The sequence below is a fragment of the Sciurus carolinensis genome, chromosome 17 (genome assembly GCF_902686445.1).
Source record: "Sciurus carolinensis chromosome 17, mSciCar1.2, whole genome shotgun sequence".
Lineage (NCBI taxonomy): Eukaryota > Metazoa > Chordata > Mammalia > Rodentia > Sciuridae > Sciurus > Sciurus carolinensis.
In genome coordinates this window covers 10,242,591-10,386,769 of record NC_062229.1, presented here as the reverse complement: position 1 = coordinate 10,386,769, position 144,179 = coordinate 10,242,591, and the positions used below count along the sequence as shown (strand labels likewise).

The window sequence follows — 144,179 nt, the reverse complement described above, 5'->3', positions numbered from 1 at the left end:
CACCTTAAACATCATCACAGATTCTCAGTATGCAGCCAAACTGATGGCTCATGATTCCTCTGCAATCCTGTCCCCTCATTTGGACTCTAATCTGCTATCCCTTTTTATGGCTCTTCAATCTCTTTTACAGGTTCGTATGGCTCCAGTATTTCTTGCTCACATACACAGCCACACTAAGATTCCTGGACCGCTCACTGAAGGAAATGCTCACGCTGATGCTCCTATGAAATCACTTCATCCTCTTTTCAGATGCCATGGAATCACACAGTGTTTTTACCAAAATGCTCATTCCTTAATGGAAAACTTTTCTATTTCCTCTCAACAGGCCCATTTCCTCATTAATAACTGCTCTCATTGCACACCCTCACCTCCCCTATTTGGGAAACTGTAAACCCTCGAGGTTTACACTCTAATGCCCTTTGGCAGATGGATGTGGCTCACTTTCCTCCCTTCCACCCCATTCCTTCTTACATGTTACCATAGATATGTCCTCAGGCACTATATGGGCCAGTGCACATGGTACAGAGAAGGTCTCTCTCTCTCTCTCTGTATCTCTCATGTGCTCCTTTGCACTGCCACCATGGGTAAATCTCAACGTTGAAAAACTGACAATGCCCCTCTTTATACTTCTAGTGCCTTTGCTCTGTTTTTTAATCAATGGAATATAATTCTAACCCATGGAATTTCTCACAATCCTACTGGACAGGCCTTAGTTGAACATGCACGTCACACACTTGGCATACGCCTTTAAAAACAACAACACAAAAGGCGACCTAGCCTTACTCATGTTAATAATGCTTGCAATATTGCTTTTTTCACAATAAATGCTCTTAATATACGGTATGAAGATAATACACATAGCTGGCTCTCTGCCTTGAACAGGCACTGTACCCCTAAGGAACCACTACCAAAGATCTATGTAAAATACCAAGTTCCACCAAATCCTGCTTGGCAGGACCCTACACCTTTAATTACATGGGGGAAGGGTTATACTGCTGTTATTACTCCTACAGGTCCTGTCTGGATTCCTGCCAGGTGTGTTGAGACCTGTCAATCATCATAAGCTGGCCTTGAGGACTTCACACAATCTTATTCCTAAATTCCATTTGACCCTGGATAAAGCGGACCCTGATTCAAAGAAGGAACCTCCAGCAAGAACAAGAGGCCTAAAAGATCCTCAGTCTTCTAATCATCTAGTGACTTGGGAAGACATAAAGAGTTTAATAACATTTGCTCAACAACTGCTAGCCCAGATAGGTTTTGAATGTACCTCAGAAAATTTTATTACAGCTCTGTTTTCCAAACTTACCCAAACTTTCACAACTATGCTGACTATTATTGTGATATTCCTATGTTATTGTAATCATGTTGGTGGTGCCCCTGTACCTAACAGAAATTCTTGATAATAGGGCTTCTATTGATTATTTGTTGTTGCTACATTATAAGGGATGTCAAGAATTTAATAATATGTGTTTTTTCCAATTTAACTGATAATAGTAACCCCATTCAAAGAGAATTGGATAATCCTAAAGACATTGTAAAAAAGAACAAGATGATGGAGGTTGAGATTTATTAGATTAGTTAACCTCAGGGTTACCAAATTATACATGGGTCAAACAGCTTTTCATTGGAGGATGTTTATTGATACTTGCTTTATTATGATGTGCTTGTTTCTGCCAGTGTTTGCCTTGCTTTCTCCTTCCACCTTCCTTAAACAGAAGACAAGTCATGCCTATTCAAAAGGCCATACAAAACAAAAAGGGGGAGTGTAGGGATATCAGGTCAGTCAATGTACAGAAGAGCAAAAGTCCTGCCAGTTGAGCAAGCTCCTCAGGACAAAAAGTGCTATGTTAGAATGGTTTGGAAATACTCTGCAACTCCTCTGTCTTTGAGACCTGGATATATCATCTTATTATAATAACCTTTGGCAGTAGTGGATTCCGAGAAGCAAGCAAGTTATGTGACCTGCACGTGCACAAAGCCAACTGTTCTATGTAACCTAGGTAACTTGATGCAACCCTGGAATAGATAATAAAACTGGACTGGCTTTCCCATGGAAGTCACTTCTTGCTCTTTACCATCCTGTGTGCTTGCCTCTCTACTAGCTTTCCCCTTAACCCTTGTAGATGGACCCCAATTAACCTTTTTAAGTTAATATGTTCACAATCATCTTTGGGTCTGAGGTGGAGATGAGTGGGTGAAAGAGAGAAGTCTGTACTGTGTGCTGGTATACTTTCTCTTCATCTGAAATTGTCCCTGATCTCAGTTGTTCTTCCTGAATTGAGAAAGTGTATATGGTCCACTGTTCCACCTTGCAATCTGCCAGAAACCCCCAAGGGAAGTGCACAGTGACTAACAGGTCCCATCCTGGAGTGACAGGAAAGTGAAATGGATGGATGGGTGATGAAGGAGACAACCTGCCAGGACTGTCCCTTCAGATGTCTACTTTCTCTACTCAAACAGTTCAGTTCGAACATGGGTTAAGCCTATTCAACCTACATACCGAACACAAGTTACCTAAAAATGCTGGGCTCCATGTGTTCCTTAAAATAAATTACTGTGGCACTTACATCATGTGGAAGACTTTGCAGATGAATTCAAACAATCTAAAGAGAATGCATAGCTCAGAGCCTGGCACTCAAGTTTCTCTCAATAAGGACTTGAGATATGATGGATACCACCCTTGTCTTCATCACCATCAATACTTTCATGAACCTTTTGGAGTACTTAGAAAACAGTCTAAAGGGACATATTTTCTGCTATTCTGGGTGATAGTGTATGGGAAGTAGACCCAGTTGGTGAGGACATCAAACATTAGCAGAGATGTCTACCACCACATACATGTATTTACCCACATATATAAACCCACAATCCTCATAAGTGAAATTTGGCATATTATTCTCCCATCTGGCTACCCAAAATGCATGTTTGTCCTATTGGATTCTACTGGACCTGAGACCTTCATTTGAAGCACTGGAGAAACAGCTTTATTGACAATGATGACCTGGGAGGTTCAATACACAGAGCTCATAAGGAGCCAATTTGATCTATAAAATTCCAATATATAGGGACTTAGCAAGAGTAGGAGCAAGAGGAGGAAATGTATGTGCACAAATGTTTCTCAGCTTTACCTCTATGGAAGAGGAAACTCATTTGTGTTATTCACTCTGTTCGTTTCTTAGAAGAATCATTTATTTTATATTTCCATTGTTATTATTGTACAATTTAAATTTAAATAACTTACATTTTCACTGTTCTCAAGTTCACAGTGCGTTGACATTAATTACTTTCACATTGTTCTGCAATTATCATCAACATCTTTCTCCAGAAATTTTTTTATGTTCCCAAGCTGAGTTATTTTTATTCTTTTTAACAGCTCCCCATTTCTCCCTCCCCAATGCTCAGATACCACCACCATTTCACCATGAAACAAGATGAGAGATTAAAGGCATTAAACTACACAAACTATGTTACTAAGGAAGCAGGTTTGAACAGACTCCATGTTTAATTTTGCCGCATTTTTTCAAGATACCCTATAAGCTGGATGCCACAGATTCTGCGATCAGAACAATCAGCTGCACAGACTCCTCAGGGAGTTTTTTAAGTCCTTATTCCATAAGCTGTAGATGAAGGGGTTCAGCATGGGTGTGACTACTGTGTATATCACTAAGGCCACTGCACCTCTTCTGGGAGAATGTGACACAGCTGAGCCCAGGTACACTCCAAGGCCAGTTCCATAAAATACACAGACAACTGCCAGGTGAGACCCACAGTTGGAGAAGGCTTTGTACTTCCCACTTGAGGATGGGATTCTCAGAATAGAGGAAATAATTTTGTAATAAGAGAAAAAGATCCCTTAAATGGGAATAAAACCAAATATGGCAAAAACAAAGCACTTAACAATGGTACTGGAGAAAGTTTCAGGACACATAAGATTAAGGAGTTGAGAAGGGTCACAGAAGAAATTGGAAATTTCTATATCCTTGAAGGAGGAAAATTTAAGACATTCAAATTTTGCAGTTGGGAGTCAAAAAGGCTAATTAAAAGAGACAGCAAAAGTAGGAAGCCACATAGGCGAGGGTTCATGAAGACTGAGTAGTGCAAGGGTGACAGCCACAAAGTGGTCATAGGCCATCATGGTCAGCAGCAGATCATCCATGCATCCAAAAATGATGAAAACAGATATCTGTGTAAGGCAACCCACATAGGAGATGACTCTGCTGTGATTTAGGAGGTTCACAATCATCTTTGGGACTGTGGTGGAGATGAAACCAATGTTAGCCAGGGACAGGTTCGAGAGGAAGAAGTACATGGGGGTGTGGAGGTGGGAGTCAGAGCTGACAGCCAGGATGATGAGCAGGTTCCCAAGCTCTGTGACCAGGTACATGGTCAGGAATAGTCCAAAGAGAATGGGTGTCAGGTCAGGGTCCTCTGAGAGTCCTAGGAGATGGAATTCTGAGACACATGTTATGTTTTGTAGTTCAATATTTCCAGGACAACTTTTGAAAAACAAGAGAGAATGGGAAAAAATGAAATACATAAAAGGGCATCTACATTCTAAAGACTTCCAATTCAAGTATTCATTTATCAAATGACACTTGAGGTCCACAGACCATCAACAATATTTCTCAGTTGTGAAAAACCCAATCTTTCTCGACTTTCCATTATTGCTTTCTGTTATTCGCCTATTTCTCTCCATACCAACTTTCAAGATATTCTACTGACCTTGTTGTAAAATAAGAATAATTAAAGAGAACATTGTATGATCACAATAAAATATAGCCAACTCCTTTAGGAAAAGCAATAGAATAAGTAATAATTTTCTTCATTGTAAAAAATTTATTGTCATAAAAGGACATTATGAAGCAGTGCAGAGTGCCTTATTTTGTACTAAGGCCTCGATACAAAATCCTTTGACTTAACAAGATTTAAAACACTGTGCAAGAATTGTATTATCTGATAAGTACACAAAAGTTAATGGTTTATACTCAGAAAACATTGTTGTGGGTTCATTATCTTCTATGAGTTTCATCATTCTTTGATCATCTCTCTTCTTTCCTTTGTGGATTTAACTTTGTCCTTTAAAAATCATGTAATATAAAACAATTATCCTTATATTTGCCGGGTTTCAAATTTTGATAAATCAAATTTGGTTGAATGCATATCATCAATGGTGTCAGTGACAACAAATGTGACATTAGAACACAAGTTACCTTTCAATTATTAAAAAATATATTGATAAGAAATGTCTTCAAAAAGTTTAACTTCAGGGCTGGGGCTGAAGCTCAGTGGTAGAGCTCTTGCCTCACACATGTGAGGCACTGGGTTCCATCCTCAGCACCACATAAAAATAAATAAATAAATAATAAATAATCATATTGTGTCCACCTACAACTAAAATTTTTTTGAAAGTTTAACTTCACACAATATCAGTTTTAAAAAATGGTATATAAGGCAGCCCTCTGCCTTTTTCTTTTTCTTGACTCTTTACTCCACCTAGCCTGCTCATACTGCTTCATTGTTTTTCTGATCATTTTCTATCACATTCATAGTTTAGGAATTCATCACCAAGGAAAGGCCCAAGGCTCACATTTGAGTCCTGACCTTCTTAATTGATTTTCACATCAATCTCTCCTAAAGCATGTATTGCAATTTCCCTTCCTTCCGCTATGTGAAGAAACTTGGGTTCATTACATTGTCACATCTCACTAAGATTTAACTGGGAAAATGCAAAAGATTAAGGAATAAGAAGGAAAGTAAACACAACAGGCTGTTTCATCATCTATAAAATGGGAATAACAATTGCCCACCTTCTACGGTTGTTGTAAGAAAGTTTTTAAAAATAATTTTCTAAACAAAATAACTAGTGATTCTCAGTATCAGTAATTAATATATATATTTCATAAATATATAATATGTATATTCCAATTATCTGAATCAAGCCAAAATCAAGTTAAGCAGCATCAGAGCTTAAAGATATTGCTGGCATTTTTTTATATCAGAATACTTAGAATACTTCTTGGCACTTAGAGTATGATCCATGAATATTAACTATTACTACTGTCAATAATATTTACCACCTATATTAAAATCTGATGATCTTTGTATCAGAACTAATATTTGATAGAAATCTTAACTCCTGCCTATGATATTTGAATTCTTGGTATCTCTGCATGATTCCATTCCCCTGCACACCTGTTCCCCAGACACAGCTGCTCTTGTGAATTTGGTGGGTATAATTTCCCTTCAGTGTTCCATGCCATTGTTGATTTATGTATCCTTTACCAGTTTTCTGAAGAATCAGAACATACCTAAAGGTCATCTATTTAGTTTGGGACAAAATGCCTATTGCCCCACGATGTACTAGTTTACATTAACATGTGACTTTAAGATTCTGTGAAGTACACACATCTACTTGAATGTTTTTATCTGATGTATTGAAGGATAAACTGCATTTAATTTGTACATCTATTAATATGAGAATTCTTTCAAAATTCTTTTACCTCTCTCCATTTCACACAAGTGAAAGTTTCTAAGTAGTATGTTGACAGGATTATTGTTTGAATTCCACAATAATGCATGCACAATATTACTCTGCATCACCTATATTTGTGTTCCAATAAAAATCAGTTATTAAACTTACATCTTCTTAATCTTAAGATATACCATCAAATTGACCCTGCAGTCTGTTTAGTAATGTTCTCTCTTTGATGTTCCCTAAAGAAATTTTATTTTTTATAGGAAAAAAATTTCCATTTTTCTCCAGTAGAAGAAGATAGTGCCCTGGGATGGAAGTCAGGAAATCAACACTTAAGTCTTTACATTGTCCTGCTGCTATATGCAGAAGGTGTGTGGGTCTCTGCACCTCTCAGTTTTCATGCTGGTTAAATGGAAGTATCGAGAATAACACCTATCTCTACCAAATGGATGCCTAGAATTTAATAAACACTTAGTCCTTGGGTTTCTGTTAATAAATGAAGAATTCACCATTTTAGAAGTGTTGACTTCATTGTTGAATGTATTTGTGAAATGCCACTGGAAACTTGGAATACTGGAAACTGAAATGTGTCTCATCCCAAACAGCAAAACAATCCTGCCCCTTCTGTTTCACTCTCTTTCCCCAGTTTCCTAACCATGAAAATATCTGCCATCATCTTTTAACATTTGAATGAGGTCAATGATATTCCATGAAAACAAAGCATCTGCCTGTCCATGATATAGACACAAGCAAGATGCTACGTAAACTAGTCTCTGATTTCACAAGATCTTCCTGAAAAGTATAAAAGTGCAGAGAGGAGAGCACTATATGGTTAAAACAATCTAACTATGGACATTTTGTGAATGAAGGATTGGGCAATTCAATAGTAAACAGTGTTTTTGAAGCCTCCTCTGTGCCAGGCGAAGTATAAGCCCTGGGTAATCAGAATTGAGGCTTTTATTTCTCCAAATACACAACATATACATGTACAGAGACAAAAATACAATTGCCCCATCATGAAACAGGAAAATGGTAACTTCAGGAGACAGGATATTTTAATTGAATGGTATGAAATTGTCATTATATGTAAGAATATCTACAGCTTTTCATTATAAATAATAACATCAAAATTTCATGTTTCCCTTTTTTATACATACCTCACAAATTAATTCCATAAAGAACACCTATTTTCTGTTCAATAAATACTCAACACAGTTGAATCAACTAGACATTCTATCAGATGGTGATGCTGAGTCTCAGGACACTAACGACCTTCCTTTCACAGGAACAATGAGGGATGATTAAAAAAAAAATCAAACAAGCGTGAAAGAGAATGTGGCCAGCTGCTTGGAAAATGTGCAAGGAGGGCAAGAGAGCAATCTGTGCTGAATTACTGTGTTCCTGCACCTTCTGTAATCATTTCTTGTGATCCCTAGCTATCCTTCCTATAATGGATGCTGCCTATTGCTGTTCTCTGTGAAGGAAGACAACAGTGAGCAAGAGGTCTCCCTTTGGAGTGACAGAGAGTAAAATGAGTGACAGGTGAGGTTGCTGAGTAGACACCCTGTCAGGATTCTCCTGGTATGAAGCACTGTGTCTTCGATCATGCAGCTCAATCCAAACACAGATGCATTCCTTCTTACCCAGCAAACTAATACATGTTACATAAATTTAATTTAATCTTTTATTTTCTGTAAACATAACTGTGAAGTGGACACGTATAGCTAAGGTAAGATGACACATGGTAATGAAACCTGCCACAGGAGCACCATCTCAGTGCCCACCTTGGTTAGGGCAATCCTCTTTCATTTGTCACCTTCAGAGTCATTTTGGAGTGTTTTTTAAAATTATAGAAGGGCTGATTTTTTAGAATAGTGGGTGAGATTTCTAGGGGACGTGAAACCAGTGTAGGTGGAAAGCAAATTTTGAATAAGATTTCTGATCCCAGCACCAGAAACATGAACACAGACCCAAAGCTGAAACTTTGCATATTATCATCCTCCCCATCTGGCTACCAAGCTGTCATCTTTGTTATCATGATGAGGAATTAATCCTTCCAAGGGGTGTCCCATCTACAGGCTCTCTCTCCACTTACTGGGTCAGGCTGCTTCTCTGCTGGGTTGTGACCACAGAGTGCTGATCTGAAAAGCCTCCCATGCCAACTACCCAGTGACAGCCAGGGCTCTGTTCTTGGGAGTCATATGAGTACAGTGTTGTGCAGGAGCTTCCTGATACAGACAGGGGAGAAGCAACCACAGAGCTCACTGGACCAGAGCTATCAAGCCCAAGGGCTGCAGCACAGGCTATTTATTGACTACTATTTGACTGTGGGAGCTAAATGTACAGAGCTAATAATTAGCCAAATTGGTCCATGTCATCCCATTCTCTGAGGACTTCCTAGTAATTACAGAGAAAGAAGACATGAAAATGAATGTCCACCGAAGTTTTGGGCCCTCCCTCTACTTAGGAGAAGGCTTGTATGTATTACACAATTTCACACATCTATATATATGATTTATCTTCTTTTTATGTCCATTTTTATTTTGGTAAAAGATACAGAAAAAGACCAACTTAATCATATTTAGTTCATGTTTTGATGACATTAATCACCTTCACATCACTGTGTACAGAGCTCATAATTAGCCAAATTGGTCCATGTTATAACAAACTCTAAGAACTTCACAATATAAATGAAGGGAGGGAAGGAGAAAATGAATATACAAAGATGTCTTTCACTTGTCCTCTACTAAAGAGGAAACGTGCATAATTCCTGAATTTCATTTCTTTTAATATTAATTTTAATTTATTTCTATTATTTCTTACAAAATTGAAAATTGAATAAAATTTCATTTTTGACTTGTCAAGTGCTCAGCTCAGAGGCATGAATTACATTCACATGGTTCTGCAACTATCACCACCACCATCCTTCTCCAGAATATTTTCCCAAACTGAAACTTAAAGTCCATTAAAAGTCCATCATTCCTCTAATCCCACAACAAACAACTCTTACTCTGAGATGTACTGGTTTACATCAACATGCAGAATTAACTGTGTCTTTAAAGTACATATCTCTACACTAAATGCTTGAACTGAGGTACAGCATCTAATTCAATGGAGGGAGATCATTTAAAATTTCAGTTTATTATTACAACAGTCCTTTAGAACTTCCGGCGTCTCTTTCCACATCACACAAGTGAAATTTGCATTTCTATGTATGTGGAGGATATTTATTTGACTTCCAACAATTGATGCATATTTAATTTTACTACTAAAATTGTATATTGTTGTTCAAATTAAAGAGAACAGCTTTATCAACTATACCCTCTAATTATGAGGTTGTACAATTCACATATTCCTGCAGTCTGTTTAGTAATAATCCTTCCACAATAAATCACCAAGAAATTTCATCTTTAAAATATTTCTATTTGACTCCTAAAGACAGCCCTTTGGGATGTGAACATTTTACTCTCATATCATTGACCTACTGGAAGTGTTAAATCTCCCAACCCCTCTGTGCTCATATGTTTAATGGAAACATGGAGAACAATATCTTCTTCATTCCAGGAGTGGAACCCAATGTAAATTTGGAAATTAATAAATATTGGACTCTTTTGGTAATTTTCAAATAAAGAATCCCCAAAAGCACTGGAGTCTGGAGTTATGTGAGTTCTACAATATGTCTTAGTCCCATTCATAATGTGTGGCCGCACCTTTATCTTTGTTCCACTTTTTTATATATCCATGGACATCTCTTCCATGATTTTTGAATAAATTTGTTGGGGTTGTAAAGTGGAATTATAGCCCCAGGTATCCATGACATAGATAAAAAATGTGCCAGTTCAACCTGCTTTAGTTCTATGGAAAAGGGATAGAAGTACAAATTCAAGTCACCAAGTGTTTTGAGGACACAGTGATTGTGGGCAATGCCATAGTGAAGAAGTGGTGCTTCTGACATCTCCATCATATCCTGGAAGCACTGACTCAGTTCCATTGCATTTCTCCTGGGTCATGACAAAGGAGTGAAGGTCTGATGTCCCTTCCCTGCCAGGTTCCAATGTCAGCTTAGACAATGTCCACAGAATTGAGATGAGTACAAATTGAGACAGGAGTTTCCTCATGGGAGAAGGAGAAACAGGTATGAAGTCCACTGTATTAGAACCATCAGACAAATTTGGAGGCACAAGTAAATCATTTACTAATACATAACATTGCATGCTTAATGAACAGAGCTTAAATCTATGCAAATTGAAACAAGCTACTCTAATTTTTCAGGACTTCCTAACATTAATGGAGAAAGAAAAATAAAAATGAATATTGACAAAATGTTTTGGAGTCTTTCTGTACTTGGGAGGACATTGGTACTTAATAGCCACTGTTTTTCTTTCTTTCTTTCTTTCTTTCTTTCTTTCTTTCTTTCTTTCTTTCTTTCTTTCTTTCTTTCTTTCTTTCCTTCCTTCTCTCTCTCTCTCTCTCTCTCTCTCTCTCTCTCTCTCTCTCTCTCTTTCTTTCTTTCTTTTTCTTCAAGACCCATCTGATTTTTTTTTTGCATTGGCAATTGTGGCAAAATATACACAAAGAAAATTATAATTTGTACCATTCACAGTTCAGTGACATCGATTAAACTCATATTGTTGTAAAAACATCACTATGATCCATCACCAGAACTTTTCATATTTCCAAACTGACACTTCATATGCATTTTCAAAATGCCCCATTAATCTATACCCCCAATCCTGATGACCACCATTCCATATGAAACAAGAAATGAAATATGTTACAAAACATAATGTGACCAAAAAATCAGGATTTATAGGTATAGATGTTGTATATTTGCTTTTCCAAACTACATATCAAATGGATGTCACTGAGCATGAGGTTAGAATATTCTACTACAAAGCCTTTTCAGGGTGCTATTAATATCTCTGTTCTTCAGGTTGTAAAGTATTTGAGCTATAGGGGTGAAGGCTGTGTATATCACAGAAGCCAATGCACTCTTCCTGAAGAATGAGACACATTTGTGCCCAGGTACACTCCAAAGCCTGTGCCATAAAATAAGGAAACAACTGATAGGTAAGACCCGCAGGTGCAGAAGGCTTTATATTTCCCACTGGGGAAGGGATTTTCAAAATAGAGGATACAATTTTATAGTATGAGAAAAAGATCTCTGAGATGGAAACAAAGCCAAATATGGCACCAATAAAATACAAAACTATGTTATTAGTGGAGGTACCAGAACAGGAAAGACTGAGGACCTGAGAGGGATCACAATAAAATTTGCAATTTGCATATCTTTGAAGCAGGTAATCTGTAATGCAAATTGTGCAGTTGGGATTCAAAGAGACTAACCAGAAAAGACACCAAAACTAGAAAGTCACAAAGGAGAGGATTCATGATGACTGAGTAATGCAGGGGGTGACAGATGGTCAAAAAATGGTCATAAGACATCGCAGTCAGAAGCAGATCATCCATGCATACAAAAGTAATAAAAACAGACATCTGTGTCAGGCAGCCCACGAAGGATGTGGTTCTGCTGTGATTTTGAATGTTCCCTATCATTTTGGGGACTTCTGTAGAGATCACACAGATACCAGCTAAGGACAGGTTGAAGAGGAAGAAGTACACGGAGGTTTGCAGTTGGGAATCAAAATTGAAGGCCAAGATGATAAGCAGGTTTCTGAGCCCTGCTACTAGGTACATAGACAGGAATAGTCCAAACAGGACAGCTGCAGCTCTAGATCATTTGAGTGTCCCATAAGCTGGAATTCTGAGACACATGTTAGAATGTGTTGTTCTGTTTTGCTCAGACACCTTAGAAATAGAAAGAAAGCAAGGGGAAAGGACATAAGCATCAGACTCCAACACTGTGCATATTTTCAATTCAGATATTTATGATTAATTTTTTCAGGTTTGAGGTCTCTGTTTTCATTAATATCTGACATTTGTGAGAAGCCCAATCTTCTTGCCACCTTCATTATTGTTTTTTGTATCATTCAATTTTTTCTCTATACAATATTTATTTTTTAAGTACCAAGAATTAGCCAGGACCTCTTAAATGCTCGGAAATTGCTCTAGCCTGAAGTATACACCCAGCACTTTTTATTTTATTGTAAAAGAGGTTATTACTAAATTTCATAGGCTGACCTCCAAGTTTCTATCCTACTGCCCCAGAGGAGATGGGAATCACACCTTGCCAACCCATGTACTTTAGAGACACTCAACTGAACAATGTTAGAAGACCAAAGACACAAGACATAACAAGACTACAAACACAGTTACATGCAGTTTACTCTCTAAGAAAAAAAGTGTAGGAAGTATCTTTCCCACTTTCAAGAAGAAAAAAAATTAAATTAATTAAAAAACAGTCTAGTATACCTTATTATATTCTAAGAGAGTGGTAAAATTTCTTGGTGGCAGACTATAGTAAGCGATGTATACATTACAAAAAAAGTGAGAACTGCATAATCTGAAGACTGAATTAAGTAGCTAGTTCACAACCAGGACAGATTTTTATGGGCCAGTTTTCTCTAAGGGTTCCATCCTTCATGACTTCCCATCTTCATGGATGGAAGTACTCAGCCATGCATCGTTTACCTTTTAGGTGTCATCCAATGTATTACTCCTATTCTTGGCTTAGGAGGAGTCAAATTTAAAGAAATATGGTTTATTTAAATGTACTTTGTGACTTACATCATACACTAGATACCCGGTAGAAGTATATACCACACCTGTGAATGATTATAGAGAAATGTTAAAAGTACTTTGAAAAAGCAACACTAAACAAAAGAGTGATGTTGGAGGCATCACAAAATCAGATCTCAAATTAAACTACAGAGCTGTAGTAACAAAAACAACCTGGTAATAGCATCAAAACAGACAAGAAGACCATTGGAATAGAATAGAAGACTCAGACAAACTGAGAAAGGTACAGTAATCTGATGCTAAAAAAAGTTGTCAAAAAACATACATTGGAGAAAAGGTAACCTTTTAACTCATGGTGCTGGCAAAACTGGATATCCATATATAGGAGAGTGAATCTAGACCCCTATCTCTCATGCATCAAAATCAACTTGAAGAGGAGCAAAGACCTAGGAATTAGATCAGAAACACAAATGCTAGAGGAAAACCTGGGGCCAACACTGTAACATGTTGATGAGGTACCAGTTTCCTTAAGAAAACTCCTATAGCTCAAGAAACAAGTCCAAGAAGTAATAAGTGGGATGACTACAAATTTAAAAAAATAAATAAATAAAAAACCTTCCACCTAACAAAGTAAATAATTAAAAGAGTAAAGAGAGAGCGTGCACCATGGGAGAAAATCTTTGTCATCCTGATCTCTGACAGGCTGATTTTAATGTCCTGTCAGAGATTAAAATATATAAAGAACTCAAAATCTCAATACCAAGAAACAAATAATTCAATTAATAAATGGGTCAATGAACTAAAAAGACATTACTCAAAAGAAGAAATACAAATTGCCAACCAATATATGAAAAAATATTCAACATCTCTAGCAATAATAGAAATGTAAATCAAAACTACTTTGAGATTTCATCTCACTCAAGTTAGAACAGCTATCACCAAGTTTCCAAATAACATAGAAAAAAGAATACAAATAACAATTCTGGTGAGGATATGGAGAAAATGGTTCACTCATACATTGCTGGGGGGACTGTAAATTAGTACAGCCATTCTGGAAAGGAGTGTGGAGGTTCCTCAAAAACTAGGAGTGAAACAACCATATGACCCAGGTAACCTACTCCTATTTATGTAAAAGAAAAAAACCCAGCACACTATAGTGATACAGGCACACTAATGTTTATAGCAGGGCAATTCACAATAGTCAAGTTATGGAACCAGCCCAGGTTCCATAGATGAATGGATAAAGAAAATGTGGTGTATGTACATGGTGGAGTTTTACTCAGTCATGAAGAAGGATGAAATTATGGCATTTGCTGGGAAGGGAAGGGAACTGGGGTACATTATGCTAAACAAAATAAACCAGATTCAAAAAGTCAAGGGCTGAATGTGTTCTCTCCTATGCAGAAGCTAGTCCAAAATAGGGGCAAAAAATGAGGCACCCCAGGAAAATGAAAACAAGATCAGTGGAGTAAAGGTGGAGTATTGAGGGAAGGGAAGATGGTTGTGAAAGGGGAGGTACTGCACAATGAAACTGACGAAATTATACCAGGTACATATATATGAATGTACCACAGTGAATTTCACCTCTATGTGTATCTATAAAGGATAATTTTAAAAACAAGAAATAAGTAGAAGGAAGACCAGTATAGAAGGGGTTCCAGGGAGAGAGGCAATAATGGAAGGGGGTAGTTCTTGAGATTGAAATGAAGAAATTTATGTTATATGCATTCATGAATATGTCAAAAGAACCCCACAATTATGAAAAACTATAATGCACTAATAAAAATATAAATTAGAAATGTAGCTTGAATTTTTTTTAAAAATGTAGATAGCTTCATTGCTATCAACCCAATAATATCTGATTAAAAAAATAACTCTGCAGTGTTGGTTGATAAGATGATGCATAGTGACCTCCACTGTGTTTCACCATTTCTCTGATCATAAACTCTCTCACTTACAGTTGAAAATGTTATAACCATGGTTGGCCCCACAGCCCAGGTTTCAGTCTCAACCATTTTATGGCAACATAGATTTTCACATCTGTCTTCTTGATACATGGATCACAATCCACCTACATGAAACCCAGGTTCATTATATTGTCAGGTTTCATGATGTTTTAGTTGGGATAAAAGGAAAAAGTACAGAAACTATTGTAAACACACATTAGCAAATAGGTGATATGAAAAACAGGAATAGCAATCATCTAACTCATAGGGTTGGTATAAGAATTTTTTTAATTATTAAATTGCATAGTTCATGATCCTCTGTCTCAAGTATTCAATATATTCACCTATGGATATTTTAAAATATTTAAAAACACTGGCATCAGACCAAGACCTATTTCATCAGAATATTGCCTGTGAAGCTCTTGGTGGTCATATCTTAAATCAGGATATAGAACTCCTGCCTTAGAATATATCCTGTAATGTAGAAATGGTGCAATAACATCACCTATTGTTTCTATGAATAAAACTACCAATTTGAAAATATAAACAATTGGTAATATTCATTTTATTATTGAAATTGCATCAAGATTTGAGCTCTCACCTACAAAATTTGCATTTTTGCTCTGCATGATTCCACTCTCCTGCACAGCTCTCAACCAAAGGCAACTATTGTCGTGAAATTAGTGAACGGTTTTGCTCTGCATGTTTCCATGTCAGTACAGATTTTTTTAAAAATCTATAAACAGTTTTGTTAACATACCTCAAATGTACCTAAAGTTCATGTACCTAGTGCACAACACAATACCTCTTGCCCTTCAGGAGTACTACTTGACATCAGGGTGTGTCTGTCTCTCTGTGAAGTACATACACCTATTTCTTATGCTGTACCTGATGCACAGCATGACCCGAAGGAGGGACATCATTTAACTCGTAGGCTTATTACTACGAAAATCCTTTCAAAAATTATTTTACCTGTCTCTATTTTACACAAGTGAGGATTACTATAGAATATATGGGTGCGGAATAATTCTTTTACTTTCACAATTGAGGCCTGTTATATGTTACTATAACTCATACACATGTGTTGTCCCAATGAAGAAAATCAGTCCATGTCATATACATCCACTCTTTCTTAGTGTATAATGTCAAATATATCCCTGAGGCTCATCTAGTAATAATCCTTCTAAGATAACTAATCAAGAAATTTGATATTGAATTGGGAATTTTATTTCCATTTGATTCCAATAAAGCAATGTGGCACTGACACCTTTACAAAAATTCTGCAGATGAAATCAATCTACATGGAACACAAAGTTGGGTAGTCAGCATCAGGAAGATCTGAATAATGGTTCATAGTGTTATGGCTACCTGCTTGCTCATCCCCACCTTCTGCATCACTTCCACAAATCTTTTGAGGTACTTGGTATTGGCATCAGATCTGCTATTTTGCTGCTGGCATTATTCTCCCTCCTCCACACCAGTTTACAACCCAGACCCTTAGCCCGCAAACTTCCTAGCCAGTAATTGGTCCAAATTTTTAGCCCACGAACCTCCTTACCAGTCATTGGTCCATGTTATTAGCCTGCAGAATTCCACTGCTTAAGAATAGATCCCCCGCCATTTTCTCTCTCTCTCCTCCTGGATTTAACTCTCTTGTGCACTCTCTCTCTCTCTCTCTCTTACCCTGCAGACAGACACTGTGCCTGTCCACTTAATAAAATCTCTTGTGTGAGTTCCCCTGCCCGGAGTGGTTTCTGGATGCTTTCACTTAGGAAATTGTTTTAAGGGACACATTTCCTGCTATGGTGGATGAGAGTTCATGGGAAGTAGAATAAGAGAGAGTGGACATCAAAACATTGAGTGAGGTTTCCAGGACCGCACCACAACTAGGTGTGAGAATGCACAGTCCTCACAGCTGATATTACACACTGCTGTCCTCCCATCTGGCCACTCAAACTCATGTTCATCCAGATGAGGGGAAGACGAGGTTCTTTCTCCATCCAAGGTCTTTCTCCATCCAGTGACCATCCCAGCACTTACTGGGTCATGCCACCTCTCTGCTGGGTGATGGCCAAGGGGTGCACATCTGATGCCTCTCCCCTGCCTGGTGCTCAGTGAGCACCATCTCCATCCCCAGGGTTGCTGTCCATGCAGTCTCAGATGGAAGCTTCTTGATGCAGACAACCATGGGAGGAGGAGACACAAGTGTGGAGACCATCACTGAGGGGCTGAAGGCACTGGCTGATTATTAAGGATATATGACTGGGAGGCTCAATGCACAGGGTTCATAATTAGTCAAATTTCTAAGTTATTTCAATCTCTGAGGATTTCATAATATTAATGGAGAAATCAGGCAAGGACAAAATAAATGTCCACAATTTTATTTTACCACTTCCTCTATTGAAGAGGAAGCTCATGTATATAATTAATCTCTTCCATTTATTTTTTCTAAAGATTCATTAGCTTTTTATTTCCATTTGATTATCATGAATTTTAAATTTAAAACAGTTTGCATTTCACACCCTTGTCAATTGCAGAGTTCAGTGGCATTAATCACATTCACTCCATCCTACAACTTTCTCCATTGTCCAACTCCAGAAGTTTATCATCCTCCGAACTGAAATATTTTACACTTTTTTAGACACTCCCATCCTTCTTTCCAATACTAGTTTTAACACCATCCTACCTTGAACCTGATGAGAAATTAAAGGCATTAAACTGCAAAAATAACATTACTGAGCAGGCAGGATGGACAGGACTGAGGTTTACTTTGTCATGTTTTCAAACACACCTCAGAGCTTGATGCCACAGACACAGTGACTTGACTGAACCTGCCTGGGGAGCATTTCTGCTTTCTTCCTCAGGCTGTGGATGAAGGGATTCAGCATTGGGGTGGCCACAATACCCATGACTTAGGCCACCAAACACTATCTGGGGAAGTGTGATGGACTCAAACCAAAGGACACCCCAGTGCTAGTTCCACAAACTCAACCAACAGCTAGAGGAGTCTTCTTGCTTCCTACCTGAGGGCAGGGCTCTCTCATAGGGTAACAAATCTACAGTAAGGAAAAGGATCTGCAATGGAAATGCAACCAAATACTCCTGCAACAAATAACACTTGACCATGTTATCAGAGACGTTTTCAGGACACACAAGTTTGGGTGTTGAGAAGGGTCAGAGAAGAAATTGGTAATTTCCACATCTTTGCAGGAGGTAACATGTAAAAAACTCAAATTGTGAAACTGGGATTCCAAAAGGATAAACAGAAGAGACAGAAAATCTAACAAACACTAGGACATGAGTTCATAATGACCTGGTACTGCAGGAAGTAAAAGATGGGCACACTTGGGTCATTGACCTCACAGTCAGAAGCAGAGCATCCACACATCCCCAAATGATATGATTCATAATCAGAAAACCTTATTGTATGTATACAAATTACTCAATCTTGTTAATATAGGCACCTGTGTGTGTTTTAAAATATCCAGATTCTCTGACCGGAGATAAAGGCATATTTAATCAGAATCTGTATGTGAAAGTCTCAGTGGTCCTTTCTTACACTAGTATTGAGAATCAATGCCCTTGAATATTTCCTTGCACATACCAGGTGCTCCACAAATAGTAACAGTTGCTACTGTCAATAATACCTGCCATGTATATTAAAATATAACATTTATCTTATTGCATCTAAAACAATATCCCTATACTTAGAATATTCATAAAAACATCTATAAGAACTAATAGTGAAGCTGGGTGTAGTGGTACATGCCTGTAATCCCAATCTCTTGGAAGGTTGAGGCAGAACGATTGTGAGGTGGACACCAGCCTCAGCCAATTAGCAAGACCCTGTCTCAAAATAAAAAATAAAAGTGGGGAGGTGCTGGGGATGTGCCTTAGTGATTAAACGCCCCTGAGTTCAATACTTAGTGCCAAAAAAAAAGAACTAATACTGCATATTGAAATACATGAAATTAAAGCTGAAATTTTATAATCAGAATACATTGCTATATGCCAATTTCCTCCCAACAGTTTTTCATTGTTCTCCAATTTATCATATTCCTTCTTTTTTTTATTGCTAACAAATGGGATACATGTTGTTTCTCTGTACATGGAGTCAAGGCATACCATTTATGTTATCATAAATTTACATAGGGTAATGTTGTTTGATTCATTCTATTACTTTTTTCCTTCCCCCCCACCCTTCCTACCCCTCTTTTCCCTCTATACAGTCCTTCCTTCCTCCATTCTTGCCCCCCTCCTTAACCCTAACCTTAAACTTAACCCTAACCCTAACGCTAACCCCTCCCACCCCCCCCCGTTATATGTCATCATCCGCTTATCAGTGAGATCATTCTTTTTTTAGTTTTTTGAGATTGGCTTATCACATTTAGGATGATATTCCCCAATTTCATCCATTTGCCTGCAAATGCCATAATTTTATCATTCTTTATGGCGGAGTAACATTCCATTGTATATATATATACATACATATGCCTCAGTTTCTTTATCCATTCCTTCTTTATGCAAGTAAGTGCTCACTGAAATTTTGTTCATCTTTTAAGAAGAGATTTTATTCTATTCTAGTATCAGTTTTAGCAAATTCCTAGTTCTGATACTTTTTAGCCAAAAGCAAGCAGCCTCACTGACCCCTACTTGACCCAGGCATGGCCTTAGTGTTCACAGCACCATTCATTCATCTCATTCATTAACGCATGAGGAAATGTGATGAAAAGAAGGACAGATGTAATTAAATAGAAATAAATGTATCCTGCCAACTGTTAAATAAGTCACGAGTTGATTTCCTGAAAGGGATGATGAAACCTATATACCTCCTGTGACTGATAAGAACAGATCCAGAGGGCATTAGTCAAGAAAGCTGGGAAACAGCTTAGAACAGATATGAGACAGCAAGGGAAGGCCACAGACAGATCAGCAGGCTAGCAGAGATGAATGGGATAGTCTACAGAAAGTTATTGTCCCAGTGCCTGGAGCAGCAAGAATCTTGATTAGCTCTTCAGCAGCCCAGCATGTCAGCTCCTCATACCTAAAGACTTTCACTCTTAACTTCCCCACACTAGAGGAAAATGCTCCCATATACAGTTCCTGTAATTCAGAATCCTGTCAATCCAATGTTGTATGAGTACCTGATGAGAGCAGAGAAAGGAGCAAACGTTAAGGCTAAGTGGAACTCGATATTAAAAACAAAGATAAGGCGACCTCATGGCTGAAATTCAGCCATGGATAGTTTTAAAATATTAGGAGAACCATAAATAAATAAGCAAATGGAAACCCAGCTGAGTAGAGGAAGAGAGAGGCACCAGAGAGGAGGAGGGGAGGAAGGGGAAGTGTGACAGTGTCCTCCCAGCTTTGAATAGGGCCCCCAATGCTCTACCACTAAGGTTTATTTTAAAATGGACTTTTCTTTCCTCTTCTCCTTTTCACCCTCCCTAACCTCAGGTAAAGGAGTCACCCTTCCTCCCCTTCCTAGACTGAGTTCTGGTCCTTGAGCAACACCCACCCCCCTCCTGCAAGGAAGCCTTTGAATTACCTCTTTAAAAACCCTGTGTTCCCCTGAGAAGACAGGAGTTCCTGTGTTTCTCCTTTGCTAACAAAGCAATCAAATGTTTTTTCTTTCTCAAAACCTTGTCTTTATTATTAAATTAGTATTGGGACAAGGACTAAGTTTTCAGTAACAAAAGTACTGGGGACTAAAGTGGAAGAAATCGTATTTCATACCTATGTGATTATGTCAAAATGAACCCCAACATTATGTACAACTATAAGGTACTAATAAAAACAAAATTTAAATAGATTTTTTTAAATATTGAGAGACCTATGCCTTGATGCATTAAACAAGAGAGATAATATTTGTTAGGGCAGCTGGCACAAATATCCACCAGAGACAAAGCTCTGAGTTCAAGCAAAGGTTTAGTGACAGAGAGAGTCTCCCAGGCTGCCCCTCTGTAAGTCCCAGCAGCCTGCAGGAAAAACTTCTAAACTATATAGTCATGTACAATGGAATAGTTAGAAAATAACCGCTCTGGCCCTGTGACTGTCATTAGATGTTATGCCTGGGTGGGCAGGCACTGATTTTCAAAATGGAGTTACTTTGGCCTAAAGACCTAACAATATTATTTCATTACACTGAGGTGGTAAATTTTACAGTTAAAAAGTACAATCCCGAATGTCTTAAGGTTAGGAGAGTGATGTTCCCGAGAAAGGCGAATGCAAAGCCTCCCGCTTCACTACCCCCAACTAGCAGCCATGCATGTTTAAGAACTTTAGAAATGTTCCCAGTCTTGGAAGAAGACTGAAACAGCTGTGTGGTCCACAGAACAGAATGAAACCTGTGTTAGCCAGGTAAGAGGAATGATCTTGTGGTAAAAGCTAGTTCCTGTCTGTAATGTATAAAGCTGCTCCCTCGCCCATCAGGTGCAGCTATTTTCCCCGCCTCCCAAACACTTGTCAATCTGTGAACATCCTAGCTAACTGTCGGTTCATCAGTCAGCTTGCAAGTATCCTTCTCAGATATTGGTCCCCTGTTAGCCCGGCAGAATTCAACTGTTTTACTGTAGCTTCCTTGCCATTTTTTTCCTTCCTTCTGTCTGTCCTACTCACTTTTCTCTATCCTCCTGACTTTCCACTCTCTCTAGCATGCACCCTTTCTTTTCCTTTCTATTTTCCTCTCATTTTCTCTCTTACCCTGCAGGGAGACACTCTGTTTGCTTAGTATATTCCCTTATGTGATTTCCCGTGTCTGGCGTGGTTTTTGGGATTTCCTTACATGTGGTGCTGTGTCTTGGCATGGGTCCTTCCACTGTTGTGAGTGGAACCCCATCTAAGCCCCAGTGCCCCCCGGACATGGTTCCACCTTCCATTCTGCCCGGTCGCTCTGCTCTGCATTTATCACCGGACATCAGGTTGGTGAGTATGCTGGTTTATCTGCTGGGTGGATTCCTGATTTTATGGTGGAGATCTCTCTCAGGGTTGAGGCTCATCTTGTATTCACACTTGAAAACCCTGATATCAGGTCCTCAACCCTTCTCAGCTTTTGCCTAACCCACATGGATGTTTGTGTGACGACACCATCTTGTGTGCTGCCTTCTCATCTCCAGTCGACTACTCTGTGGCCTCAGGACACCAGGGCACAGACTTGGCTGTATCAGTCCCCACCATGGAATCTGGGTCCTCCAGTCTGGCAGATTCCACCCTGGGAACCCTTCACTCGACCCCGGTACTTAAAGCCATCAAAATCTGTTTGTGTAATGGCACACAGCTTCCGTGAGCGAGTGGGCAGATGGAAAGGGATTTCTTATTTTCAAGTCTTTTCTTTCTCACTTCTTGGCTCTTCCTACAGGTTCAAGCACCTCCAAACCTAAACTAAAAGGACCTAAGCATCAAGTTTCTGCTAGAACATTTTAGCCCCTTTCAGATTCAGATCTCAGTCAAGGCTTACATTGAAATGTAAATAGAGGAAGGCACTTTGGGAAACCAGTCTGAAGCCCAAGGAAAAAAAGTGTCCATTTTAAATTTCTCCTGGGCTACAACTCAGAATACTTTTCTCCTTTTCACCTTTTCTTTCCTTCTCATTTTCTCATGCTTTAATTAATAACCATTATCATTTTTCTTCTAGGACTTTTGTTTTTCTTAAATGCTATATTTTTGAGCTCACAATTTTGATCCTACATACCTAGGTTAATGATTTTTGATCAGTTCTTTTTATCCAACTCTAGAGTTATTTTTGAACATCTGTTAGGTTGCAATGGAGATAAATATTACAAGGCCTTTGCTTTTGTGTTGAATATAAACATGCATAAAAATTAAAATTTAAAAATGGATCCAAATATTTTTGGTTCACGTGATTTGGAGGGGTTCGATTTGGGTTGGGTGGACTAGTGGAAATAAGATGTCTTTGAGGTTGACTCACAGGTCTCTGGGTGGTCAAGCTAGTGGAATGTTGATGTTTGTAAAGTGTCTGGCATCAATTTTTCTGGGACTTTTCCTTAATGGGAGGGAGACAGCGGGTACTGTTGGTGCACTTGTCTGATATCTTGGTTTTTCTACAGTGGGATGAGTGAATTGGAGTCGACATGTATGGGATTATTCAGGTGTTAGTTGCAGACATCTGATTGATTTATAGGGTTATTCCATGGAATAACATCCTTAAAAACATTGTTCTTTGTATGTTAGGTGTGTTCATGTTTTCCAGGTATGCAAGCCTTTGGAGCAGAAAATTTGTCAAGCTGCTGTTCTCCAAATTAAACTTATCTGTAATGGTAGACCTATCTTTTGGTGTTCTATTGTGGGACCTGTTATCAATGGGGTATATGTAAAATTTGTTAGTGTTCATGTGGACTCAGGAGTCAATGTGTGTATGCTTCTTGAAATGACATTTAGGAAAGAATATAGTGCACAGTAGCAAAAAATGGGATGGCCATGACTGAAATTGGGGTCTCTGATGACCTCATGGCTGTGGCATGCCTGGTGCCTGGGAGTGCTCCTGTGCAGGGGTGCAGGATGCCTGACTGCTGTGGCAGTACATTGATCTTGGACACACAGCTCTTGGATAGGAAGGAATTCTTTTGCTGGATGGCCAGTGTTTCATCAGCTCCCTTCTCTGGTTCCTGCCCACCTTACAGTACCTTTGGAACCTAACATTGCACATATATAAAGATTGCTGATATAGTTCTTTGGATCCACATTTCCATCAGAGAACAGAGCTCCATCTGATCTCAGCTTAATCTTCAAAATCTGTGTTCATAACACTTTATTTTCTAATACTCCTTTACCCCTCACTGAAAAGCCCCAGGTTAACTTGAGATAATGCTCTGCCTCACAACCCTGCTACACATTACAATGGCTCCAAGGTAAGCCTGACTTTAACCTATTTAGGATTGTGTTTGAAAGTTTGGTGTTTGTTGTAAAGATTACTGTGATCTCAAATGAAAACTCAGCCAAAATTCAAGATAGCTATTGGACAAACTGAATGTTTTACTGTTGGTGATTCCATTTTGTATTTTCCTTGTGAACTCTAATTGTTGCCTGATCAATATTTTGCAGAGGTGTTGCTTCAAGAGCCAACATCATGAATTGACTTGGAATGGTGGGCCATCACCTATAGGACAGATAATGTAACCCCAAATAGATAAAAGGGGGTAAATAACTGTAAAGTTATGGACATTGAAGCTAAAGCCTAGTACTCTTACTTTATGACTGGTGGGACTGACTTGCTTGATGGTTAGGATCAAACTTGGAGATTGAGATTAAATACAGAGGTCAAGAAAAGTTCATATTTGGGTCTTGCCCTCGGGGTCAGCCTAAAACCAGGGAACAAGAGGACTTCTCCGGGGATCTTTGCAACTCTGGGTCACACAACCTCCTGACCAGGGAGGTTGATGAGGCCACTAGAGGAAAAGCCACTCAGTGCACCTGCTGCAGAGGAGGGTCATGGATGAAGGCAGACACCCCTGGTGCTTCCAGGGGGAGCCGCCTCATTGGGAAGACCCTGCCTAACCAATGGCACTAATGGAGCTAAGAAGCTGCTCTTATTTTCTCTATGGGTGATCCCTGTGGGAACTCAGCTGACTCTTTGACAAACAGGAACAGGTCACTTTGACCAATTTGGTCTTAAACACCTAGCAAAACAGTTAAAACCAAAATATGGCCATTCTTGGGCATTTAAAAGAAATAATACTTAAATGTAACTTGAGATGTACACTTGTATTAGCCCACTAGAATAAAGACTAAAAGCTACAAAAGAGATTCTTGAGTAAGTGTTCCTGGTGACTATCAGGAGAAACTGCCAGAGTCAGAAGTTTTACATTCCTGATAACCTGGACAATGGTAAAGTTCCCAAATGAAGGCCTTATCCTCCCAAGTCTTTGCTGGACCTTGTTGTGGGAACAAATTCTAAGTTCTTCCACCCCCTGGTGAGGAATTATTAGCTTCTGTCATCTTTATGATATTCATTGGAATGTTCCAAGATTCTGCAACATTTATATTGTATCAATCTCATTTCAGTACTCATATCTTTTTGTTCTTCTCTCATGGAGGCACCCATCCCCAGATGCCTTTACAACCTGCTCTTCCCAACCAGACTTCTACTCTGAGCCCCTCAATTGATCCAATTTCTAAAAAGGGAACTCCAAACTGCTTGCCACACACTGCTCCCTTCCAACTTGAAGGAGCCAGATCAGTTCTTTCCCTACAGCAGTGAGGGAGTTCCTAGAATTAGAGGGGTGAATGAAGTCAGAATTGGGGACAGGAAGTTAGTGTAGAAATAGATGATCAGTCAAATCGAGGAAATGAAGTCCATGAAGACCATCTGCCTTTGGAAGTCTGGAAGGAGAGTGGACTTTTTGCATCTCACCTGCGAAACTAACCCCAGTCACTTCTGCAGGAAGGACAGAGAAGGCTTCAAAAAGAACTGGAGAGCAAAAGATTTTCTTCTAAAAAAAGAGATGGGGGAATGTAATGTAGAAAGTTGCTCTCCCGCCCATCAGATGCAGCTATTTTCCCCGCTTCCCAAACACTTGTCAATTTGTGAACATCCTAGCTAGCTGTTGACTCAGCAGTCAGCTTGCAAGTATCATTCTCCGATATTGGTCCCCTGTTAGCCCAACGGAATTCAACTGTTTTACTGTAGCTTCCCTGCCATCTTTTTTCCCTTCCTTCTGTGTGTCCTACTCGCTTTTCTCTATCCTCCTGGCTTTCCACTCTCTCTAGCATGTGCCCTTTCTTTTACTTTGTATTTTCCTCTCATTTTCTCTCTTACCCTGCAGGAAGACACTCTGTTTGCTTAATAAACTCCCTTATGTGATTTCCCATGTCCGGTGTGGTTTCGGGAAATTTTCTTACACTGTCCCCAGTGCCAATTAAATAATCAGGACATGAATTTGAAAAAAAAGAAAAAGAAGTTTCATTGCTTTACTAGCAAAGAACCACTTCTGTCCCAGAGACTGTGATTCTGACCATCAGGGAGAACAGAGAGTTTTTAAAGAAATAATTCAAAGGCTATAAGCCACGTGTTCCCTTGGGGATGGTGGGGATTGTGATTCACATGTTAATTTCTGAGATCTTCTGGTGCCACCCCCAAGTCTGAATTTTGTGGTTCCTGTGTGGGGACAGATAACTCTGCCTAGAATGGGGAAGAAAGGTAATCCTGCCCCCCACTCCAGGGAGGTAATAGAGGAAGAAGAAAAGGGGAGAGAAACATGTCTTCTTAAAGAAATGTCACAATGGCTGAACAGCAAGGGCTATATTCACAGCACATAGTGGACCATTGTTACAATCTCATTTTATGGAATCTATTCTCTGTTTCCCCCAAGTCAGCACTGGGCCAGAGGAAAGATTCCCAAGGTCCACAATTCCTACAATGGGAAAGGAAAACTGGGAGGCAGTCAAGCAGCCATTAAAGTATTCCGAGATGCCTTCCAGGAAGCCCGCTGTGTTCCAACTTTATGGGGGAGTCTTGGGAGTAAGAGCAGAATAGTCTACCCGAAGTGAGGTATATCACTGCATTTCTGTAGAGGTTAGAGTCTAGACACAATCAACTACAGAGTGCAAACACTGCTCATCCCAGACTCAACCCCCAACCCAGTATCTCAGCCGTGCGGGAAGGTAAGCTTCAATCATGCATTTCTTGGGAGCATAAAATCTGGACCGATCTGTCCTAAAGAAGCCAGCCTGCAGCTCTGCCCAATTGCAGAGCCCAACTACTGGTACTGCCTGGGAATGCACTCTGCATCCCCACCCCATCAAAGGTCCTTGTTGTGCCTGCAGAGGGCAGTCAGTGGTCACATGGACTTGAAGAGCAGACATCAACCTCAGCAGACCACAGAGCAAAGACAACAACCCAGGCAAGGAGAACCTGACAGCAAGGTAGGAATTAGCAATGAGCAGTGAAATGTGAACCAATAACAGAAAGGTTATATTGGTTATAGGTTTTTTAATTGCCTTCAATGAACAATGAATTAACTTCACAACAACAACTGAGACTAAACAGGTGGAAACAGAGGGAGTTGACTGAAAAATACATCAAGAAAGAAAGATCAGGGCTGGGTTTTGGGCTCATGGTAGAGCATTTGCCCAGCACTTGTTTGATCCTCAGCATCACATTTGAATAAATAAATGAAGGTGTTATGACTATCGACAACTAAAAATATTTTAAAAAACAAATAAAAAAGAAAAGATAGATCAAGGGACTAACTCCTAGCAGTGTCTACTGAAGTGGATGAAAAGTTAGAATTTAAGACCCCAGGTTTCTGAATGTACTTCAGAAGTGGAATTTCATGAATAGCACAGGTGCACTAAGATTAAGTCTGCCTGGTCATTGATCGCAGCACCCACATTAACATAAGATGGACTTGTAGATGAAGCCCACATTGAATAGGATGTTTAGCATGACAGTTCCAGAGAGGACCCCCTAGGGTCAAAAGCTCTAAGATGGAGGAGGAGTTGCACAGCTACTTGCTGAAGACTGCTAAAGGCAGACCCCAGATCTCCTGGTAAACACCAGGCAGCAATAAATGTGGAAACAGCACTGTTTCCTATGTCACTCTCTGCTTGGAGACTCTCTTTAGTGTGTTCTTGGTTTGAGTCTTAGTTTATTTTCACTCATAATAAAATTAACTTTCTTGGCTTTTTTTGTCTGACTCCACATTTTCTTTCATGAGAACACAGAACTGAGGATTGGAGCTTCAGCTCCCCACCCTCCTGTGACACTAAGAACAACAGCACCTGGCCCTTCTAGATTCACAGACTAGACTAAAATAATAAAGATCCCTGCCTGCCAAAGAAGCTCTGTAAAGAATGAAGGACATGGTTATGTAAGTATGAAGACTACAATGACTGAACTTTAAAAAATAATAATGTTAGCACAGAAAGGCTGGGCAGGTTGCAGACCTAAGGAATCATCTCATCTGTTTATTTCACATAGGATCAGGGGATGCAGGGATGAAATTGTAATACAAAGCTGCTCCCCACCCTTTCCATTGCATCACAACCTAGCTTGTCAGTCTGAAAGCTGCTCTCCCTGCCCTTTCCGGTGCAACCATTTTCCCTGCCTCCCAATCACTTGTCAGTCTGTGAACATCCTAGCTAGCTATTGGTTCATCAGTCAGCTTGCAGGTATCTTCTCCATTATTGGTCCCCTGTTAGCCTGCAGAATTCAACTGCTTCAGGGTAGCTACCCTGCCATCTTTTTTGTTCCTTTATCTCTCCTACTCACTTGCTTTCTTTCTCCTCCTCACTTTCCACTCTCTCTAGTGTGTGCTCTTTCTCTTTTCCCTTCTTTTCCTCTCATTTTCTCTCTTACCCTGCCGGGAGACACTCTGTTTGCTTAATAAACTCCCTTATGTGATTTCCCATGTCTGGTGTGGTTTTCGTGGAACTCCTTTCAGAAATAGCACTGTGGAACCCACTTTCTTGGTGGAAAATGAGTCCATGAACAAAGAAAGGGACTGGGTTTATATAGGTTATTTTGAGGGGTGATCTAGCGAGCATATCAGTTTTCTTGGTCTCTCAGGAATTTGAGGTCTGTTCCATCAGTGAAAACGTCAGTTTGAGGGCTTGGGATCTGACCTCTGGGTCAAGGGTCTAAAGATGGCAGCTGGAGAGGATCTGTTTTTGAAGGGAATAATGCTTTCTAGGGACTGTCACTTTAGGGGTGATGAAACACTTCCTCCCCCATATGCAGTCTGCATCTGGAGACCCTTGGTCTTGGGAGATGAAGGTTATAGGTGCATGGCCTTCATTTTCACCCCCTTTATTCTGTCCACATTATCTTGGGGATTTTTCATTTTCCATATCTAATGGTAAGTTTCAAGAGTGAACTGAGTTATGCTGAAGAAAGTCTTGGTAGATCTGAAGTCAGATTACAGAACAACATGAAGGAAATATTCTTTCATAAGACAGGAGTTGCAGAAGGAGAAGCAAGTGAAAAGGGGTCAGGAATACTGCAGAGAAAAGGGAACCCTAGCACAGCATTGGTGGGAACAGTTAGTACAACCAGTACAGAAGACAGTACAAAAGTTCCTCAAGAAAATTAAAAATAGAACTGCATTATCAGATCCAGCAATCTCACTACTGAGCATATCTGCCAAGAGAATAAAATCAGAATGTCAAGAAGTTCTCTGCAGTGCTACAGCAGAACTCTTCACAATAGCCAACATAAGGAATCAACCTATGTGTCCATGAATGGATGAATGGATTTTTAAAAATGGCCTATATACATGACAATTCTATGCAGGTAAAACAGGCAGGAAATCTTGCCATTTACCTCAATGTAGATTGACAAAAAGACATGTATTAATGGAAATATGCCAGTCACGGAAAGATGAACACTGTGTACTCTCATTTTTCTGTGGTCTTTGCATAGTGGATCTCATAGAAATAGACAGAAGAATGGCAATTACCAGTGGCCCAGAGAGTCAGTGAGTTTAGGGGGAACATGTTGAGCAAAGAAAACAAAATTCCAATTAGACATGAGGAATGAGTTCAATAGCTAAACTGCACAGCACAGTGACTATAGCTAATGATGGTATCATGTATTCCTGACAAATGCTGAGTGGACCTTAGGCATTCTGACCACAAAATATGTGAAGTTATGCTTATGATAATTGTCTAGGTTTAACCATTCCACAATATGTGACATTAACAAATATCATGTTGTACATGATGCGCATACAATTTTATCTGAAATCTTGAAAAGATACAAATTTGAAATTAAAAAATTGAGAAAAAATAAAAAGAAATAACCTCTTTTCCTTGACAACATTGTGGATACCATATGATCCATATGACCTCAGATGATTCTTCTAAGGAGGAATATCACTGAGAGATTGCTCCTGGGATGGTTTCCTTGTAGAAATTGATACTGTGCAAACCTTGTGACTTTGAAATCAAACTAAAGGAAAAAAATCCTTGGAGGAAATAAATTTGACTTAAATAGACACACAATTGACCACAATTTTTTCACTCTGCTTTCTTCTTTGTACCCCAAGGGAGTTAAATTGCTTGGAGAGTAAAAAGAAAATAGACCAATTTATTTAATTAGTTGCTCACAGAATCAAATCTAGACATTTAAGAAACTGTGAACTTGCCCCTGTTGCCATTCCCATGAACTCCTCTGATCTCAGCCTCTGTGAGAGCACACCTGAGCTTCCTGAGTACAGATGGTGGAGAAGAGAAAGCCTTGGTGACAACCACTGGAGAGAGGTTGTGTGTCTCAGCGAGGCTGGAGAAACAGGAAAAGAGGAGAGAATGTGGGTCCTGGGCTTTGCCACCAGAATAATGAGAAGGGGAGGCTCCCATATTTCTTTACTCTGTGAAGGTCAAGTCCCCGCACTTTGAAGGAGATTCAGTGTCCACTGAGATGTGTCTCTCCCACCTTTTCTGTTTCCTTCTCTCACTCTGGGTTCTACAGCAGTCCTCCAATAAGAGCTGTATTCTGGTGAATCCCAATTTGTCATCCCTCTCCTGTAAACTGTGGCCTGTCACATTTCCCTCATCCAATTATTTATACATTAACTCCTCACCAAAGACTGACAATGCACAGGGTATAGTTTGCTTTGTTCCAAATCAGATTGGTGTTTTCTTTTATGTTCCCTGTTTTTTCTGGCAGATAGTTTTGATTAGTTCTATATTTTATAGTTATCATATCATCTTACTGTGCACAGTGGCATCTACCAGTAATGACATTATTTCTGACATTTAATAATCAGCCCAGTTTCTTTTCATTATTCTTTCCCACATTTTCCATCTTTTTTCCAGAGAAACATGGAAGGGCGAGGCTTGGAGGAGGCTGTTTTGGCATGTTCATGAATTCAACACAAATGCTCTAGTGTTTAATGTAGCATTAATGTGGTTTGAAAACATCCATTATTTAATGGGTTAGGAAAATGTCCTTGTTTTCTTTGTTCACTGACAATCTCAGCCCTGGATTCTAATCACATAAATGCATGTTAAATTTTGTAAAGTATAATTTATCTATTGCATTTATGTTTTCATTCTTCTTCATTGACCTATGAATTGTGTTCATAAATATTATGCTATGCAGGCTTCCATTCGTTGGTTTGGTATGCCTTGTTCACCATGTGTTTTTGTTTCTAAATGGATCCTTATGCATTTTGTGTAACTTTGCTAGTTTGGTCAATACCTAGGCATATGACACTCTGAAGGTTTCTTGTGTTGGACATTTCTGTCTTGATGTCTATTATACAACCAACCATCTGTATTTGTTCAGCACTTGCAATGTGACTGGCACCGTGCAAGTCCCTGGAAAGGCAAATGATGAAACAAAAGTGTCACACCAGGGCCACAGAGAACCTGAATTCACGCCTGTGATGGGGACTGAGGCTGAGGAAGCTTCACTAGGGGTCTCCCACTCTCCATCCTTCCTGATCCTCCTCCTGCTCTCCCTCACACCAACCTCTCAAATCTCCTCCAACACCAAATAATTCAGAAAAGGTTCTCCCTCCCACTTTCAAAGACTAAATTCATCCTCAATGAGCCTTACCTTTCTGTAATTAATTAACAATTCCTAATTATTCATAATATTGACCCTTTCTTTTCTGGAGAATACAAATAAGTATTAGTGAATCTTCATTTTGCCTTTTAATTTTTAATAATATGATTTTATTTATATTATCTTTGAACATTATTATCAGTTCCATCTGTTATGCATTGTGGCCGTTAATTCTGCAGATTTTCACACAGTGCACACCTCACAAGGGCGTGGTCACGTGAACACACACACATATGCCTTGTATCTTGTTTAATGATGTTCCTTTGTCCCCTTTCCTGTGCAGTCCACATGCTTTCACCTCTTTGTGGACAAGTTCACTGCGTGTGCATTCACTCAAAGATGGAGTCATAGAGATCCTCATTAATTGGAAATGCTCTTTGGAGTCAAAAGAGGTAACAAATCAGTTGCATTTATAATGATCAGAATTTCATCCACGTTAGAGGGAATACTGATGAATGATAGTTATGCAAGACAGATTTATTGGGAAGTTAAGAACAAAAGCTCACATTTATGGAATGCTCATTGTATGTCACAAGAACCACAGGAGATCAATGATATCATACCATCTAACTTCAGGCTTCAATGCTGCCATAGAGTGAGTATCTACTGCTTCTACTGTAGAGGTGAATACTTCACAGTTAAGAGTTTGAATAACTTTCCCAAGGACACAAGTATATCTGTGCACCCATATTCTAATGCAGAAATCTGACCATGTAAGTCAATTCTTAATCTCAGCTCTACACTGTGCTTTGGGAGAAATTACATTAAAGGATACTACTAATAATAATGATAACAATAATAATGACAAAAGTTATCATTTATTTGGACTCTTACTGTCAACAGAGGCAGTTTTTAACCTATAAACAATGAAGCAATAATAGCTATGTCTTTAAAAATTAAAAAATAATATATTGAAAGTTACCTATCACATCACTAAAAAGTATCAAGCCACACAAAAAAATGTTGCATGCATTAAAAATCCATTTTAAACTCTATTTTAGAGGTTTTACAATGAAGAGTTTGAAGATAAGGAAAATAGGTGGCATATCTTTATTCTCGAATAGTAATATCAAATAAAAATTAGTTTATATCCATACATCCAAATATGAGAAGTCAATGATACAAAAGGAGAAAAAAAATGTGCAACATTAAAGGAAATGTGAATGAATATAGACATTAAAAGTAAAATGGGCTACCACTTGTCTGAGGGAAATGGACATTTTCAGGATTAAATAGAGGTGAAGAATGTTGATCCAGGATGATGTTATAAAGGGTAACTGCCTGACGTGCCAGGTGGCTATTTTTTTGACATGTTTTGTCTCCTTTCCCAGCAGATACACCAGCTGCATGGAAGTAGAAAACCACACAATATTATCACAGATTTTCCTCCTGGGTATTTCAGAGGATCCAGAACTGCAGTCCGTCCTCTTTGGACTGTTCCTGTCCATGTACCTGGTCACAGTGCTTGGGAACCTGCTCATCATATTAGCCATCAGCTCTGACTCCCACCTCCACACCCCCATGTACTTCTTCCTCTCCAACCTGTCCTGGATTCACATCTGCTTCACATCTACCATAATCCCAAAGATGCTGGTGAACATTCATGCACATAGTAAAAAGATTTCCTACTTAGAATGCCTCACTCAAGTATATTTTTTCATGATTTTTGTTGGATTGGATAATATGCTACTGACCATCATGGCATATGACCGGTTTGTGGCCATCTGCTGCCCCATGAAATATACAGTCATCATGAACTCCCAACTCTGTGTCCTCCTGGTTTTGATGTCTTGGATCATCATGTTCTGGTTCTCCCTGATTCTTACTCTCCTGGTTAAGCAACTGAACTTCACCACAGGCACTGAAATCCCTCACTTCTTCTGTGAGGTGGCTCAACTTCTCAAGGTGGCCCGGTCTGATGCCCTCATTGGTATCATCTTTTTGTATGTTTCAACTGCCCTGCTGGTGGTATTTCCTGTTGCTGGGATCCTCTACTCCTACTCTCAGATTGTCTCTTCCTTAATGAAGATGTCCTCCTCTGTAAGCAAGTATAATGCATTTTTCACCTGTGGGTCCCACCTCTGTGTGGTCTCCTTGTTCTATGGAACAGGGCTTGGGGTTTACCTCAGTTCTGCTGTGGCCCATTCTCCACAGAGAAGCACAATTGCCTCTGTGATGTACACTGTGGTCACCCCCATGCTGAACACCTTCATCTACAGCCTAAGGAACAAAGATGTGAAAGGGGCCCTTGGGAGACTCCTCAGCAGAACAATCTCTTGTCTTTGATATTCACTCAGCTTAGGACTAAAGCAAATGCACTGAATTTTAATTTCTGGCTCTTTTTCTCCTCTAAATGACAATATGGATAATATGCTAAATGACATATTATCTTGTAGCTTCTTGTACTCCCAAAACATTTACAAACTCATGGAAAAAGTACTCAGCACTATTGGTGAGGTAAATGTACATCAAAGCCACAATGAGATACAACTCCACACCCAATAATAGAAAAGACAGACAATAACAAGTGTGGGCAAGGACACAGAGAATTAGAACTTTCAGAGCAAACCATTGGGAATGTAAAATGCTGTAACCACTTTGGGAACAGAATTTTTAGTTCCTCAAATAGTTCATCACATAGTTATCATATGAGTCAGTAATTCAAATCCTAGGTATATACCCAGGACAACTGAAAACATTCACACAGAAAGCTCCATAAAACTGTTCATTGTACAATTATTCATAACTTCTCAAATCTAGGAAAACTAAAATATCCATCAACTGATGATGAGTGGATAAGTTAATGTGATATATCCATATATCCACATCATAAAAATGAATGACATATTCATACAAGCCAAAATAGAGATGAATCTTGACATCTAACATTATGTTAGATGATAGAAGCCACACAAATATAGACCATGTATTATATGATGCCATTCTGGAGTTAGGTAGTGGTGATGGCTGCACAACCATGTTAGTATGTTTAAAAGTACTTCATTTTATAATTTAATGAGTGAATTTGGGGTTGTGTGAATTCTATTTAAAAAATAATTTAAAAATTAAAGTAACATACTTGTCAAAAAAAAATTCCATTTCATCGAGTCATAGTCACTGCCCTTCTGTTCCTGAATTCATAGTCAATGAAGTAAATCTGTCAGTACCTAAAAGAATGAAAGCTCAATGTCTGTCTTTAACATTTGTAAATCCATTTAATGAATCAGGTCAATAAGGGAGAAAATTCTTTTCTATGACAAGAATCTGATACTATTTTCATTTTTGCAATTCAGATTTATGTCTCTGAGGCAGAGCTTGATTGATAGAGTGATTGATTTGCATGCACAAGACCCTGGGTTCAATCTGCAGTACCACCAAAAAAAAACAAAAAAGACTCAGATTCCTGTCTCTAAGGAGAACTTCTTATTTTATTACCACACTACTTTTTTGTGCTTTGAGATTTTATGCACTGGTTTTTGTTTTTTAATATAGAGAAGAATTCATTTCTAACTTTTTATAGGAGTGATATATGTTGGTATTGTGTAAAGTGCTGATCTTTACATAGTTGTTGGTAACTTTCAACTGCCTCAAATATTCCAGTTTCTGACAAGCATACAGTAAGGGGTTAAGTAGGATTACAGTCATCTCATGGCTATAAATCCCACACTTTTTCTATTATCTGCATTTCCTATCTTAATCAAGCCATCTCATGTCGTCCTCAAGTAATGAGGAGGATTTAGGTCCTTTTTGGATGATGGCAAGAGACCTCCCTCAGTTTCTCACCATGAGAAGCCCTGTGGACAGCTCATAAAAGAGCAGGTGGCTTCTATTGATATAAGCAAGTAGGTGAGAGGGCCAGGCCTACCCCACTATGAAGACATTGGTTTCAAAGCACACCAAGAGAAGAGAAAAGTCCCTCTGTTTTCCAGTCTGGCCCCCGCCCCTCAAGACTTACAGCCTGCTGGCAAAACTCCCTATACAACAAATGGCAGGTGGACACACCTACCTCTCCTCTGCACTGGGTATCCCTACAAACTCAACAATAGTTGAGTCTGCTCCTAGGCCTGGAGTCAAAAATATCCACCTTGCTTCTCTTGTAGCCACAGGGTCTCACCACAGCCTCATCATAAATTGAAGTCATTCTGTTCCCAAATATGGTAAGTGCACCAGGGACTTCTGATGTCAGCTCACAAAGGAAGTACTCCTCCCACTGCTGAATACATCACAAAGATTTGCATGTGTGTGTGTTATCACCTAGTGAAGAAGTCATTAACTAAGTTACCTTTGCCCAGTCATTTTTTTCTGACATGAATTGTGAGAAATTTATTCATTATTATTCATTTTTATTAAGCACCAGCATAATACTGCAGAAAATTTCAAATCACCTTCAACAACTCACCCCACACCCCTGAATTCTTGATCAAGAGCTTTTCAACTAAAGACATGCTCTCTTCTCTCTTCTATATATTAACTTTATGAAATAAAGAAAAAGGATTGTATACAACTTGCTGTAAAATGCTGTCCAAGGTGCTGGAGACAGTGGCTGCCCAGGCTCCCTTTATTGCCCAGGCTCCCTTTATTGCCCAGGTCCCAATAGACTCTTGTTCATGAACTGTCTCTTCACAAAGCAAGTCCACCACTTTCTGGGTTTATCATTCTGAGGATCAAAAACTTTCTCACAAAGTCTCAGTCCAGTCTCTTGCCTTAGCTGCTGTAGGTAGGCTGGCATGACTTCATCTTCCTGTTTGTTTGTAGGTTTGGCATAAATTGCATTAAGGGGAAAATCTGGCTTTCCAGGAATGGGAAAATTAGTGATTCCCAGGTACACATTTCTTTCTCACCTTGGCTTTTGGAGTTGCACTTTTGGAGTTTCTTTAGACACTCAGAAATGTAGAGGGTGATATACATCGAGGTCCTATCAGCTTCATTCTTAATTTCAGAGTTTTTGAAGAAGACATTGACCTTGAAGTAATAGAAGGTTTCATGCACAATATCTGTATCTTTTGTCTCTCTGGGGGCATGTCCTTTGAACTGACTTCTGATAGGTAACAGGGCCATGTTTCCAATGAGTTTGATGTCAGGGTCCATGAGAGAAGAATGGTAAGCTGGCATCTTGGTGGTGCTGTGGTTTGGACCCAGATGAGTGCCCAGTCACTTTGAAGTTGATAACACTGGTTGTTCAGGAATTATGATTCTTGGAAACTACCCACATTTCAGCCATGAGAGCTTTGTGATTCAGAGAGATGAATTTAGACATTGATTCGTAATTGATTTTTGTAATGAAACCTGAGTATGTATGCCATTAAGTTGGATATGGAATTAAAAGTCCTTTTTATTTGTGTGGATAAATGTTAGAAATAAATTCTGCAGGACTATGTAACTAAACAGCATACATATGGACCTGGATTGGATAGCTGGATGCTTGGTAATGAGAACTTTTAATACAAATGGGTGGTATTGAATTTTTAATATTAAACTGCAGTCATTTCATAATGGATAGATGGGATCAGACATTAGGAGTTTCACCATAGTGTAGTGTAAAGGACATGTTGAATGAAACCTCAAAGAGCTGTTTGTGCAGTAAATAAATCATTTCCTTTCTGCCTTTTCTAATTTTCCAACACACGATGAATGTCCTTAATGAATACGGAAAGACCCTAACTTTAGTCTTTCTTGGATTTGCATGATAAATTTCTATCCTCACTTTTTTATCCTTTATTATTTGTAGATCATTTAAATCCAACCCTCATTCTATGATTCCTTATCTTGAAAATACAACTTAAGAAATCTAGGTCTTTTATATAGTCCTGATAATACCCAAACTTTACATTTAATTTCTAAGAAGTTTTTCCCTTCAGTGAAGGAAGAGGTTATTGGGTGTGTGAAAGTTGAATTGTCTTTGCTTTGCCTTATAGGATATTGAATAATTTCTCCAATGCACATGAAATAGAACCAGTGCCAAAGGCACTTAAGTTAGAAAGGACAAGTGTTTGCCACAGATTGCAGTAATTATTTTTGGTAGAGTGCCTTTAACCATCATTCTGGGGGTGGATAATACTTCATGGGTGATAGGAGGAACATAAACTGAAGAACCATAGCACAACTGAGGAAACATGACACTTTGATTTACAGTTAACAGTGATTGTTTGGGAATGGTCATTCGCTCAGCTGTTTTGAGAAAGCTGCTGAAATAGAAAGTATATTTCTGGGTCAGAAAAATTCCAAAATGAAAAACATTTTAAAGTACAATAAATCTCACTAGTGAACCAACTTCTCTAGACTGCACACACCTTGAATTTTCAGTCTCTTCCAGGAATATAATTTATTTCTGGAAGAGCTATTCACAGGGTTAGATGATGTCTTCAAAACAGACATAGTAGCTGGATGTGATGGTGCAAACCAGTAATCCCAGATACTTGGAAGGCTGAGGTAGGAGGATCACAAGATCAAGGCCAGCCTCAGCAACTGACAACATCCTGTCTCAAAATAAAAGTTAAAAATGGGATGGGGATGTCACTAGGTGAGAGAGCACTTGTACAGCATGCACAAGGGCCTGAATTCCTACTCAGTACTTCAAACTACAAAAGCAGACATTGTCAATTCTTGCCATGTCAATTCTTTAAGCCATGCCTCTCCCCCAGACTTAAAAACTTGTGCCTTTAAAAGTTTATTTGTGATACCCCTCTGTAGGCGTTTAATCTTGTTAAATTTGCAAACCTGTGGATCTTGTTGATCTCTAAGTGCATCTCCACATCTACCACCAGGACAAACTGTAATGTATAAAGTTGCTCCCCCACCCTTTCTGTTGCAGCCATTTTTCCTGCCTCCCAACCACTTGTCAATCTGTGAACATCCTAGCTAGCTATTGGTTCATCAGTCAGCTTGCAAGTATCCTTCTCTGATATTGGTCCCCTATTAGCCCAGCAGAATTCAATTGCTTTACTGTAGCTACCCCGCCATCTTTTCTCATCCTTCTGTCTCTCGTCCTCACTTTCTCTATCCTCCTGACTTTCACACTTTCCTGTGCACGCCCTTTCTCGTTCCCTTTCTTTTCCTCTCATTTTCTCTCTTACCCTGCAGGGAGACACTCTGTTTGCTTAATAAACTCCCTTATGTGATTTCCCGGGTCCGGCGTGGTTTTTGTGGGATGCCTTACATTGGTGCCGTGACTCAGATGGGATCTTCCACTGTCTTAAGCTAGTGGAACCCCGTCTGACGCCCCAGTGTCCCCTGGACACAGCCCCACCTTCCATTCTGCCTGGACACTCTGCTCTGCATTCATCACCGGACTTCAGATTGGTGAGTCCTCTAGGCCAGTTGCCCTAGGCCGATTTATACCCTCGAGGTGACTGAGGGGTGGGGGTACCCCCAGTCACAACTTTTATAGTTATGGCTGGCCCCTATAGTCGGTCTTATCTGCCGGGTGCATTCCTGATTTTATGGTGGAGATTCTCTCAGGGTTGAGGCTCATCTCACGCTCGCGCACTCACAGTCAAAAACACTGATATCAGGTCCTCAACTCTTCTCAGCTTTTGCCTGGCCCCACATTGATGTTTGTGTGATGACACCATCTCTGTGCCACCTTCTCATCTCCAGTCGACTATTCTGTGGCCTCGGGATGCCAGGGCACAGACTCGGCTGTATCAGTCCCCACCATGGAATCTGGTCCTCCAGTCTGGCAGATTCCACCCTGGGAATCCTTTGCCCAACCCCTGGTACTTAAAGCCAGCAGAATCCATTTGTGTAATGGCACACAGCTTCTATGACCGAGCAGGCAGATGGAAAGGGATTCCTTATCTTCAAGTCTCTTCTTTCTTGCTTCTTAGCTCTTCCTGCAGGCTCAAGTGCCTCCAGATCCTGCTTCTCCATCTTCCCCTGCTTCCCCATGTAATATAAGCAGTCCCATTCCCCACAATTAGTGGAAGATAATTGTTTGACAATTTTCTGCATCCAAACCTAAATTAATTATGAACCAGGAAAAAGGGTTAGAAGGACCTAAGCATCAAATTTCTGCTAGAACATTTTAGCCCCTTTCAGATTCAGACCTCAGTCAAGGTAAACATAGAAATGTAAATGGAGGAAGGCGCAGTGGGAGACCAGTCTCAAACCCAAAGAAAAAAAAAGTGTCCATTTAAAATTTCTCCTGGGCTACAACTCAAAATACATCTCACCTGCAAAACCAGCCCCAGTCACTTAGGCAGGAAGGAGAGAAGCGGCTACAGAAAGAACTGGAGAGCAAAAGAATGTTCCCAAATAAAGGCCTTATCCTCTCCAGCCTTTTCTAGGCCTTGTAATGGGACAACTTCTCAGTTCTTCCACCCCCTGGTGAGGATTGACTCATGTCTTTTTGTTCTTCTCTCATAGAAGCACCCATCCCCAGATGCCTTTACAACCTGCTCTTCCCCAACCGGACTTCTACCTTGGACCCCTCAATTGACCCAATTTCTAAAAAGGGAACTCCAAACTGCTTGCCCCACACTGCCCCCTTCCAGCTCGAAGAAGCCAGAGCAGTCATCGACCCCCTTTCCCTACAGCAAAGGAGTTCCTAAAATTAGAGGGGTGAATGAAGTCAGAATTGGGTACAGACAGTTAGTTTACAAATAGGGGATCAGTCAAATTGTGGTGAAAAGAAGTCCATGAAAACCATCTGCCTCTGGAAGTCTGCAAGTTGAAGACTGCCCCAGGAAAAAATGGACTTTTTACATCTCACCTGCAAAATCAGACCCAGTCACTTAGGCAGGAAGGAGAGAGAAGGCTTCAGAAAGAACTGGAGAACAAAATATTTTCTTATAAAAACAGAAACAGGGGAATGTAATGTATAAAGCTGCTCCCTGACCCTTTCTCTTGCAGCCATTTTCCCCACCTCCCAACCACATTTCAATCTGTGAACATCCTAGCTAGCTCTTGGTTCATCAGTCAGCTTGCAAGTATCCTTCTCCCATATTGGTCTCCTGTTAGCCCAGAGGAATTCAATTGCTTTACTATAGCTGCCCCTCCATCTTTTCTCATCCTTCTGTCTCTCCTCCTCACTTTCTCTATCCTCCTGGCTTTCACACTTTCTTGCACATGCCCTTTCTCATTCCCTTTCTTTTCCTCTCATTTTGTCTCTTACCCTGCAGGGAGACACTCTGTTTGCTTAGTAAACTCCCTTATGTGATTTCCTGTGTCCTGCATGGTTTCTGTGGAGTTCCTTACACAAACAACACAGTACAGCATTCTCCTTGGTGATACAATAAATAAATAAATGATTTTTTTTTTAAAAAAGGGTCTGGATGGATGCCAGTTAACCCAGGAGATTTTCATCATCTCGGGTTCTTTAATGTTTCCCTCCTTTTTAAGGGCTCAACCACATATGGCTTATTTAAGAAAAAAAGATATATAAACCCTGTCATTGGCCTTGGTGAACTCCAAATTTTGATAAATATTGCTTTGTTATATCCACAGGATCATAGAACATCACTGACCAAAAATGTGGCACTGGTGTACACTACACCGTCAATGATTAAAACAGCATGAAATGTTAGAAAACACTTTTGAATTTTTTTATTCAATAAAGATTTATTTCTGTCAGCACATTGAGTCTCCCTGAAATGTTTGTTGGGTAAGACATCCATTGGAGATTTTCTCCAGTTGATTGTCCATTTGGAGCAGCCTGATCAGACAGCCTCAGTATTTCCTGATCATAAACCCTCTATTCAAGTTGAGGACATTGGCACCAGAGAAAGGCCCGAAGACAGTTTGGGTGCTGACCTTCTTACACCTAGTCCACACATCTTCTTTTCAATTCACCTACTCTGTGGACTGGAGTCTCCTCCTTCAGCTGCCAGAAGGCGAATCAAGTCAAGAGTTTTGTCAGGTCACTCTATGATATAATTGGGAAAGAAAAGAGAAAATTACAGGAAAATTACAGGATTACAGGCTATTTGTTCATGTGTAATAGGAGAAGAAAAGATAGAGAATGAGCCAAATCTCATCTACAGTTATGTCGGTTGGGATGCCCACGATCCTATGGTTGCTGTAAAAATGCTTTTTTAATATGTTTTATATTGAGTATGCTAGTGAACCACTGCCACATTTATCAATATCTTCATCTGTGGATAATTAAAATACTCTGAACTAATATCTTAACAATTTAATCAGAATTTCTACCTTGTACCAGCATTGATAACTGCTGCCATGGAATATTTATGGAATGTAGAATATGGCTGATTAATACCCCTTTTTATTACTGTCAATGAGGCCCACTACCTATGAGAAATAATTGTAGTAGTTAATTTGAATTGTTGAGTTAATTGGATTCAGAGATGCCAATGATTAAGAGGATTCTGGGAGTGTCCATGAGTGCTTGCCTAGGAATGATTGGAATGTGGGATAGGATCTGTGGTGAAACCTTCCCTAAGCATGGGGGGCACCACCCAGTAGGATGGTGACTTGGATGGAACAAAAGTTTTAAGAACAAGGAATCAAATGCAGATACAAGCTCTACTCTGCTTGAACAGGTTCTTGATTGCTGCTTCAATTGTCTGAGGATAATGGACTCTGGCTTCTTCATTCTTCCAAAGTGAACTCTGCCAGTGATTCTTCAGGTAGTTTCCAGGAGCCTTGGCCTTGGACTAGGGTAGCACTGTTGATCCTTCTTGTTCTGGGGCTTCCAGCTCGTGGACTGCAAAGCTACATATTCTTCCAGCTCTCTAGCCTGCAGGTGGTCATTGTGGATTATCCAGCTTCTGGTCTTATAAGACAATCTAATAAATCCCCTGTTATAATCATATGTCCTGTTGACTGTTCCTCTAGGGAACCCAACTAATACAATAATCAAAGTCCATCCTATTTACTTCAGAACTCACATTTTGCATAATCTAGAATCATTTCACAAGAGCTGTCTGTTCTCATAAAATGACTCCATTGTCCTACACACCTCTGACTCAATGGCAACCAAGGTTAGGAATTTGGTGGGATTTTCCTTTCAGTATTTCCATGTCAGAATTGATTTATGTACCCATAGATAATTTTCATAGAAACTTAATAAAATGCATCTAAGACTCACCTAGGAAGAATATGAGAAAACACAAGTTCCCAGGAATACATGACAGGTGGATGGATCAGGTTCTTGAAGTGTACACACCTACAATGAATGCTTTAACCACAGAGTGGGATTTGATTCCAGGGATGGACATCACTTAACTTGTTGGTTTATTATTAAAACAATTTTTGAAGAGTCTTTTGGCATGTTTATTGACTGGCTCCTACACAGCAATGATGTCAATCTTCTAATCTCTCTGTACTCATATGCCTTAATGGAAATGAGAATACCATCCATGTAATGAGAAACAGAAATTCAGAGTCTAAAAGGAAGTTACTTTCTGCAGTTTAGTAAGAGACATGCTTTTAACATTCATCTATGCAACTGTGTTAATATGTACAGTTTTAATGTTTTTAGGTAGCAGTCAAAAATATCAGGGCTGGGATATAGCTCAGTTTGTAGAGTGCTTGTCTGTCAAGCACAAAACCATGAGTTTAATCCCCAACACCACAACAACAAATAAATGAATAAACAAAATAAATAAATAAATACATAAATTTTATTTACAAACAGTGAAATAAAAATAATGGCACCCATCACCACACAAAATATGACAGAAAAACCTAGTTTAGAACCTAATAAATATTTGGTCATTCTATTCTTTCAAAAATATTAGGAACTTAATCATTAAGAAAATAGTGAGTCTACTATTTCTGTCAGAATTGTGTTGTTTTGACCAAGAGTCTGTCAGAATTATGTTGTTTTGACCAAGAGTCCTGAGAAGAACAACTTGAAAGAAGAAAAGTCTTGGGCTCCTGGTTTCAGAGGTTCAGTCCATGTCCCGCTCAGTCCGCAGCTCTGGGCCTGAGGCAGGGCACAACGTCAGGGTAGAAGGGCATGGAGGAGGAAAACTGCTCAGAATGTGGTGACCAGGAAGCAGAGAGAGAGAGAGCTCCACTCACCAGGGACAAAGTAGAAACCCAAAGGCAGCCCTAGTGGCCCACCTCCTCCAGCCACCCTCTACTGCCTTTAGTCACTACCCAGTTAATGCTGATCAGTAACTAATACACTGATCAGGTTACATCACCCATGGTCTCACATCCTTGCATTGTCTCCTCCATGAGCTTTGGGGGGACAACAACCATGCCAACCATAACAGTCTACTAAGAAATGCATCTGTCAAAGCACACTGCAGCAGGGAATGATGGAACCTCTACGCATGTCTCAAAACAGGCTCAAGGGCTTCCTGTTACTTCCCTCTGCACCCACTCTACTTTTCCCAGGCTCATGAAAATCTCTACCCCTGTGTTTGAATGTTGTAAATGTTCTTAAGTGGATGCATAGGGCTCACGTGTCCATGCCTCAGACACAAAAGGGAGCTACTGCATCTCATCTCTGGTCTATGCCACGTCCACCAAAATGAGGAAAGTACAGAGATGAAAGCACCCAGTGCAATGAAGCCACACTGATTATACCCAGTGTGTGTGAGCAGAGGAAAGATCTAGTCATGGCGAACACAGCTTTTATCTCCTCTCTGCTAAACATGGTATAGGCTTTGGGGAATCAGAGATGAAAGAGATTAGTCGTTTCTCTCCGAATACACTTTCCCATATGAGGATGACAGTAAAATGAAACAAGAATCAGGAAAAGAGTAAGTTTAGGTCACCACATAATTTAATGAAAACTGATCTTGCCATATTAATAATGACTACCTACCTGGACTTGCCTCTGTTTTACACATTCAATTCTTGGTTACAGGGAACAAACTTTTTCTGTTTAACTTGTATTCAATGCAACTGTATAAAGCAGAATTCAGCTCAGATGATAAAGTTGCTTCTCAATGACACTAACAACCTTCTCTATGTTTAAAAAACAATAAGCGGAGCAAACAGCAGGGAAATTTAATTTTGAATCTCCAGGTCTGATGTTTCCTAATTAGGAACGACGTATGCAGAGTGCTAGAGTCCCCAAATGCAGGCACATCTCAGTACATTTGGAACACTCTCCTTTTTCCTGAGTCATAATGAAATCCAGGTCTCCAGGTCTCCTTTTCACACTGAGTGGGCTGAGTGTAGCAGGAGTGTGGGCAGCTCCAGGGATACCCTATGGAGGTGGTGTCCACCTATTGTCCCTACTGTTTCTTTGACCTTTTCCTCTCCTCTGAACCATGGTGCAGCAGGCAACATGCATGTGGTGTCCTGTGATCAATCAGATATCCCAGGACTAAAGTGCACAGGGAATGAGGGGTCCTCATTCTCCCAATGAGGAGAGTGAAAGTGCAGCTGGTGTGAAGGAGGCAGCTGCCCCACTGCCCTGCCCATGCTCCCTGTGTCTCACATCCACAGAGCAAGTCAAAGGTGGCTGCAGTTCATCTACCTAACAACCTAGAGAGAACTACACACAAAAACTGTGTCCATATTTATACAATAAAATGATGTGCCATACAGACCTCATAGAAAGCCTTGCAGGTTAATTCAAATAATCTGCACAGAACCCTGGTCAACACCCTACACTCAGAATCTCCCATTAGCAATTCATGATGTTACTGATGGTTACTCTCCTCATCCTCAGCATCATCTTCATAAACCTTTGTACTGCTTAGGACAAGTGTAAATGGGGCATTTACTCCCTTTGTGGAGGACACTCTGGGAAACAGAATCACTCTGGCAGGAAAAGAAAAAAAGCTTTGCATGAGATTATGGGTACCATCACCACCAGGATTATAAACCCACAGTCTCTATAATCAAGATTTTGCACATATCAGTCTCCTGTGTGTCTACCAAACCATCATGTTCTTCCTGATGAGGAGGAGACAATGCATAGGACAAACCCTCTTCCAATCTTCATCTCCCCCGGAACTTGCTGGTTAGCACTGAGTATCTGTTTGGTCATACCCAGGAGAACAGACCCAACACACCTCCCTAACAGAGTGCAATGGCCACTCAGGATGAACACTGAAGCAGTCTCAGAGAGCAGGTGCTTGATGCAAATGATCATGAAGATGGAGACACAGGCATGCAGCCCACTGAACTGGGAAGCACTGAGGGGAAGGGGTAGAAGCAGAGGCTGAGCCTTTCTGTGACTTTGGAGACTCAGGTCTCAGAGCTCATACTCAATCAGATTTTTCTAGATTATCACAAATCTATCAATGATGGGAGAAAAATAGAAAAAAGTTCAAAAATATTTTCAGCTCCTCCACTACTGACAAAGAAGTGCCTGTGTACTATTCACTACTTTCATTTCATTTTATTTGCTTTATATTTCCATTTATAATAGTGCAAATTCAAAATTTCAATGAAATAATAACTTTCACCAGTGTCAATACACATCGACAGGCATTCGTTACTTTGATATTGTTGTGAAAACATCATCATTGCCCATATCCAGAAATTCTTTTATTTTTTAACACAAAACTATTTTCCCATTTAAAAAAAATGTTCCAAGCCTCCATCTCTAACACTGACCACCATCATTCACCATGAAATATCATAAAAATTCAAAACCATGAAACTGCAAAAACAGAGTTTCCACATAGGTTACATTGACAGGACAAGATGTTTAGCATTTCTGAATTTTCCAAAACACTTTGCAACCAGACTCTGTGGGGCTGAGATTAGGCTGTCCTCCTGTGCATCCTCCTCAGGGCACTCTTAGTGTCCCTGTTCCTCAGATTATAGATGAAGGGGTTCATCATGGGGGTGACCAGAGTGTACATCACTGAGGCCAACACACCATTTCTGGAAGAATGGGATACCACTGATCCAAGGTAGGGTCCAAAGGTTGTTCCATAAAATAAACAAACAACTGCCAGGTGAGACCCACAGGTGGAGAAGACTTTGTACTTCCCACCTGATGACTGGATTCTCAGGATGGAGGAATCAATTTTATAGTAAGAAAAAATAATTCCTGAGAGGGAGAATAAACCATAAAAGACAAGAATAGTGTACTTGAAAATGTTATTAGAGAAAGTAACAGAACAGGTAAGATTAAGGAGCTGAGAAGGGTAAAAAAAGAAATTAGAAATTTTCGAATCCTTGAAGTATGTGAATTGTAAGATAATCAAATTGTGCAACTGGGAATCAAAAAGGGTAACCAAAAAGCTCACCAAAACTAAGAAGCCACAAAGCGAGGGCTCATAATGACTGGATAATTCAGGTGGTGACAGATAGCCACAAACCGGTCATAGGCCATCACAGTCAGAAGAAAATCATCTATACATGCAAAAATGATGAAAAGAGACATCTGTGTCAGGCAGCCCACATAGGAGATGGCTCTGCTCTGAGTTAGGATGTCCACGATCATCTTTGGGACTATGGAGGAAGAGAAACAAACGTCAACCAAGGACAGGTTGGAGAGGAAGAAGTACATGGGTGTGTGGAGGTGGGAGTCAGAGCTGACAACCAGGAGGATGAGCAGGTTCCCAAGCACTGTGACCAGGTACATGGAGAGGAACAGTCTAAAGAGGATGGGCTGCAAGTCTGGATCTGCTGAGAGTTCCAGGAGATGAAATTCTGAGACACCTGTTAGATTTTGTAGTTCTGTATTTGTTGGACACCTTGGGAGGAGTGGGAAGAGATGTTGGGAAATAGGAAATACATAAACAGACACCTAGCACTCTGTATAAATTTGAATTCATGAATTCACAAGCAAAGTATTCAAATGTGAAGTCAATTCCCTTTGAACAAAACTCTTATGGAAAATTCGATCTTTTTAGACACTTTCATTATTGATATCTGTGTTATTCATGTTCTTCCTTTTGGTCCTATATATAGACACTCAGATGAACAATATTAGAAGACCAGGAGCATTAGAGAAATTAAGTCCATGATCTCAATAAATGCAGCCTACTCTTTCAGAAATAAAATAAAAATAAAATAAAGAATAGATAATAGCATCCTCATATTTTAAAAATCATTCTAATGAAAGGAAATTAAGAAATTGCCCAATATATCTTGATTTGTTCTAAGTCCTTTGGACAAATTCCTTGAGTTACGATATTTAAAACACTAAGGTGTTCATTCTCTTACAATTGACTCAAGGTTGATTGTTCACAATCAAAAGACATTTTACTTGCAGGTTATCTGCACATCATTCTATGGTTCATCATTCTTTGATTTTCTGACTCCCCTCCTCTTCAAATGTGTACTTTAAAGAGTATGCAGTAATAAACAAGTATCCTTGGCTTTTGTGGACTTCCAAATTTTTTATGGTTGTGTAATAATCATACCTAATTGTGTGATTCACTGTGACATATTTGAGCATAACATAATTTGGACACCTTCATTTCCCCATTACCTCCTTATTCTCTCCCCTTCCTCTGCCTTTTGATAAACTTGATTGACTTCACATAATCAACAGTACCACTGATAGAAAATGTGGCATTATTGCACACTGAACCTGTCAATCATTCATAGATTATAAATGATAAGAAACCTCTTTGAATATTTCATTTTTGTGCAGGTTTATTTGTAAATATTCATGAAATACATGGTATATAAAAAGGCACTCTTTTTTATCATTTTCTGAATTTTTTTCTGGATGGGATTGGGGCCTTGGACACTTCTTCAAGGGGTTTCTGGTCATAACTTATCAAATTAACGGATGAGGATGTTAATACCAAGGAAAGGCCCAAGCATAGTTTTGAGTCTCAACATTATTTCTACTGAACAGATTTTCGCATGAATATTCCCTGATACATGGATTGCAGTTACTTACTTCAGCTCCGTGAAGGAAACTAGGTTCATTATTTTGTTAGTCTCATTAGGACTGAATTAGGAACATAGGCCAAAGAAATTAAAGAAATTATGTAAACAGTCAAGACAATTGCATCATCTATAAAATGGGGGTAATAATTACCTCCTATGACTGTTGTAAGAAAGTATTTTTCAAATCTTTTAAATGTTAATGGTTCGGGGGCACATTAGTTGGTAAGTTCACCTATGGAGATTTCTTATTTTTATTAGCACATCACAGTTATATGTACTGTTGGGATCATTTTTACACAGTCATTGAAACTGTCATACAACCATAGATATATTTAGTTCCACTTCAGTCCCCAATATTTTCCTCCTACCTTTCCTGTGGAGATTTTAATATACCCAGATACCCTAGGTCTCAGACAAATCTAATTAGAATATGCACTTAAAGTTTTTAGCTGTGTAACATGGCTGGGAACCATGATTTTAGAGTATTTCCTGGCATTTAGAAAATTCTGTATGAATATTAACTATTGCTACTTTCCATAATGCCTTCTGCCCATATTAAAATAAAAACAAGATATATTTGCATAAGAAAGTAATTAACCCCACTGAGCTATGCCCTGACCAATGGCAAAAGAGGAGAATTCAAAGGTCTTCAGGACTTTGAGATTAAAATTTAATGATAATTAAAGGGATATAAAATCAAATAAATCTTAGGAGAAAGGAAAGAAATGAATAGCGCACATGAACATTCTCTCCCATAGCAGAAGAGCCAGAAATCATTTGTGGACATTCATTTTCTTCTCTTCTTCTTTCTCCACTAGTATAAGAATTCCTTAGGGATTGGAATAACATTAGGCTAATCATGAGTTCTGTGCTTTGGGCCTCCAAGGTCACAAAATTGTCAGTAATCCACTGTGCCTCCAGTTCTTCAGTTAGGTCTACAGTCCTGGGAGTCCATGCCTGTGTCATCTCTTCCCATGGCTCTCTGCATCAAGAAGTTCCTGAGAATGTATTGATATAAAAACTGTGGGTATTTGGCACAAGGTAGGAGTGATCTGCATACTTTAGTCATGGCCCAGCAGACACAGAGCGTAAACCAGTAAGTGCTAATGAGATGCTGGATAGAGAAAAGCCCATTAGTAATATATATCTTCCAACATTACATCATTCCTGTTTTATTATTCCTCCTTCCCTCCCACTTGATCTCCTTCCTCTGCTCCCAAACTGAATATATATATCACATTTTATTTATCATTTATCTGTTGAAGGACACCTAGGTTCATTCCACAGAAAATGTGGTGTATACATGATGGAATATGACTCAACTTTAAAGGAAAAGAGATTACAGCATTTGCTAGTAATTGGATGGAATTGGAGAATATCATGTTAAGCAAAATAAGGCAAACCCCAAAAGCCAAAGGCCTAATATTTTTCCTGATATGTGGATGCTAACTCACAAAAAGAGGGGAGAGTATAGGGAAGAATAGAGTTACTTTAGGTAGAGGGAGGGAAGGGAGGGTTAGGGGCTTTTGCTTAGGAAGGACAGTAGAGTGAAACAGACATTATTACCTCATGTACATATATGACTGCATGACCCATGTGATCCTACAACACATACAATCAGAAAAATGAGAAATTATACTCCATTTATTTACAATATATCAAAATGCATGAATGCATTCTACTGTCATGACTAATTATAACAAATTAAAATCGAAAAAAGAAAATTCCATTAGAAAGCCTGTTTCCCTGTCATCAAGAGAAACATGACAATTTGTGGGCTCAAATGGGAGGATACCAATGTGCTAAGTTTCGGCTATGAAGACTAAGTTTGTGCACATGGTCAAGTGAGGGTCCTGGAGATCTCACTTGGAATTTTGCTTTCCTCCCGCCTTGCTCTATGCCATAAACTCTCTATGATAGCAGACAACATGTTCCTTAAAATTATGTCTTAAGTTCCCAAAAATGTTTATGAAGGTGATGCAGAAGATGGGGATGAGGAAGATAGAAACTAGACCATCATGGACAGTTGTTGAGAGATTCCTCAGTGCCAGGCAATGAGGCCTGTGTTCTCTACAGGTTGTTGGAATTCATCTCCCTCATTTTCCCAGGAATGAGTGCCACATTAATTTGTTACAGGAGAGAAAGGAGCACAGAAGTTTTGTACAACCTGTGTTAGTTATTCAGGTCAAAATTGCTGAAGCCATGATTGAATTGAGCAGCCTGATTACAGATGCAGGGATTCTGGCTAGGAGGATCCTGGTGGGTTGTTCCTTTGATGACTAAACCATCCTTTCCCCCAGTCCCGTCACTCCAGGATGAGACCAATTTCTTCTCTGCACTGCCCTTTGGGGGATTCTGGTAGATCACTATTCATAGTGGGTGGTCTCTATAGCAACGAGTTGGGAAGAGTGGCTGAGATATAGAAATGCAGCAAAGAATGGGAGGTACACACTTGTTCAGCAGAGAGCCCTTTCCCCACCCGGGACATCCTGTGGCTCTTCACATCCTTCTGCATTCTTGTAACCCACCTACTCAGTCACTGAAAGAGTCTCACCTTCGGGTCTTGATTTTATTATTACTTAGGTAGGTGGAGAAAGGCAAAAAAGTACCTGAGAGATGCAGTTAAGAGTGCTGGACTCCTGCTAAAAATATTCTACTGTTTGGGAAACAACAGAAAAGATCATTGCATCTCACCAAGTGATTGACAATGTCATCTGAGCACTTTCAGCTCTGCACATGATTTCTTCAACATAAAGCGGGTTGTTAATGTCTCTGAGATCCAGCAATGTTGTCCAGGTTGGTATAACTTTATTGAGTTAGAATTTCTCTATGTGATTAAAATGTGAAGAATGAATAAAATACAATCAAATAGAGGGTAGTGATTTTTTGGGGAGGTTTCTTTTTTTGTGTATGGTACTGGGCATCAAATCCAGGGCTTTGTGCTTGCAAGGAAAGCCCTCTACCCCAGTCCAAGGGTAGTGATTTTTAATAATAATAAGGTTATTCTTCATACAGTTCAAGAAAAATATGTTGTGACCTGAAATTGCCATATTCCTATTTCTATATTGTTACATTTTTATTTTATCCTCCTATCAGTATGTGCTGTGTAATTTGAGAGGAATGATTGTCTTTCTTCTCTGAATCCCCAGAGAATGAATCATGTTTGGAACAGAAAAAGCATGTTAAACTGTTTGTGCTTTTTTATATTTTTCCTAGTTGTCAATGGACCTTTATTTAATTAATTTATTTGTGTGTGGGGATGAGAATCAAACCCAGTGCTTCACATATGCTAGGCAAGTGCTCTACCACTAAGACACAACCTCAACCCAAAAGCATGCTAAACTTGAACAGACTCTTCCTTGTTCACAAATCCTGGTGGTACTGAGTGTGGCTTCAACACACTTGATTCTTTCCTGTCTGTACTTTGACCATTTCAGGAATATTGCCCAGAGGCAAGGTTGAATAGCTCTTGTTTGTGTCTGTGTCCTTGGTGCCCAAGAGCTTACATCCATTAAACAGCATCTATAACATTCAGTTGTTTGAAGGCAAAGGCAGAGATTTTCAGGATTGTCAAAAGAACAAAAGAGATACCAAGAGAAGTAACAGGAATGTCTTATTCCTTGGACTGAGACACACTTTAGACTCACATTATCTTTGACAATTGTGTGTATGAATAGACCTACTATTTTCTTAATGATTGAATTCTTTTCTAAAGGCATAATATCAAAATATATATTCGGCTCTAAACATTGTTTATGTGCCCCACATTGAGTGGTGCAGGTACTGTGCTATCGCGCTCCCTCTGGCCGCAGAGAGAGACACGACAAACGTCTGAAGCTTTGGAAGTTTATTATGTACAGTCCCTCTCCTACACTTCTCTTACTCCCAGCTTCCGCACACTCCCAGCTTCTCTTCTCTCAGCTTCTTCTCTCAGCTTCTTCTCTCAGCTTCTGCGCACTCCCAGCTTCTTCCGCCCCCAGCTTCTTCCGCCCCCAGCTTCTTCCGCTCCTCCCAGCTTCAGCTACTGCTTCCCTTACTCTCCCACCCACCAGGCTTATATACACTTCAACCAATCAGGGGAGAGCACACGAGGTAAACCGCGGACAGCTGCAAGCATAGAATAGGTACACGAGGGGGGCATGCTCTAATCACATCGTTAACTAGCCAATCATTGGAATTCGCTGGTTGTTTACTGTATAGCTGGCCGCTTTTGGCTCAGCGTCAGGCGCCATCTTGACCGTGCCCAAGGCTGGGGGTCCTGGAAACCCCGACAGATCCCCCTTCTTTATTATTAAACTAAGGCTCAGGACCGTGTCTGTCTTAGGTTGAGTGGTCAGCATATGTCCTTACCCGTCATCAGAGCCTGCAGAGCATGCTGCAGCTCCTGTCTTAGGTTGGTACACAGCCACCTCCTTCATTACCCGTCTTTGACTACCGGTCCAGCATCAAGAGCCATACTAATGGGGGGCTGTCGGCCTTTAGAGCGGTCATGGCCTGATGAAAGATAATTTGATCTCTCTATTGGCTAGCTCGTAGATGCATGCCAAAACGAATGAAGAGAAGGAGGCCAAGGCAGAGGAGTACCACCATAGCTCCTAAGCCTGCCCACTGTTTGACAAATCTATAAACAGAAGAAAAACCATATAGCCATATTAAATACAGAAACAATATACATCCCAGTAGAGTTACAATACGGGCAACACAAACAGCTTTCAGGGAATAAACGCATCCCAGTCCCAAAAGTTCTTGCAAGGTATCCACTTGTTCTCATAATGAGTCCACTCTCTGATAGAGTCTCTATGGTCTGCAAGGCTGCAGCTGCATTCTCGGCCAAATGATCGTTGTTATGGTTGTGTCAATGCTGCTTCTGCAAGGACTGTGATGGCAGTGATCACGGCTGTTGCAATGTCAAAGCCTCTCCTGTTTCTCGACAATAGCACTGGCAATTCTACATCTGCAACAGAAACTAGGACTGGTAGGAAGATAGAAATGTGCAAATTGCACGGGTGGCAAAAGAACCATTCCAGCATTTATCGCACTCCCTGCCCGCAGAGAGACACGACACCTGGTTCTTTTCAGCTCTTTATTGCGCGCGTCTGCCGTGGTTTCTCTCTCGCTTCTTCTTCCTTCTTTTGGGGGAAGCTATACCTCACTATATGCCCCCAAGCGACCAATCATCATACAGAGCACGAGGGGAGAGCGTGGACAGATACAGGCAGCATATACAGGCATGCAGTGATCGTGCAACGTCCATGAGGGGGCCTCAACCAATCACTGAAACTTCCTCAAGTGACATCAGTTGTTTGTGCACAAGTTAGCTACACTCAACCACACTGGCATCCTGCCAGGCACCATCTTAGCCTTGCCACACCTAGGGCCAGGGGTCCGGCCGAAACCCCGACTGTTCCCCCTTTTCTCTTTTAAAAAGAAAAGGAAAGCTCGGGACCGTGCCTGTCTTAGGCGGAGTGGTCAACCACCGTCCTTACCCGTCATCGGATAACTGCAGAGCATGCTACAGCTCCTGTCTTAGGTTGGTACGGGGTCACCTCCTTCCTTACCCGTATGACTACCGGTCCAGCATCGTGAGCCATATATGTGGAGAACTGCCGACCTCTAGGGCAGCCATGGCCTGATGGAAGATGATACGATCTCTAGCTTGATCTCGGCGCATGCGCATGATAAAGCGTGTGAGGAAGATAACAGTAATAACCATGAGTGTACACAGAGCTCCCATTCCTGCCCATTGCTTTACAAAGCTGAAAGAGGAGGATAACCAACTTAGCACTTCAGACATTGGAGCTACATCAACTCTAGTAGCATTAAGGCTAACAATTTGAGATCTAAGAATAGCAGTAAGATTATCAAATTCGTAAGACCAGTTGGTACGTAGATGAACAGACAAGATTCTAGACAAGTTTGCTGCATAGCTGAAGTTATGGTAAGCTACAGGTGTAACACACAGTCCCGCCAGATGATAAATACATCCCACGTTTAACAGTTCCTGTAAAATGTCCATTTGTTCTTGAAGTAAGTCCACTTGCTGGTTTACTAAAAGAATCCCTGCTTTTAAGTGTTGATCCACTGTCTGCTGAGTAGATAAGGCAGTAGCAGTCTGTTGAACCACGTTGTTGAGCGTAGCTGCAGACTGTACTGACGCAGTTAAGGCTACAGCTGCCGCAGTGGCTGCTGCCGCTGATGCAACTATGGCGGTAATGACTGCTGCGGTGATTCCAAAGTCCCTCTTATTTCTGGAAAGCAATACTGGCAATTCATCATCTGTAACAGAGACTGGCATAGGCAAGAAGGTAGGAATACGCATAATGACAGCTCGGTAATATTTGGTTGCGTTCCAACACTGAGAAAGATAGCAGTTAGTTCCAGAGCAGTTGAGAGTCGTGCCATTAAAAACATTAGTTAATAGGAACATAAAAGGAGGGTAGACACACACAGGGGTGGAATACAATGTTATAGTATCATTACAAGCTATCTTACTGGCCTGGGAAGGGCCTGTGCCAGTATAATCTGAAGTGCAATACCAATAACAGGTCTTAAATGAACCCCCTTGCAGAGCAAACAAAGGTTGAAGATTAGTATATCCTGCTTGGGAGGTAAATAGGAACCAATTATCAAAAGGATTTATACGTAGAGAACTAAGGCAAAAGCCAGAGTAGACAAGGTTTTTGATAAAATCGTTCACAGATTGTTGGTATGTAAAGTTTGGGGTGAAATAAAATCCATGTTGAATAGGAGCTGCTTTTTTAGCATGTTGACAACCTGTCCAAATTGGAGGACTAGAAAATTTGGGATCACAAGGAGGGAAAATGCGAGGTGTACGAAATCCAGTAGATGGCAGTTTCAGTCGCTTTGGAATTAATCCTTCAAGAAAGACAACTTGCCCTGAAGTAGTAATCTTACTTGTCCCTGTAACTTTACCCTGGGTTATAGTCATACTTTCTTGGAAATCAATCCCTTTAGTAGGCTGTCTTAAAAATAACCCTTGCACTTCATGCTGTAATTGAATGCAAGGCCTAAGAGAAGTGTCATTAACAAATTTGTTATTGGTAGAGATATCAAAGCCAAGGGTACCTGGCAGAGAAAGTGTAGAAAAATTATAAGGTTCTTCCTTGGGATCCATGATGACAGTCTGCAATCCAGTCCTAGGTTCTGTAGAAAACAAAGGTGGGAGGGTAGAGGAGGTGTTAGTTAGTGGTAAAGGATATGGCCAAGCTTTAACTATTGCCCACAGGTCTCGAGTCTTCACCGGTGTCAATGCCATCATTAATAGGGCGCTTATCAGCACGATGTTCTTCATCGTTGTTTTGATGCACCAGTCTAGTCAACCTTTCAGGTATCCAGATCGGTGTTTGCTGATCCTGCGGGAAAACACAAACAGACCCTCGGACCCACCGAAGAACTGGATCTGGGCCTTTCCATGTTCCTGTGAGAATATCTTTCCATTTTACCCACACTTGAGTACTTGTGGGATTAGCATGCCTTTCTGCAGCCGTATGTCCATTCTTATCCACATTTAAAAAATTTAAAATAAAAAGTACTAGATTTAGTTTATCTTTAGGTGCTCTAAAGTCAGCACCTATTCCCCCTTTTTGTTTTATTAAACAATTTTTTAACGTTAAATGAGTGCGTTCCACTATACCTTGTCCTTGAGGATTATAAGGAATTTCTGTGATGAGTTGTATATTAAAATTTTGTGTAAATTGAAGAAAACTTTTGGATGTGTAAGCCGGCCCATTATCAGTTTTAATGATTTTTGGGATGCCCCAGGCTGCAAATGCTTGTAAGCAATGTTGTACAACATCTTTAACGTTTTCCCCAGTGTGAGCAGAGGCCATGATCACCCCTGAAGCGATGTCTACTGAAACATGAATATACTTAAGGTTTCCAAATTTTGAAAAATGAGTAACATCCATTTGCCAAATATGATTAGGTAATAGTCCCTTTGGATTTACTCCAACAGACTGTACTGGCAATAGAGGAGCACAATGTTGACATGTTTTAACAATTTGTCTAGCAACATCTTTAGAAATATTGAATTTTCTTTTAAGGGTGGTGGAATTAACATGAAATTGGGTATGGAACATTTTAGCCTGTTCTAACATAGTAAAAGCAAAAACAGTTTTTGTTGCCCTATCAGCTTCAGCATTAGCTCCGGCAAGTGGACCAGGCAGTCCAGAATGAGCTCTAATATGTCCTACATAAAAGGGATACTTGCGGTCCAAGATTAAGGCACGTAAAGTACGAAAATAAGGAGCAACAGCGGACCCATCAGGGATATAAGGAACAGTCTCCAAACAAGGCACTGATTGTACTATATAATGACTGTCAGATAATAGATTGAAAGGCTGTTCTATCATAATGTTAAAAGCTAAAACTACTGCAGCAAGTTCTACTACTTGGGCAGATGAAGGAGGAAGAATTATAGTTTTTGTTTTATTTCCAATTATTACAGCTCCAACTCCATTTTTTGAACCATCAGTAAAGACCATTTGGCAATTTGGCAAAGGCTGTGTTCTGGTAATTTTAGGGAATATAACAGGAGTGTTTTTACAAAATTGTATCCAAGGATGTTTAGGATAATGATTATCAAAAGTTGCTGTAGTTGAACAGTGTAAAACAGCCCAATCGTCATCATGTTGAACTAACCACTGTATTTGAAGTTTGGTATAGGGGACAATGACAATCTTAGGGTGGCTTCCAAATATTGTAACACAGGCTTCTAACCCCTTATATATCAACTGAGCTGTGGCTTTTGGAAATGTCTGTAACTGTTTTGTAGGCGATGCTGGGAGATTAATACTTTGTAAAGGTCCTCCTTGCCATATAATTCCATATGGACTATGTTGTTCTGGAATAATGATTAACATTAGAGGCTGGGATGGATCACATCTTTTTGTATGATCTGACTGTAATCTTTGTTCCACCAATGTAAGAGCTCTTTGTCCTTCTGGAGTAAGGATCCTCGGGGAAGAAAGATCAGGATCTCCCTTAAGTATATCAAATAAAGGTTTTAATTCTCCTGTGGTAATTTTTAAATATGGCCTAATCCAATTTATATCTCCAAGAAGTTTTTGAAAGTCATTTAAAGTTTTAAGTTCACTAGTTCTAATAGTTAATTTTAGTGGCTTTACCATAGTAGCCGTAAGTTTAGTGCCCAGATATTCTTGAGTTTCTCCCATTTGTAACTTTTCTGGAGAGATGTTTAAACCATATTGTTGTAGAGTAGATATTAAGAATTGCAAAGTCTTTTCTAGTAATCGTCTATTTTTATGGTAGATAAGGATATCATCCATATAATGATAAATTAATAAATCTGGAAAAGTGTCCCTTGTAGGTTTTAAGGCTCTGTCTACATATATCTGACATAAAGTGGGACTATTAGTCATGCCTTGAGGCAGTACAGTCCATTCAAATCTTTGATCAGGCTGTGCATGATTGAGAGAAGGTAAAGTAAAAGCAAATCGTCAACAATCCTTTGTATGTAATGGAATTGAGAAAAAACAATCCTTTAAGTCTAAAATAATGGTGGGCCAATTTTTAGGTAAGGCTGTGATTAATGGCAATCCCCGTTGTAGAGGACCCATAGGAAACATCTGTGCATTGATAGCCCTTAAGTCATGTAATAATCTCCATTTTCCAGACCTTTTTTTAATGACAAAGATGGGTGTATTCCAGGGGGAAGTAGAAAGTTGTAAATGACCTTCCTGTACTTGTTCTTGTACTAATTTATGAGCCGCTTGTAATTTTTCTGTAGTTAAGGGCCACTGTGGAATCCATTGCGGCTTATCATCTTTCCAAACTATTGGAATAGGTGTAATAACAGTGGCCCCTACATAAAACCCAGCCCTTTGAAATCATTTTTTGGAGGAGGAAGGGGGATGGGCTGTGAAGATCCTTGTTGTTCCTTCCCTAATCCTAGACCTTCTGTATACTTCATTTTTCTCATCATACGTGTTGCAGGTTTAGAATTAATGTTTGTTGTCAACTTAGCATTCATCTGAGTTAAGACATCCCTTCCCCATAAAGAAATAGGTATTTTACAAATATATGGTTGGAAAACCCCTGAATGACCCTCATTATCCCTCCAAGACAGTGAAGCAGCACTCTGGTTAGGCGATTGAGCCACTCCCAACCCTTGTAAATTTTGATTAGCTGTAACTATAGGCCAACCTTTGGGCCAAACTGCCTCACTTATTATACTTTTATCAGCTCCTGTGTCCAGTAATCCTATAAAAGGTTTATGCCCTACTGTTAATTGCATAATGGGTCTATCTTGGAGGTCCATAGTAAAATTAGCCCAGGGTCCGCCTGTAGACCCAAATCCTTTATCTCCTCTTGTTGTCTCCTTACTAGGCCATAAGGAATGCTGGCTAGGCAAAATTAACATTTGTGCTATTCTGTCTCCTGGAGAAATGACTGTAATCCCTTTGGGTGAAGAAACCATAGCCCTAACTTGTCCTTGAAAGTCTGGATCAATTACTCCTGGGTGGACTATAAGACCTCTTAGAGTAGAAGAACTTCTGCCTAGGAGCAATCCTACTGAGTCTGTAGGAATATTGCCATCCCAGTCTGTGTCTAACATCTGTACACCCATCTCGGGCGTTAGTACGAGTCTGGAGGTGGCACAGATGTCCAGTCCTGCGCTCCCTGAGGTGGCCCTTCTTTCTTGGGTTTCATCCCTTTTTCTGTTGGTGGATACCACTGCCGTGGTACTTGTTGAATTACCCCGTATATTTGTTGTGGGCCCCGGGGTGGGCCCCTCACCCTGTTTTTTTGAAGTTTAGAATTAGTCGATAGAAGATTTCCTTCTTTATCCCTTACTGAATGACATTCATTAAGCCAGTGATTCCCTTTCCGGCAACGAGGACACATTTAAGGCCCTGACCCATGCCAGGGAGACCCAGAAGGACAATTTGCTTTAAAATGACCCATTTGACCACAAGTAAAACAAGCCCCAGGAGTTCCTCATCTTCCACCCCCTCGTTGACCTAAGGCTGCAGCAAGTGCGGTAGTTTGTCTATCAAGGGCTGCAACAAAGGCCGCACTATTTCCAGTGGACTCATTAATGTCCTTACAGACTCTTAAGTAAGTAGTCAAATCCTTATTTTTCCATGGCCTTATGGCGTCCTTGCACCATTTGTTTGCCTGTTCATATGCCAATTGTTTAATCAGTGGCATGGCCTGTTCTGCATCCCCAAAAATTCTTGAAGCCGTTTGTATCAACCTATCTACAAAGTCTGCATAGGGTTCATTACTTCCTTGAGTCACTTTTGACAACTGTCCTTGTAAATCCCCTGTTCCTTGTAAAGTTTTCCAGGCCTTGATAGCAGCCACAGCAATTTGAGCATATACTGCTGGATGAAAGTTAAGCTGTGCCTGTACTCCCTCATAGGGTCCTGTTCCCATTAGCATATCCCTGTCTACTTGTGGGTTTCCTGCAGCTGCGTTACGCCTTGCAGTATCTGTTGAAAGTTCCTGCCAAGCTGTTTTCCACATGAGGTACTGTCCTCCTGATAATGTGGCTCTAGCTAAATTAGTCCAATCCAAGGGCAACAGATTTAGAGACATCATGGTTTCCACCAGAGACACCGTAAAGGCTGATTGAGGCCCATAAGTACTGACAGCTTCCTTTAGCTGTTTGACCATCTTGAAATCTACAGGTTGGTGATAACGTTGTTGCTGTGCATCCTCAAACACTGGATAAATGGTAGATGTTAAAGAAGCCCATCCTTGATGTCTACTCTAAGGTTCCTTTTCTATAGACTCCATTTGTGGTGCACTAGGCGCTACAGGCACTAGAGGACGCTCAGAGCGCTCAGATCGCATTGTTAGCTTCCCAAATGTCTTTTCTAGTTCCTCCCCTGAAAGTTCCTCTTCTGAATCCTCCCCGCCTGAGTCACACTTCCCTTCTGAGTGATGAGAACAAGACCGTTCCTCTTTAATCTCCTCTAAGACCTGACTTCCCTCTTCTAAAGTTCCTCTTAGGTTTCGTTTCTCTTTGTGCTGCAAACAAGATTTAATCAAAGACCAAATGGCTAAAGTTCCCACAGGAAGCGACTTTTGTTTCTCTGCTGTGTGCAGATCTTCTCCTAATTGCTCCCATTGAGGGATATTTAACAATCCTTCATCCAAAAACCACGGAGAAACCTTTTCTATGGTATCAAGAAACGTTCGAGCTGTTTTTACTTTTAACGGAGTTTCGTGATTTTTCAGCAGCTCTCTGAGAGGCTGTTGCATTCTAATTTTAGACAGTTCTGTTCCCATGGTTAAATTTCACAACACTAAGAGCTAATCCAAGTACAAAAACAAACCACACAACTAACACAAAAATAACACACACCACACAAACAATCTGGTACCACTGCATCTACCTATGTAGACTCAATTTTGCTGGGTTCCCTACCCTGCACTGCCGGACTCAAGGTCTTGAAATGAATATCACTGACGGACTCAAGGTCTTAATATGAATAGCACTGACGGACTCAAGGTCTTAATATGTAAATAAATACTTACCTTTTACTTTACCTGTAGAGCTCCCGGGTTTCGGCACCACCTATCGCACTCCCTGCCCGCAGAGAGACACGACACCTGGTTCTTTTCAGCTCTTTATTGCGCGCGTCTGCCGTGGTTTCTCTCTCGCTTCTTCTTCCTTCTTTTGGGGGAAGCTACACCTCACTATATGCCCCCAAGCGACCAATCATCATACAGAGCACGAGGGGAGAGCGTGGACAGATACAGGCAGCATATACAGGCATGCAGTGATCGTGCAACGTCCATGAGGGGGCCTCAACCAATCACTGAAACTTCCTCAAGTGACATCAGTTGTTTGTGCACAAGTTAGCTACACTCAACCACACTGGCATCCTGCCAGGCGCCATCTTAGCCTTGCCACACCTAGGGCCAGGGGTCCGGCCGAAACCCCGACAAGCATTGTGAGAGATAGCACACGGTTAGTGAACAGTTAAGAGGTGTTATTAGAAATGTTAGTTGGTAAAAACATAAAAGGGAGGAAATACACAAGCTGACGTGGGAGGAAAAGCAATATCACAGCTAGGGTCAGCAGAACGAGTTGCTCTACTCTGGGTCTGATTTGTAGTATGATTCCAATGGCAAAGTGCAAAAATTCCTCCTGTTAAAGCAAATAAAGGCTAGAGATATCCTTGTCACCAAAAGCAGCACGACCTGAAAAATCATCAGTAGAATTGACAGGCTTGTAGAGGAATTGGTGAAAAACAAGAAAAGGAAGGATAAAAAATGTGTTAGTTAGAAATGAAAAATATGGCCAGGCTAACAATGGCCCATAGGTTCCGGGTTTGCCTTTCCATCTGAGTTTTTGTTATTGGAGGAAGGCTCAGGTTCGCCATTGCGAGGAGGAGCAGCATCACTTGCATGCTGCTTTCCCTCAACAGTAACCAATTTGCACTTGTTAGCCCAACGTGTTTCCCTTCTGCGCCTTGGGCAAAGTCCTGGAGCATAGGGTGTAACAGATTTTACTATAGTTATCTCTTATCTTTTGTTAGGGCATTATCTCCTTGCTGCCGATTTTGTGCATCTATTGAAACGTATTGGCCTTCTCATCTCAACATTTCTATCGGGAAACCTTGCCACTATGTTTCTGCAAGCAGTTTCAACAGCTATTTCTTGCCACTGAGCTCTCCAATTAGACATTGTCCTCCAGATAACACTGCTCTGCATACCTGTTTCCAAATAGTCTTAACTGCCTCTTTAAAGTTTTTCTAATGGTTGATGGTATCTCCATTTGCTCCTCAAATACGGGCAGGTTCTACAAATTTTGAAGCTCTTTTTATTAGGCTTAGGTTTCTCCTACCTTTTCCCCTTGTTCTTAAGTTTTCACTACCACTTGGTTATTCCTTTTGGGGGTTCTTTGTGTTAGACTTAGTTCCCTTTTTTCCCTTGTTCTTAGATTTTTTGAGCAATTATTTTCTAGGTCACCACCACTCAATTTTTCCTCACTTTATTCTCTTTAAGCGTTCTTTTCTGTTACTATTAGATCCTGTTCATGAAGATCCCCCTTGTGGCACACTGAGCAGCTTTTCTTTCTTTAGCTGTTTTTTCCCTCAATGGCGTCCCATGGTTTTTTAATAGCTCCCTGAGGGGTTGCTGCATTCAGACCCCATTGTTACTAATTTGAATAGCTTTAGTTATGGCAGTTACAATAACAAACAGTGGCCTAGCTGCCAGGAGCAACGAGATTACTGAAAGGAAAACTATCAAGTGTGCCTTAGAACCCTAATTGGACCGCTTCAAGCGTGTTTCTACTTTCACTTTAATTGGACCGCGTTCCACGCGTCAGGACCGCTGATGGCATATCCCGATACCCTTTAACCCGCGTTCCACGCGTCAGGACCGCTGATGGCGTATCCCGATACCTTTTAACCCGCGTTCCACGGGTCAGGACCGCTGATGGCGTATCCCGATACCTTTTAACCCGCGTTCCACGCGTCAGGACCGCTGATGGCGTATCCCGATACCTTTTGACCCGCGTTCCACGCGTCAGGACCGCTGATGGCGTATCCCGATACCTTTTGACCCGCGTTCCACGCGTCAGGACCGCTGATGGCGTATCCCGATACATTTTGACCCGTGTTCCATGCGTCAGGACCGCTGATGGCGTATCCCGATACCTTTTAACTTTTTTATAACCGGTTTAACTTATATAAAAAAATTTTTTTTTTTAGATATCTTACCTTGTTTTCTTTATAAGGTTCTCATCTTCCCGGGTTTCGGCACCAGTTATCGCGTTCCCTCTGGCCGCAGAGAGAGACACGACAAACGTCTGAAGCTTTGGAAGTTTATTATGCACAGTCCCTCTCCTACACTTCTCTTACTCCCTGCTTCCGCGCACTCCCAGCTTCTCTTCTCTCAGCTTCTTCTCTCCGCTTCTGCGCACTCCCAGCTTCTTCCGTCCTCAGCTTCTTCCGCTCCCAGCTTCTTCCGCCCTCCAGCTTCAGCTTCTGCTTCTACTTTACTCTCCCACCCACCAGGCTTATATACACTTCAACCAATCAGGGGAGAGCACACGAGGTAAACCGCGGACAGCTGCAAGCATAGAATAGGTACACGAGGGGGGCATGCTCTAATCACATCGTTAACTAGCCAATCATTGGAATTCGCTGGTTGTTTACTATATAGCTGGCCACTTTTGGCTCAGCGTCAGGCACCATCTTGACCGTGCCCAAGGCTGGGGGTCCTGGAAACCCAGACACTGTGCTCCCTCTTTCCGTTAAGTACTACATGCATTGGGAGGTGGAGAGATTTACACATGCTCTGCATGTGAAGCAGGTCAACATGCAGCATGGAATCCTGGATTCACTACCTTCCATCTCAGGGCCATTGCTTCTCTTGTTGGAGTCACATGGAAATAATACTCCCAAAACTGTATAAATTGCCTTGATCGGTTACCTTGGATTATTACTAGAAGGATCCCAGTGATATTTTTGTTGGTACATATTAAGAAAAAGTGGACTTTGCAGGTGAAGATGACTGATTTTTTATTGGGATAGTGTATGTAGGTGATCAATAATTACATAGAACTTGCAGCGATTATGGAAATCAAAGTAAACCCTGTCTCCACATATTATATAGTAGTTTTCATTTTTGTGAAATGGAGAAAAGCAGAAGAATTTTGAAAGGATTTTCATAATAATATAAGGTAAATGATGTTCCTCCTTTAGGTAATGGTGTGCATCACATAAAGCCATTGAGGTAACTGTGTGTATTTTATTAGTGACTCTAAACCACATTTTGATGCAAACTAGCACATTTCAAGGGTAATAGGTGTCACTGTAGGCTACTTAGATGAGCTACTTAGGTACTTTTCTGGTAAGTTCTAAGGGAAACTCTTTATGGACACGTACAATGATACTGACATGGAAACATCAACAGGGAACGATACCCTCCAAATTCATGATTGTAACTGTGTTTGGGGGACATGTCTGTACAACGGACTCTTACAGAGATACAAAGAACTCAAATTTCATAGGTAATTATTCAGGTCTCAATCAAATATGGGTTTGGATACAAATATATCACACAATTGTATTTTAATGTGTACAGTAGGTATTATGGAAAGTAGCAATAGTTAATATTCATACAGAATTTTCTAAATGCGAGGAAATACTTCAAACCCAGGTTTCCCAGCCATGTTACTCACCTAAAAACTTTAAATGCATATTCTAATTAGATTTTTGTCTGAGACCCAGGGTATCTGGGTATATTAAAATCTCCACAGGAAAGGTAGGAGGGAATAGAAAGAGAAAAAGTATTGGGGACCGAAGTGGAATTAAATATACCTATGGTTGTATGACGGGGTCAATGATTGTGTGAAAATGATTCCAACAGTATGTGTAACTGTGATGCACTAATAAAAATTAAGAAATCTCCATAGGTGAACCTATCAACTAATGATCCCCCGAACCATTAACATTTAAAAGATTTGAAAAATACTTTCTTACAACAGTCATAGGAGGTAATTATTACCCCCATTTTATAGATGATGCAATTGTCTTGACTGTTTACATGATTTCTTTAATTTCTTTGGCCTATGTTCCTAATTCAGTCCTAATGAGACTAACAAAATAATGAACCTAGTTTCCTTCATGGAGCTGAAGTAAGTAATTGCAATCCATGTATCAAGGAATATTCATGTGAAAATCTGTTAAGTAGAAATAATGTTGAGACTCAAAACTATGCTTGGGCCTTTCCTTGGTATTAACATCCTGATCTGTAAATTTGATAGGTTATGACTGGAAACCCCTTGAAGAAGTGTCTAAGGCCCCAATCACATCCAGAATAAAAATTCAGAAAAGAATAAAAAAGAGCACCTTTTTATATACCACATATTTCATGAATATTTACAAATAAACCTATATAAAAATGAAATATTCAAGTGGTTTCTTATTTATAATCTATGAATGATTGACAGGTTCAGTGTACAATAATGCCACATTTTCTATCAGTGGTACTGTTGATTATGTGAACTTGATCAAGTTTTTCAAAAGGCAGAGGAAGGGGAGAGAATAAGGAGGTAACGGGGAAATGAAGGTGTCCAAATTATGTTATGCTCAAATATGTCACAGTGAATCACACTATTAGGTATGATTATTACACAACCATAAAAAATTTGGAAGTCCACAAAAGCCAAGGATACTTGTTTATTACTGCATACTCTTTAAAGTACACATTTGAAGAGGAGGGGAGTCAGAAAATCAAAGAATGATGAACCATAGAATGATGTGCAGATAACCTGCAAGTAAAATGTCTTTTGATTGTGAACAATCAACCTTGAGTCAATTGTAAGAGAATGAACACCTTAGTGTTTTAAATATCGTAACTCAAGGAATTTGTCCAAAGGACTTAGAACAAATCAAGATATATTGGGCAATTTCTTAATTTCCTTTCATTAGAATGATTTTTAAAATATGAGGATGCTATTATCTATTCTTTATTTTATTTTTATTTTATTTCTGAAAGAGTAGGCTGCATTTATTGAGATCATGGACTTAATTTCTCTAATGCTCCTGGTCTTCCAAAAGGAAGAACATGAATAACACAGATATCAATAATGAAAGTGTCTAAAAAGATCGAATTTTCCATAAGAGTTTTGTTCAAAGGGAATTGACTTCACGTTTGAATACTTTGCTTGTGAATTCATGAATTCAAATTTACACAGAGTGCTAGGTGTCTGTTTATGTATTTCCTATTTCCCAACATCTCTTCCCACTCCTCCCAAGGTGTCCAACAAATACAGAACTACAAAATCTAACAGGTGTCTCAGAATTTCATCTCCTGGAACTCTCAGCAGATCCAGACCTGCAGTCCATCCTCTTTGGACAGTTCCTGTCCATGTACCTGGTCACAGTGCTTGGGAACCTGCTCATCCTCCTGGTTGTCAGCTCTGACTCCCACCTCCACACATCCATGTATTTCTTCCTCTCCAACCTGTCCTTGGTTGACGTTTGTTTCTCTTTCTCCATAGTCCCAAAGATGATCGTGGACATCCTAACTCAGAGCAGAGCCATCTCCTATGTGGGCTGCCTGACACAGATGTCTCTTTTCATCATTTTTGCATGTATAGATGATTTTCTTCTGACTGTGATGGCCTATGACTGGTTTGTGGCCATCTGTCACCCCCTGCATTACCCAGTCATTATGAGCCCTCACCTCTGTGGCTTCTTAGTTTGGTGAGCTTTTTGGTTACCCTTTTTGATTCCCAGTTGCACAATTTGATTATCTTACAATTCACATACTTCAAGGATTCAAAAATTTCTAATTTCTTTTGTGACCCTTCTCAGCTCCTTAATCTAACCTGTTCTGATACTTTCTCTAATAACATTGTCAAGGTGTCTTTTTTGGTTTATTTCCCCTCTCATGAATTATTTTTTCTTACTATAAAATTGTTTCCTCCATCCTGAGAATCCAGTCATCAGGTGGGAAGTACAAAACCTTCTCCACCTGTGGGTCTCACCTGGCAGTTTTTTGTTTATTTTATGGAAAAACCTTTGGAGTGTACCTGGGATCAGCATTATTTCATTCTTCCAGAAAGGGGTGTTGGCCTCAGTGATGTACACTGTGGTCATCCCCATGATGAACCCCTTCATCTACAGCCTGAGGAACAGGGACATTAAGAGTGCCCTGAGGAGGATGCACAGGAGGACAGTCTAATCTCAGCCCCATGGAGTCTGGTTGCAAAAGCTAGTTGGAAAATTCAGAAATGCTAAACATCTTGTCCTGTCAATGTAACCTATGTGGTAACTGTTTTTGCAGCTTCATGGCTTTGATTTTTCAAGATATTTCATGGTGAATGATGGTGGTTATTGTTAGAGAAAGTGGCTTGAGCATTTTTTTAATGGGAAAATAGTTTTGTGTTAAAAAATAAAAGAATTTCTGGAGATGGGCAATGATGATGTTTTCACAACATTATCAAGGTAATAAATGCCTGTGGACTGTGCATTGACACTGGTGAAACTTAATCATTCCATCAAAAGTTTGAATTTGCCCTAATATAAATGGGAATAAAAAGCAAATAAAATGAAATAAAAGTAGTAAATAGTACACTTGCACTTCTTTGTCAGTAGTGGAGGAGCTGAAAACATATTTGAACTTTTTTCTCTTTTTCTCCCATCATTGATAGATTTTGTGATAATCTAGAAAAATCTGATTGAGTATGAGCTCTGAGACCTGAGTCTCCAAGGTCACAGAAAGGTTCAGCCTCTGCTTCTAGCCCGTCCCCTCAATGGTTTCCAGTTCAGTGGGCTGCATACCTGTGACTCCTTCTTCCTTGATCATTTGCATCAAGCACCTGCTCTCTGAGACTGCTTCAGTGTTCATCCTGAGTGGCCATTGCACTCTGTTAGGGAGGTGTGTTGGGTCTGTTCTCTTGGGTATGACCAAACAGATACTCAGTGCAAACCAGCAAGTTCCGGGGGAGATGAAGATTGGAAGAAAAAATGTCCTATGCATTTTCTTCTCCTTATCAGGAAGAACATGATGTTTGGGTAGACATGCAGGAGACTGCTAATGTGCAAAATTTAGATTATAGAGACTGTGGGTTTATAAACCTGGTGGTGATGGTAACCAAAATCTCATGCAAAGCTTTTCTTTTCCTGCACAATGATTCTGTTTCCCAGAGTGTCCTCCACAAAGGGAATAAATGCCCCATTTACACTTGTCCTAAGCAGTACAAAGGTTTATGAAGATGATGCTGAGGATGAGGAGAGTAACCATCAGTAACATCATGAATTGCTAATGGGAGATTCTGAGTGCAGGGTGTTGACCAGTGTTCTGCGCAGATTATTTGATTCACCTGCAAGACTTTCTATGGGGTCTGCATGGCACATCATTTTATTGTATAAATATGGACACAGTTTTTGTGTGTAGTTCTCTCTAGGTTGTTAGGTAGATGAACTGCAGCCACCTTTGACTTGCTCTGTGGATGTGAGACACAGGGAGCATGGGCAGGGCAGTGGGGCAGCTGCCTCCTTCACACCAGCTGCACTTTCACTCTCCTCATTGGGAGAATGAGGACCCCTCATTCCCTGTGCACTTTAGTCCTGGGATATCTGATTGATCACAGGACACCACATGCATGTTGCCTGCTGCACCATGGTTCAGAGGAGAGGAAAAGGTCAAAGAAACAGTAGGGACAATAGGTGGACACCACCTCCATAGGGTATCCCTGGAGCTGCCCACACTCCTGCTACACTCAGCCCACTCAGTGTGAAAAGGAGACCTGGAGACCTGGATTTCATTATGACTCAGGAAAAAGGAGAGTGTTCCAAATGTACTGAGATGTGCCTGCATTTGGGGACTCTAGCACTCTGCATACGTCGTTCCTAATTAGGAAACATCAGACCTGGAGATTCAAAATTAAATTTCCCTGCTGTTTGCTCCGCTTATTGTTTTTTAAACATAGAGAAGGTTGTTAGTGTCATTGAGAACCAGCTTTATCATCTGAGCTGAATTCTGCTTTATACAGTTGCATTGAATACAAGTTAAACAGAAAAAGTTTGTTCCCTGTAACCAAGAATTGAATGTGTAAAACAGAGGCAAGTCCAGGTAGGTAGTCATTATTAATATGGCAAGATCAGTTTTCATTAAATTATGTGGTGACCTGAACTTACTCTTTTCCTGATTCTTGTTTCATTTTACTGTCATCTTCATATGGGAAAGTGTATTCGGAGAGAAACGACTAATCTCTTTCATCTCTGATTCCCCAAAGCCTATACCATGTTTAGCAGAGAGGAGATAAAAGCTGTGTTCGCCATGACTAGATCTTTCCTCTGCTCACACACACTGGGTATAATCAGTGTGGCTTCATTGCACTGGGTGCTTTCATCTCTGTACTTTCCTCATTTTGGTGGACGTGGCATAGACCAGAGATGAGATGCAGTAGCTCCCTTTTGTGTCTGAGGCATGGACACGTGAGCCCTATGCATCCACTTAAGAACATTTACAACATTCAAACACAGGGGTAGAGATTTTCATGAGCCTGGGAAAAGTAGAGTGGGTGCAGAGGGAAGTAACAGGAAGCCCTTGAGCCTGTTTTGAGACATGCGTAGAGGTTCCATCATTCCCTGCTGCAGTGTGCTTTGACAGATGCATTTCTTAGTAGACTGTTATGGTTGGCATGGTTGTTGTCCCCCCAAAGCTCATGGGGGAGACAATGCAAGGATGTGAGACCATGGGTGATGTAACCTGATCAGTGTATTAGTTACTGATCAGCATTAACTGGGTAGTGACTAAAGGCAGTAGAGGGTGGCTGGAGGAGGTGGGCCACTAGGGCTGCCTTTGGGTTTCTACTTTGTCCCTGGTGAGTGGAGCTCTCTCTCTCTCTGCTTCCTGGTCACCACATTCTGAGCAGTTTTCCTCCTCCATGCCCTTCTACCCTGACGTTGTGCCCTGCCTCAGGCCCAGAGCTGCGGACTGAGCGGGACATGGACTGAACCTCTGAAACCAGGAGCCCAAGAACTTTTCTTCTTTCAAGTTGTTCTTCTCAGGACTCTTGGTCAAAACAACATAATTCTGACAGACTCTTAGTCAAAACAACACAATTCTGACAGAAATAGTAGACTCACTATTTTCTTAATGATTAAGTTCCTAATATTTTTGAAAGAATAGAATGACCAAATATTTATTAGGTTCTAAACTAGGTTTTTCTGTCATATTTTGTGTGGTGATGGGTGCCATTATTTTTATTTCACTGTTTGTAAATAAAATTTATGTATTTATTTATTTATTTTGTTTATTCATTTATTTATTTATTGTTGTGGTGTTGGGGATTAAACTCATTGTTTTGTGCTTGACAGACAAGCACTCTACAAACTGAGCTATATCCCAGCCCTGATATTTTTGACTGCTACCTAGAAACATTAAAACTGTACATATTAACACAGTTGCATAGATGAATGTTAAAAGCATGTCTCTTACTAAACTGCAGAAAGTAACTTCCTTTTAGACTCTGAATTTCAGTTTCTCATTACAGGGATGATATTCTCATTTCCATTAAGACATATGAGCACAGAGAGATTAGAAGATTGACATCATTGCTGTGTAGGAGCCAGTCAATAAACATGCCAAAAGACTCTTCAAAAGATTGTTTTAATAATAAACCAACAATTTAAGTGATGTCCATCCCCAGAATTAAATGCCACACTATGGTTAAAGCATTCCTTGTAGGTGTGTACACTTCAAGAACCTGATCCATCCACCTGTCATGTATTCCTGGGAACTTGTGTTTTCTCATATTCTTCCTAGGTGAGTCTTAGATACATTTTATTAAGTTTCTATGAAAACTATCTATGTGGACATAAATCAATTCTGACATGGAAATACTGAAAGGAAAATCCCACCAAATTCCTAACCTTGGTTGCCATTGGGTCAGAGGTGTGTAGGAGAATGGAGCCATGATATGAGAACAGACAGCTCTTGTGAAATGATTCTAGATTATGCAAAATGTGAGTTCTGAAGTAAATAGGATGGACTTTGATTATTATATTAGTTGGGTTCCCTAGAGGAACAGTCAACAGGACATATGATTATAACAAGGAATTTATTAGATTGTCTTATAAGACCAGAAGCTGGATAGTCCACAATGACCACCTGCAGGCTAGAGAGCTGGAAGAATATGTAGCTTTGCAGTCCATGAGCTGGAAGCCCCAGAACAAGAAGAAATCAACAGTGCTATCCTAGTCCAAGGCCAAGGCTCCTGGAAACTACCTGAAGAATCACTGGCAGAGTCCACTTTGGAAGAATGAAGAAGCCAGAGTCCATTATCCTCAGACAATTGAAGCAGCAATCAAGAACCTGTTCAAGCAGAGTAGAGCTTGCATCTGCATTTGATTCCTTGTTCTTAAAACTTTTGTTCCATCCAAGTCACTATCCTACTGGGTGGTGCTGCCCATGCTTAGGGAGGGTCTCACCACAGATCCTATCCCACATTCCAATCATTCCTTGGCAAGTCATCATGCACACTCCAGAATCCTCTTAATCATTGGCATCTCTGAATCCAATCAACTCAACAATTCCAATTAACCACTACAATTATTTCACATAAGTAGTGGGCCTCATTGACAGTAATAAAAGGGTTATTAATCAGCCATGTTCTACTTTCCTTAACTATTCCATGGCAGCGGTTATCAAACCTGGTACAATGTAGATATTCTGATTAAATTGTTAAGATGTGAGTTCAGAGTATTTTAAATATTCACAGATGAAGATATTATTAAATGTGGCAAAGGTTCACAAGTGTACTCAACATAAACGATATAATAAAAAACATTCTTACAGCAACCATAAGATTGTGGGCATCCAAACTGACAATAATATAGATGGGGTTTTTCTCATTCTCTGTCTTTTCTTCTCATTTTACACATGAATAAAATGTGTAAAATAAAATAGCCCAGTTTGTATCATTTCCTGTAATTTTCTCTTTTCTTTCCCAATTATATCATAGAGTGACCTGACAAAACTCTGAACTTGATTTTCCTTCAGGTAGTTGAAGGAGGAGACTCCAGTTCACAGAGCAGGTGGATTGAAAAAAGATGTGTGGGTTATGTGTAAAAAGGTCAGCACCCGAACTGTCTTCGGGCCTTTCCCTGGTGCCAATGTCCTCAACTTGAAAAGAGGGTTTATGATCAGGAAATACTGAGGCTGTCTGATCAGACTGCTCCAAATGGACAATCAACTGGAGAAAATCTCCAATGGATGTCTTACCCAACAAACATTTCAGGGAGACTCAATGTGCTGACAGAAAAAAAACTCTATTGAATAAACAATTTCAAAAGTGTTTCCTAACATTTAATGTTGCTTTAATCATTGATGGTGTAGTGTACACTAGTGCCACTTTTTTGGTCAGTGGTGTTCTAAGATCATGTGGATTTAATGACGCAATATTTACAAAAGTTTAGAGTTCACCAAGGCCAATGACAGGGGTTATATATATTTTTTCCCCAATAAGCCAGATGTGACTGAGTCCTTAAAAAGGAGGGAAACTTAAGAAAATCCCACATGATATAAAGCTCCTGAGGTAACTGGCATTCACCTAGATTCTTTAAAAAAAAATTATTTATTTATTGTATCACTAAGGAGAATACTGTACTCTTTTGTTTGTCCTGGTGGCAAAGTGTGGAGATGCACTTGGAGTTCAACAGGACCCAGGTTTGCAAATTTAACAAGATTAAACCCTTACAGATGGGTATCACAAATAAACTTTTAAAGGCACAAGTTTTTACGTATGGGGGAGAGAATACAGGCATGGCCTAAAGAATTGACATGGCACAAATTGACCATGTCTGCTTTTGTTTCTGAAGTACTGAGTCGGAATCCAGGGCTTTGTGCATACCGTACAAGTGCTCTGTCACCTAGCAACATCCCCATCCCGTTTTTAACTTTTATTTTGAGGCAGGGTGTTGTCAGTTGCTGAGGTTGGCCTTGATCTTCTGATCCTCCTACCTCAGCCTTCCAAGTATCTGGGATGACTGTTTTGTACCATCACATCCAGCTACTATGTCTGTTTTGAAGACATCATCTAACCCTGTGAATAGCTCTTCCAGCAATTAATTATATTCCTGGGAGAGACTGAAAATTCAAGGCGTGCGCATGGCTACTACCAGTCTAGAGAAGTTGGTTCACTAGTGAGATTTATTGAACTTTAAAATGTTTTCCATTTTGGAATTTTTCTGACCCAGAATATGCTTTTTATTTCAGTAACTCTCTCAAAACAGCTGAGCGAATGACACTTCCCAAACAATCACTGTTCACTGTGAGTCAGAACGTCATGTTTCCTCACTTGTACTATGGTTCTTCAGTTTATGTTCCTCCTATCACCAGTGAAATATTATCCACCCCCAGAATGACGGTTAAAGGCACTCTACCAAAAATATTTACTGCAATCTGTGGCAAACACTTGTCCTTTCTAACTTAAGTGGACCAGCCCTTGCTTAACCCGATGTCACTGTGCCACTACATGAAATACAAGCATCTGGAATTTATTCCCTCAGTCACTTTCTAATTATAGCTAAATTTATCAACCACACATTTTAAAATGGTTACTTCTAGTCACTTTCTCCATCACAAGACATTCCAGAATTATTAATTTACAAACACCATTCTTTTGTTCCATTGAATATTGCAATATGATTTTTCTGTATGTGTTTAATTGCATAATTTCTAAAGTTCTCTGTTTTCCAAAATCACCTCCCTAGCCTCAACATCCTTCAATCTAAATTAAAAAATAATTCCATCTTTGGGTGACACCATCTCTTCTATGTGTTAGACCTTTTCATGACCTTTAGAACCAGAAGGGACCATGGAGATTATGAAGTCCCATGACTCAACTTTGTAGCACACACGACTCTCCTTGGGTGTCTGTGTTAAGAGCAGATTCAGGGACTTTATTCTGAGAGAGTCCAATTCAATAACTCTGGGACAGATTCCAGAAATAAACAATTTTGGAAAACACCCCAAGTAACTTTGAGGCCACAGGCCACATATTGCAAAACCCTAAACTACCCTAAACTCTTCTATAAGGACTCTGAGTATAGGTGTGTCTTATCATTAGTCATCGGTGATCTAAAAGAAAATTATTGATTCTTATTTTTACAGACTGCATTTTGATTCTTTATTCACAGTGGGGTACAACTTTCATTTCTATGGTTGTACACCATGGAGAGTCACACCATTGGTGTAATGATACATGTATGTAGGGTAATTATGTTTGTCTTAATCCACTCCCTTTCATACCTGACCCCCTCCCCTCCTCTCATTTCCCTTTAGGCAATTCAGCATTCTTCCATTCTTCTCATATCCCCTTCCCCCTTATGTATCATCATCCAATTATCAGAGAAAACATTTGGATTTGTTTTTATAGGATTGACTTACTTCATTTAGCATGATATTCTCCAACTCCATTCATGTACCTGCCCATGCCAAAATGTTATTCTTCTTTATGGTTGAATAATATTCCATTTTGTATTTACCACATTTTATTTATCTTTTACCTGTTGAAAGGCTCCTGGATTGGTTCCATATTTTAGCTAACGTGGTGAATTGAGCTGTCATAAACATTGATGTGACTGCATCACTCTACTATGTTTATTTCAATCCTTTGAGTAAAAACTGATGAGTGGGGTAACTGGGTCGAATGGTGGGTCCTTTCCATGTTTTCTGAGGAATCTCCATACTGCTTTGCCAGTGACTGTACCAATTTGCCAATCCACCAGCAATGGATAAGTGTGCCTTTTTCCCCACATCCTTGCCAACACCTATTGTTGCTTGTATTCTTGACAACAGTCATTCTAATTGTTGTGAGATGAAATCTTAGGGTGGTTTTAATTTGCATTTCTCTAGTTACTAGAGATGATGAGCCCTTTCCATATATTTGTTGATCACCTGTATATCTTCTTCTGTGATGTATCTGCCCAGTTCCTTAGCCCAATTATTGATTGGGTTCTTTGTATTTTTTGGAGTAAAGTTTTTTAAGTTCTTTATATATTTTGGAGATTAGTGCTCTATCAGAACTGGGTGTGGCAAAGATTTTCTCTCTATAGGGTTGCTTTTCACATTAGTGATTGTTTTATTTGCTGAGAGACCTTTTTAGTTTGAATCCATCCATTCATTGATTCTTGCTTTCAATTCTTGTGTTTAGGAGTCTTGTTAAGCCAACATGATGAATATTTGTGTTACTTTTTCTTCTCTTTGGTGCAGGGGCTCTGGTCTAAAGTCTAGGTCCTTGATCCATTTTTAGTGAGCTCTCAGTTTCAATTTAGTCTTCAGACAATGTTGTTCTAAGTCTTATTGGAGCATTTAGAAGCTTTCTAAATCAAGGGTACTTGTAACATTGTTGCAGAAAAACAGAGGTATATTTGCCTGCTTCTTGGACATATTCTAATGGAGATAATTTTTTCTTAAACAGGAGGGGTATGTATAATTCTATTTTTCATCTTCAAAGAGTGTCATGCATTTAACAGTGATCTTTACTTTTTATTTCTAGTTTTCTTCAACTTCTAGTGTTGCTAAGTTGAGTGTCTCTAAATTTGGAAACACTTGATTGTTTTGTAAATAAACAACAAAAACCAAAAAAGCAAGAGACCTGGAAGGTTGGGTTTTCCACAACTGAGAAGTACAGCTCTGTATTCGTGAATGTCAATTCTGAAAATATTACATTTGAATATGTGAATTCAAAATATTTGCAGTGTTGGATGTTCATTTGTTCCTTTTTTGAAATTTTTAATTAATTTTTAATGTGTTTAAATTTGTTGTACATGACAGTAAAATGTGCATCTCGTTGCTTGGTGGCTTGGGACTTAAGCAGCATGTGTACTGCTTCTCACTGAGAATTTAAAAATATAGTTCTTTTTCATTTTCTTGTGTTTTGAGGGTAAGGTTATTATTGGATGTTTGATTTTAGTTTTGTTTTCTTTTATTTGTTTATTTCTCTTGTTTCTATTTCTCCCTTTTCTTCTCCTGCCAACAACAGTCAAATTCTGGTTGTTTCTCCCTTTATATTTTTCCTATTTTTTCTCCTTCTTCCTTTTAATCATAATCTGCTATACACCTTCTTCATTGTCTTGGTTTACCTTTGAAATTGTAAGCTGTCTGCAACTTTCTGACACTTTTTTTTTCTCTTAATGAACTGTGTTTTTACCATCTTATAGATAATATTGGTTTAGGTGACTATTGCCCCCAACATTCATGGTATTCCAATTATAACTGCTGCATATGACATAGTTCACACCTGCTGTTTGCTTCAATGCCAGATCTAGCTCATGGTAACTCATTGATTTTGATTGGCAATTGCTGACCCCCAATTCCTGACTTTTTTTTTTTTTTTGGTAATTAACATTGTATATATTATAGTGTATTATCAAAAATGGGACTAAAATCTGGGGTTCAAGGGCATTGTTAGTGCTATAAATGAGATGATTTATGATGTGTATACAGTGAAGCACTCTAAATAGGTCTATGAATGATCAGAAAACAAAGAGTTCTGGCTTCCTCATTAGATATTTAAGGGGTGGATGCCTTTAATTCCTGTTTATGTTTCACAGAGGAATTGTGGTTGTCTGGACTGTGGTGTGGGACTAATGGAGAGTTTTAAACAAGAGTCAATTTTCAGTTTTGGAAAATTAAAACTTTGTGGAGATAGTTGATGGTGATTTCTGCAGAACAAGGTGAATGCCATTAATGTGAGTGAAGGGTACATTTGGTATGGTCACAATGTTATATATTTTATTTACATCTTCCCCTAATAAAAATGGACAGTTGAAGCAGATAGATCTTTTTTTAGAAAGTGAAAGAAGTAAGTAGCACATACAAATTCCTCCTAATTAGAGTTAGGATGCAAAATTTGTGCACATTAATTTGCTTTGCTTCCTCCATGAGTGTCTAAAGGTCCTTAGAGATGGGGCAACGTGGACTTATTTGACTAATTATGAGCTGTGTGCCTTGAACTTCCAGGGTCCGTTAAGAGTGAGTGATCACCTGTGCCTCCAGCCTTTTCATTTGATGGTTCCTGTCCAGTGAGCTGCATAGGTCTGTGTCCAGTCATGGTTGTCTGTATCAGAAGCTCTTGAGGTGTATTCATATGAATGCTGTGTACACAGCTGGAGCCTTTACTGGGTGAGTCCTGGGATGTGCATCTCTTGGTCATGACCCAGCTGAGAACCAGCATGAACCAGTAAGTGCAGAGGGGGCCACTGGATGTGGGAAGGACTATTGGAAGTATTGTTTCCTCTTCATGAGGAAAAACATCACAGTTTGGGGATCCAGATGACAGGATACAAATATGCAAAGTTTCAACTATGGGGAGTGGGGAAATTTATGTTTCTGTTTAAGGTAGAGTTCTCAGAAATATGATTACAAATTTGCTGTCCCTCCACTAGTTCTATTTCCCATAGAAATTTCACCCAGAACAACACAAATGGATCTGTCTGAAGTGGTTCCTATGCAGTAGGAAGGATCATGATGCAGATTATCAGAATGTGGCAAATGATAGAAACCTCCACATCATGAACTGGTAGAGAGACTTCCAAATTGCAGGTGCTGAGCAACATGTTTTACATGATTTGTTACTTTTCTAGTGTATCATCTGACTTAAGTTATGTAGGCCCACTTTATTATTATTTCATAAAAAATGAAAATGTGACTTGAAAATGTAAGGTTCACTTCTTTGTTAGGTAGGAAAGAGTGAATCCTTGTTTGCATTGGGTTGTCTGACATGGCCCCAGGGCCTCAGGCCAGAGATTCCTGGCAGGCTGTCCCATCAACAAGCCAGGCAGCCATTCCTCCTTCCTGTCACTGCAGAAAGAGAGCCTTTCCCAGGTTGCTGCTCCTTGTGGGATTCCTGAGGTTCACAGGGCAGAGCAGTGGGGGTGCCTGCACATGCATATGGAAGAACAGCCACAGGTAACAGGAGAGGTCATAGTAGGGAGGCTGATGATCTTTCAGTGCAGATTATGCTCTTGGACCTCCTCCAGAACCTTCCTGAGCTCATCCCATGCTCCTCCAAGCTTGAAAATAGTCCTTCCAATTTGAAAGCAAACATGAGGTCAGGGTTTGATCTCATTCCCATTCATAAAGCTGGAAATATTTTTTAAATGTGCCTGAGATTTATCAAGACATATGCTGAAAACATTCTGTCTGTGGGTAAATAATAAAAATATTTACTGAATCAGACTCGGAGTCTGACATTTCAATTTTGAAACTTCCCAGCTGCTCTCTTTATCTGAGAGTTAGGGAGGGTTGTTTGCCTCTCTGAGACTCAGCATTTCCATCTGAGTTTATTTCTATTTGGTACAACTCTAGTGAGTCAGGATTAAATGGAGAATGGTTTCTCTTTTTATAATTAGTATGTGGCATATCTATAAGGTTAAGGCAAAATAAAACTTAGGTATTATCATTGTTATTACTAATGAGAAATATAAGTCTCATGCCACTCAGCTAATGCCTGAAGTGACCTGAAGTCATCATTCTACTAGCTCTCTAGGGGATGCTTTATGTATGACCCTATAGATGCGTATGTTGTATTTTGGGGAAGACTACCTTCCCCTTTCATTTTGGATTCCACATAGACTGGTTTTCCTGGCACAGGGGAGGCATCAAAAGCAAATATGTTGAATGTTTAAGTGACCCACCTGTCTTTCCTAAGACTGGCCCAAATCCATTTGGTTCAGCACACTTGGCATTTCTGTCTGCAATTTTGTCCCTTTTATGAATGTCCCTTGGGAATAGAGGCAGGTTCACACAATGTCTTGCTTGTGTCCATCTCATGGTGATAAAGGCCCTTTATTTTTCAATGAATATCATCTTACATAGTCAGTTTTTAAAAGATCATGACAGGGTGTTTCATGGGCTTGGCAAAAGGAACCGAGGTTTCAACTGAAGGGTCACTTAAGGCTTCTGCTTTCCACAGGGCCACACTTCTGAGTTCCACTTCATAGCAGGCTCCAGGGTCCCTAGACAATTGTTTTCCTCCAGCATTGATATTTCCCTACTCATGGAATATTTTACTAAAGTCACAGGAATTGAAGTTCGTTAAGTTTCCCATTTCCTGTACATGCCACCCAAGTTGTAGAGATGCTCCTGTTGCTCCACTCAGCAATGTGAGCAGGAGGAAGTGGAGGGAGTCACACACATTCTGCACACACTGTCAGGTTAGTGATGCAGGACTGAATGCTGCTTTCTGACTCCAACCAGCGTACTCTCTCCTTTCCTGGAACAAAATAGAAGTATTCCCTACACAAGACCAAATTTCTTCACAATTTATCATGGAGACAATATTACTAGCTAGGGTGCAACTGTATTTTGGTTTAAAAGTCATGATTAAGTGAATGTAGGTGTTAATGACTTATTCTTACACAGCCATATGTGTTGGTCATTAATAGTAAGATTGGACCTGCCTTTTAGTGGAAATCAAACAATTACCCTCAGCTAACCTATTATATAGAAGATTTTATTTGTGTGATGAGGACAGGGGCCAAAAATTTTTGAATTGATTGCCATATGGTTAAATGATATTCTGTCTGCAGGTTATACTTTGCAGCAGATGCACACTGAATGAAAGAGATGAATGTACTTCACAGAGACTCATTTCAGTGTCAGTAGGAATTGTCTTGCAGACTACTTAGATATGGTTTGGGTACTCAGGAAAGTTTTTTAAAGGACAAGTGTTTATGGGTACATGAATGAACACTGATAAGGAAACTCCAACAGGAAATGACACCTCCCCTGTTCATGACAATAGGTGTGTCTGGGAACAGGTTTGCAGGAGAATACAATGATCGAAGATGTGAAGAACTCAAATTTCTTAGGTGGGTTTCTATATGCATATTGTATTTGGAATTCTATATCATTTCCATGATTGGAAAAATTTCTGATATTATTTCAGATAAAGATCATATATTTCTTTATTTTGTATTTTGGAAACTTCATCTACACCAATGATTCTTAGATTTTTGTCTTAATGTCCACATTTCTTGAATATTTTGGTCATGATATCTTAACAATTTTTCTTTATTTTTGAGCTTATTTTCAAGATTGTATACATTTCTGCATTTCCTGTTTCAATCTGTTTCAGAATCTCTATCTCTTTGTTGGAATGATTGTTGAGTTTCTATACTAAATAAATTCCTTACATCTTCTTTTATCTCATTGAACATTTTAACGGTGAGCTCTCTAAATTTGAATTCTCTGACATTTCCTCCATTGTAGTGTCAATGTGAACAGTTCTTGATGTGTTTTGGGTTATTTGGGGTGGTTTCTTCAGTTGCTTTTTCATACTGCTTGTAGGTATACCTGTCTTCTAGGGTGATTATTGCTTCTACTTTTATGCAAGGGATTATTTAGTGAACTTCTTTCTCTGAAGATCCCTATGTTAGGCAAATATCCAAGTATCAATACCTTCACTCAATGTGCATCCCTGCTGTTTCCACTTTGAAAGAAGATATTGAACTCTCATTACTACAATCACTTCAGAACAAAGCCTTGTACTAATCAACCTTAAGAAAAACAAGAACTGGATAATATTCTCCACACTTCTTCTAATCCAGGTATAAAATTGCACCTGTGTTTATTTACTGGCTTTCAAGGTGCCCAGTGTTCTCCCTCTTGATCTTCTAGCACCTGCACAACAGAGCAAGTGGACCTCCTGAGCATAGGAGAGGGATCCTAGAGAGGGATCCCAGGAATCTCAATCTCAATTTTTTTGATGCTATTGATTGAACCCAAGGGTGCTTAACCACCAAGCCACATATCCAGCCCTTTTCTATATTTTATTAGAGACAGAGACTCATTTAGTTGCTTAGGGCCTCGCTAAGTTGCTGAGGCTGTATTTGAACTCATGATCCTCCTGCCTCAGGCTTCCAAGTCACTGGGATTATAGTCATATGCCACTGTGCCTGGTTTTCTATCTCAAATTAAAAAAAAATGTCTTATTGCATCTTTACAAGGTCAGTTATTATTATTACTGCTTAACAGAAGAGGAAGTTTTCAGAAGTAATTATGTTACTGGTTGTTTTGCTCTGTTTTCTGTTGTCCAATTCAATCACAGTGAAACCTGATGGATACTGACCATCTATTTACTTCACATAGTTGAAGTAATAATATCTGTAAAACTGCAGGACAGAATGAAGACAAAAACAATGAAGAATTGTTTTGTGTAGTGGATATTTTAATGATCTCTGTGTTGATACAAAATATAAAAAGTTATACAAATATCAGGTTAATATAATACAAAAACTGAAATATTCTTTATTTAAATATAAGTATCAAAATTTAAGCCATTCAAAGTTTTCTCTTAAGGTTTAAGATTTTAGAACTATTTATAGGTAGTATACAAGAATGCCACATTTGTGGTAACCAATACCATTTATTATGTGCACTTACCAATATTTACCAAAATTCATAATGCATCAAAGGCAAGGATGCTTGTTAATTTATATAAATTTTCAAGAAAAAATTGAAATCCACAGAGGAGGGGGAAAGGATGACTATACCTACACTGTCATGTTACCTCACTGAGGGATCCTCAGTACCAGTTGCTGAGTTATGTTTAAGTAGATTGCTTCATGTGCATGATATTTCCCACTTCATTTTTATTTTGCAGAGAAAGGAGAGGAAGAGCATTTGTATGTAACATACACTACGTTTTAGGGAGAAAAGAGATAAGATGTGATTGCATTGGAGTGTCTGACTGTGAACACAGAGCATTATTTCAAGAGCATCATGGCAGGTTATTGCATGGAGAACTCATTCACTGACTTCACATCTCTGTCACTACAAGAGGAGAGCCCTTGTCCACTGAGTTCCTTGCTTCTTCTCATGAAGGACAGTGGAGAGCTGTGGGTGGTAAATGCTGTATGCAGTATAAGAGGGAGAGCTAAAGCTCACAGCAGTGATCACAAAAGGAGTAGGTACACAATCATTTAGTACAGGAGAGTATTTTGTTCTGATGCAGAATACCCTTGCATCTGACGACATCCTTCTCTATTAGTGAAATGTAGCCATTTAATGTCATAACTATGCATGAAAAAGTCAAGTTTGATGCCATTTCTAGTTAGGACCATAAACTGATATAAAATAATCCTCAGATTCACCTGTATCTAAGAACTCTGACGTCTGCCTACCCATTTCTGATTATTGGGAAATGATGAAAAATAGATGAATAGGTAACCCAGAGACTGACAATTTAATTTAATTCCTGTATGTGTCACTTATTATATGTGTGACTTGGGCTGGTAGTTATTATCTCTGAGGATTGACTTTTGTCATTTGATTAATTTGGAGTAACAACTATATCTAGTGAGTATTAACCAAGAAATGGTGGTCCCTGTGTGATGGAAATATGGAGAATTCATGAAATGAAGGGAAAATAAAGTTGATGTATAATAATTATTGATATTGATGTGTTTAATATTCACACTATTCATCTAAAATATCCTCTTATGTGAGTCACTATTTTCCTATTTCTGTAATGGAATATTTCATTTCAGTTGTTAAGTAAATAAATGCTGTGTATTTGGAGAGGAATCACTGTCCTTCCTTGATGACTCCCACAGTCCACACCCTGAGTGATATAGAAAGTGCATGAAATATACCCCTGTGTGATGTCTGGAAGCAGCACTCTCCGGGCTCACAATAATTGGCCAGTGTGGCTGGAACACACAGGTGCTTCCCTGTCTGCACTCTCATCTCCTTCAGGAACATCTCATGGAACTAGAGACCAGTTAAAATAACTCTTCTTTGTGTCTTTATGTTAGACATATGGGACCTCTAAATCCATTTAACAGGATCTCACCATTCAGTTATTCAAAGATCCTGGCAAAGATTCCCATATGTTTAAAAAAATAGGCACAAGGAGACAGTTATAAGCAAACATTATGACACAAGCTGAGCCACATTTTAGAATTTTAATTAACCCATACTGTGGTGCCATTTGAAATTTTATTCATCATTATAGTTATTTTTTTCCTAGTGATGGTTACTTTATTTGAAGAATACCACAATGATTCAGTATTCAATATGTTCCAAAATTGCATGAGGTTCCATTCATGGTATGGAATGGGTTGTAATTCTCTCCATTTACATTAAGAAGTATGAATACGGTGGTAGTCAATTTTGGAAATGAACTGCATACAGTAGCAGATATTAGATATTGGACTGAAATGCTCCTTTCCTCTCTCCCATTCCAGGCTACATCATTTTCTACTGGAAACAAACAGATGTTGTTTATTATAGTAGATGAAATTTCTTAGTGGTTTATCATGTGAATGTTGTTACTAAGCAGACTGCAGAGGTATTTCAATAGTAGAGCTTCTGAATAAGATGATGTAGTTGATAGTGACTGATATGTTATTGGACAAGAAATGTAGGTTTTTGAAGGTGAAATTGAACATGCATGAATCATTAGAAAGTAAAGACATCCTGCACTTACATTGTTTGTGGAAAATTGTCTGTGTGATGTGGGAAGAGGCATTAAGAATATTTAAAGGTAGTTTTGATTTGCATTTCTCTAATTGGTAGAGATGTTGAACATTTTTGCATATAAATGTTGATTGATTGTGTATCTTCTTCTGTGAAGTGTGTTTAGTTCCTTAGTCCATTTATTGATGGTATTCGTTTCCTGGTGTTAAATATTTTTGAATTCCCTTATATAACCTGGAGATTAATGCTTTATCTGAGGTGCATGTGATAAAAATTTTCTACCAATCTATAGGCTCTTTCTTCACATTATTGATTGTTTCTTTTGCTGAGAGGCTTTTTAGTTTGAATCCATGCCTTTTATTGATGCTTGATTTAGTTTCTTGTGCTTCAAGGGTCTTGTTAAGGAAGTCAGATCCTATCAGAATGGATGACCAGGCTGGGTTCCTCTGTAACTGCTTGCATTATCCAGCCCTTCTGAGTCCTCAGGGCTGTAGTAGTAGTTTGGGTGTCCTTCTTGGTTAGTCTTGGATGCTAGCTGCTCTATTTGATTGCCTTCCCACTACCCATTACAAGAATGTAGAAAATTCTAACTTCCTCTGAGAAAGTTTTACCATAATCTTGTCTTTCCTCATACATTTTCAATAACAAAGTTTGGTAGTATTAAGCACCTTTCGAGTGTGCCTTGGTTCAAGTGTCCTGCATTCTACTAGAAAGGTGTGCTGGACTACATGATTGTGCAGTGGGCACCTGGATGCTGACTCTTTCACTTAAGCTAGAGGAACATAGTCATTATACCACCATTGAGGAGGCTACTAGCAGCATGGGGCTTTCTTAGGACCCAAGGCACCCTATGGGAATACAGGTTGGAAACACAACAGAACTAAATCTAGTTGTGGAAATGCTCTCTCCCTGGGCACATGTTTCTGATTTGGAAAACTCTGTCTGCATCATGCTTCACATTAGAGTTATGGTTGCTGAGGTTGCTACTTAACTTGTTGCTACTGAGCACATTATTAGCATTATACCTTGTTCCCTCTCCATGCATTCTCTGGGGGGATGGGAAAAAATTAGATATATGATGTAGAAAATAAATTGGGTCACATTTGGCTGTCAATCAAAATGTCAGTCAACACCAGATCCACCTGGGGGAGAAGACGAAGATTAGTATCGCTTAATAAAATGATAGGGCTTTGAGTTATTTTCTTCTGGTCAGTTCACTCTGTTTTACAGAATGTATTTTCACTTTCAGTAAAGCTGTGCTATAACTAGTTCTTCTGTGTATGTCTCTCAATTATTTTTTCAAGGTGGCAAGAACTTGGACCCCAACTGGACCTCCCATAATACTGGTAATATTGTAACATTTTGATGAGGTTGCCAGAGGTAAACTGAAGCTCCAGTCAACATTGCCAAGTAATTTATAATCTTTTACTTAAATAATACACTTGATCTTAGCAAAAAAGGCCAAAGCAATACTAAAAATAATGAATTGATATTACACCTTTTCAAAAAGTTGTTAGATTAAGTTTAATGAATTTGTTGATTACTTTTATCTGGTATGGCGCTGTAGATATTTTACCTTTAAATTCTTTAGTCCTTATTCAATCTACTGAGTATGGTTGGAGAGCTAAACATTGGGATTTTGATGTAACAGTTTTATTGATTGCATAATTATATTTGACATCGTACATAGAAAGAATATGGCTACCTTTATTAAATCTGCACTTTATAAATATCAAAATGGAATATAAATCAATTGCTTGCTTATAGATTAGAATGTGCAATTTCAAGCCCATGGAACCTAATCCAGTCACTCAACAATTAGGACCACATGACTACTCACTTAGCTAATGGCCTTGCCAATTCCTAGGTTCAGTTGCTAATGAAGTATAAAAGAAATGAGGCAAACATCAGCCCTATTTCATAGGAACAAAGAAGAATTAGTATTTAACCATTTAACCCTGAATGAACAAGTTCAATAAGAAAAACTCAAAGTTCAAAGAGTCAAGCACTAGATAGTATCCAAGGGTTAATATGCAAAATTGTCAGTAACAGGAATGCAAAAAAATTTTCATATTGGCCTTATTATAAGTAAGATATATTATAGCTACACCTTTGTATGTCAACAAGGAGAAAATAACATTGACTGCATGATAGCAAGTTGACATTCTGTTATTTCGAGTAAAAAACAGAGTTCTAAGAGGGAGAATAGGTGTTCACATCCACCAAAGATGAAGAAAATGTAGAGAGAATGGTTGGCTATATAATAGTTAAAAAAGATTCTTGTTATAAAGTAACTTTTCATTCAGTAATGGGGATTGAAACCCAGGTCTTAAGTGTTCTAAGCAACACTCTACCACTAACCAACACTCCCTCATCATTTAAAATTTTTATTTTGAGACAGGGTCTTACTATGTAGCCCAGTCTGACCTAGAGCATGGAACTTTCTGGCCTCAGCTTCCTGAATAGCTAAAACTACAGGCATGTGTCACCATACCTAGATATCAGTAGCTCTTTAATATTTGTAATGAGGGAGAAAACTTCCTCCTGTATAAATTTTGTGTATTTTATGAGTTTATTAATACCATAATATTATGAGTTTGTATAATAATATAATAAGTCACAGTTACATTTCATACATTTAAAATGCAAATCTAAAGTGTTCCAGAGACAGGCTTTTCATTTCAATATAAAATATTCAAGTTATCTCAGCATTACAATGAGCAGTTAGTTTGCCAAATCAGCCAACATTGTAATGTAGGGTCAGGAGGGTTTATTAACAGTTAACAATATTACCTTCAGGAAATACATAAAGGACAGGATTAGTTAAGTATCACTAGCACAATTTAATTATTACATGGGTTGGGGGTTTTGGCAGACCCAGTTTTTATGAAGTATAGGAGAACCCTTACTTAACTGTGCCTAAACTGTCAGCAAATGCAAATAAGTACATGCTCCACTAAACGTCATCCAATATTTATCAAATATTGTTTTAGTTACAGTTTGATACCTATCTAAATTCATTTTTGAGCAAAACTAGGTCCTAAAAGTGCAGTTGAACTCTGCACCTCCAGAAGTGAGTTCAGAAATCCTGCAGCTCAACTGCAACAATAACTGGTATTGATTCCTCATGACAAAAAAAATTAAGTTTACTTCAATATATTTTCAAATATTATTGGAAGTAATGTATAAGAAAAATACTACACAAAATTGTCTCTTGGACAACTACCCCTCACAATTCTACAATGGTGGAGTTATATTTAATTGGTAACTAATCTACTTGAGTCTCCAGTAGTACAAATCATTAAATTCAGAATCATTTCACAAAGTTTTTTTTTTCTTGTTTCCCTCTTTTGGCATTTAAGCTACAGTATCACCTGAAATAAATGATAGATACCTTCTTCATTTGTTTATAAGATTAAATTGCACGTGCACATACTTACACACACATATACACAAAAAGTGATCCTTAAAATCTTCAATGAATTCCAAGAATTTACAGGAAAGGGTACTATACAAATTTACCACCAGACTAACAAAAAAAGGTGGACATTATTCTCAGAAGTGGTGAAAACAAGATAGAAAAGGACAAACATGAAAATAGTTAATCTGATCTCACCAGAAAGAGGGATTTTTGCATAAAAAAGACACCTACATTCACCTCATCACTACCCCTTAAGTTAATATGATCAAATAACTTTGGGATCAATAATTAGTACAGTTTCCAGAGAAAGATGGTCTCACTGGAAGAGGAAAATCTAGAAGGGAAACAAAGTGTTGTCTCCCAGCTTCGGGTGCACCTAGCCCAGTTGCGACTGCCACACTTTTCTGGTTCAGCACATCCACACAATCCTTACTCATGTCCCACCAGCTAGAGGCTCAGGCAGACTCAATGTCATCTGCAGCCCCCAGACCTGGGGGCAAGGGCATGAACCACATCTCTTTTGAGTATGCCATGCCCATGTGCGGGTAGATCTGTCCACTGCAGTCTGTCCACTAAGATGTGAATCACGGAGATGAACACCAGCTGGTGGGAGTCATCCTGTGAGTACACCCAAAAGCCACTGGTTGGCTGCCGCACAAGATGCAGGGCCTAGATCACAGAGTGGTCTTTGGCAGAGCTGAACGCAACATGTGCAGTCCTCCTGTATAATTTTCCACAAGTGTAAAGAGAATGATTTGTCTGATGTGCCAAATGGATTAAAATAAATTAAGGAAATATTAGGTGTCCTTCAGATTTTGAAAACATTTTAATGATAACCCAAGATATCTACATGTTAAATTTTGGATTCCATTATTTTAACTAAGAGATTTTATGTAAGGTGCTGGAAGCCTACATCACACAGACAATTTTTGGACCAATATATGTCTCAAACATACCTATCGCCAAGAGGTGGTAATGCATACATGAATTGGTATGAAGAGATTGAGTTTAATTATAGCTCTCTTTAAAATTATCCATAGAGACTCCTAACATTATTTGCTTCCTTTACAAAAAAGAATTCCAAAAATCTTGAAATTTCTGTCATCCACAAATGTAGGAAGTTAAATTTGAGAAACTATTTGAAAATAGATGCTAGATAAATGTTTATTTTCTGCTTAATTTTGATTTTAATCTTTTCAAGTGTCTAAGGACTGAAAAAGTGTTTTTGATCTGCCTTTTTTTTTTTTTTTTGTCAGTCAAGTGAGGAGCAGACCTCTGCTGTGTGTGTTAGGGAAACATCCATTTGTTCAGCAGTGAAATTGGTCTACCAAGTCCCCAGGTAAATTTTTAGTCATTCAGGGTGTACCATGACACAGATTTTTTTTTGTAATATAAAATACTCTTTTGATGTTTAAAAAAAGTAAGTGTAATTCTTAAGAATAAAAATCTGAGTATTTTCTGATGAGTAGTTCTCAAATTAAATATGAGAAAAGGTCATTCATTTTCTTTCCATTTAAATTTTTATTTTTGCAGTCTGCATGTCGATTCATTGTACACAAAAAGAGTACAATATTTTATTTATGTGGTTGTACACAATGTAGATTCACACCATTCATGTAATCATATACGCTCATAGGATAATAATATCTGTCTCAGTCCACTATCTTTCCTTCCCCCACCTACTCCTGCCCCATTTCCCTCTACACAATTCAAAGTTACTCCATTCTTCTCTTGCCCACAAGCCACACACCCCCTGTTATGTATCATCATCCACTTATCAGAGAAAACATTGAGCTTTTGGTTTTTTAGGATTGACTTATTTCACTTAGCATATTGTACAACTCCATCTGCTTACTTGCAAATGCCATAATTTTATTCTTCTTTGTTGCTGAGTAGTAGTCCACTGTGTATACATACCACAGTTTCTTTATCCATTCATCAAGTGAAGGACATCTAGGTAGGTTCCACAATCTAGCTATTGTGAATTGAGCAGCTATGAACATTACTGTGGCTGCATCACTGTAGTATGCTGATTTTAAGTCCTTTGGATATAAACTAAGGAGTGGGATAGCTGGGTCAAGTTGTGGGTCCATTCCAAGTTTTCTGAGGAATTGCCATACTACTTTCCAGAGTGGCGGTACCAATTTGCAACTTCACCAGCAATGTATGAGTGTGGCTTTTTCCCCACATTCATGCCAACACTTGGTATTTCTTGTGTACTTCATAATAGCTATTCTAATTGGAGTTAGATGAAATCTTAGGGTGGTTTTGATTTGCATTTCTCTAATTATGTGAGATGATGAGCACTTTTTCATGAATTTGTTGATCACCTGTATATCTTCTTCTGTGAAGTGCATGACATATATTTTTTTGAAGAATCTTCTTTACTTGGTGGACCCCTTTCAAGAAGGAAGGCACTGCAAAACCACACAGGACTGCTCTTGAAGATGACTTCAACTATTCACTTTGGGTCTTATTTCTAAAGGACTCTTTGTATTATTTCCAGATAATTATTTTTGGTCCTTTACAATTACACTTAAAAAAATGAAAAATAAGTATTGTCATTTTACACCCACATTCTATGCAAAACCTTTGGCTGTAACAACCCCAGGATAATGCACTTTTCATCAGTGACTGTCACCCAGGAGCAATTTTATTCCCAATATCCCCTACCTAGAGAACTGGTTCTCACAGTGGCCAGATGAGGGGCATTCTGCTGATATTTAGTGGATGGAGGCCAGAGATGCCACAAAGCATTCCACAAAACATAGGACAATCACTTACAAAAAGTAAAAAAAAATGCCAAGGGTGAGGATTCCCAACTATATTTATCAGAAGCCTTAATGAATAAAATATAAAAGATTACATACTTAACAAGACCTAATATTAAATTATAGTTCTCACTTGCCATCTTACTTTCTAAAGAAAATTGGTTAGGATTCTTCTCTGAACGTCTGTTTTCTTATCTAAAGAAAGGAAAGAAGTAAATGCAGAGAAATTCCTTGACTTTTCAATCAAATAGGCAAGTGAAACAACAAGAAGAGCATCTATCTTATGAAAGGGTTTTTAGTCTACAAACACTATATAATTATAAAGAAGTATCATTACAGTGTTGTATTAACTCTGGTTTAGGGACCTATGATCTCCTAGATTGGTCTGCATGAAGCGGTTAACTCCATTCTATTACCACTAAATACATGAGTTGTATAGTTTTGTTGTTTGAAAATATTTTAATTCCCACACTGCCTGTAGGTTTCTCCACTACAGGGAAGTAGGATTAAAATTTTTAGTTAATTTTTAATTGCATTCCTGTCTCTAGTCTGATAGAACTTTTACTGATGAACAGTAGTTCAGTTCTGAATTGATAATGTGTGAGAGCTTTCAGGGTTTCATGAAGGTGTATAAACTATATACTTTTTGAAAGACTGAGTTAATGTTACAGAGAATCTTGGATATTTTTAAATCATTTTTATTTTCATATTTTTTTACAATTTTTCTTTTCATTATTGGTGTCAATACCATAGAACCAAATTACCAAGGAGCTAAAGACAATGGAGCTAGTATGACACATACACTTGCCTTAGAAATAAACTGTTGCTAGCTATTATGCAAACTCATTATATTTTTGACACAAAATATAAAATGATAAAATGTGGTTAACTTTAAGATTTTTTTCATGGATAAACCCTTTCTTAAATTGAATAGTTTATAATCCCTTATAATTTTTATGACACAATTACTAGCTTCTATCAATGTATAGGACAAACAAATTCAGACATGACACTCCTTACATACATATCTCTGATTGCAAAAGTTATTTCTCAAACCTGTACTTCCTTTGTAATTATTCTTTCCTATTCTTTTCTAATTATTCTTTTCCTCTTCATTTTTACACATATTGTGCTGTACAATATATTATTTTAAAGGTCAAGTCATTACCTTGATGCATGAGATTCATTTTATTGGTTAGAAAGGCAGAGCTCTTATAGCAATTTTAATCAAATTTATAATTTAGGTAAGTATGTAACAATATTTTTCTATACATTATTGTCCCTCTACGAAGATGCTTCTATGTATTTTAACTAATAAAACAAATTAAAAAAAAAAGGCTAAGTGTTCACGTAGAAGGATAAATAAGCTTAGGACAAACCAAAGTTTATATCTTTTGTAACACTAAATTGTACACAGATGTTTGTAGCATATAAAAGGTATAGAGATTATAGACTATATAAAAACAAGAATTTAAAAGAAACTGGGAATTTTTTTTCATATGAAAATTCTACCTAATCTACATAAGTGAGTTTATGTATGTAACTTATTTAAATTTTCTCAATTCAGAATGAGAGCTTTATAAATTACAACTAATAAACCTCAGAAATCAATCAAGCATAAAATTTGTATTTGTATCTCTATGTGGATAGAAATATACACATGTGTTTATATTCATATCATATATACATATATATAATTTTAAAGACATTTGACTTGGAATTTCCTAATGTTTGCCAGAATATTGAACATCAAGACACAAATATTTCTGATAAAATTGTTTTCATAATTACTACTTTTGAGATGTATTCTGATTGTTCTTTCATCTTTAAATATTTTCAATCATGAAATCCTCTGCTGGAAGGATGTCAAAAGAAAATATTAACTAAAGGAGAAATAACTACAAGTGTTTTCATATACTATGATTAGTATGTGTGGATAAATAGTAAAATAATGAAGTCAAATGTCAAAGGTTATTATATTTAATTTTATAATTTAATTGTGAAACAATGGTAAATTTAAAAATGAATACCTTATCTATCAGTTTCCTATGATTATCATAATAAATGGACAGAAACTGAATAGCTTAAATGATTAAAGATCCTTCCTTAAGAGATTCAAAGTTAAAAGTTTCAAATATACATGTCCACATCATTTGTTCTAGCATTCCAGACCTCTCTGCACAATTGACCATGACTCTTCTGCCCTATACACTCCTCTAGTCATTTATTCTTTATTCCAAGTTTGAACCTGAGTTAGACCATTTCCTGTCTGTAGAATCCCAGAACTTTGATAAACCACCCTCCTTACATCCTTTCTCTTTCCTTTTCAGTCTGAGCCAGAAGGGTTTCTGTTTGTATAACCTCAAAATCTTCACAGGATTTCTGTGTATGAGAGTTTCCACATCATTAGAAAAAGATTTGTGCACTTTCAGAAAGATCCCATCTCTATTCCTGGAATCCACCTATGTGTTTGCTTGGACTCATGAATCACATCTAACCTGTTCAACAAAAGTTTTTCCAGTCTCACCTTTAATCCTCTCTTCAGAACACATCCTTTATAAGGTAGATTTCCTCCTTTTAGATCTTTGCAGTATACATTAGAGAACCGCAAACTCAAGAAATGTTGTTTTTTTCCTTGCTTAACTCTTCTATCTTCAATTGTCTTTTTCTTCTGATCATAAACATCAAAGACACTGCTGATTGAACTCTTTGACACATTGCTAAAAAATTTCTCAGCTAAATTATCAAGTTAGTGTTTCCAAATCTTCCTTTTCATTCATCAGTAAAACACAATGAAATATAGTTTGTTGCTGCCCTACCAATGATCACTTTTCATCCAGTTTACAATAACATTTTCCTCATTTTCCTCAGAGATTTTACAGGAAGGAACTTTAATGATCATATTTCCATCCTCATCCATTCATGTTTTCTAAGTTGATGGAAGCTTTATCTATTATGGGCTTTACTTCTTTCTCAGCCCTCATCAGAATAGTCTAAATATACAGATTTTTTATGTATCCTCTCTTTAAGAAAATCTAGACATTTTTATCCTGGCATCCTTTATACATTAGTCTAAATCAAATTCTAAATTCACAGATACAATTGACCCTTCTTATCTGAGGGTTGCATATAAATGGATTCAATCAACAACAGATCAAAAATGAAATTAGTCTTAAGATGGTATGTTTTCTCTTTAAACAGTATGGCAAAACAACTGTTTACATTTCTCTAGGAATTATAAATAGTACAGAGAAAATTTAAAATAAATAAGAGAATGTACTAAGATTATATGCAAATACTGTTCTATCTTTTAGAAGAAAAATGAACATCCATGTACTTTTTTATTTATGGAAAACACTGGAAACACTCATAGATATCAAGAGCTATCTCTACTCCATGATAACTCATAGTAATGACATCTATATCAGTTTCCTAGGGCCACCATAATAATTGTCAAAATTTAGTGTTTAAAAAAATTAGCACCAGATGCCAGAATTCCAAAATAAATTGTTAGTAGAATTGATTCCTTTGGAGGCTGTATGTGTCTCTTCCAATTTCCAGTGGTTGAGGCAACCCATGTGTTCTTTGGCTTTTAGACTTGAAACTATAAATTCTGCCTCCATCTCTGCATGATCTTCATGCTGTTTCTCTCTATTCATCTAATCCATCTCCTCTAAGAATACTCTCAATCCAGAATGCAATCATATTGACATTTTTATTTTAATTAGATATGCAAAGAATATTTTTTCAAATAATGTCATTCTTATAGACTTGAGGACAAAATTTGAAAATGTATTTTCGGGGCTAGTATTCAGCATTATACATTATTATTAATTACTCTTTTAGTCAGCATTTTCTGTTGTTGTTGCAGTGACTAAAAGACTTCACAAGAACAACTTTAAGGAAGAAAAGTTTTTTGGGGTCCCATGATTTCAGAGGTGTCAGCCCATAGACAGCTAGTTCCATTTTTTGGGTCCCAAGATGAGGCTAAATATCATGACAAAAGAGTGTGGTGGAGGGAAGCAGCTCACATGATGATCAGAAGGCAGAGAAAACGACTATGCTCAGCTCACAAACATATACCCTAATGCACACCCTCAAAGATTCACCTCATTCTACCTGCCTTCAGTTACTACTCTGTTAATTTCTATCAGGGGACTAATTCACTGATTGTGTTAAGGCTCTCATAACCCAATCATTTTACCCCTAACTTTTCTCACATTATCTCACACATGAGCATTTGGGAGACACCTCACATCTAAACCATAACAACTACCTTTGTGACAGTTTGAAATATGAAATAAATATTATACAATTTGACATGTATCATAACTCAATAATGCTGTCTATAATTAGTGTTTCAGTGGCTTAGTGTAACCATATACCTACAATAACTGTCAAGAGAATGTTACAATAAAATATGAAACTACCATGGAATATAATTCATTCTTTAATAAAGTCCCAAAATGCATGAAGTAAATCATAAATGTTAAAAGAATAGAGAGAAAATATATGAATGATAGATGACTGATTTTTGGTGATGTTATCATAAAGAGAAGATTCAGTAGGTTTTAGAGAATGGTGAAGTATGTGTTATGATAGAGGAATTTAACATGTTAGGTGGCAGCTAAAGATGTGATTATAAACTTAAAATTATGACTGTTAGTAGATAAATATTATTCACAGAAAAACATTTTAAGTAGTGTCTGTAAAAATGCAAGACATTTAAAACTGGTCAGAGATCTTCTCTAGCAGTTTAGATGGATAACCAGTTTCAATTACTTTTACCACAAATAACCAGGATTACAGACAATAAAGAACTTTCAAAATGGAAATTTATTTATTTTATAAATGTATTTGGATGTCTAGAAATCAAATGAAGCATGATGCTGTTTTCCAAAAGAAATAAAAATTCATTGCTTTTATTGTATTCCATCTTATGTACTCTCCATTCCCAAAGTCAACCCACTTCTCATTGAAATCCAACACAACCATTTAATTTTCATTCCATTCATCAGGAAGGACCAGATTAAAGAGTAAAGATTAAGTGGCATGCGAACTATAACTTTTTATACATTTTTTCTATATATTTCTATGTTTATTGGTGCATTATAATTATACATAATGGTGAGATTCATTGTTACATATTCATACATGCACATGATATAGCAATATAATTTGACTGATATCATTCACCAGTATTTACCCTTTTCCTTCCTCCTTCCCTATCCCAGACCCTTTCCTATTGTCTACCTGATCTCCCTTTGATTTTCCTGAGATCCACCTCTCTACAACTTTCTTTTCATTTTTCCTATCTTCCACATATGAGAGAAAACATATGACCTTTGACTTACTGAATTTGTCTTATTTTATGTAACATAATGTTCTTGACTTTATTGCATTTTCCTGCAAATGATATATTTTCATTCTTCTGTAATGCTGAAAAAAAACTCCATTTTGTATATATACCATATTGTCTTTATCTATGTATTCATTGATGAACGCTTAAGCTGGTTCCATAGTTTGGCTATTCTGAATTATGCTGCTGTAAACATGGGTATTCATACCTCACTTTGACATGCTAACTTTAGTTCTTTAGGATAAATACCAAGGAGTGATATTGCTGGGTCATATGATTGTTTCACTTCTAGTCCTTTGAGGAATCTCCGTACTGATTTCCTTAGTGGTTATACAATCTTATTAACAGTGCAAAATTGTTTCTTTTCCTCCCATCTTCTCTAGCATTTATTATTGTTTGTATTCTTGAGATATCAATTGTAATTAATGAATGTTTGTTGAACTTGCACGCACCTCCACTTACTTCCAGGGTTCAGAATTTTTACACTGATACACTTCACAAGGGCCAGTAAAATGGCTTTGTGGCAGTCCCATATCTGAGAATCTAATGATATTACAGAAGTGAAGAAAATTTATCAAGTTTCTGCCAAATATTATCTGTTTACCAACATAATACCTGGGCAGATAATCTTGTTTATATTTTGCAATTTCTATCCAACTCCTAGGAGCAGGGAGAGGTAATCCTAACATCCCAATTGATGACTTGATTGCATACAATGTCCAGAAACTTATGTGATATGCAGTCTTTTCTACACAATGGAAATGCAATTCCCTATTAGAAAGTGAACTCTGTAACAATGGACTAAAGCAATTTTTAAAAGCATGCATTGAAAGCAAGCAAGCAACAATAGCAAATCAAATTTATTAAATAGACAAGGAGACATCAGTGAGTGGATGACTAAGGAACCAAAGTAGCAGTGTCTGATTGTCAGAAAACATGAAAACTATGCTCCATTATTGCTTCTTGATTTTGCTAATGAACTTTGGGGAAGGAGTTCTCTGATGAGGAAGGACTAAGTCCAGCAGTCTGTACACAAAACTCATTAAAGAAGAGCCAGTGTTCTTTGGTCAATCCAGTGTGGGCCTGTGATGGGGGAAGCACTCAAAACTCACTATATATTTATATAACTTTTGTTTTGTTTAACAGTAGTGATAAAACACAACAGTGAGTTTTATTAACTCTATAATGTATGGCAGAAACATTTACTTTACACCTATAAACTAAAATTCAAGTTCTGTGTTCCTAACACATTCACTGTACAATTGTATTGAGGTAATAAATAAGCCATTTCAAAGCCTGTATTCAGAGAAAGGAAGACTAGGAAACACAGTGCAGCCATTAGCTTGGGAAAGAACTGAGGTTTCTTATGCTGGCAGTGCAGTTAATATCTGTTAGACCATCTGTTAGTGTCTGGAAGTGCTCTCTGGCAGGAGTTACATTTTTCATAGTCCTCTAGGATCTCTGGATCCTTCTTTTTGGAAGGTTTATTTTTGTCCATTATGTGCTCTATAAACATGTGAAGTTGGCAATAAAACAGATCTGAAAGAGTCCGAAAGGCTTAAAAATGACACTTACATTGATGTACATTTGTTGACCTGGGGATTGTTTTGCAGAGATGGATGCTAGACTGAGAATATTTTTCTTTTCTGTTCTTTTCTTTTTGTAATAGAATTCTAAAAACACAAAAGAAAAAAATAACCCTAGAAAAGTTGTCACATATTTGTCTTTTGCTTTATTGTTAGGGTGTATAAATACCAGTTAAGTCTCAATCTGTAGAAAGTATCAGATGTCACACTACTTGTTCAGGTAGACAAACATGAATACATGAATGCAGGTTTAGAGAAAGATATGGATAGATGCAGTTATGTTCCTAATCTCATTGGAAATACTGCTAAAAAGAGCAGTTGGTGTGAAGCAGTAATTAAATTGTATGTTTTACCTAGAGCAATTTCCATTTCTTGGCTTAGAACATGTAATTATAGGTTCTGGAGAAAGACCTGAAGTACTACCTTATCTCCTTTACTCAGTGCTTGGAACTGCCTCTCTGTTATGTATAGCAGCAGGTGTCTTTTTCAACCCTTTAACTAAACTGCTGTAAATGAATAAGCATATGATCTCCTTGGAGAAGGGCTTCCCCAACATAATTTCTCCCTTCTCTCTTGGCATGTGCTTATCTACATGCTAAGTTATTATCTTTCTTATGAAACTTTACTAATAGAGATAGAGCAATTAATGACAATTCAATTTTATTTTCTTAAGTCTGGAACCTATTATTCCAGGATTAAGGTGTCATCAGGTTTGATTTTATCTGAGGTCTTTCTCCTGAGCTTATAGATGCCCATCTTCTCTCTTTTTCTCCCATGGTTTTCTATCTGTGCATGCCTATGTCCTAACATGCTCTTCTTATAAGGACACTGGTTAAACTGGATTAGGGCTTATCATAATGATCACATTTTAACTTAGTTACCCCTTTAAACACATTATCCCTAAAAGTAGCCATACTCTGAAAAATTGATATTTAAGATTTCAACATATGATTTTTGAGAAACACAGTTCAACTCAAGGATATGTTTTATGACTTCTTAATTTACAACTTTAATAGTAATTGTACTACCTTATGAGGGAGAACAGAAGAAAGTTTTACCATGTTTTGTCACTGCATTATAAGGTCACAACCTTCCAGTCTGTAATGTGAGTTCTTGCCATCTGCTGCTGGACAATTTCTATTAAGCGAGTGACACATATTCTGTTACCTATAGCAACACATTTGATATTTAAAAAAATAAAGTCTGTATCAATTGAGATTACTTTTAAATGTAAGTGGCAATGATCTCCAATGATAAGTGTTGTATGTAAAATATAGTTTTCACTTAAAGGTCGTTAAATAGGTAGGGCAAAAGTTTTTAAACTAGTTTGATTCCACATGTCCCAAGTGACATATGTCCCTTTCTTATTGTTGATTCTTCACCAAAGCTTCCCTTTCTAAGCTCAATGTTATGTCTCCACTTTATCCATCTTCTTTCTTAGATAACTTTGGAGTTGTCATATATTTCTTCTTTTATGTCACACACCTTATTTTAGTAACAGAGTCACAAACAGCAATAAGGGAAACAGAGATAGATCTCCTTTCTTCTAGGTGTCAAAATTTCCAACAGAATAAGAAGAGATGAATATTGAGTATTGGTAGGTAAACAGTGGGCTCAGATATACCAAAGTTATAAACATAAGAATAAGAGAGAAAAACAATAAATATCCTAATGTTAGATTGACCTGGAGTTTAAGACAATAAAGAGACAAGCTTTTAAATCATTTAAAAAGAAGTGCCCTGAGTTCAAACTCCAGCACTGCAAAAAAAAAAAAAAAAAAAAAGTGAAGAAGATAACTTCATATGTAGGGAAAACAAGAAAAGTGACTAGAGAAATTTTATTAACCATTATTGTCCTCTTTTGACTACCATTATCTTCCAATTATTATTGTCCTCTACTGGTGACCTCTCCAGTACATTTCTTCTGCCTTTACTTTCCATTAGGACAGTTAAAAGACTGAACAAAAAAATGATTTATTGTGACAATATCAACATGGTTCTTTTGGTTCCAATTTCAAATGGCACAGGTCTTTGATTAAGAAAAGTTTTAAAATGCTTTTTAAAAAATTTTAAAAATTACCTGAAAGAATTAATATACAATATATGAAACAATCATCAAAACAAAGCAAGGGGTCTATTATCTTTAATCTAAATACTGTGATGTTGAATCAAAAAAAAAGTCAATGGCAGAGAGGAGGAAGACTAAGACAGGAGGTCAGGAGTGATGACAGAGATGGGAACAAAGCTGGGACTACTTGACAGACAAGGCACAAATACTCACTGGCTACTACTCCTCACTCCTCTTGTTCTCTTGTGGTACTTGAAATGCTGAATTCTCCAGGGAATGGCTTACCCTTCTCTCCTTTATTCACTACCTGTAAAACATGATACCTCTGTCTCATATCTCCAAATACCATCTAAGTGTCAATGTTTCCACATTTACATCATCTGCACTGGCATTTCCACTGGTCTTTGCCCCCAAACATTAAAAGCCCCTACATGATAGTCTCATTTAAATATATTAGAGGATTCTTATACTTAATATATCTGAATGAAATAAAAATGATTCTCAACTCCAACTACCAAAATCTTTGTCAGTTTTCTTAGTCCAAGTCCTCAGAGAATAGTCCTGATGTGTAAGTAATCATGAAAGGAATTTATTAGGGCATATTTGTTTCCTCTTCCTGCCACAATAAAAAAAAATGCAAATTATTCTTTAACAACCATGGAAAAAAATAAGTGCAGAGTCAATATGTGGGCAGGGCCACACTGCCTCCATATTCTGTAGAGGAAATTTTATCCCTTGAATCTTTCCATTTCGTTTGGACATGGAAATTCCTTGTCTTTCTTAGACACCGTACTAATCTCTTCCTCTGTGTTACATCAAATCCTTCCCTTATCTTTATGTTCTCATTTTCTACCATATCAAAGTTTCCTCTGCCTTACCATATAATATCACTTTCCACTGAATATAGGTCTAACCCAGATAATTTAGAACAGTTTCTTAATTAAAAGATCTTCAATTTCTTTACATGTGCAAAGATCCTTTTCTAAAAGTAGTTAATATTTACCAATGCCAAGGTTTCAGATGAGAAAATATCTTTGACAATTCAACTTACTTTAGTCATCCTCTGGCTTGTCAAAATTTATGTGCATCTTTTTTGCAAAATATATTCAATCCATCCCAACATCCCCAAAAATGTCAACTATGTCTCACCCCTAGATCATCATCTCTATATCATCATCTCTGTATCACAAGCTTCCAAAATCACAATCTCATCATTAACTCATTTAAATGGGTGAGACTTTGGATATGATCCACACTGAGGTAAATTTCCTCTCCATATGTGGACCTGTGAATTAAGAAAGTAAGTTGTTTGCCCTCAAAATATGATGGTAGGACTGTCAGAGCATATATATTCTATTTCTTTAGGAGGAAAGTGTATGTAATGGAAGTTTCACCATACCCAAGCAAGTTCGAATATGGCAAAAAAAAAAAAAAAAAAAAAAAAAAAAACACTTCTGTTAAGTTTCAAGGCCTGGAGGTGATCTATGACTTGCAGTTTCCCTCTCTATATTCAAACCATTTGGTAACATTGATTTTTCTCCATATATTTTTTTCTGTGTGTCCCAGTTTTTCTCTTCCTATCTCTATTAATGACAAGTCATTTGATATTGCATTCAGATAATTCTAGACCATCTCTTTATCTCAGGACCCTTAACTTTGTTAAAGATGCAAAGACAATGCTTTCCTTAACAGTGCAATGTGCATAAGTTTCAGAATTTGCACATGGAGATATCACATTGAGGGCAACCAGATTATCCACTCCATGTAGAAGACACCTGTGTGAGAGGAAAGGGAGGCTGCCTAGAGGTAGTCTGACCATAATGAAAACCTCTCCCTGGTGGAGGTAAGGGATTGAAAGGCCTATGTGGAGTGTTTTAAACTGTAAGGAAGATTTCCCAAGGCAATCTGTCTGCCACACTTATTGTATCTTTGTGGAATTTCTCTATTAGTTCATATCCAGCATCTCATCTCATCCAGCCTGCAGCAACAGCTGTCTAACTGTTCTTCCTACTTTCCTAAAATCCAGGACTCACACTGTGCTCCCTGTTATGCTTTGAGCATATGCCAAATTTCTTTCTTTATTTAACACAGCCTTAAATGAGATACACCATGGGTATGTTTTAGCCCTCACTGTTGAAGTTGTAAAAGAACAAATGAATTATGTTTATTTATTTAATAACTCTTAAATAGTTCTTTCTATGTGGTGAATGTGGCTTAGAATGTCTAAATATTAATAACCCTCAAAAATTATATTTATTTCACAGATAAATAAATCAAGATAGGGTGGGTTTAGTGTCTTGTGCAAAGTCTCAAACTCAGTACTGATATACGAATAGTTGAGAGGCAAGTTCAGAGATCAAGTATTTGTGGTCCCCTAACATTCACATTACAGTAAAAATAACCAGTGAGACTTTGGACTTCTTAACAGTCCAGAAGTGTTCTTTGTTCAGGATGGTTACTTAGAAAATAAGTCAGAGACTAAGTCATTTTTGTCTAATTTCTCCTCAAATCCCTCTTCAGTGAGCCTCACTTAATCTCATGGATCCCATTGAGTAAAGGTGAATAGGAGGCCTGAAATAAGACCTGATCAGCATCTCTCCATGTGGGAACATGTAGGGTGAAGAGCACCTTTTCCCACTTGACACTCTTTGAGCTTACACTCATCCTTTACCTCTTTTGCAACTTTTCATCACTTCCCTGAATTGAGTTCCCAGGTTCTCAGTTTAGATTCCTGAATGTTTAGTGGCATTACAGAGTGTAAAGATGAGAACTTTGCTGCACATAAGATTCAGAACAACTTAAAAAGTGAACTATTGACCCCAAATTATGAAGCGTTTTGTTTTAAGACCAGTCTGTGCTCAAATGGCTATTATTCAATACTTGTTAAATGAATGACTAGGAAACAATAACAAATTACCAAGAGTTATTAATTTTCAATTTTACAGTGTCTTTTGGTTTGAAACTGTTATGTCTCCCTACTTGGAATACTTTTTCCTGACCTCCCCTACTTATCACTCAGGTCTCATCTTGAATGTCACCTCATCTGGAAAAACTTAATGACATTACCATCCTGACAGCTCTACCACAGAAACAGAGACAGTGCTGTATTTCTAACTCTATGATAGAGGGACAGTCTCTGTTCCTAGCTCTATTATATAGCTGCAAAACTCCATAACTAGCTCTACATAAATGTTAGCATCTTTTCAACCAAATAAGGTCTCATGCAATTCTGTCTCTTCAGTAGATATTTTTAAAATCACATTAACATTTGAGTTATGATGTTAAGGTCAAGATACTACAGTTGCTATTTTTAATTTCCTACAGGTTTAGAAAATACTTATATTTAAAATTGTGCATTAAAAACTTCTAGACTGAAATGATTTATTTATTTTCAGTTTTATGTGATGTTTTTCATTTGTCCTTTTTTTCTTGGTCACAGTTCTGTCTTTTCCATTGTTAATACAGAAACTGCCAAACCAGTTGCTTCCCTAAACCTTGAAGATGTCATAAAAGTTTTTCAAATTTAAAATATATGCAAAATGAAAATTAATATTATATAAGCTAATATGAAACATAGTATATGGCCAAAATTTTTGCAGATAGATTCCAATTTCATTTGTTTCATTTTATGGAGGAAGCTGAGGGATTTATATGTACTTTCACTATTAAGATTAGTTGCAGCAAATTTCATTAGTTTTGTACTTACTTATTTAAATAAAATGTTAATTATAACAATTTTTAATTCTTTAATACTGTTATTGGAACTCAAAATTTTAAAGGTCTAGGGGCTTGAAAGCATAATCCTGAAATTAGTGCCATGATACCTTCTTCCTTGAAGGGAATTTTCCTTAACACTTCAGTGGCTTCTAGGCCAACATATTTATAGGTATACCCAAATAAGTCCTAGATGATGTATGTACCCAAGGACACTAGCCTATCTATGAATTTATGATATTATATTTATCAATATATATCTATATATATATATATTCTGAAATTATTAATACAATCTCATAAAGCATTATTTTATGTAGTTTTAAAAAGTAGAATTTTATAAAGGAATAGAATTTAATTCTTTGCTTTTTCATCTAAATTTTATTTTCATACAAAAGTGTTCATTTGCACTTTTAGTTGTTTTATGCAAAACTCACTTCTACTTCAATAAAAAATGCTACTACTTATTATTTCACATATGTAAAATAATAAAGCTTACCCAATCCTCAAAATCAAAGTTGGATCCTCATTATGATCTAGAAGTTTGACTACTAATGAATTTCAACTTTCTAAGAATAATATGTGTATATATGTTATACATATACATAAAACTTACAATATGTAACTTATTTTACGTCAACTTGTCCTTATCCCATAAGGACTAAGAAGTAAAATGAAATGAAGAAAAGATGATATTGTTAATCTACAATAAATCAGCTTTTAGTGTACAAATATTTAGTTCACCCCCAAAACTCATCACTTTTCATTTTATATATTCAGGTAAATGAGTCTGGAAGACAGTTATCCACTTAGGAAGACATCATTCTTGAATGCCCAAATGTATCATAAAGGAAATGGATATTAGTTGGAGCTTACAATAATCTCATAGGATCTTTATAGGTATTGGCTTAGTCATAAATTGACAAAGAACCTTGTTTGCCCTTAACTGTCAAGAACCATAGGAGAATATGTTTAAAATGATTTGAAAAACTTGAATGAATGACCATTTGTTTAAATTCCAACTGTAGTTCATTGTAGTATTTCCTTTTTTGTGGAAACATTACAGAAAATAAGTGTGAGCTTTTTAGCTATAAATTTTCATAGTAATTCAATACTTTCCATAATTTCAAATATTTATTAAATTGCATTTGAGGATTATCAGAAGAGTTATATTTAAGATATTTAACTTAACCTTTAGATACCTTAACAAAAATATTTCACATTTAGATGCTAGTACTCTATGTGAAATTAAACTACTGTTATTTTAAGAATTTTTAAAATTAACTCTATAAATAATAGAATTGCAAAATTGTATTTTGTTGAGATGCATTGAATTAGCATCTATGCAAAAGCTAATGTACAAAAAGTGAATTTAAAATTAAAATGTCCTTTCACATTGTCTTAGAATTTGTAATCTTGATCAATGTCCTTATCAGATCTCAATATGAAATACTTTTTCTTAGTTGTAATATCAGGGAATTATTTTTATGGCTTTTAATTATTTTTCCATGTGATTTTAATTAAATTCCATGTGATCTGTAACAATTTAATTCCCCTTAAAATAACATGTTTTATTTCTTAATCAAATATCTTATTAGGGATTAATACAAATTAGTTTTCTGCCCTTGTTATCTGTGTTAGTTTTACATATAAATGGTAATTTCCATTGTTTATACACAGAGTATAAATAAAATTTACATGGATGGAGATTACTAATTTTTTAAAATGAAATTGAGACTTTCTACATATTCTGGGACCCTTTATCCACAATAGTGTAAAAATTCTAAAATTCTGTTGCAGTAAATCACTTAAATAACATAGAACTGTTAGACTTCAACTATTAACTAATCAAACATGTTTATTAGAATTACTCTTGTAAGGAAAAATACCAGCTTCCAAAATTGTTATGTACTACTTCAACTGGAGGAAACCAAGCTGGGATAGTTATAAGATTGATTTTAGCATTTAGCATTTAGCATTGACTTTGGCATTTCCACACTAAAATAGAAAGGTTAGCGATTAGATGGCATTATCTGGGATTTATCACATAACATCCCTGGACTTGTGGGCAAGGATTCAGGTTAGTTTCTCAACTACATGTTGTGGAACAAGTTTTTAGTCTGGTAAGCTCTTTAATTGATTCGTGCCATAAATTAAAAGAACCACTGTTTCTTCAAGTAAAAAAAATTTATTTTTAATTAGTCACAGAAATTGAAACAACATAGGGACAAAGAATTATGTTGCTGTCAGTTAGTCACTTCCCTTTTATCTTCCCTTTGCCTAAGCTGGGAGGTACAGCATTTTTGTAATGAAACATGACCAGTGATGGTTTTCACTCCTGTACAGTGTTCACAGCAATCATGTGATAAATTTTTGAAGGTAGTTTCTCAAACTCTGTGCCAGATTTTCTATTCTTTTATCTTTTCTGGAACATCAGTGACTGAATCCTCTAATAGGTTAGCAATTACACAGAAATATTGAATTCTCCTGAAATCCTTTTTAGCCACTTCAACATACACTTCACTTTTAAGGCAGAAGCCAAGTGAGCTTAAATAATATACAAAAACATATTTCAGCCACCAACCAAAAAAACCACAAGGGTAACTTGAAAATTCTGAAATAGGAATCTACTTAATTTCATAATTTTTTGTTTTCTAATATTTTATTAATATTTTATATAAAATAAGTCTACAGGAAGGAAAATAAAATGACCTTCTCCTAAGGCATCATATACTTGACCTCAAGTAACAGTATTTTTCTACAGTACCTCTATTTGAAATATTGCCTGACCAATTTCATGAATTTGATGATAAATTTGACAGTCTTACTGAGGTTTTCTGGTTCATATATTCTCTGAACTGTGGCACAACATAGTCTGCTTACTTTCATGACTGCTATAAAACATTTTAAAAGCATTTTGGGATCAGAAGTAGATGTTGCAAAAATTCCCTTTGGTTGTTCAATTTTGTGAACTCAAAAAGAGGCTGGTTTTATTCTTTTAAAAATTAAAGTATCTAAAGACATCCAAACTTCTCTCTCTACCCTCCCTCCTCCTTGCTCTCTTTCTCTTTTCTGAGACAGAAGGTAAAAAAAAATGATTATCAGTTTACAGAGACAACTAAATCTTGCTCAATTAGTAAATAGCAACCAATAGATCTGTGCCACAAAGTCAATGGAGTCATTAGGGCTACCCAGTTATATGGTTTTAGTCAAACCCACTATCACAAACTCAGATAGGTGTAAAACACAGATGGAATGAGTTTTAGTAAAAGAAACTCAAGGAATTTCAGAGAAAGAAGACATAAAAGCAAAGGGAAAATACTGTTACAGAAAATATATTTAAAATAAGTAATTATAATAAAATGATTTTTTAGGTAAGTAACTTTTTAAAACCACTTTGGTCAAAATGACTTAGTAATATGTCAGAAGTTCAAATAATTAACAATTTGGTGATAAAAGAGACTGTGATATCTAGGTCCAGGATAACTTAAGACAGTTTACAAAAAAATGCCTAAATTCTAAATTCCAAAAAAATTCAAGTCAGCTTTCAGTTGATTTAATCATATTACTTTATGTTGGAATCATTCTATTTTTCAATAGGTTAATGATTCATACTTAATGTAATATATATATATATATAATATATATGGTGAAATTAACAAGAAGGAATCATTTCACAAATTTCAAAAAATTTCAATATACCCTCAAATTTTTCATTTTTTATCATTTTAGTACTTATAAACTTTTGAATTATGTCTGTGTTTACAAGATCATGTAATTTATATTGCTTTGACTACTTTTAAGGTATCAAAATAAAATTACCTGAATGAACTTAATAGACAGGGGGAAACTTTTCAAAACTATTGAAAGGAATCATGCTCAATTTTCCTAAAACAAGGTGGAGTAGAGCTTTTTTTTTTATGTTTTCTTTTTTTTTAATTGTAAACAAATGGGATACATGTTGTTTCTCTGTTTGTACATGACGTAAAGGCATACCATTTGTGTAATCATAAATTTACATAGGGTAAAGCTGTTTGATTCATTATGTTATTTTTTCCCTTCCCCCCCACCCCCACCACTCTTTTCCCTCTATAAAGTCCTTCCGTCCTCCATTCTTGCCCCCCTCCCTAACCCTAACTCTAACCCTAACACTAACCCCTCCCACCCCCATTATGTGTCATCATCCACTTATTAGCGATATCATTTGTCCTTTGTTTTTTTGAGATTGGCTTATCTCACTTAGCATGATATTCTCCAATTTCATCCATTTGCCTGCAAAAGCCATAATTTTATCATTCTTTATGGCTGAGTAATATTCCATTGTATATATACCACATTTTCTTTATCCATTCATCAATTGAAGGACATCTAGGTTGGTTCCACAATCTGGCTATTGTGAACTGAGCAGCTATGAACATTGATGTGGCTGTATCTCTGTAGTATGCTGATTGTAAGTCCTTTGGGTATAGACCAAGGAGTAGGATAGCTGGGTCAAATGGTCGTTCCATTCCAAGTTTTCTAAGGAGTCTCCACACTGCTTTCCAGAGGGGCTGCACTAATTTGCAGCCCCACCAGCAATGTATGAGTGTACCTTTCTCCCACATCCTCGCCAACACCTGTTGTTGTTTGTATTCTTGATAACCGCCATTCTAATTGGGTTGAGATGGAATCTTAGGGTGGTTTTGATTTGCATTTCTCTTATTACTAGAGATGTTGCACATTTTTCCATATGTTTGTTGATTGCTTGTAGATCTTCTTCTGTGAAGTGTCTATTCATTTCCTTAGCCCATTTGTCGATTGGATTATTTGCATTCTTGGTGTAGAGTTTTTTGAGTTCTTTATAGATTCTGGAGATTAGTGCTCTATCTGAAGTATGATTGGCAAAGATTTTCTCCCACTCTGTAGGCTCTTTCTTTGCATTGCTGAGAGTTTCCTTTGCTGAGAGAAAGCTTTTTAGTTTGAATGTATCCCAGTTACTGATTCTTGCTTTTATTTCTTGTGCTATGGGATTCCTGTTGAGGAAGTCTGGTCCTAAGCCGACATGTTGAAGTTCTGGACCTACATTTTCTTCTATAAGATGCACGGTCTCGGGTCTGATTCTGAGGTCCTTAATCCATTTTGAGTTTAGTTTCGTGCATGGTGAGAGATATGGGTTTAGTTTCATTCTGTTGCATATGGATTTCCAATTCTCCCAGCACCATTTGTTGAAGAGGCTATCTTTCCTCCATTGCATATTTTTGGCCCCTTTGTCAAGTATGAGAAAATTGTATTTATTTGGGTTTGTGTCCATGTCCTCTATTCTGTACCATTGATCCACCTTTCTATTTTGATACCAATACCATGCTGTTTTTGTTACTTTTGCTTTGTAATAGAGTTGAAGATCTGGTATTGTGATACCCCCTGCTTCCCTCTTTCTGCCAAGGATTGCTTTAGCTATTCTGGGTTTTTTTATTCTTCCAGATAAATTTCATAATTGCTTGCTCTATTTCTGTAAGGTACATCATTGGGATTTTAATTGGAATTGCATTGAATCTGTATAGTACTTTTGGTAGTATGGCCATTTTGACAATATTAATTCTTCCTATCCAAGAACATGGGAGATCTTTCCATCTTCTAAGGTTTTCTTTAATTTCTTTCTTTAGTGTTCTGTAGTTCTCACTGTAGAGGTCTTTCACCTCTTTTGTGAGATTGATCAAGTGGGTTTCATCCCAGGAATGCAAGGTTGGTTCAACATCAGGAAATCAATAAATGTAATTCACCATATCAATAGACTTAAAGTCAAGAATCACATGATTATTTCAATAGATGCAGAAAAAGCATTTGATAAAATACAGCACCCCTTCATGCTCAAAACACTAGAAGAAATAGGAATAGTGGGAACATTCCTTAACATTGTAAAGGCCATCTATGCTAAGTCCATGGCTAATATCATTCTAAATGGTGAAAAACTGAAAGCATTCCCCCTTAAAACTGGAACAAGGCAGGGATGCCCTCTTTCACCACTTCTTTTCAATATCATCCTTGAAACTCTAGCCAGAGCAATTAGACAGACCAAAGAAATTAAAGGGATACGAATAGGAAAAGAAGAACTCAAATTATCCCTATTTACTGATGATATGATTATATACTTAGAGGAACCAGGAAATTCCACCAGAAAACTTTTAGATCTCATAAATGGAGTAGAGCTTTTAAGCACTAAGGTGTCACAAGAGAAAAAAGTACTGAAGAATGATCAGGGCACTTTGTCTAATGTGATTAGGTCATCTCATCTGCATTTACTGCTTGGTGTTTATGAATGTGAGGCTCCTACTCTCTTGTGGCAAATTCGAAGTTGAACATATGTTTCTGAGTTATTTTAGTAATCAGTAAAACTATCAAAGAGCACATAAAAGTATTTTTTTCTGTGTTTTGGAAATTCTTCAGTATTGTTCAGGACAACAGATCCCTACAGCATGTATATAGCACCTGAACAGGGTTTCCTAAGACTAGGAATAAAAGAAACAAAAATAAAAATATTGAGAAGATCTGCTTTTGAATAGATATAGAATACTTCCTGTAAAAGCATTATTTTATTTATTATCCAAGTTGGGAAGTTTAAGTTCAGAGGAATTAATTTCAAGACCCACAACAGAGTGTTTTATATCTAAATTTTATTTGCTCTAATTTATTGTACATGACAGTAGAAAGCATTTATATATTTTGATAGATCATACATAAATGAAGTGTAATCTCTCATATTTCTGATTATACATATTGTAGGATCACATCAGTCATGATTCTCTTCTTAACTCCATGCTCTCATACAACCTTTCCTGTTCTAAAGACTGAAGTTTTATTCTTTGGAGAGGATCCACCAGACTTTGTAAATTATAGAAAACTAGGTGGAATTGAGGACAAGTGTCCAAAATGTAAGCAAGGAAAAAGAGTGAAAATTTACACATGGAGAGGAGACCATCCAAATTTCATTACATAGCCAAAACCAAGAGGTATGACAGAAAGTGTAAGAGTATTCATAAAAAGGGTTTTCTATTACAATTTTTGCCATTTATTACTCAGAAAAAAATGTCAACATCTGAATGGTAAGACAATCAATAATGGAAAATAGAGAAACTGTGTAGAAATAAAACACTAAAGAAACAGAAATAAAGTGTACCAAAAGAATGTGAATTCCCTGTTGGAAAATATCATTAAATGACCCACTCAAAGGTTCAAAGTAGAAAAAAAATAAAGATAAATTTGTGCTCTTTTTCATTAACATTCTATCTTTAGAATTTAAAACTACTTTCTAAATATAATAATATTGACTTTTTGAGATATTCAAAGTGAAAAGTTAATAGATCAAAAGTATGATTTGTGATTGACTACAGCTTGATGTTTAGAGATATATGTAATATTTTCAAATATTCTGAGGGAAGAGCATGAGTAAGTATACTTTTATTCCAATGAAATTTTAATGAGCATATATAAGAATGACACTACTACGCCCAAGAGAAAGATAGAAAGATTGCAGTGGTGATTAACTCCATAAATTTTTATTCTCTTGTACTAAGATCAATTGCCTTTATTTCTATTCAAATGAACATTGTCATCATTTGTCTTCTTTATTATAACAGAGGAAAAAAAAAGAAATGCAGTACCATATCCTCCAGCATTCCTTATATAATATTTTCTTGAATCTCATTTACTTGCTTATGAATATATTCATTGTGCTCAAAGCCAATTTCCTAATGTTTTCGAAGTTGTTCAAGGCAGTAAGCCAGGATTTTTCTGTTATAAGCATATTGATTTTGACACTTAAGAGAATTTGATATTTCTCGATTAGTTACTTTGTTTACATAAAAATGACCTTTTACTCATTTGTATATTCTTATAACAAACATATTCAGAATTACAAAGAAATTACATGAATTACTAAAGCAGTGAGAAAGTACTAATTTAATTTGACACAAGTATGTCATTATTCATGTCACAAAAATAGACATTAGCATTTGAAATAATAATAATTTTCTGCTAGTTGTAAGATGCATGTAGTTCTAAATATTAATGATTATCTGAATTAACTAATTTTATGACAATAATGACATAATGCTATATTCATGTTATTTAATATTATTATGATTACTGGAGACAATAATATTCAAAATGCTGTGGCTACTCACTATTTAAAATACCAAATCTGATTAAATCAATAAGACATGAGAAAAGATATTTTATGTTGATTCCATTCATTTCAAGTTTTTCTCTCAAAGGGATATATAATAGAAAGTATTTGTGATTAAATAACGTAGAAGAGATAAATTAGTTTGCCAATGTTAGGGTTTTCAGAAGAAATAATGTGATATATACTTAAAATAAAACTCCTCAGGTTTTTTGTTGTTGTTAATACATCTTTAAAATACATTTAGTTGTAAATGGACACAATAACTTATTTTATTAATTTACTTTATCTGTGGGGCTGTGGATCTAACCCAGTGCCTCACACATTCAAGGCAAGTGCTCTACCACTGAGCTACAACCCCATCCTGTGTTAATACATTTTTAAATGTTGCTTATAAAGTAATAATTTTGACTCTTTCTAAGTCTATTAACCCAAAATCTCTTTATGCCTCAGCACCTCTGTGAATTTTTCCCTCCTTTTCTTGAATCTGGTTTTTATATCTTGTCTACATTTCAATATTGCACTAGTACTAAAATTGGAGTTAAAATTAGCATTTCTAAAATTTGAGTGGGTCTTCACAGTTTACCAAACACATTAAATATTCTGCCAATATATCCTGTATGAATCCTCAGAGAGGTGTATTATTCCTCAATCATTGCTAAGGAAATAAATAATGACCAAAAAACTTAAGATGGCACAGGAGAAGACTCAGGAGTTTAAGCACAGATCTACTAAGATTAATTTCAGTAAAATTTCTTTTATTATTCAAGGTTAATAAGTCCCTTAGCCTTTTGAAAGCCTTGTTTATTATTGTCTCAGATATGATCCAAGGCAACATGAACACTTGAGATTTGACGGTTTTGGATATCAGCTAAAATATCCCCCTTTCTCTTCTTCCAATACACTAAATGTATCCAAAATACTTCATCTTTGAACATGATCTCTTTCTATCAATCCATTTTTCTATATGTAGAAGATTTATTTCCATTTAAAAGTCATCAAAGTAGGTTTATGTATTTCCAAGGTCTGAAAAAAATTGAGTTTCTTAATGTAATTCTGAACATACCATGACTTACTTTTCCTGATATCTGGAAAACTATCTGTAATTCTCAAACCCTTGATGTTATATATTTGACAATGCTAACTAGTTTTGTTTTGCTTTAGACTCAAATGATACTAAATAAAGAATTCAAATATAAAACAAGAGATGAATTTGTTGGACTAAAAAAATGGAACTCATTTCATTTAGTTGAAGAGCTGCACATAAATACTTCAAGTAAAATTTATGCATCAAACAATAAAAGTATTCATAAACACTTTATGGTTTAGAAAAGTAAATATTGCTAAAGAATTTTTTAGCTTGAATAAGTAACTCATACTTGGTTATTCTGCAACAGATACTATGTAACCCTTCAAAAGCATAATTAAACTTTCAAAATGATGTTATTGAATTTAATTTTAAGTTTAGGAAAGATTGGTGGTTCATTTGAGGAGATACATCTCAGTGGCATTAAACAGCAAAATATAGAAAAGAAAATTTTTCTAAGTCAAAACATTTCTAAAAGGATCTTTCCTCTTTTTAAACATTATATGTGATTATTATCAATTATTTACAATCTATTCATAATTATTTACTTACAGTTATCAAAATCAAAAGTTTTGATTTCACTTAAGCTATAAGTTATTTGATTTTACTGACCAAAACTACTTTTGCTATATATGTCTATGTTGTTGAGTTATGACGCTGCCTCTTTAGTTAATGTAGCATTCCAAAATATTCATCATTAGCTACACAAAAAAAAATACTACAAAACTATTTGTAATGAAATATTTTTGGGGCAGGCTGGGGTAATATACGTTATCTGTATTTATCAAAGGAAAATATGAATTTTAAGAATAAGGAAAACATCCTTCAGTTTATTTCCTTTCAATACATTGACATAATTTGTCTTGAATTTCAATACCTTCCAGAAAAGAAACTGATTGTATAATGAATTTACCTGTACATGTTTTAAGACCTCCACACTATGTTGATAATGTTCAGGACTAAGAACTAAAGGTATTTAAAATATAAGTCTGAAGCATGCATTTGTGCTGTAATTAGTGTGGTAAAACAATTATTATCAGTCATAAAATATGGCTATCTCATTTTTATAAATTGTTATTCTTTAAAACTACTTTTCTCCATAAGTGTTTAAAATAATGATAACTTTATAAATTATCTTCCCCAAATTTCAAGCAAATTATAGTACATTGGTAATGTAGCATGGTTTGAATTTCCAGATCTAATAAATTGCCTTTGGTATTATCCTACACACTAAATTAATGCATCATTGATGGACACTTATTGTTAGGAGTTAGAGTGTCATTCACCCTTTTTCTTTATGCCTTAAGGCAATATGACACAAGTGTCACCTGTCAAATGAAAACTGAAATGCTTTTCATTGTTAGTGAAAACTGAAATCCTTGTACTGGAAATTTGCAATGCAGATAAGGTGTTGAAAGAAATAGGATTTGGAAATCCAGATGTGCAGGAAGGAAAGCAGAAAATTCATAGATCTTTTCTGTGCATTTGTGAAATATTTAGTTCAGCTACTACAATAAGAGGAAAATTCATGGCAACTTGTCCATGTTGTCCCAGCACTTCCTCTGGAGCTGGATGCAAATGAGGAGCCCTTGGCCCTCACTGTGCTGGAAGCCATCCTAATCCACCCGGAAAGCTCATTTTAGTGTAAAACCAGCACTGTTCATGACAGTGTACAAAGAAACTGTGTCACTGGTGACCTCGTTAAGCTACTGAATCTACCAAATTTTTATAAATTCTGCCTATCACTAGATATTCTATTTTGTTGAACTAATAAATACTCTTAAATATGTATGTACATTTTTCTATACAAGGGAAGACTGTCTCTTATGCCTGTAAAATTGTGGACAAAACAACTGTAAGATTAAAAGAATATAAAGAATCTGTATTCCTGATATTCCTAAATTGCTGCCTGAGTCCATATAGAAACCTACATATCAACCTTGGGAGCACACTCCATACAGGCAGTATTGTAGTAAGGAAATGAATAAGACAAATTTGGGAAATTGTGTTTTCATGTCTTATTGCCTTTTGTAAGATCTCCAAATATCTCTGGTAGTAAATTATAAAGTAATACACTATTTAACTCACCCAAATCAAGTTTGAATTTCTGTTTACTGCAACTCCAAATGTCTTAACTGATACATGTTTTTTCTTCATTAGCATGTCAAGTACCTTGACATAAAATGACATATTTGCTGGACCAATAACTGGTATTGGCCTCCCTTTTAATTAGTTCTAAATTTGTCCTACAATTTACTCTCCAAACTGAAGTCATACTCTATGCTGGGAATACAAATGTCCCCTTGTCATAACTGAAAATCCCTTGAAAGTTTTTTCAAGTCTCAAAGAATAATGTACAAAATCCTTATAATATCCTACATGGTTCTTTAATAGACTGGCTTCTGTTTACAAATTCATTTTTCATACACTTTCCCCATGTTATTTGTTCTGATCAAAACCTTCCTTTAAAAAAAAATCTGTGTAAGTACTTGATTTCTCTAGTAATAGGTACTTTGTATTTAGTATTCTATATATGTCTCCTATAAGTTCAATTGCTTCTCAAAAAAAAAGGTTAATCACAAGTACAATTTGTATTCTTCCTATATCTAGTTCTTTAAAGATCAAAATAGAGTTTTAGTCCACCTCTGAGTACATGAAATAGAATAAATATTAACTATAAGTTGATTCTCTGTTAGTAATAATAAAAAAATTTCCACCGTTAATAACTAACACTAGAGTTCTTGGAAAGGGTAACTTCTATAGAAACTTAATGATGTATTCTTTCAAGAAAATTAAAACTAAATGGAGCATGTTGCCCTCTACCTTGCTGGGAACTGTTTTTTTTTTTTTTTTTTTTTGGTTTTTTTTTTTTTTTATTTAAGCTATTATACAGTAAGATGTTTCTTGAATAAGATCATAGATTTCACTCTTGAAGATTTTTTACTTAACATTTTCTTGTATTAGTCATGAAATGATGTAACCAATACCAAAGAAAAAACATACAAAAAGATTCCGTGAGCAATAAAGATTCAGATTCAGCCTCAGAACACTACACTTGGTGTCTGTGTGTGCTGGTTCTCTATCATGCGGACGCCTCCCATTCACCTAGGACTCCTGACCGCTGCTAGGGCTGGACCCTGGCACACAGGGTCTACTGGTTTATGGTTATTATACTTATTTTTTAATTCGATTCTTCAAGTACATCAAAGTTTCCTATTGAACTTATGTTTAAATTCTCTCTCACTGACATTTCCTTCTGTGTATCCCAAATTGCTGATAAAAAGGGTTTAGACTGAATTAGTTCAATTAGATCAATAGGTGACCACAGCAAAGGAGATGCAGAAAGGAGAAGGAAAAGCCAATGGAAAGATAAAATATGATTTCAAGTGTATGAAAATGAAAAGTAAAATAAAATGAACAAGAAAAGAGCTTTCCTTTTAATTGTTTTAAAGAAGTAGTAAAGTCAATGGAAAGATAAAATATGATTTCAAGTGTATGAAAATGAAAAGCAAAATAAAATGAACAAGAAAAGAGCTTCCCTTTTAATTGTTTTATAGAAGTAGTTTATTTGAAACATCTTCTGAACAACACTAAATGAAACCAAAGCAAAGCAAAGAAGCAAAGTCCCACAAGCATTACAACAGGCATTATTCTTTGGAATTTATGAAATACAAAACTCTGGTTTAGAATCTTGGTTGTTCTAGCACCTTGAACAAAATGAAACAAACAGTAAATGGCAGAATATTAGGATCAAGATCTTGTTAGCAGACTAACTAATATTGTATTAAATAGCACTGAAATAATTTTGATATTAATTACTTTTGAATTCATATGCTTTAACTGTGGTACTAGTAGTAGTTTGCAGATAAGATTACCCTCCGCATGGATATGTTTATCCATCCACTTATCTATTCTTCCACCCATGAATCTCACAATCAGGTAATAAAATTCACTGTTTGTCTTGAAACAGATAAAAAGTGCAGACAAAAGTGTAAGTTGAGTCATGTCCTGAAATCTAAATATGAGAGATTTCATTACCGGGTAAAATTATAGAAGAATAAACTTTACTCAATTTTCACTCCAGAAGGATCCTCTGAAGATGGAATTGAGTCATCAGGGCAAGAGGGTATCCATCTATCTATCTGTCTGTCTATCTATCTATCTATCTATCTATCTATCTATCATCTATCCAACCATCCATTCATCATCTACCTATCTCTCTAATATGTATCTATCAAATCATATATGAATATTTTCTGGATAAGTAGAATGAGCATTATGAAGTTCTATTTATTTTTCCATCTACTTCACCTAAAAATAGCCACTGGATATTTTTTGAATAAAACTAAAACATTCATGCCCACTTCTTTTATTTTATCTTCTCTTAAGTAATACAGTGATTTCTACTAATATTTGTGAGTTGTTTTATTGTTTTGTTTATTTTCCATTTGACCCTCACAAATTAAATTTAACTAGTAGGATAATGATGTTGAAGTATTTTCTTCATCAAGGGAAATGGTCAAAAGTAACAAATACAAGGAAGCAACAAGTGTAGATCATTTGAAATTAAAATTATGCTGGAGTTATTTAGTAACAGAACTTTTCTCCATGAACAGTTAATTAATCTGGTTAGTTAACATTTTCTACTTTAAGGAGCCAGGTTTGCTCCTGTTGTGATTTTATTACATTTTATTACATTTCTCACATGCTTGATTTTGAATTTAAATTATTTGTTTAATAACTATAAACTCTTTGAAAATTGACAAGAGATATCTGATTTATCTTTGTAAGCCAGGAGCTGAGAATATAGGACTCATTTAGAAATGTCACTTAATAAATATCATTCACTGTCAAAATTGCTTTCTACACATTGTAATAAAAATGTACATTGAAAAACTAGAGATGAAATTATTTTACTAGAAGAGTAACATTTTTTTAGCCATATCCAATTTCTGTAGATATTTTAAACAAAGATTAGGTCCTAAGCTTCACTGCTCTTTCAAGTTATTATTTAGTAACAGGAAAAAGCAAAATCACACCCTCAATATTGGGTATATCTCAACTGTGGAGAATTAGTCACTGGTCATGTCTGTCACCACAGAAATAAATATACCAATTTTGAATAAAAGGTGAATTTCTCAGTTAACTGTTGATAGAAATATTTATCTTTCAGTTGTGTGAATTCTGTCATAATTAGGAAAGGGAGTTCTTCCAACTCTTATTCATGCTTTAGTTTGAAATGTCAGTAATTATGTTTGCATACTGGGAGCAAGTATGTTTTTAATATCATTGCTTTATTCCTTGATGAGCATTGATGTTACTGTTGTCAAGATTTTAAAGTGCTTGAAATTCAAAATTGATCTCATTAATTGAACTTTCAGCATGCCTTTACCTTTAGTCTCATAGACATATACACATGCTAAATTTTCATTCTCATATTCTGAACAGCCAATTTCTCATAGATCAAATTTGTAGAATGATTTATGTAAACATAAATGCATTATTCTTTTATAGAACTGTCTAGGCACAGTGGCACATGCCTGTAATCCCAGCAGCTCAGGAGGCTGAGGCAGGAGGATCATGATTTCAAAGCCAGCCTCAGCAATGGTGAGGCACTAAGCAACTCAGTGAGACCTTGTCTCTAAATAAAATACAAAATAGTGGGAATGTGGCTCAGTGGTTGAGTGCCCCTGAGTTCTTCCCAGGTACCAAAAAAAAAACAAGGAACTTTCTGAAAGATTTCATTCATTCACACATTCAATTTTTGAGCATGATCGAGTTACATTTGTTTCCATCTAATAGTTGTATTATAACCATGCCTCAATTTGTTTTGCCTCCTTCTTCCCATAGTTTTCTTCCCTGTAACTATCTTCTTAACAAATATAAGTAAAGCAATTTCCTGCCATAAATTGACACATAAAAAATAATTCACAACTGCTGAACTTGAACTGTCATAGTTTCATTACAAATCTGCCATTAGCTAAATAAATTGTGTCCCAGAAGATATACAAAGTCAGATTATACATCAGATTCCCTTGTGTTACATATGATTTTCCTCGAAATCTTTCTCATTAATATTTTCACATCCTTGTGTACAATATTCATGACTCCATCATCTTTTCTTCCCATCATTTCTATTAAGCATTCATAGATTTCCCTTTTCTTCCTTTCTTTCTTTTTTCTAACCCTTCAGTTAGCATTACTGCTAACTGAAGACCCTATGGTACATTAATGGAAAAGAAAGGAGAGCAGGAACATTAGGCTATCACCTTCACATAGCCACTATATCAAAGCATAGGCAAATATGAGCACTGTCCTTATTGGGAGAAGAGAATACTATTAAGTGATTCTGTAGAAGTATTTGAGATAGTAGGGGTATTCTAAGTAGAAATACCATAAACAGGACTATCCTTAGTAGGAATATCTGTTTCCGTTAGTCCAGTTGGCTCTCTTTGGTTATCAAATAACAGGTGATAAGTTTAATACTTTTTGTGTAATGCAAAATAATGTCTTCCAATTACCAAAAGATGTATGTTTAAAAATGCTTTATGTTACCTTTTGGATTTGGAATGTCCCAAAAAGACCATATGTTGGAAGCATAGTTCCCAAAGCACAAGCTTCAGTGAGAGGGGTTTTAGGCAATGATTAGGATTCTGACCTCATCAATAGATTAATCCAATTTGGGGGTTAATCCATTGATAGCTGAATAAACTACTGGGTGGTAACTGTAGGCAAGTGGGATTTGGCTGAAGGAGGGAGGACCCTGGTGGTGTGTTCTTGGACTAACATTCATCCTTGGCCTCTTCCTTCCTTTCTCCCCCATTCCATCTCTCCTTCCTATTTGTCATGAGCTGAGCAACTTTTCTCCACCATAGTCCTCCACCATGATGTTCTGCCTCAACTCAGGTCCAGAGCAGTAGAGCTGGCTGATCATGAAATGAGAACACTGAAACCTATAACTGTTCTTGTCAGATATTTTGTTCCCAGGTATAAAAAAACAGAGTAACACACTTCGAATTTCATGAAGGACATGACCTTTGAGGAAAAGAAAGAGCTTATTTTTGAAGATAGTTTTAATGAAAAGAGACTAGTCATGAAAAGCATTTTTAGATGAGCAAAACTACCTTCCTCATGCCTTTTACCATGCATCATGTAAATATGTATTATCATCTTCCCACACAACAAGCCAATAGACATATAATTTAATGGTTGTTTGTGTTCCCTAAATTCAAGGGATCACCTGCTATTTAAAGATCAAAGTATTTTATTATAACATATTTACACATGGAAAACCACATACTGTTAATGGACAACTGAATTTCTCCATTTACTTTGCATTCCACTAAACTAAAGAAAGTTGCAAGGATATTATCATAATTAATTTATAAATTGTCTAGGTGTTATATATTGATTATTTTACTTTGATTATCAATTATGATCTCACAGTCTCTAAAATCTTCCATTTGAAATGATGTGTTAAAATTTCTACATTGTGATATTATTAAATATCATTTAGATAAAAACAAATACATGAAATTTTTTTATGAATAATATTTTATATAATTAAATAACTGGTTTGTCTTTCAGAATTTTGTAAACCATTCTCAATATAGCTATAATTTTACCATGAATTTACACGGACAACCACAACTTTGTTTATTGGCTTGGGAGTTACCCTATGAGAATCTTACATAATTATCACCATGGATGAGTAAAATAACATATTTAGTTATGTTCTATATAAACTTTCTCTGTAATGCTTTTTTCCCCTTTTAAAATTTTGGATAGATTCAGTAATTCTATAACAATAGGTCTTGGCCAATATAATACAACGTTCGAATCAAAACATCATAGAGTGATCTGTTCATTAACTTCTATGTGAGCTCATTTAATGTATACTGTGTTGCTGAATTAGACAGATACATAACACTCCAGATAAACATGGGACCAAACAGAACACCAATCTTTGTCAGATTCATTCAAAGTGGGTTCTCCTTTTTCCTTTATAATTTTCTAAGAAAATCTCATAGGTGGGTGTGTAGTTAGTTTAAGAAAACAGTTTGTATACAATTTCAGAGAATTGTTTAATATTGTTTAGATTTTCAATGCATCTTAGTGATATAGAAGCATATATATTTAACAATATTTATCATATATTCAAAGATCATATTTAATGAAATATTAATACCAAACAGAAATGCTCCTGAATTTTCATAAGGTAAGAAATTTTGACCGAAAAAATATGCATTTTTAAATATTAAATTTCATCATGACAAAGTTGCTCTTATAACTCTACCTGGTCTTCCACAACTCTGCCAGACTATTTTAACTTTGCCATATGTCACATATTGAAATGCAAGTAATGTGAGTTTTTGTATTTGTTTCACACATGAAGGGAAAATTTATCAACTTCCACTTATTAATAATAAACATAATTTTAGCTGCTTACTAACTTATATATTCCCATCATGAATGGAGAATATTCTCATAAAAATCCAATAATTTTACTTGAGCTAACATGACAATACTTTTTTTTCTAAAATACTGATGTTTATACACAGATAATAGTTTTCCTCATCCTGCATTTAGTGGAGGACATTTTTGTGTGTTCATTTCTTCTCTTAACAAATCATGATGCTACTATTTTATAGAATAATTATCTTCTAACTGAAATATTGAGTTGATACTTGGTAGAGAAATTCTATAAGCAGTACAACTTTAAACATATATAATTTTTTAATATATAGTTTCAAAATAGTTGTCAACTGCCCACCTAGATAGAAATACAAGTATAAGTAAACATCAGAAATCAGAAATAATTGACAGGAACTGTAAGAACAAATGATGTGCACCTCCTATGGGAATACACCTTGATCAATTTTGTAATTCTGTTGATTTTTCCAATTTCTTCCTTGTTCATTTTTGTTTTGTGAGAAATACCTGTTATTAGTTTATATTTTAAAGGAAGAAATAACAGATATATCTCTACCTTCTTATCTACATATTACAAAAAAATATTATTTAGGGAAGAGCTAGTATTCAGGTACATAATACAGATAAGTAGGTGAAATAAGTTCCAGTGTTCCAGAGTGTGGTAAGGTGAATGTGGTTAACATTTTTTTTTTTCAGTTCTGGCAATTGAACTTAGGACTTTGCAAATACTATGCAAGAACTCTAATACTGAGCAACATCCCCAGTCTTGGTTGATAACAATTCATTATGTTTCAAAATAGCTAGAACAAAAGAGTTTTAATATTCCAAACACAGAAAATAATGGATATGGTAATTATCTTGATTTGGTTATGGATATGGTAATTATCTTGATTTGATTATTGCATGTTTATCCATGTATTGAAATATTCAAACTAATGCACTCCATAAATATGTACAATTGTTATGAACCAATTGCAAAAAATGATACTAATATATTTTCATTTTAAAATATACTGAAAGATAGTAAAAATAATTTTAGGTAACAGGACAGGTTGATAATAGTACTTAATATGTCAAGTTTTATTTAAAAGCAAATAATCAATGTTGATTACTTTTTAATTGCTTTATTAGGATTTGAGAACATCAAGACTATTCCTAGGTAACAATTTTAGTTCGCTAAGTACTAGTTATATTCTTATTTCTAATGCTGTAAAACACATTAATATAAGAACCTTATTATTGTGTATGACAAAATTCCCTTTGACAGTAAATTACCCACACAAAGGATATTGCCAACCTTATTTCTACTCAGAAATACAAATTTGTTTAGTAATGACATTCATTAAGATGTCCAAATGGGGCAGACATTGAAAATCATTTATCACAATAAAACTAATCATAATAAAAGTGAATGTTCCAATATAAATCATCATTCTCTTTACAGGTTTATATGGTCATGAAAGTCAGCATGTACATTAATTAAATATAAGCATTTAGATTTAGACAGCTATAGTGTGTGTACCTGTTCTGTTGGAACTCATATGGTTTCAGTCAACTCAGTTTTCAGTGATTCAGCCTCCCCTTTTATATAATGGTGATGGTATTAACTATGGTACAAAGACTAAAGGAAATAATGCAAGTGACAATGATATGAAATTTTAATATTATATAAATGACATTTGTTGACTTTGCTTAAGAATTTAAAGTATAGTGAGCAGGAAAAACTTTGAAATTTCCTACATCAAACATATAAAATTCATCTTATCTTTTAAAACATGTTTTCCAGTGGAATTTATTTGAGAAGCCTGCCTTTAGAGCTGACTGTCCATCAGGATGATGGAATATATAACAGTAATTTTTAGGAATTTTGCTAACCCTCCTCCATGATCAGTCTTCTGATATGGTTTAGAAATCACTATCCAACTCTAATGTTCACATCCAGGCATGTTGAACATCTTTGCTTAGTTCTAAAGCCAAAGGAAGACAATCATGTTCTGCTTTTGACTATTTTCTAACGCATATGTAATTTGCAAAATAGTCTTCTATCTTATATTTAGGTTTTCAACATCTATGTGGTAAATATTTACTCTTAGAAGACTCTTAATTTTCTTTCTGTAATATTGGATGTGATGGCGATGGTTCCTGGGACCGCTGTGGGTCGATGGAGGTGGCAGGACACAACTGATTCCATTTCAGCAAATACTTCTTCAGTCCATTGAACTGCTGGAGTTGCTTCTTGGTACCTCTTTTATGTTGGTGGTATGCCATGGGACGAGGTGTAGCATTTGCAACTTTTCCACTATTCACATTTGAATGTATTGGTTATGTCTCCTTTCAAGCAATTCAGGTACAATCTGTATACCCAGAGATGAAGACCTCAGTTGCATTATCCTTCTCATAAATATCCACAGCTTAAATGTGTGTCATTAAGATATGTTAGCCTCTAATGAGTAAATTTTGTACACATTTAGGGCCAAAAATATAAACAATTTGGGTAACTAAAATAGATATGTCAAATATAGGAAATAAATATAAAGCTTTCAAAGTATATTGTTCTGGCAATTTATTTTTGTATATATGTGTATATTTTCTTATAATAAGAATGGAATTTAATAGTGTTCACAGTTTTTCAATTTTTATTTATGATTGTGTGTGTGTAGTGTATGCATTTAAAGTATTAAACTATTGAATCAAAATGACATTTGTAAATACAAAAATATTGATTTTTTGAAGATAATATATTTTTAAATAATTCTTTGATGTATGACATACAGGAAATATATAACTAATTTGCTTTTAGAATAATAGGTAGTTGTTCCTATAAGTTATCTTTTTTAAATATAGAAAAATATTGCCACATAAAGGTAAACCTGAAGAATGATTAAATTGGGATTCATGAGCAGATTTCAGTGAGTCTACACACTGTAATTATGTGGAGAATATTTGCATCTACACATAGGTTAATTTATTCTCCCAAAGAATTCCACATTTCATCAGATTTTTGAAGATCTTTAAAAATCAATTATGTGGGTTTGGTTTTCTCCCAAAAAGGGCATACAGTTGATATAATGTAATGACATAAGACCTTCAAATGAAAGACATTTTCAACTTCATATTGTGTCATAGTACTCCAAAGATATCCCACAGACCCCTTCCTCTAACTAGCTTGGGTGAGGAACTGTTTAATGTCCACATTTGGCAATGACACTGCATCATGCAGACTACATGATTTGTCCACACGAAATTAGTTGCAAACTCTGATTTAGAACTTACTCTTTATCTTCTCAAATAGCAATATTCTTCCATCTAGTTATCACACTTAATTTTGATCCTTGTTAGGTTTTTTTTAAAAAACCTATGCAACAAATATCTAGAGAGTGAAATAAGGTATTCGATAGAATCATATCTGCATAAGCAAATTAGACAACAAATATAAAAGTTTTACATAATAAACCTGGTGAATGAAAAAACAAACATTTTATTATGGTTAAATATACTGCATTGCTAAAGGAAAGGGGAAAGTCAGAAAAGGCTGTGAGGTCTGATCCTAGATCTCATCTGTAAACTTATAAAATCTAACAATGTTATGCTTTTATGTGTAGGGGAATGTTTAAAATTATAGAAGCTCAAATCAAGTCACATTTTTACAAATTTGCTACATATGCTGTCATTAACATGTGGCAAGGTATTTATATACAAGGAAATGATGATTATACCACTGTGGCTAATTTTGTCACCTTTCTGAGGAATGGAATTCTGTAATTTTCAAATGAATCCTATAGAACTCATTAAAATCTAAAAGCCATGGTATCATAATAAATATTGTGAGGCACCTAAAATGTTACTACTAATGGAAACACAAGAATGTGAGGTAAATCTATATCTTTTTAAAAAAATCTTTGAAGTCAGAGATTTTAAAAAATTAATGAACTTGAAAACATTAAGGTGTATGTGCAAGTGAAACAAAACTCAGCTCTACCAACAAGTGCAAAAAACAGTAACACTTCACTTTAAGAAACTTTAATATAATGACCTAAATACAAGGTTTACTTTACGAATGAACAAAGGCATTTGCCATTTCCCTATAAAATATGGAAAACCAAGTGCTAACCTAAGACACTATAGGCTGAAGAACCTCAAAACAAAAATACTTTAATGACTTAGAAAAGCAAAAGCCTATTTTAAACTAATTAAAGCCTTTAAATTAATCCAATGTGTCAAAGACAAGGGAGAAGTGACCCTCTAAAACTAGGAAAACTAATTTTAATAAAAGAAATGTAGAAACAAAAACATGTTTATTTATTATATTATGGGAGTTGAAACAAATGAAGAAGAAAGATAAGGAGCTGGGAAAGTGGAAATATAGTCTACTCATCCAGGGCAATCACCATTAAAAATGTATAGTAATATGATTAAAAAATCCTTAGATTTTTTCTGAAATTATACTGCTCATATCTACCAGCTGAAAACTTAAAATGATTGGTCATTGAAGAGTTAATAAGTAATTTTAAAGCTTTAATTTTTACCTCATGAAAGTAGGTACTTTTAGGTAAGCTTGGTATAAATTCTTTCAAGTTTCATAGTGTTAAGATATTTTTTGAGCACAGTGAAATTAGATAATTTATCAATTTTATCTCAATTCTTTCAATAGTCCAAAGAAAAATGTTGCAAAATTCATATATGAAGCTTTCAAATTTGTATAATAGTAATTAGCATAAATATCTCAGCTCTGAAAAAAAGTTGGCATATTTTAATTTAAATATTAACAGTATGGTATTTAAAAGCAGATGTAGCACTGCTTACATCAACAGTTACAATCTTTAACTGACTTTACCTTTCTTAATATCAAAGAAAAAAATCACACAATTTTAAGTTACAGCCTACTTCAGTCTGTCTTTTAAGGCACTTTTGTTTATTTTCTCAATGATAGAAGGTGTTTTTCCAAGTATGAATTATATCCTGTTACACATTAATAGTCTGTATCCGTTCCATTCATATCTGTGAATCTGGAATGTAATTGTCCAATTTCCCGTGTATCATTTTGTTTCTGTCTTCCAATTGATCTTGGTGATGCTTTCTATTGAGATTTTATTTTGTTATTGTTTCCTTCATTTCAAGGTTTTCTGTTTGCTTGTTTTTTTTGTTTTTTAGAATCTATATCTCTTTAACAAAATGATTATTTGCTTCCTGCTTTCCCTCTTTTAACTGTTATTGGAGTGAACGTTCATTGCCTGCATTTGCTCTCTTACCTCATCCTTTGCTCCATGGATCATTTTAATTATGTACATTATGAACTCCTTTTCTGACATTCTTCTACCATGCTGTCATTGATTCTATTAATGTAGAAGCTTGGTATGTTTGGAACACTTTCTTCCCTTGCATTTTCATGTTGTTCTTGTATCTCTCCTCTAGCAGTGTAGATCTGGGGTATTGCAATTTCCCCACTCTAGGCTTATAGTAACCCTTCCAATTTCCAATACCTCTCCTTTAAGGGGAAGATCAATACTTGGCAGTACCCAGTACAGACATATGCAGCCTAAACCAAATAGCCCCTATGAGACCCTAAGAATATTGTCATGATAGACACAGAGGATGAGTTTGTTTACTGTCCACTATAACCAATAGATTTGCAATGAGATTTACAGTTTCTAATGATAGAAAAAGAGGATGGGAGGTCTGTAGAAAGTAACTGTTAATGGGAAAAGAAAAGAGTGTACAGAGAGAACTAGATCATAGGAAGAGTGAATCCAATCAAAAGAAATTGGTTATTAGCATGAGAAAAGGGAGAAAGAGACTCTGAGGAAATAGGTTAAAAAAAGGAAGATGGAGAGAGGGAGAAAAATAGAGAAATGAAAACTTAAAAATTCAAGAAGGAGAAAAAAAATCTACACTATAAAAGTCATATACTATTCAAACCTCTCAGTGTTCAGCAGCCTAATGCATGAGATGTGCCTGAAAATGAGCTTGCACTCTCCAGCAGGCATCTCAGGATGAGAGTTGCCTCACCTAAAGATGGTTTTTACCTCTGGGAAAATCCAAGATGGCTGCACTGACTTCCAAAGGTGTTGGTAAATTTGGAACTGCAGTGTGGGCACCAACTCTGCATGGGGCATGGTCAAGCCAGGGGTCCTGAAGGCCAGCATTTTATTTTTAATTAGAAAAAAATTACTTATCAAGCATAAAATTTTGCTCTATTCATACGTTAGTATTACTAAATTAGTAAGTTTATTCCACCTTTGAAATTATGGCCAAAAATCCAAGTGATTTGATGTTCATTTTGATACACCTTCTCAATTCTGGCCACTAACATACATATTGAGTTATCATAAAAATAATGCAGCTTTCAGGCTTTTTAGATAACTAAAATTAAACTGCCAAAAGTCAGGAGGTTGTATGAACCAGACAACATTTTCCATCACTTACTGAAAGTTACATTTGGCATGTCAAGAAAAGAAACAGTTCCACAGAAGCAGCCATGGAAAGTAAAAGATGACTACCACAAGGATTCATGAGAATATTTTTTAAATATTCCTGTAAGTAAAACATTAACTGATTTTTCTTCAAAGATGATGTTTCAAAATATTCTATATGCATACTTTGGAAATTAAAAGATCCTGAAATAGTGTCTTCCATGTAGGCCTTCTTTTGAGATCATATTTTGGGTTCAGTGAGTTACACAAATGAATTGCCAGTCCTTGGTAGTTAAATGGTTCTACTTACAAAGTATGGTAATTTCATTCTTTAGATTTGCAGAACTTATAGAGAAAGAATATTACAGTCTGTACACCTAAGACAAGGACAATTCCTCTGATGAAACTGTCTGTGGGACACAGCACTGAAGATATGATGTCCAGTTCACCTGCTGTGTACTTTGGGCAGCCATAGCTTGGTCAAAGCCTGAATGCTGTCTGTAGAGCTGAACTCAACTGTGACACCAGCAGGGATTGAAACACCACTTTGGCAACCACCAGTGTAACCCCAACACTGGGGATGTCTGCCTCGTTGATAACTGCCCCAGCACAAGAAACCTGTGAAAATCACACCAGCTGTGCTTCTGTTTTAATGCTGGTGTTAGTAATACTGCCTGCTTTTGGACAGAATGTAAAGAAGATTAAGAGCTAATGTTTGCATAACTCAACAATTAGGAACTGTTGTGTGGTAAACAGCACTGATTTCTGTTCTGGGTCTACTGAGACTCCAGTTCTAACTAATTCTCCAGCTAAAGTCACAATTCTGCCTTCCTCTTCTATATCCACCAGTTAGGTGCAACAAATACCACTTTGGCTCCAAACTCACAACCTGCATGGAAGTCTACCTTTGATGCAGCCAATTCCATCAGAGGAATTGTTCTTGTCTTGGGTGTGCAGACTGGAATATTCTCTTTTTACCTTTTATGTCTGAAATCATGAGGATTCAATGAATCAGGTTCTAATCTCAAGGAAAACCAAATTGTGCCTTTTGTTGAAAAGTACCAGCTATTAAAATATCAAACTTTCTTGAAAGGTTGAAGAAAAAGGCATGAAGCACAGAAGTCATGGAATGGAAACCTAAGAAGGTGCTGCTGCTATGACTTGTTGTGATGAATTAATCCAACAAAGGAATAGCCAAAAACTTGACAAACAGCAGTTTACTCTTGAGGAAAAAGATCATGATAAGTAAGTCAGTGCAAATATTTCCTATAGGTAACAGTAAAATGAGTTATATTTTAGGTTATAATCATGATTATCAAATTTAAAGCCTTCATTAGGGCTATTCATTCTTGCATGAGTAGCAGAACAAGATACTAAAATAGAGAGGTATAAGTTGTTTAAGTATATTAACAACTAGCTTAATCACATTAATAAATATGTCATGTAGTTCCTTCGCATGTTGGCAAAAGTGAGGAAAAGATATTAATATGCACTGTTGGAACTATTACAAATAGAATTTGAAAAAACTTGTTGAAATATGATTTTGGAACAAATAGAAAAATTTCCAATATATGATTCTTTTTATCTAGTAGCTTCATTTTTGTAACAGAATCCTTCAGAGTCAGAAAAAAATGATTTAAAAGCAGTACAAGCATACAAATTATAAGGATGTTTATTTATATTATATGTTGCAACTGGTGACTGCCTTTTTGATAAACCATATTTACATGACAAATAATCTCTCTCTTCATCTCTCTCTGCCTCTTAGAGCAGGGGAGACCTATCAATATTTCATAATGTGTACTTTATACAATAATTAGGAATTGGAAAGTTTTAACTTGGCTAAAACTTGGTTGCTATTTTAGCTCTGTGGATTATTGGGTATCGTGGGTGTGACTATATTCTCACAAATTTTTGTACAGGGGTTGGTACATTTCTCAGCAGCAGAATGCTTGGACAGCATATAGGATGCCCCCATGTTGGATCACCAGCACCACAAAACACACTCCCCAACCACAAATCTTATGTACATAGACAACCAAAATGCTGCATTTGACCCATGGACCTTAATTTCTTGACCACTGCCTCTATTGAGAGGGTCATATGATTCCTATTCTTAATTATCTTTAAGTGGTAAATTACATTTATTTATTTATTTTCCTTATGTTGAAATATCATTGCATCTCCTGGAGGAAGCTCACTCATTCATGGTATATCATTTTAATGTGTGTTTGAGTGTGATTTTCTGACTTTTTATTATGGATTTTTGCAACTATGTTCATCAGTGTTTTTGTCTGTGGTTGTCTTCCCTTGAGGTTCCTTTGTTGTGCTTTGGTATCAGTGTTATTCTGGGTTCATGAGTGTATCTGGGAGTGTTCCCTTCCTTTTAATTTCTTGAAATAATTTGAGAAAGACTGATGCTACTACTTATTTAAAAGTTGGGCAGTATATTCATTTGAAAATCCATCTGGTCTTGGCTTTGCTTTGTTGTTAGGCCTTTCAATGGTGTTTCAATCTCATTTGTTCATATTAGTCTATTTAGGTGTCCTACATTTTCCTGGTTCAAAGTGGGCAAGTCATCTGTGCCAAGAAATTTGTCAATGTCTTCTAGATTTACCTGTTTATTACAGTCAACATTTTCACAATAGTCTCTAACAATCCTCTGGATTTCAAAATGTCTATACTTTTACATCCTTTCTCATCTCTAACTCTAGATTTGTTCTTCTCTCTCTTCCTTTGGTTAGTTTCACTAAGAGTTTACTAATTCTTATTTATCTTTACACATATCTAACTCACTGGTTTTTCTATTCTTTTTCTTTTTCTTCTTTCATCTTTTTTTTTTTTTTTGCTTATTTGTATTTTTTCTCAATTTCATTAATTTCTGCTCTGGTCATATTTGTCCCTCAGAGCTAGTTGGTTTTTCCTTTCCTAAGTACTGGAGGTACTAAGCTAAATTATTTGGCCCTTTTTTTTAAAATGTAGGTACACAATGGTAAAATTTTTTCTCTTATTATTGTTTTCATATAGTCCTAGAAATTTTGATTGGTTTTATCTTTGTTCTTGTTTATTTGAAGATTATCTTTTTTTCCTTCTTTGACCCATTTCTTATTTGAAAGAATGTTGTTCAAAATCCTTGTGTTTCTGTGGTTTCAAATCTTTTTCATGCTGTTGAATTCCAGTTTTATTTTATTATTGTCTAATAAGATTCATGGGATTACACTGATTTTTTTTTTTTAGCTAAGACTTAGATTGTGAGATAGGAAGAAGTGTTTTCTGGAATACAGCAATTGCAGTTGGAAATTGTTTTCTTTTAGAGCTTGGAAGATCTCATTCCAGGCCCTCTTTAATTTTAGGGTTTCAGTTGAGAAGTCAGAAGTGAGCCTTTTTGGCTTACCTATGAATGTGCCCTGGTGTCTTGCTCTTGTAGGATTCAATAATCTTTCATTATTTTCTATGTAAAACATTTGGATTCTGATATGTCTTAGAGAACTTCTCTTCTCATCAATTCTTTGGGTTCCTGTATGCCTCCTTTATCTTGAAGGATGTGTCATTTCCATTACTAACACATTAGAAATAGTATTAATCCTTCAGGCTCTGTCTCAATATTTTCTATCCTAGTAACTCTCAGGTTTGTTCCATTGATGTTGTTCCAGCATTCTTACATAATATGAACATAGACTATCATTTTTTGTTTCCTTCATTTAACACTGTGCAGTCAAATTCATCTATTTGGGGAGCCATTTCACAAAAAGAGTGAAAACTAGGAGGGTCTTTGGGGTCGATGAAGTCTGCTATGCCTCAGCAGAAATCTCCTTCTTTTCCCAGGAATCCAAACTCCTTTCAGCAGGTGACATTTAATGTAATGGGAGATGTCTTGTGCATACTTCTTCTTTCTTTACTGTTCTCTATTGATAGGGCATTTAAGCTGCTTTTCACCTGGGCCACTCTGTGTCATGCAGAAGTAAACACTTGGTATATAATTCTTTGTCACCATCTCTGATTATTTTCTTGTAATATTACAGAATCAGAATTACTTGGTAAATTCTATGTGCATTTTATAGATTCTTCATATCTTCTGGAAAATGAGTCTCCAGAGTTGTGACATATGTAAGTGTATATGCAAGAGTATTGTGAAAGAGTGCTGGGCTCATAGCATCTGTACCACCTTGTCTTTCATACTTGTGAATCCTTGCTAGGTCGATATCCAACAGATATTCTTTTAGTCTCAAATCATATGCAAAATTCCATGCATCCTGACTGATGGAAAACCAAGGTGGGGACCTTTTTATCTGAGTTTCAGTGTGGTTTCACTGAACTGTGCAAGCAACCTACCCACAAAAATAACCTGGGCTTGAATGCAGGTGTGGAGATCACTGAGTCTATACTTCTGTTGTCTTTTGCATACTATTCTTGGTTCAATATATATGGAACCAATTCTCTGGTCATCATTTTGTGATAGACACTAAGAAACTTAAGTGCCCACGGCATCCCCCAACTCTAGTTGGAATGACAATTATACAAGCAAAAATAAATATTGGTGAAGATGTGGGGTAAAAGGTACATTCATACATTGCTGGACTGCAAATTGGTGCAACCATTATAGAAAGCAATATGGAGATTACTCAGAAAACTGAAAATGGAACCACCATTTAACCCATTTGTCCCATTCCTAGGTTTATAGCCAAAGGACTTACAATCAACATACTACAGTGACACAGCTACATCAGTGTTTATAGCATATCAACTCACAATGGTAAACTATGGAAATAACAGGTGTTCCTCAAAAAGATGAATAGAAAAAGAAAATGTGGCATGTATACATAATGAATATTACTCAGTCTTCAAGAAGAATGAAATGATGACATTTGTTGGTGAATGGATGAAGCTGGAGAATATCATGCTAAGTGAAATAAGCCTATCCCCAAAAACCAAAGTCCAAATGTTTTCTCTGATATCTGGATGCTAATTTACAATAAGGGGCAGGGATGCTAGAAAAGGACAGAATTACTTTGAACTAGACACAGGGGTTTGAAGGGAGGTTACAGTCTATGGGGTAGGAAGAATAGTAGAATGGATCAGACATTATTACCCTATGTGTATATATGAGTACATGACCTGTGTGTTTCTCCATCATGTACAGCCAGAAGAATAGGGAGTTATACTCCATTTATATAATGTGTCAAAATGCATTCTATTGTTATGTAAAACTAATTAAACCAAATTTTAAAAAAGAAAAGAAACTTAAATGGCCATACATTTCCCCCAATTCCTCTTTGCCAATTGTGAACATTGCTTCTGTCCCTTTAGGTCCCTGACATATCAGCTCCTCCTGCCTCAGAGTGTCATGGCCTGAGTTGGATATCTATTAGATTTTTGCCAACATATGAAATGAATGGAATCCTCTGGCCTGAGATTTTTGGGTGGTCCCACAATGATGTACTTTTCTGTTGTTGTTTGTTTTAATTTCTTAAATTTTATTCTTTGACTTAGGTTTTTTTTTTTCATTTTTACAGAATTCATTTTGATTCATTGTACACAAATGGAGTACAAATTTTAATTACTCTGGTTGTACATGGTGTAGAGTCACACTATTTGTGTAATCATACACATACATAAGGTAATGATGTTTGTCTCATTCCACCATCTTTCCTTCCTCCTGCCCCCTCACACACACATATGCACATACAAATGTGCACACACATGATACAGACGTCTGGATTTGCAATTCCAGTTTCAATATCCCATTCCACACATGATATTTTCCCTGCCATCCATCTTCCACTCCTTCTGATCATGGGTCAGTGTGAGCTTTGCCATTTATTCCTCTGTAGGTAACCTTTCTTTTCCCTCTGTGTCTGACTCCTAAAGCTATGTTAATTTCCTGTTGGTATTCAAGCATGGGCTCTAACACGCCTGTTTGTTTATTTATCGTGTGGATTTCATTGAGTTACCTGCATTATGGGTGCTGGTTTTAATTGTAAAGTCTGTTTGTCTTCATCTCTGCACTTCCCTCCCTCAGTTGGTTTCCCCTTCCCCAGGAGTCTTCAAGTCTCTTTAGTCTTCTTACTTTCTCTGATTTCTCAGTCATTACTACTGATTTCTATTTAAATTCACCAAACCTTTTCTTTGTTATGTTCAATATTTTGTTAAGAATGTCTAATGATGGTTTTAGTTTTATTTCTGATATTTAAATTTTTCATCCTAGGTTTCCCTATTTTTATACCTTTCAAAGTTCTAATTTCTCAACTCTTTAGGCAATATATTAATTTTTCTTCTGAGATCCTTTAACATATTCATCAAGTTTATTCAAAGTTCATTTCTGATACTTTCTTTTTAAAAATATTTTTGGTTCTTGTCTTAGATGAACAGAATGCCTTTATTATATTCATTTATTTTTATGTGGTGCTAAGGATCAAACTCAGTGCCTCACATATGCTAGGAAAGTAGTCTGCCACCCACTGAGTTATAGTTTCAGCCCCTCATTTCTGATATTTTCAATAGCTAAGTTATCTGTATGTTTCTATTAACTAATTTTCTCTTGATAAAATCACATATTTTTTAAAAAATATGCATCCTTCATATATTTTTCATTTAGTTCTGGAAAATGTTATCAAAAACACAGAACACTGACCTGATAAGAATTCTATTTGTCTATCTATCTATCTATCTATATCTATCTATCTATCTATCTATCATCATCTACCAGAAGAGAGGGATATAGACCTAGCTCCTCTATCTCTTCCAAGAAGACAGCAAGTGTGACATTCACTAGTCTGAGTCAGTCAACTTTGAACTTTCAAATACCAGATTCCAGGTGTAATAATCTATACAAGTGTCTTGGCATTTGAGTGTCAAATATTAAGACGATGCATCTTTGCCTATGACACCAGACCTCAAGTGCCCATGCTGCCAGTTTGCTGAAATCATCGATAGCAATTGGACTTAAAAGAGCCTGGACTGTGGTTGCAGCTTTGAGTTATTTACTCTGAATTTAAAATACTTGAAGACTCACAGGTATAGGTGTTGAGACATGGTGAGAGTTCAAGTCTTTAAGACTTTGCTGTCACAAGATTGAAAGTCTCAAGGTCTTGTGTGGCAGTGCTGCCATGAGAAGACTTTCCTTTCTAACCCCACACATGGTCACTGCTTCTCCTACAAGACTCATTTAACAAAATTATTTGGGAGAGTGGATCATTTTGTGACAGGAACTCAGAGGATCAAATTTGATTTGCTGGCTTATACATTTCTCAAAGTTGTCCCTTATCCCTTCCTTTCAGAGAAAATGCTCATATCAGACATTTGTGATTGCTTATCACAAGTTTTAGCACAAAGCCCAGGTATGGAAGGACACTGACACGGGTTCCCTTGGGACATGCTCATTGTTCTGGAATTTAGTTCCAATAAATTTCTTTATACTGAAAATCTTAATGAGTTCCAAGGAACATATATTCTTTTGGTTTAATCTGTAATATTCTTGTGGAGGAAATGAATGAAGATTTTTAATATTTAGAACAATTAGAGACCAAAGAAATTAAAGGGATACAAATAGGAAAAGAAGAACTCAAGGTGTTACTATTTGCCTATGACATGATGTTATATATAGAGAATCCAAAATACTCCACTACTCCACTCTTCTAGACCTAATAAATGAATTCAGAAAAGTAACAAGATATATAATCAATACACATAAATCTAATGCATTTCTATACATAAGTGATGAATCCTCTGAAAGAGAAATTCAGAAAACCACTCCATTCACAATAGCCTCAAAACAAAACAAAATACTTGGGCATCAATCTAACAAAAGTGGTGAAAGACCTGGAAAATGTAAACTACAGAACACTAAAGAAAGAAATGGAAGAAAACCTTAGAAGATGGAAAAATCTCCCATGTTCTTAGATAGGGAGAATTAATATTTTCAAAATGGCCATTCTACCAAGGGCACTATAAAAATTCAATGCCATTTTAATTAAAATTCCAATGACATTCCTCATAGAAATAGAGAAAACAATCATGAACTTCATCTGGAAGAATAAGAGACCTCGAATAGCCAAAACAATCCTGAGCAGAAAAATTGAAGCAGGAGGTAACACAATACCAGGTCTTAAACTATACTAGAGAGCAATAGTAACAAAAAAAGCTTGGTATTTTTACCAAAACAGACAGGCAGAACAAGGTTACAGAATAGAAGACACAGAGATGAAAGCACATAAATACAGTCACCTCATACTACACAAAGGAGTCAAAAACATACAACGGAGAAAAGATAGCCTGTTCAACAAATGGTGCTGGCAAAACTGGAAATCCATATGCAGTAAAATGAAATTAAACCTCTATCTCTCACCCTGCACAAAACTCAACTCAAAATGGATCAAGGACTTAGGAATTAGACCAGAGACCCTGTACCAAATAGAAAACAATGTAGGCCTGAATCTTCATCATGATGGTTTATGATCAGACTTCCTTAAAAAAAAAAAAAAAAAAAAAAAAAAAAAAAAAAAAAACTCTCAAAGCACAAGAAATCAAAATAAGAAGCAATAAATGGGATGGACTCAAACTAAAAACATTTTCTCTGCAAAGGATACAATCAAAAATCTGAAAAGAGAGCCTACAGAGTGGGAGAAAATCTTTTCCACATGCACTTCAGATAGAGCACTTATCTCCAAAATTTATAAAGAACTTACAAAATTTTACACTAAAAATACAAAGAAACAAATCAATAAATAGACCAAGGAACTGAAAGACACTTTGTAGAAGACATGCAGGCAATTAATAAATATATGAAAAAGTGCTCGACATCTCTAGTAATTACAGAAATGCAAATTAAGACAACTCTAAGATTTTATCTTACTCCAATTAGAATGGCTATTATCAAGAACATAAACAATAATAGACGTTGGCATGGATGTGGGGAAAAAGGCACACTTTTACATTGCTGGTGGAATTGAAAATTAGTGCAGCCATTCCGGAAAGCAGTGTGGAGAATCCTCAGAAAACTTGGAATAGACCCACCTTTTGACCCAGTTATCCCACTCCTTGGTTTATACCCAAAGGACTTAAAATTAGCATAATACAGTAACACAGTCACATCAATGTTTATAGCAGCTCAATTCATAATAGTTAGATTGTGGAACCAAACTAGATATCCTTCAGTAGATGAATGGATAAGGAAATTGTGGTATATACACACAAGAGAATATTATTCGGCCATAAAGAAGAATAATATTTTGGCATTTCCAAATAAATGGATGGAATTGGAGAATATCATGCTAAGTGAAATAAGCCAATCCCAAAAAACCAAGGGCCAAATGTTTTCCCTGATAAGTGGAGTATGATATAAATGAGGGTGGGGGGATGGGAAGTGAGAGAAGAATGGAGGAACTTTAGATTACATAGAAGGAAATGAGAGGGAGGGAGGTATATAATATCGTGGAATGAGACAGACATCATTACCCTACGTACATGTATGATAACATGAATGGTATGAATCTACATCATGTACAACCATAGAAAAAAAATGATGCATCCAACTTCTGTACAATGAATCAAAATGCAGTTGGTAAAAAATAAATAAAAAAATAATAATTTTAAAAAAAGAAATACAATCTGTTTTATATGAAATGCATCTCTCTAATGGGGCAAACAAGAACACCTGTCATGAGATATCTTCCTGCATATACCATCTAGAATAAATTTCTTCCTGATATTTCAATTTTTGTTAATTCTCAAGGATACAAAACCTTTCCCACTTCCTCCCTGAAGGGATCATGTTCTTCAACTCTCTTGTTTTTTTTTTTTTTTTCACATGGTTCAATAGTGACTTAATCACTGTACGATGTGGGAGGAGGTAAGTAAGGCCTTGTCCAGGGTTTGCAGGGATCAGCCATGATCCTGGGAGCTTGTGCCTATGAAATCTAAAAGAGCAAACCAGCCCTGGCTCTCCTCTTCAGAATTTTATGGAGTGATGACTAGGTTTGTATCTTTTATAAGTTACTATTATTAGAAAAATTCAGTCATTCTCAAACAAAATTATTTTCAATTCATCTACTGGGCCAGAAAAATAAAACTTGATTTGCCTTTGGAAGATAAACAAAAGATAGCAGCTGTGTAAGTGAATTAACCCATAGTTCAAAAGATGATAGGAATGTTATATTTGAATAGTAATTTAGAGTTTCCCATGTTCCAGGATCCTGTGAAGTAGGAAATTGTATAAACTCAACCTTATATATTTGGTAAAGTAAATGGCAACCACTATTAAGTTAGGTCAAACATTGAATGACACATTTTTCACTGATCAAAAATAATACCTAGTTATAAGAAACAAAAGTTAATTTGTATAAAAATTCAGACTCATGCTTGACTTAGACATAGTGATGTTTTAGAAGTGGCCTTTCAAACCCTAACATGGGTTACCAATTAAAAATACACACTAACAGACCAAAGCAAACAAAGCACAGAAAAAGTGGGCAATGGTTGCAGAACTAGGAAGTTGGAGTGCAGATTCTGGAGGAATGTCAGCATGGTGAGAGTGAAGCCTAGTCACCTCTGGTGCTTCCTGCACACATCCGGACCCTTCATAAAGCAGGCTCCCTCAGTCATTGTTTCTTCACAGAAAATGCCTGCCCAGTATCTCCTAAGAAAACAGAAGAAAGTTTGAATGTTCAAAGACATTCTGTTTTACTAAAATCTCTCAACAGAGTACTCTGATGTTCTAGGATGTTTATCTTCATAGAGTATGCATGATTTGGAAAGGCAGAAATCTGAAAATGACTTGGCACTGATCACATGTATTTGTTCTACATTTATTCTCTTATACTGTTCACCAACTCATGCATGTCTGATGAATTTCAATGGCCAACCACCTAGTATGGTCAATTAGGTTATTTAATATAGTTGAATTACATTACCAAATATGTGAAGATTTTTTACACATTGCTGTTTATTCCATTTTAATTTACTCTTGAAGTTTTTCCCTCTCCCTCATTACAGGATAAATTCTTTGATGATTTGAGGATGTCTACTTGTTTTAAAATTCTTTGAGCACCTTGACCACCACCTAAAGCACTCAAAGTTAACTTGTACAAATTTTTTTTTCCAAAGTAGGAGGGAAACAAAAAATAAAGTAATAAAGAAAATCTCAGATTTAAAAACTTGCAAACCCTCCAAACAGAATTTTACTGAACCCATTATGACTGCTGCTTTTCAGCAAACATGGGCCAAAATGTAGCTCTTACAGGCCGATGTAGAGCTGACAGGAGGTGTGAGGGCATCTGGGATTTACCGTCAGCATCCTGTCTGACTTACCAGTGTCTAAGTCATGCAGCAGGCCAGAATTGGACAAGAAACTCTCCAGTTTATTCTAGGAACTGTAACAGGGCTATGCAGAACTGATTATTAGACTACAACATCAGTTAAGGTTTCACCAGTTTTTAAAGATTGTACCCTTCAAAATGGATATTACTTGGTTGTGTGAAAATTAAACAAGTAACAAAATAAGCTACAAAGTGACAAAAAAGTGACAAAAAGCCTGTCTTTTTGGTTCCAAAATCCAGGCAGTGTATGGGTATGTGCCAAGTGTTCCCCACCTCAGATTTTCACTACACTTATAAAGGGAATGGTTTTCTAAATGCTATCAGCATTCTGTTGTGGAAGGATCAGGGGAGGGAAATAAGTTCCACCAGGCTTTGGAATGATACTTTCAATGCCTAAATAAGAGATAAATAAGTATTAAAGTGCAAAAATTAGTTAATGAACATTTTAGGTTAATTTTTGACTTTTAGCACTGAAGCAGACAGATACTGAGATTCATTCATAGCTAATTTCAACATTAATCATGGTAAAACACACATTGATGGCAGATATTAAAGCATATGAAACAAAATTGTTCAAAAGATTAAAGAAAGGCAGAAGAAAGGATTAGCCTACTAAGAGGTGGTTCTTCCACCTATATCTACCTTAATCCCTTATTCCACCAATTTCTTTGAGAGGAGGGAATGGAGTAAAACAAGGAACAATATTTTAATATTCATGACTTATGTGTATACAATGTTTAACAAGATATAAAGTGGGATCCTACAGCCTCAGTTTTAGTCTCAGCACTGGTATGATCATTTCTAGGACTTCTCATATTCCAAAATGAACCCGAAGTTTTGAATGAGGATTCACAAGTGAAAGGTCATTGCAGGCAGAGTGCCAGCACCTTACAGGCACCCCATCCTGATTCCCAGAAAATGAGTTCATCCTGTCATATCATGAACAGGAACTGAGATTACAGATGGAGCTAAGCCACTCAATTGATTTTAAGATGGGAGATAGACTTGGATTATCCATATTCACCCTGTGTAATCACAGGGTTCTTGTGGAAGCAAGAAGGAGACTCAAGTTCAAGTAAACAACATGAAGACTACAGCCAGTCATGGCTGGCTTGGACAGTGGAGGGACAAGAGCTGAAGAGCACAGACAGCCTCTGGCAAGTAATGTCAGAGAAGAGCAGCAGGAATGGGATGACCTTCAACTCTCTTCATTGGGTACTTGCCTGAAGCCTGAGAGAATGTTGAGGATGTTTACAGTTTGGCTACAGATTAGAGGTTCCTTAAGAGTCACCTCTCTTCCTTGAAGCTGAACTTCCTCTCACCTCATGACTAATGAGAAAGAGTTCAAAGTGTAGAACACTTGCCCTCAGAGCTGAAATGGAATAGAAATGGTGTAGAAATTATGTATGAAAGCAATGTGTAGCCAGGAGTGGTGGGCATCAGAAGCTGCTATGGAAACAGGTTAAAAGGCCACACTGTCCATTGAAGGGTCACAGTACCCAGAAACTTAGTCACCTCTGCAGGACTTCCAAGAAAAATATCCAGCCTGTGACATTAAAGCCAGTGATAGTATTTTAAAGTGACATTCTTCCAAAAGGCCTTCAATAGAAGAGATGAACGGTCAAAAAGTTGCAGTGAAACCAGAGACCAACCAATCAGTAGAGACAAGGCCTGCACTAGGAACCCTGCATGTGGAACCACTAAACAAGCTTTATAACAAATGACCTGGGGACTGGGGATATAACTCAGTTGGTAGAGTGCTTGTTCATAAGCACAATGTCCTGGTTTCAGTTCCTAGCAGCAAAAAAAAAAAAAAAAAAAAAAAAAAAAATCCATATTAAGCTCACACCACTTCCTGAGGAGCCAATTGTAGATGATTTCAGTGCTATTCAGACTGTCCTGCCCCTTATTCCTCACCTACCCCAATCCTAACACTGAGTGAACATTGCCTTTCAGGTAATGGTCAGCACACCTACTTTCTGTGTTCTGCAACTCCTAGGATGAAAAGGGCTTAAATACACATCTCTGAGACTTGCAAAAGGAGAGGAGACACACCAACCCATTGCTTCCTTAGCCAGGTATCAAGGTTAAAAGGCATTTTGGTAAAGCAATTTTGAGTCTCCTCATTTGAGCTCCAATAATGGAATCACAAGTTACAGTAGGGCTGCTTCTACTCAGGATAGGGAAAGAAAAGGGGACACAATACCAAAGACAGGATAGAGCCTACTGAAGAGGACAGAGGGACCTGAACCATGACAGAACAATGCTAAGAGTATTCAAAGGAGATTTCTGGAACTTAGAGTACAAGACTGCACCTGCTTGGAAGAAGGACAATCAAGCAGGAAGGCAGCAGGCTCAACTGTCAAGGAAAAAATACAACAATCCCAACTGACAGTTTTTTTCAGAACAGTAACTTGATGTTACAGCTTCCCCAAATCAGGGAGGCACTAAAAATTTGGCCAGACCCTATCTTTAAGTAGAAATAAACAAGGGGCAGAGTAAAGAGTTCAGGGGATCCTGACCTCTAGGTTCAAACACAAAACAAAACAAACAAAAAAACTCAATGAACATTCACCACCACAACCACCCCACCACCAACACACATGGTCTGATTTACTGCTCTTCCCCTCAGGAATCATGGCACTGAAGTTGGCTTCTAGAGAGAAACATTCATTGAAATTCCCAACTTCACTTCCAATCAAAATCCTTCTATACTGGTTTTGATCCTGATCAATGAAATGCCTAACTGTGTTAACAAGGCTCCTGAGAAATTATGGTAAAGCACGTAATTTGAAAGTAATTGTAACGGTTCAAAGTGAAACCAGTGGACATCCAGAGACTTGGGAATTTAGAGGGGAGGAGATACAAAGATCTGGCAGGAGATGGCACTTGATTTCTCTTCCCAGCAGTTGTTTCTGGGCCTTGGACGCCATGGGTCCCCATTAGTGCCTGCTGTGACATCCTGACCACTCTCCAGATACCTCCTGATGTCACAGAGAGGCTGGAATAACAACCTCTGAGGTCACCATTGCCTAAACAACTGAAGACGCTTCCGGTCCTCGCCTCTTCAGCCCAAGATTCAAGGCAAGCACCAGGTCAACCATGAAGCTGTGAGGGAAAACCAAGGACTGAGCCCCAAGGGCATGTTCTTTACAAGAAGCCCTCTCCCAACTCCTTCACCCACTGGAAGTGGAGCAAGGGTCCTTCGGGGCACAGTCCACCATTGTCCACACCAGGTATGTGGGCCGCCTTGACAGCAGCATCCTGCTGCGGGCAAATGGGACCACCGCCAGAGGTCTGTGGGACCAGGGAGGGACGAGGGTTGCGCAAAGACACGGGGTTAACCCACAGAGCACCAGCCCCAACAGCATTGCCCTCCGGTCTCACTCCTCCAGGCACTGACTCGGCAGAGATATCATCCAGTGCAGGAACTAGCCTAGGACCTAGCCACACAAATGGAGCCTCCACCTCAGAAGCCCAATCACAAAGTTTCCAGAGAATCAATGGTCAGAAGGGAACACTACCTACCATACCCAACTCCACACAGCATGACTCAAAACCCTCCATCGGAATCAACAAAAGATGATGAAATTGCTTCTTTGGACTGGTGACTGCAGGTACAAAGATTCACAGAAGCCAGCATTTTAAAAACCCTCTTTGAGCCCTGAGTGATCTCAGAAGACATAAGTTATTAATTCCTATCTATTCCTTCATGTCCATCAAGAAAAATAATATTTTCCTAAAGAGAAACACAACTGAGTTCACCAAAGCTGTGTCCAGGGGCAACTCTTTTGTCATCCCCTGTAGGATCTCCAACTGAGATTAAGTTTGACCTCCACCCTTCCCTTGTGAACCAATCTACTTCCTTTGCAAGGAGCCAGGGAGCCTGCCCCAGAAGGATGCTACATTCTGAAGATATGTGTAGGTGCTCCTTTGAATTTCCTTCACAGAACTCCTTGGGAACATCCTTCTTCAAATGGGGCTGATTAACATCCCATATTGGCTCTTTCATGGGCATACAGTATCCTATCTGTTCCCATTGATGTTCCATCTGCAGGGATGCCCACTCTTCCAAAGGCAAGGTAACTGGGGCAGAAGTGAGGACCCCTAATCAGGCTTCTTGCTGAAAACTCAGGTTGTTATGAGCTTCCACTGACTCTTGCTACCTCCCCCCATCACTTTCTGTTGGCTTGATTCAACAGAGGAGACAATGTAGACAAAGGAGCATCCACATCTCTAAAGAGGGTCAGTGTGTCAGTTGAATCCTCTTCCAGTCAGACCTCTGTGGAGCACTTTGAATGAAAAGCATGCCAAGACACAACATTCACTTTCTGAAGAACTTTGACTCATAGATGGAAACAGTTTGGCCAGAAGATTTAGTTGCATGTCAAGAGCTGTAGTCCTGTGGTGTGTCATCATACATAGATTGATTCCAGTCTTTGTAAGCCAGAAAAGGGTTGTGGCTGCACTCTTACCAGAGGAAATCCTTAGTGATCCATGGTGGCCTGGGACAGGGGAGAGGCTGAAACATCTCATATACATGAAATTCTCAGGTCACTATTATAAGAAGTCTGTTGGGTTAATTCAAACAAGAAACCCTTGCCTTAAAAACACTCTGTGCCTCCTCTTGAACATTGCCTGTCCAAAATACTAGTCAGGAGCAATTAGGCCAAATGGAAAAGGTCACAGGTGGTATTTGCTCCCCATCATCTCAGGGACTGGGGAGGCTGAGGCAGGAGGATCTCAAGTTCAAATCAGCCTCACCAAATTAGGGAGATGGTAAACCACTTAACCAGACCCTGGTTGTAAATAGAAATATCTGAAGGGCAGAGGGAAGTTCTCAGGGACTCCATTCCTCTGGGTATGGTGTGCCGACCAAAGCAAGGCAAAACATAAGAAACAACAAAAAACTCAATGAATTTTCACCACCATTACAGTGCCTCTCCCGCCATTAGCCCTTGGTCTTGTTTACTACAATTACCCTCAGGAATCATGACACTGACTTTGGCTTCCAGAAAGTCACTTATAGGAATTCCCCATCCTTTCCTTCCAATCAAAATCCTTCTACCCTGTTTGGATCCTGCTCAGTGAAATGAGTTAACATTGTGATTACAATGCTTCTGGGAAATCACTGTAAAGCACGTACCAAATGCAATGTTCAAAGTGAAACCGTTGGCATCCAGCAACTTGGGGATTCAGGGACATGGAGATACCAGAATCTGACAGGAGATTCCACTTACTTTCTCTTCCCAGCCAGTGTTTCTGTGCCTTGGGCACCATGGGTCCCCATCAGTGCCTGCTCTGAAATCCTGGCCACTCTCCAGATACCTCCTTAATGGCAGAGACAACCCAGACTGACAACCTCTGACTTCACCATTGCCCAGGCAACCAGAGACACTTCCTGTTCTGGTTGCTTCAGACCAAGATTCAAGTCAAGCACCAGCTCAGCCATGAAGCTATGGGAAAGACCAAGGGAATGAGCCCCAATGGCATGTTCTTTTCAGGAAGTGATTTCCCAATTCCTTCACTCACTGGAAGTGGAAAGAATGTCTTTTAAGGGCATAGCCCTTTGGGACTCGGGGCAATCCCACACTTTCCAGGACCCAGCAGAGTGAAGTCTGCCTCCCTATTCACCATTCAGGCTGCTAGGAACACAATCCACATTTGGTTACACCAGATATGTTGGCCAGCTTTACACCAGTATTTCTGCATGCAATTGGACCCCTACTCAGGCACAGATTTTTGGGCAAGGATCCAGGGATCACCAGCATAGCACACACCCTTGCAGCACTGCCCTCCAACCCTACTATTCCAGTCCTGGGCTTACTGGAGGTTTTGTCCAGTCAGGGAACTGCCCTAGGGCCCAACCAGCCGCGTGGAGTGGGGGCTGAGGACATCAGACTATAGTGAATAATCCAATGCAGTTCGGTGGGTTAGGTTAAGTTTGAGTTGGAAAACATCACACAAAGTCTGACATTTCATGCTTCAGGTGATAAGGTCACAAGGCATGGGCACTATGGACACACACACATGCTCACATACCTCTGCCTGATATTTGCACCTATTCTCTCCCTGATGATTACTGCTCAAACTAAAGGATTCTGCATAGATACTACTCCATAAAGTTACTCTGACATCCCTGTACTCACTGCAACCACCCCAGTTGCCATAGCTCCCACATAGGACTGCAGTGATCTCCCTACACCTACCTTCCTAGGGGAATCTGTCCTGCTTCACCTGTGTGAACTCTCTTGAGGTGGGGTCTTCTGGGTTGTGCTTCCACCTGCTGGAGTGGGGAACCCACAGTAGTCCTGCTCCACCCTTGCTGGAAACTGTCAGAAGCCCAGGATCTCCTTTAGTCTGTACTGTTGCCAACCTCTGGCAAACAACAAAAATTAAGCCAGACTCTGTGGTGTCACGCAGTGTCACTGTTGATCCCCTGACTGCAAAGTGGGCCTCTTGTCTATGCCTTCAGGGCTATGTGGTGTGGAGACACCCACCTTCCAGTGCCATTCTGCAAGCCACAGTGTAGGTGCCTTGGAGTCCCCATAAGAGCAGCAGGTAGGGAAGGCTGCAAGGTGGGCAGCATCAG

At 37.4% G+C, this 144,179-nt stretch overlaps 2 protein-coding genes and 1 pseudogene across 2 annotated transcripts; 1 reads left to right on the top strand and 2 right to left on the bottom strand.

Annotated features, from left to right (window-relative positions):
• The first annotated feature begins 32,935 nt into the window (after positions 1 to 32,935).
• On the top strand, positions 32,936 to 33,874 carry LOC124969481 (olfactory receptor 7D4-like). The gene has a single exon (XM_047532438.1). It carries the CDS (start codon positions 32,936 to 32,938, stop codon positions 33,872 to 33,874), a length of 939 nt encoding a protein of 312 aa, XP_047388394.1.
• Positions 33,875 to 36,164: 2,290 nt separating this feature from the next.
• Positions 36,165 to 36,700, bottom strand: LOC124969483 (actin-related protein 2/3 complex subunit 3-like; annotated as a pseudogene).
• Positions 36,701 to 46,224: 9,524 nt separating this feature from the next.
• LOC124968009 (olfactory receptor 18-like) lies at positions 46,225 to 141,154 on the bottom strand. Its single transcript, XM_047530417.1, is given in 4 exon segments — positions 46,225 to 46,739; positions 46,742 to 47,166; positions 140,742 to 141,030; positions 141,121 to 141,154. Coding segments are annotated over 4 exon segments (1,263 nt in total).
• Between the last annotated feature and the right edge of the window lie 3,025 nt (positions 141,155 to 144,179).

Bases quoted from the DNA above. Each gene is read 5' to 3' on its own strand.
- LOC124969481 (XM_047532438.1), top strand. From the start codon at position 32,936: ATGGAAGTAGAAAACCACACAATATTATCACAGATTTTCCTCCTGGGT.